At 39.3% G+C, this 109,312-nt stretch overlaps 3 protein-coding genes across 7 annotated transcripts; 1 reads left to right on the top strand and 2 right to left on the bottom strand.

The window, feature by feature from the left end:
- The first annotated feature begins 13,958 nt into the window (after nucleotides 1-13,958).
- Nucleotides 13,959-88,594, top strand: vps8 (VPS8 subunit of CORVET complex). Of its 5 annotated transcripts, XM_071519967.1 has the most exons (46): nucleotides 13,959-14,119; nucleotides 16,682-16,750; nucleotides 18,113-18,243; nucleotides 18,522-18,618; nucleotides 19,616-19,648; nucleotides 19,959-20,013; nucleotides 30,699-30,704; nucleotides 32,128-32,252; nucleotides 35,173-35,259; nucleotides 35,687-35,754; nucleotides 37,095-37,248; nucleotides 37,346-37,405; nucleotides 40,084-40,191; nucleotides 40,351-40,431; nucleotides 40,749-40,919; nucleotides 42,136-42,210; nucleotides 43,653-43,688; nucleotides 44,995-45,085; nucleotides 46,438-46,484; nucleotides 46,618-46,707; nucleotides 47,881-47,927; nucleotides 48,263-48,485; nucleotides 49,818-49,907; nucleotides 50,041-50,092; nucleotides 50,178-50,220; nucleotides 51,697-51,769; nucleotides 54,683-54,802; nucleotides 55,378-55,449; nucleotides 57,062-57,181; nucleotides 59,639-59,695; nucleotides 60,815-60,897; nucleotides 61,396-61,480; nucleotides 61,757-61,855; nucleotides 63,049-63,138; nucleotides 64,490-64,536; nucleotides 65,250-65,394; nucleotides 65,560-65,649; nucleotides 65,805-65,996; nucleotides 66,717-66,798; nucleotides 68,102-68,184; nucleotides 68,696-68,776; nucleotides 72,111-72,280; nucleotides 73,623-73,791; nucleotides 75,670-75,723; nucleotides 78,785-78,865; nucleotides 86,986-88,594. In XM_071519967.1, exons 1-46 carry the CDS (start codon nucleotides 14,048-14,050, stop codon nucleotides 87,127-87,129), a joined length of 4,248 nt encoding a protein of 1,415 aa, XP_071376068.1. In that variant the 5' UTR covers nucleotides 13,959-14,047; the 3' UTR covers nucleotides 87,130-88,594. The 5 variants fall into 5 exon arrangements, with proteins under 5 accessions (XP_071376068.1, XP_071376067.1, XP_071376065.1 ...); XM_071519966.1 differs by lacking the exon at nucleotides 30,699-30,704 and having other exon boundaries at nucleotides 40,749-40,850; nucleotides 54,683-54,844; XM_071519964.1 differs by lacking the exon at nucleotides 30,699-30,704.
- Nucleotides 22,071-23,603, bottom strand: LOC139644559 (DELTA-sagatoxin-Srs1a-like). The gene is made up of 2 exons (XM_071519961.1): nucleotides 23,536-23,603; nucleotides 22,071-22,497 (listed from the first exon to the last, which is right to left on the bottom strand). The coding sequence occupies exons 1-2, from the start codon at nucleotides 23,601-23,603 to the stop codon at nucleotides 22,071-22,073; spliced, it is 495 nt and encodes a 164-aa protein (XP_071376062.1).
- Nucleotides 88,595-100,612: 12,018 nt separating the features above from the next.
- LOC139644561 (UPF0524 protein C3orf70 homolog A-like) lies at nucleotides 100,613-102,393 on the bottom strand. The gene has a single exon (XM_071519968.1). The coding sequence runs from the start codon at nucleotides 102,377-102,379 to the stop codon at nucleotides 101,687-101,689; it is 693 nt and encodes a 230-aa protein (XP_071376069.1). The 5' UTR covers nucleotides 102,380-102,393; the 3' UTR covers nucleotides 100,613-101,686.
- Between the last annotated feature and the right edge of the window lie 6,919 nt (nucleotides 102,394-109,312).

Here is a 109,312-nt window from a genome sequence, read left to right as displayed (position 1 = left end):
CTGATCATGCTTAATTCATGTTAATAAACATGTTAGTAATATTAATATTTTTGTAGTAGTAGGCTAATTAAAATACTGCAGGCTAAAAACATTCCTGCTCAAAAATAATTTCAAAAAATACAAAAAAATACAAATTTCTTCTCACTATTCAGTGGGCCCACACTCCTTTCTGTAACACATGCCTGAATAAATGGATGAATGTATAGATAGGTGGATGGATGTCTGATACATGCATGGTATAACTGGATGTAATATTATGTAAAACCTTCTCCACATGTCACTCATGTCACGCTTCTGGCAATATGTCAAGTTTCAGCTGAACAAAGCATGGTGTAGATGGCTGTTCCACATGCACATGCTCAGTCATCCCTATGTATACTTCTGTTGGAGCTTTGAAGAAAGAGAGAAAGAGAGGATTAGAGAATACTGTCTAATATATCTCCTTCTTCTTGACGCATAGACACACACACGCCTATGCACTGGGTGTGTGTGTGTGTGTGTACATATGTCTTTTTGCTGTGCTCCAGTGGGCTTTAATCCCAGGGAAGTGACAGGCTGCCACAGTATCTCCCAGATTACACCTCACTGAGCTGACAATACAGAGCTAAAGGTAGCAGACACTTCAGATGACAGCCTCAGTCAGACCACATAGTCAATCTATTGCACAAGGACAGTTACACAGAGGCAGTGTTGGATCAATATCACAGTCGGGACGTGTGTGTGTGTGTGTGTGTGTGTGTGCGTGTGCGTGTGTGTGTCTAAAGAAATGAATCAGAGGAAAGTGAAAGGGAAAAGGGCCCAGGGAAATGACATCATTTCTAATTAGTAGTTGCCTATCGCTGTCTAGCTCCATGAAATCACATATTCCACAGCCAGCCTTGTGGAAGAGCTTTAAATGGTAATCTGTCATGATGTGACAAGCAATTAATGGCTGCAATTACATTATCTTAGATTTTATCATATCTACAATATTCTATGCATATTCGCATTGAATGCTTTGAAACTTCAAATCTGTGTAACAAGCCAGCAAAGTTGACAAGTAAATTAACATGAATTTTTACTAACAATAATTACATTTTGTCACATTTGGCAGTGTGGTGGAAATGTTATAATGCCAGAATGACTAGCAGTATTTGTGTGTCATGTTATTGTATTCACCTTAAGCAACCTGGTAACACTTTACAATAAGGGTCACTAAGTTAAGGGTTTGTTAATGCTTAATAAGGGTTAGTTCATGCTTAATTAACAGTTAACTAATGTGTAATTTACTAATGGTGTTCATGTTAACTAAGGTATTAATTTATACATTATTTAATAGTTTATAAAGATGACTTTTAAATAATGTATAAATTAATACCTTAGTTAACATGAACACCAGACACACTAGTTAACTGTTAATTATGGGTTAGTTAATGCTTATTAAGCATTAACTAACCCTTAACTTAGTGACCCTTATTGTAAAGTGTTACCAGCAAGCTTTACCTTTGAAATGGTCTATAGCAACATGCAACATCATACCACCATAGATTTACTATTTAGGAAATCTTTTGAAACATTTAAGATGTAGTGGCCAATTAGTAGTTTACACGAAAAAAAAGGAAATGTAATTTTTTAGTATTCATTCAGAATTCTTTGTAAACCTACATAAAATCTAAAACAATGGCATAACAGTTTAGTCAGGGGAAAGAAAGAGAATGATTCAGTGTGCGTTAAACCTTTAAAAAAAATCAATTTGGGAATTAAAAGAAAAAATCACGATTCAAGAAAAAAATTCCAATGCTAGAGTTTTCCAGTTTTTGAAAGAGTAGTGGACTTCATACTTTGCTCTAGGTTGCAGCATATGAAAGTTTCTTGTCACTTGGGCCTACATTTTGGTGAAAGTTGCAAAGCCGTAGCATGTACGGCAGATTTTTTTTTATGAATTTTCAACAATTTTAACTTTAGACGGTTGCTATAGCGCCACCGTGGGGAGAATTGGCACCAAACTTGAGTATATGTTGTTTTGGACCCAATTTTGTGCATTTTCGTTCACAGGAAGGCAGTTTTAGTCAGAAGAAAGAAGAAGCAAGAAAGAAAGAGGGAAAAACAATAGTACCAGCAAAAACAATAGGCTACCACTAAAAATGCAGGTGATTTGAGAATAATGTTCCAGTTTTGTCACTGAACCACTCTCCAGACCTTGGCTGCACCTTAATATCCTGCCCATGAATATCACAAACAGGAGAGGGGATAAGGTGCATCCTTGTCTGATGCCATCTTCAACGAACTTGACTTAATGCCAAGAATCTGACTTTTATGTAATTTTCACTGTATCCTGACTTTATACATTAGTGTATGCAGTTGGTCTGCAGCAAAGACATTTACAATGTTATTTGAACTAGCCTGGTTAAATAACTGTTAAATAAAACAAAAATAATAAGAAATAAGAAAAGCGGTGAGTGAACATAAGCATGTATCATTTACTCTTTGGTGGATGGGCATATAGATAGATAGATAGATAGATAGATAGATAGATAGATAGATAGATAGATAAAATATAACATAAACGACAGATATAAAAGTCAGATCACATAAACACACAGGAAAAACAATACGTTCCTAGAGGACATAAATATTGCCAAAGCCAATAAAGCCAACGCCAATAGAAATGTATTGTGATACCAATATAATGCAGTGCCAGTACATACGATGAGATATAGGCTTATACAGTACAAGCCAATACAGCAATACAAAGTCCTGCTTGTTATGAGTCTTTCTCTAATTTATTGCCAGTTTCAAAGGTGAGTTTGTTTTCCATCAATTTCTCCCTTAAGTAAGAACTAGAATCAGAATCAGAGACAATAATCAGCCAGTGCAAGACAAAATATACAGCTACTACATGCATAGTATTTACAGCTACTAAATTATCACTCAATACATTCAATATATAACTAATGTCATTTAGCAACACAAAGAAGTACACAATACCTATGAAAAGTAAATTATTTGTTTGTGTTATTCCTGATTAGACACAAGAGGGCAGCAATTGTCTATGGTTCACCAAACTACAGGGAGAAAGATGACGGTAGTAATATTAACAACAGTCATGATAATAATAATGAATATAGCATGGCAGCGATGTGCCAGTGTTCATCACAAATCAAATGTTAAGAATAATTCTAATCCTAATTCCTTGTCCAAAAATGAACAAACACACAGAATATGAAAATATATGGAACAGATGACTAGGGCTCGTGGAAAGGTGGAGCCATTGTTCGACTCATGTTATCTGTGTGTCAAATAGGACAAAGATTTTGTTTCTATTTACCACAGCATGACAATAAATGCACTGTTTCTTGATTGCCTGTCTTTTTTATTATCACAACACAACACACACATTTAAATAAATATAATTTCTTCAAATGTCAACATACCAACATTTGGCTTGGTAGGTCTCTTTAAAATGATTCAGACCAACCTATGGAGGTTCAAGTGTATTGATTACTATGTCATGATTTTACAGTTTATATGTAAAAAAAAATCCATTTGCAGACAAATATCTGTTTCACATCTCTATGACTAACGGCATGGTGGAGCTGAGCCTTTATCTATGTGCCAAATAAAAGTTGGCAAAAGAATTGATAAAAAATTGATTGGTAAAAAAGTTTACCAATCAATGCCTGAGTTATTGGAGTAAATACAGAATAGTGCAAGGCATTGTGGGTATTGGAGTCGTTATTGTGACAACATAACAGAAGTTCAAATGTCTTTATTTTCATCCAATCTCAACATATCAATGTGGGATAGCAGACATCTTTAAAATTATGTTTCCGACCAACCTGTACAATTTAAGTGGATTACTTGCTTTGTCATGACTTTATAGTTAGTTGAACATTTTGTGCAAATTTTAAAAAATTGATAGGTTAATAACTTGGCCATTTTTAGACCAAGCTTGGTCTAATGTACAATGTACAATGATGTACAATGAGTATATGTACCATATTTCATATTGATAGGACCTACTCTTCATGAGAAGAAGTTTTTTTATTTTTTTTGTTCATTTTTTTAGATCATGTTTCAGGAGAGCCAGGAAAGTACACTCCAAAGAGTTTGACCTGTGCTGCTGCTGGGTTATAAACCTGAATAGGATTCAACCTTATTCAAATCCACAAATTCAGATTGACAGTTATCCAGATGCTACACTGTACCATTTCTTAATGGTCTGCAATAAAACAGCAGGAGTGTATCTATGTTCCCAGGGTCCTATGTTCCCCAGATTTATATGGTACATAATGGGAAAATGACAAAGGGTCCTATGTTCCCAGGGTCCTATGTTCCCCAGTTCTACATATGTGCTGTCCCAGGGTCCTATGTTCCCCAGTTCTACATATGTGCTCTCCCAGGGTCCTATGTTCCCAGGGTCCTATGTTAAACCCTAACCCTAGCCCTAACCCTAACTAACCATATTAAGCGAATACAGAGCTGGGGAACATCTTTTTCAGGTTCCCATTATGTGCTATATACAGCTGGGGAACATAGGACCCTGGTAACATAGGACCTTTGGAACATAGGACCCTGGGAGAGCACATGTAGAACTGGGGAACATAGGACCCTGGGAACATAGGACCCTTTGTCATGTTCCCATTATATGCCATATAAATCTGGAGAACATAGGACACTGGGAACATAGGAATGACTCCAAAACGGCTACTGATCCAGACATCAAGGTTTTGGTCCTGTCGGAGGGCATAAACAATTGGGACCAGGGGACCAAAACATCTATTAAATAGCTTAGGTCTCTCTACAGGAGCTCCAGGTCTACGTTGACTAATGCTGACATTCATTTTCCCTGTAGCCTATTCATTTCTCACCCCACCTCCCACAGGAGCAGCAGCTGAATCTGGAGACCATTAACCGGTTTATTACTAGGAGCTTATCTGTCTTTACAGCAATCCCACAGGACAGGTTCGTCACTAGGGTGGATTACATCCACTGGATACCTGAAACGGCGGCGTACGTGCTCTCCCACTGGTGTGCACAACTAAATTTGTAATTAATTTACAGTCTACCCAGGATACTGGGGAGGTGGGACTGTGCCCTCCGGCCTCCGACACGAGTGTCCCTCTCCAGTATTCCCTCTGTGTTGTCACTCCTCCCAGCTAACCCTAACACTAAACCTAACCCTAACACTTAGAGGATAAGGCTGGTGTTTTTTAATGCATTTCTTACCATCAACAAATCCTATGAAAATAACAAAATCAACAATGCGTTTGCTCTACTCCCGTTACTTTCTGACTTCCCACGTATTGTTTTTAGCCGTCAACCCGGAAGTCATTGGCTCCAATTGTAAGCTAAAAACCTTTAAAGAGTAACTCAACCCCAAACCCAAATCTGTGGTGAAGCCTGACATCTAATGGTGAAAAGTAGGGTACTGTATTGGCAATCTGCTATTGGCTGGTCTTTGTGCCAGGTGATGTCATCACCTGTTGTACTCTATAGAGGGTGACATCACAGGGCACAGAGACCAGCCAATAGCAGATGACCAGTTCAGTACCCTACTTTTCACCATTAGGTGTCAGGCTTCACCACAGATTTAGGTGGGGATTAGTTATTCTTTAAATACAGCTCACAAAGACATAGTGTAAATTTTAACTGTTACCATGAAAAGTCAGACTATTGTAGTTATTACCAAATCAAATTCAATTCATAGGATTTGTTGACGGTAAGCAATGCATTAAAAAACACCAGCCTTATCCTTTAACCTCTCTCTTCTCTATGATGTCACCCCAGCCTCTATGCTATTCTCCTTTCTCTATGATCTTATCCCTCACTCACCTGGACCTCTATGCTTTTGAATCTTGTTTTCACTTCTTTCAACTCTCAGGAAGTAGGATGGAGGAGTGGAAGACCCTAATCTTGACCTATATCTTCTTTCTAGTCTGGTCTTACATTTACCTTCAGTCTGGTCTTCTGTCTGATTCTGATCTTTGGCTCTGACCTTTGATGTTTTGTCTTGATTGGATTCTAACCTTGGTCTGTATTCTAATCTTGACTTTTCCTTTGATCTGGTGAGTCTTCAGCCTAGGTTTGACAACAGTCAAAGAAGTATAGCTGTAGATCTGAAAGGCTTTTGTACCTAAATGCTCTGTAATATAAGATGGGGCCAAGCCATTTATTGCTTTAAAGGAATCAGTAAGGTGTCAGTTATGCTGCTGCATTCTCAAGCAGTTACAGATGAGAGAGTTTTACTGTGGAGGCGTGAATACAGAGTTACAATTAGAGTTAGTTGATATGTGGCCAATATTAGCCTTTTATTAAAACTCAAACACTTTGAGTGCACATTGGGACACTCTTATCGCCGTTATGTTTTCGGTTGTGGTTATAACTTGTAGTTAATACTGTATTATTGTAAATATGTATAGTTTGATGTAGTTAGTTTGGATAGTTTGAAACACTGTGTGAAGTTTATTTTATGTTATGAGTTATTTCTTTTTACTTTGTTTTTCAATACATGTGTGGTTTGCATAATTTAAATAGAAGAACTCATAACACACTTCAGCACACAAAACTGCAAGTGTGGGTAATGGGACAAATAGACCCTCTGGCCTCGGCTCCTCCTGTGAGTGGCCCTTCTGATACAACACTAACACTTCTGAGTGTCACTCAAAATAAAGGTGGAGGCCCAATCCCAATGTCCCCCCTACAGACTGGGCCCTGAGCCCTCACAGACTTAATTGATGTCACCTGTGTGCTCAGCTGTAGTGCCTGAGTGTGAGAAGTCAAGAGGGCTCGAAATGGTATAGGAAGAATGGGACAGCACTTTGTGGCATCACGTGTTGCCTTGACGACGTCAGACGTTACTATCCTCCGTCAATCAATTTGTAATTTACTCTTTTGCGTTTTTGTCTAAACAGCATTATTAAGCTAAAAAAATGTTGATGAATAATGTTAAATAGACCTAGGTATATGTTTTGTAACATTGCAAAGTTTATACTGTGCTAATGGATGTAGAAAATACTCTTCATTCTACTAGAGGTTAAGCTGCACTACATCATTACAATATGAAAAATATGTAAAAAAAAACAACAACAAAAAAACAAAAAAGAAACAGTAGGAGGTACGTTGAAAGCAAACGGTACTTTTAATGAAGCTTAATGAGCACAAATAAGCACATAAAGGTTATATTACATGCTGCTTATATTAGCAGCATCTAACATCCTTCTTAAACGTTTAGGAAAACTTAACTTTCTTTTTTCTCAAATGAGCTGTTTATTCTGTTTTAATGTTGCAATGTTTTCTCTTTTAACTGTATCTTGCATGTAGTTTAACCATTTCATTCCTGTTTCTCTCTAAGTTCTTGCTAATTGTTTTTTGTGGTTATTTTTTCTTAATTATGTTTTTTTTCTTTTGTATCGGGTGTATTGGCTGATATTTTCCACATACGTGAATATTAACATCACAAACGCTATGAACTGTGGGTAATTCCCTCAAACAAAGTCTGCAGAAATGCAGACTTGCTGAAAGTCTGCATGAAGGGCTCATAAAGTCCGCCAGTGAGCCCTCGCGCACTTACCGATTTCACAGTGGGACGTCCTGAACCCTCGCGGACTTGTCGGGAACACGCGTCAAAGTCTGTGAGTCTGTGAGTGCAGACATTGGGATTGGGCATCCCAATCCCAATGAGTGTTTAGGGGGTGTAATGGGACGGGGGGGGGGGTGTTTCCTTCCCCTCTCCAGCAGACTGGTGGATGGAGCTGGGAGGGTTATCAGGTGCTGATTCCGGTAACCTGATCGCCTACACTATATATAGGCTGCCTAAGGTGGACTTGGCTTTCTCTCACCTCTTTGGTTTATGTGATCTTGGTTGTCCACTTTATGACACCCCTTCCCATTCATCCATGCACTACACTCACCACTGATTATACTGACTTTCACTTCCATGCTATTGTTTGTATATTTTGGACACATTTTATTTATAATTAAATTACTATTACTTTATCTTAATCATGTCCTTCCCATCTTTGTCCATCCCATGAGCGGGGTCGTGACTCTTGAGGGTGATGATGCTGAGACGAACCCTTCAGAGACAAAGTGTTTGGAGACAAAGTTGCAACCATGTAGTGCAATGACGTCTGTCTTGGGCAGGGTCACATGCTGTTGTATTATCATCCAATAGGTAGGTGTGTGTGTGGGGTGGTAACATCTGGAGTTGTGGCTCCCGGATCTACATAGTATACTTGTCAGTTTTAACACTGACACTAATAAACTCGGCGCAATTTCCTGAGCCTTTTGGTATCAAACATGACTACCTACGCCTTGTGAAAACATTACATTGATTATTGTGAATAAATACTATATAAAACATCACAAATGCACACGAAATAAGACATATACATTAGAGTATAGCCATAGAACTTGAATGGATAGAACGCTTGAATGGATAGAACGATGGTTCAGCCCGGTGGCGGTACACTTCAAAGAACACAAACATCCCTTAACTGCATTCAACTATTGTGGAATCGAGAAGGTCCAAACCTCCAGGCAGGGTGGTGACTTAAAGTCTGCCCTACTTAAGTTGGGTCATCTATTCCTGAAGGAAATTTCAGGTCTATGTGGTCGCTGTACACAATGTAACTTTACAGTGAAATGCAACTCCTTTTCTCATCCTCTAACAGGAAAGGGGTACAAAATCTGAGGAACGATATCCTGCACAACTACAGAGGTTATCTACCTCGTCACCTGCCCATGCAAAAAGGCCTATGTGGGGATGACCACAAGATCTCTGAAAACCAGAATGCCGGAACACCGTTCTGCGAGCCGTACCTCAAATCCAGACAGCCCGGTGGTGGCACACTTCAAAGAACACAAACATCCCTTAATCATGTATCTACCCCCTCCTGCCCGGCTCCTCCCCCCTCACTTCCAACACTGACCCCACTTCATTCCCCTCTTTTTTTTTCTCCACGTTGTTTTTGGTTCATTTTATTTTGTTTTTCATTTTTTGGTTTCTTTTGAGTAGGCCTACTCCTTTTTTTTGAAAGTACACTTATGTCTCAACTAGTGTATAGTAAGACCGATTGGCCTTTACAGCAGTGAACTCCATCCACACCACAGGTGTTGCTGACTGAATGTAATGAATTGAATGTATAGGGTGATGTGTACACTGTCTTATTTACATTATTTACACTTGCTTGAGAAAGGTCTCCTTACAGAAACGTCGACAAAATAAATTTTAACGTGCAAAGAGGATACGTGTGTGCGGAACCCTGTCATTTCCTTTAGCATTGCCAAGACCTTAAATCTTGGGTCTAATACTGTTGCCTTTGCCTTATCCTTATCGACTCCACTGCTCCAAAGTGTTGCCTGAGGTTTGTAACAAGGTTGTTTGTAAGTTCAGTTGCTGTTGGGGACGTCAAATCTGTGAGCTCTCTCATTAAGCTTATGGAAAATCATCCTGACTATGGGTATGGAGAAAGAGCCTGGAGGCACTGGCTGATTGCTTCAAGCTGTCCACTGGTCAGGGGGGTTCTGCTGGTGTTCAGTGAGGTCCTACTGCTTCACGCTGCTCATACAGCCGTTGAAGCATGAGGAATGTGCTGTTCCATCTTGTGTCTACCTCTTGAATGAGCTTCATTTTGGGCTTTCCCATCTGTTGCTGGATCGCGGACAGCTTCTCTGTGGCATTTGTGCTTGATCTGAAAAAAGCAACAAGTTTGCAAGACTGGCATCGAATCTCATTCAACTCCATGGTTTGAGAGAGGGCTTTTTTTCACCACCAGATTTAAGGTGTGGGCAAAGCATGGGATGTGGTGCATCTGAAGACGTTTAGCACACAGAATCATGTTTGTGAAAGGTGGATACTTTGGTTTCCTGTTTCATTTTGTCTAGCTTGGAGTGACTTTATTTTGTGTTCGTTTTGCATAATTTTGTTTGTTTGTTTTCCTAATTTAATGATTTTTGCATATTTTGATTTACATTTTGCATGTCTTTGTTAACTTGGATTGAGTTACCTGTTGTAGTGTGTGACAATTAAGGCTGCCTGATCCACCCCTACCCACTGCCTGATCAGCCTAATGCTGAGCAGGTGTGGACTCTGGGTTGACCAATGGGAAGCGGAGGCGCACAATATAAAGCTGCTGCTCCTCTCCAGAGGAAGGGGGGGGGCACTTACCAGAGAACTGACACAGCAGGCTGTTGCCATGCCAGAGGATGGCAGCCAGCTCTTTGTCGTCTTCTTCTTCTTCTTCTTCTTCACACTCCTTCTTCAAACTCTTCAACTTCTTCTCTTCTTCTTCAAAACACTCTTCTTCTTCTTCTTCAAAACACTCTTCTTCTTCTCTTCTTCAAAACACTCTTCTTCTCTTCTTCAAAACACTTCTCTTCTTCAAAACACTCTTCTTCTCTTCTTCTTCAAAACACTCTTATTCTTATTCTTCTTCACACTCCTTCACACTCTTCTTCTTCTTCACACTCCTTCACACTCTTCTTCACGCTTCTTCTTCTTCACACTCTTCTTCAAAACGCTCTTCTTCTTCTGTTCTTCAAAACTCTTCCTCTTCTTCAAAACACTCTTCTTCTTCTTCACACTCCTTCACACTATTCTTCTTCTTCTTCACACTCTTCTTCAAAACACTCTTCTTCTGTTCTTCAAAACTCTCTTCTTCAAAGCACTCTTCATCTTCTCTTCAAAACACTCTTCTTCTTCTTCTTCAAAACACTCTTCTTCTTCTCTTCTTCAAAACACTCTTCTTCTGTTCTTCAAAACTCTCTTCTTCAAAGCACTCTTCATCTTCTCTTCAAAACACTCTTCTTCTTCTTCTTCAAAACACTCTTCTTCTTCTCTTCTTCAAAACACTCTTCTTCTCTTCTTCAAAACACTTCTCTTCTTCAAAACACTCTTCTTCTCTTCTTCTTCAAAACACTCTTATTCTTATTCTTCTTCACACTCCTTCACACTCTTCTTCTTCTTCACACTCTTCTTCAAAACGCTCTTCTTCTTCTGTTCTTCAAAACTCTTCCTCTTCTTCAAAACACTCTTCTTCTTCTTCACACTCCTTCACACTCTTCTTCTTCTTCTTCACACTCCTTCACACTCTTCTTCACACTATTCTTGTTCTTCTTCACACTCTTCTTCAAAACACTCTTCTTCTGTTCTTCAAAACTCTCTTCTTCTCTTCTTCAAAGCACTCTTCATCTTCTCTTCAAAACACTCTTCTTCTTCGCTTCTTCAAAACACTCTTCTTCTTCTCTTCTTCAAAACACTCCTCTTCTTCAAAACACTCTTCTTCTTCTTCTTCTTCACACTCTTGGCCTCTTTAATGTGCTCAGCTGTGTGTGTGTGTTTCAGGGAACTTTAAAACTCCCAGCACAACAGTGGACAGCTTGGTATCATCATTTATGTAATGGCAAAATATGCATCCATATTCATAGGGGTCCATATATCAGATGTTATATTCACAGATTTGCCTCTCTTCACTTCAGCAATCACCTTTTCTCTGGTTTGCTGGTATCTTGCGCCAACCCTTTCCTTCAGTGCATGCCTTGTAGGAAACACATAGTTGGGGTCAAGCCTCTGAACGAAGGCCCTGAATCCCTCGTCTTCCACCACTGAAAACAGCTGTGAATCCTTGACAATCATGTCCACCAGAGCCTCATCAAGGTCCTTTTGTCTTCCTATTGAAACAAACAGATGAATATATTAATTGTATTCTCTATTAAGCCATTATCAAATGCATATTACTCTGAATAGAGCTGGTTTGGTTTAGATTTATGAATTATTTAGATAGGCATTGTGATAGTTAGGCTGATAGTAGCCTGGAGCATATTAAATAACAAATGTGCTAAATTAATACACAAGATTGTGTTGCACAACCTGAAAAAGCTCCCACACAAAAAACCTTGGTCGCTTTTTCTTCCTCCATTTCTTCAAATGAACTGACTCTCTGTGAATATTGCCAAATCTCTCTCAATCAGTTAGTATGAGCCTAAGTTATGACAACTGATTCGAGACCACTAGTTGCTGTACATTTGACACGGGGTCACTTTGGGGTCGACCCCCTAGCGTCCAACCACCAAAACTTTGACCCATTTCGAGACAGTATTATGGAAGCCGAGAACGGCCGTGCTCGCAATTGTTTTTTTTAATGCCGTTATCTTGAGATATCGAGATAACGAGATAATCAACCCGTTATCACGAGAAAACAAAATGTTGTTTCCTCTTATTACTTATAATGTTTATCAGACATCAGGAGTGCCATGCCAGCATGCATAGATGGCTGACAGAACTGATTTAAGCTGAAAATGTCAGATCAAGGAGTACCCATTTTTGATGAACGCATTAGACTGTACTTCAATCAAGGTCTAACACAAGCAGAAATTGCATTGTGTCTTTCTGTTCGGGATAACATTCAGATCAGTCCTCGTCATTTAAGGAGAAGACTAGCAGTTCTGAATCCTCCCCGACAGTCATGACAGAGATCTTGAAGGCTGAAATCAGGTGTGATCAAATGAACCAGACACTCATTTTCGAGTTCTCCATAATTATCCCGTGATCTCGAGAAAACAAAAGTAATTTTGTTGTGATAAATTATCTCGTTATCTCGAGAAATCGGCCTTTTGTTTTCTCGAGATAACGAAATAATTAACTTGTGATCTCGAAATAACGGCATTAAAAAAATAATTGCAAGCACGGCCGTTCTTGGCTTCCGTACAGTATGACGTAACAAAGCCTCGTTTGCTGAAATCACGTGACCTGCATCCAGCTGCTCATTATCCATATGTCTATTTGCAAGACTGTGGTTTACGACTGCAGTGTTAATCTCCTTCGTTTTCTACATGAACTCTGTGTTCAATCTCATGTAAAATGTTCCAAATGTAATCACCAATTTCCAAGTCCTGTAAAGCCCCAGTCCAACCACAGACTTAAATCATGGATGTATTAAACTTAAACTAGGTTCTCAACGTGGGGTCCGGGGACCACCAGGGGTCCTTGAGGGGGTTCCAGGGGGTCCCAAGCAAATTGATGAATTGTTAAACTTCAGCATTATTTCATTTACAAGAAGTTAACACAATTAGAGAATGTAGAAGAATGACTGTTTTGATCATAGTTTCACTGTTATCTCTCTACCTACAATACAGATAGTCATGGAATTCTGGACAAAATCATATCTAACAATAAAAATATTCTCAGATTTGGGTCCGAGAGACGAAATCTCATCAAATGGGGGTCTGTGGCTCTGATGTGGACTAAATTAGGGGTCCTTGATATGAAAAAGGTTGAGAATCACTGAACTAGCCTAAATAGATCTAGAAGGATTAGCCAATCAGCGCTATATACTGCCCCCTTGCTGCTGATTGACGTTTGTTAAAATTCTCTGATTAATATGAAAAAGCTGCATGGGGAAATTGGCATCTGTTGGGTAAGTGTCATTGGGAAATGAAGACTGCTGTTATGAAAAATGACATTGGGAAATGCTAACTTTTATTATGAAATGAATGAAATGCAACACTGTGAAAAGGGCTATTATGAAATGTTTATAAGAATAATTGAATATTTGATATAATTTATATGTTTTAATATTTCAAAATAAAATGGTAGGCTACATTTAATAATTTTATTTTGAGCAATTCCAAATAAAATGGTACATTTAATTACTGATTTATTTAATTATTTATTGATAATAATTACATTGTGACTGTTTTGGTCCTCCATACTCTTCTCCCCGGGTGTCTTTTTTACAATAAATGCAATAAGATTTATATGTGCTGTTTTGTGTGAGACCCCCTTCACATTCACAAGACTACCTGTTAGGGCTTAAATCAACTGAACGGCTACTTCTGAGACGACGCCATTCAAATGGGAAACGTCAAACTCATATAAATATTCACAGCGACGCGTTGTGAACCTTGAACGCACCCCTCGAGCTGTGACAAAGCACGTGACATGTTCCATCCTCTTCCGCTGGAAACCAGGAAGAGAAGTCAAACAACTGATTGAGAGAGGGAGCTGGAGATGTTGTTTTCATACTGTGTTATTATTTCTCAATAGTCTTTCTATCTAAACCCGGAGATGTCGGAGTCCCCTGACGCCCATAGCCTGCTCTCTGCGTCCTCCCAGCTCAACCTAATGGAGATAGACGCGGTAAGAGACTGTCTGTTAGCTGTTTGCTGCTTATTACGACGATGGTAGACAGATATTAAGCTAACAAAAATACCTGAATGCTACAGCGCAGACGTGCAATTATCTATTGTAGTATTATTAGGTCCCTTATCATGGCCCTTGGTGTAGTTAGTGTTTAAAACATATAGGCATGCTCATAGCTCCCAATACGGACCCAACACGTTCCGTTTTCTTGTATGGACAGAACGTCACGCCAAACTCCATTTAAAAAAATCAGCAATTTAATGATGCGTTGCTTATCAGCAAACACATAGTGGTAGAAGATGACTTAAGACCATCTTACGAATTGTTAGGGTATCCATGTAAATTCGGCATACATAACTAATGGACTAATACATACTATTGCTTGTGGTGCGTTCAACACTGAAAGCTATCAGTACTGTCTTATTACCCACTGTGTACATGAGTATAACCTCCACTCCATTAGTTTCAGGCAGCGTAAGCCTTACATGTGGACTAGAGAGCATTAGGTGATACACTGTAAGTGTAGGGTAGAGACAAATCAAAATGAGAGAGAAGAGGCCTTTTTTTTAATTATTATTTTTATTTAACACTGTTCTGACATTACAAAAACAGGTCTAGTTCAATCTTTCAAACATCACTCTAAAACAGTGGTTCTCAACGTGGGGTCCGGGGACCACCAGGGGTTCTTGGGGGGTTCCAGGGGGTCCCCAGCAAATTGATGAATTGTTAAACTTCACCATTATTTCACTTACAAGAAGTTAACACAATTAGAGAATGTAGAAGAATGACCATTTTGATCATAGTTTCTCTGTTATCTCTCTACCTACAATGCACATAGTCATGGGATTCTGGACAAAATCATATCTGACAATAAAGATATTCTCAGATTTGGGTTAGAGAGACAAAATCTCATTAAATGGGGGGTCTGTGGCTCTAATGTGGACTAAATGAGGGTCCTTGATATGAAAAAGGTTGAGAGTCACTGCTCTAAAACACATCACATACAACACACATAGAACCTACATGCAAACAGGGGTATTATGCTGCAATACATTCAAAATGTGTTATTAAAGATGATGTCTTTCTAGCTTTATTATTAATACATTTCAGATCATTAATGTCTTGAAAGTTACATTGAGAAGATGCCTTCTAAACAATGTGTGTAGTGTATTTTATTTTGATTTCATTGGCTTAATCTGACCATGGAAATATCTTGGCTCTTCTAATCAGATTGCTCATTAAACGTTGTGTGCGATAGTAGTAGATGAAATTATTATAAGTTGCTTCCCCATTGTAAGACTTGATTATTTTCATTTTCAATATTTTTAATTATCAGTGTGGTGATATGAAAAACCTGACTACTTGCGATATATCAGGGAAATTTGGTATACTTATGTTATCAAGTGCTATGGCTATTTTTTCAAACAGGAATTTGCTTGTGGAACGTTTTGGGAGTTTACGGGTGTGACTTGATGCATTATTGCATGATTTGAAATATTTATTGATCAACACTGTGGGCATTACAATAAATATCTTGCATGATGTATTGACTGAAGCAAGCATCTGCTCTCACTTTGGAAGAACAAGATAGGTGAAGCTTTATTTTCCAGGTCCACAATTTTCTAATAATTTCCTAGAAAGGAACTGTTAATTTCTTAGGAAGTTTCCTGAAAAGAACCATGAAATGATGCAGTAGTTATAAAGAATGTAAACATTTCATTACAAAGAATTTCAGAGGGAAATATTGTACTTTTTACTCCACTACATTTATTTGACAGCTTTAGTTCCTTTTCAGATGGAGATTTGACACAATGGATAATATAACAAGCTTTTAAAATACAACACATTGTTAAAGATGAAACCAGTGGTTTCCAACCTTTTTGGCTTTTGACGTCTTACAAAAAGCAGTGTGTAGTCGGGTCACATTTCAGATGTCTATGAGTTGTTAACAGCTCCACCAAATAGTGATTTTTCCCTCTAAACCTCACATGGTTTCATTTCAATAAATGTTCCAAAAAAAATCAAAGATTAGAGAAAAAGTCCAAAAACTGAAAACAGATTTGTGTATCAGAACTTTGTTTTTTCTTCTTTCCTCTCCCATTAATCATCTCACGGCCCCTCAGATTTATCCGGTGACCCTTTGGAGGGGCCCGACCCCTAGGTTGGGAACCACTGCACTAAACTAGCTAACTGGATATAAAGTAGTTCAAACTAGCTCCACCTCCAGCAGCTACAACAGTAACATGCTGCTTACACACTGATGCTTCAGTATTAATAATCTAATGATGTCATATATAATAAAATATCAGTCAGAGGGACCAAACCACTACTTTTACTTTAATACTTTAACTCCATTTTGCTGCTAATACTTACGTACTTTTACTTAAGTAGGATTTTTCATGCAGGACTTTTACTTGTAATAGAGTATTTTACATTGCTGTATTGGTACTTTTACTTAAGCAAAGGATCAGAGTACTTCTTCCATCACTGCTCCCTAATAGTGAACAGAGATCCCTTATTATCTCAACCCCTGTTCTGTTTAACCTCTGTCCTCCACAGATTGACGATAAGGAGTTTGACATTCCCCAAGTGGACACACCTCCCACCTTGGAGAGCATCCTCAATGAGGTGCAGTACATACCGACCTGTGCACCGTATGACACTGCATCACACACTGTCCACAATGCACCTTATGTTCCTGATGAGAGTTCCTGCTTTCCCTCTATTCTGTATTGTTCTATTCTATTCCCTACTGCTCCTTTCTTCTTTTGTTTTCTTATGTTGTATGCCATTTAGCTTGTCTTGTCCTCTCTAAGCTTGTAAATGTACCTGTCCATCTGTTTCACATTGAACTGTATGGGAGGCCCTGTCCACTTAGTTGATCTCTGATGTGTCATGTGTAAATCTTTGGTATCATGTGTGATACCAAATGTTGGTCATGTTGGTATCAAGTCAGTTTTCCCGTGCAAACTCAATGCTTTTAAAAAAAAAAAAAAGGTGATTCTCATTCTTGCATAGGGCTGAATGATTTTGAAAAAATATCTAATTGCGACTATTTTGACTGATATTGCAATTGCATCATTATTCTCATTTTCATTGAAAAACGTATTAAAATGATTATGGTGTGGTTTTTGCGGGGATCTGTACCAAACAAAGATGTTTTCTTAAGTCTGTAGAATATGATGTGTAGGCCAGGACATCTCTGCAGCACCACAATATTTACTTTAAAATGCTATTTTGACACATTTCACCTTTAACAAATATTGCGCCTCCTGCGATTTGAAAATTGCAGTAGGCCATATTGCGATTTCGATAAAATTTCGATTAATTGTTCAGCCCTATTCTTTCATGTAAGACTTCAAACTATCAATTTTCATTTTGTTTATCCTCTATTTAATCAGGTAATCTTGTTCATATTGAGATCCCCTTTTTTTTAAGAGAGGCCTGAGAAAATACACTATACAATGCAGTGTAACAGCCAGCAACATGGATCATAAAACATTCCACATAAATTATTATATAAACAAAACAACTATAGACTTTAATGTCATTGCTGTAAAATCATTGAGGGCACAAGTGTACAACTTAACTTTGGTACATTCTACCATTCATACGCTGAGCTGACAATGACAGACTGATTGTGTTATGCATAAATTTGACCTAACAAATGAACGTTATGCTGCCTTCAAGGAGCTGTCGGAAATATCAGAATTATGAGTTGCGTGTGCATGAAAGATATAAACAAGGGGGAGGAGTTTATGGGCAGAGAGCATGGAAACTTTGTCAACAACTGATGGTAAAAGTGATGGTTTTTAATTGTAGTTTGAATTAAAATATGTCATCCCATATATAAAATCCCAACTTCATTTTAAAGATTCTAACAAAATAGGCTATATCTCTAATAATACTTAGCATTTACCAAGTGCTAAACAATAACTGTGTCCTGCCTGGCTGAGGTGCGTTTGTTTCGTTGTCCCTGTGTCCCTGAAGCCCGAGGACGAGGATGAGCAATTCGTGCTGGAGGACACGTGTCTGCTGAACACCGAGAACATGGACGCCCACTCCTGTGACACCTCCTCTCTCGCCAGCTCCGACAGCGGAGACCCAGCGCACCTCAAACGGCACGGCCACGCAAACACACACACACACACACCCAAACACACACACACACACACACACACACACGTGGGAAACTAACATCCCCACCCCACCCCACTATAACCCCTCAAACACACTAGACACACACTGGTTCTAAACTCGCAAGGTAAAAGAAAAATGGAAGATTTTCATGTGTGCATGTCTGCTTTGTTAATGTGTGTGTGTGTGTGTGTGTGTGTGTGTGTGTGTGTGTGTGTGTGTGTGTGTGTGTGTGTGTGTGTGTGTGTGTGTGTGTGTATAGGAAGAAGAGGACAGTGGATTTGAATGCGACAGTCCATGGTTCAGTTCTCAGACACAGCCTGCTGAAGGGCATCTCGGCTCAGATCGTCTCTGCTGCTGTAAGACACACACACACACACACACACACACACACACACACACACACACACACACCCTATCCTAGACAAGCAGTACCCGCAACACCTACGAAGTGTCCCTCCTAGCTAGAGCTGCAACGATTAATCGATTAATCGATTAGTTGTCAACTATTAAATTAATCGCCAACTATTTTGATAATCGATTAATCGGTTTGAGTAATTTTTTAAGAAAAATAAGTCAAAATTCTGATTCCAGCCTCTTAAATGTGAATATTTTCTGGTTTCTTTCCTCCTCTATGACAGTAAACTGAATATCTTTGGGTTGTGGACAAAACAAGGCATTTGAGGACGTCATCTTGGGCTTTGGGAAACACTGATCCACATTTTTCACCATTTTCTGACATTTTATTAATCGAGAAAATAAAGTTAGTTGCAGCCCTACTCCTAGCCCAAACTACGGAAGAGGATTAGGGCCACATGTGAAAAATGTATTTGAGTTCTGAGTTTAAAGTCAGAATTCTGAGTTTAATGTCAGAATTCAGAATTCTGAGAAAAAAAGTCAGAACTCTGAGTTTAATGTCAGAATTCTGAGATTAAAGTCAGAATTCTGACTTTAAAATATATATATATACATCACTGCCGATCGGAGCTGGAGCCGATAAATACCCGTGACTGAACCCGGGAATGAATGCAGATTGCACCCTTTCACACTGAAGACAAAAGCCAGATGTTCGTGGGTGTTAGTGAGTTTTTTGTCCAGTGTGAAAGGGGCTTTAGGTATTAATTTATACATTATTTAATAGTTTATAAAGATGACTATTAAATAATGTATAAATGAATACCTTAGTTAACATGAACACCATTAGTAAATGATTACCAGACACATTAGTTAACTGTTAATTAAGGGTTAGTTAAAGCTTATTATGCAATTAACTAACCCTTAACTTAGTGACCCTTATTGTGAAGTGTTACCATTGAATGTACACATAATAATAAATTGTGTGTCTGTTTTCCTCAGGACAAAGTGGATGCTGGACTGCCAACTGCTATCGTGAGTATTAGTTTGATTGGAACTTTGATGGGACTTTGGGGAATGATGCATCTCACCACTGTGTTCCAGCATTTTCTAAATTCCACTGATTGGTCGGAAAACAAGGTGACATATTCGTTGCTGATTGGCTCAGGGGGGGGGTGCATCATTGGCGGGTGATGACATGTTTACCATTGTCTTGTTTTCTGACCCTTTCTTTGTCTCTTTGTCTTTTTTTCTGCTTATGTATTTCTCTCTTTGTCTCCGTCTTTCTGTCTGTTTTTCTTTTTTGGTCTGTCTGTTTGTCTGTCCTGCCTCTTCCATCCATCAGACGGTGTCGGGGGTCATCGCCGTGGGAACGTCTCACGGTCTGGCTCTGGTGTTTGGTGAGTTCCACCAAACCTAACCTAACCCCACCCCACCCCTGCATGTACAGTACGGGCTTAAAAGAGTGCCTTGACATTTTGAATTTTGCTGTCAATTTCTTCACTTCTCACATCACATTATTATCAAACAGCAGGGTGGGTTAAGCTGCCTATAAAATCTAGTTTTACAAGCAACCTGTCACTCAAAATAGATACAGTGTTGTTAACTAAAGTTACTTAGAAAAGAATAGTTCAAACTACTCTGTAAAAATGATTATATCTACATCTGCAGTATAATCTACATATGGTATATAATACAAAATCACATGACTGCAAAAATACCACTGATGATGGTATAAAATAATACAAATAAAAACATAAAAAATTTGAAATAAAGTACACATGTAAGGAAAATGCACTGGGATGAAAGAAAAAAGGAGGTTGAGTCAAGACATTAAAAAATTATAAGTAATAAACTGATGAAAAATATGTAATTGTCTTACTATGCCTTAAAATCACAAAAGCAATTCACTACTAAAAGCACTATTTCAATTTAAACTATTGCCAAGCTACTACAATTAAACTTAAACTCCTTAGGTTACTTAAATCCCATGAAATGTTTTTAAAATGTTGTTTGAAAAGCCAGCAAAAGGAAAGCAATTCACAAAAAAATTTCAGCAGGGGAAACAAAGTTTGGCACAATTTCCAAATAGTAAGACAACATTTTAAAAATATTTCACGGGATTGCAAAGGATGGAAGTGGCCTACTTGGTCGTCTCAGACTGAATGGGAATCCCGCTTGTTCAGTTGTTTATTGAGAAGTTTCTAATCAATACAAGGAAGAAAAAGTTGTTTTGAAACCCATTATTGTGAAAATTTGACTATGAATCTTCACATCTTGGCTGCGATGTTAATCTCCCATGATCCTCTACTGTTATGCGAATGAATGAAAGTAAGTGTGCGGAGTGTGTACTAATCACAATCTAATCACACAATCTGCTCTAGTTCTGTTGCTAAGAAAACGCAATTTCTAAATGTAATTCCTAGAAAGCTCATTATTTGTGGAAATGAACATATAGCTAGAAAGCTAGAAACCAGACTAATCCATGACGGAGGCTCTGTGGATTGATGGTATATTGGAGACTGACTTTGTGGCTGACATTTTTTTTTTTTTGAGTTGGTTTTTTTTTTTTTTTTTTGAGTTTTTACATCCATATGAGCTTCATTTCATTGTAATGCTTACAGTTTGAAAGTCACAATTCTCTCATAATCCTGTAAAATTTACATTAACATGCAATGTGTCCAAAAAACATTCACCCATTCATTACTAAGTGGAATTTAAGAAAAATTTTGTGATTGAGATTGCGATTTTGCAATTGCAAAATTATCAGTTTCTCTGGTTTTAGTATTTATAGGTATAATGAACATTTTTGTTTTATTCTATAAACTACTGACAACATTTCTCCCAAATTCCAAATAAAAACATTGTCATTTAGAACATTTATTTGCAGAAAATGACAACTGGTCAAAATAACAAAAAAGATGCAGTGTTTTCAGACCTCGAATAATGCAAAGAAAACAAGTTCATATTCATTTTTAAACAACACAATACTAATGTTTTAACTTAGGAAGAGTTCAGAAATCAATATTTGGGTGGAATAACCCTGATTTTCAATCACAGCTTTCATGTGTCTTGGCTCTCCACCAGTCTGTCACATTGCTGTTGGGTAACTTTATGCCACTTCTGGTGCAAAAATTCAAGCAGCTTGGCTTTGTTAGTAGTTTATAGAATAAAACAAAAATGTTAATTTTTACTCAAACACATACCTATAAATAGTAAAACCAGAGAAACTGATAATTTTGCAGTGGTCTCTTAATTGTTTCCAGAGCTGTAATATATGCACTCATAACGTAAACCGTAAAGATTTATGAGCAACACTTCAAGTAACTCGTCACCAGATTTGTCCTTTTATTGAAATTGACACACATCAAAAATATTTTCCCATTTGAATTACTATCATCGATTGATCTCATTTGATTCAAGTGACTGGTAGACCGCGTGCGATCTCCCTGTTGACTCAGTACATGCCTGTGTCGTTGACGTCTACCCTCAGGACGGCTTCGCCCGTGTCCGACATGGACGCGCTCACGACGGCGTAGTCCCCCTCGTACGAAATACACGAGCCGTCCGCCTTGGCTCTGACGAAGCTGTTCTCCGAGCCGTTGTACATGACGTCGTACAGGCTGTAGTCGCAGTCGCCGCCCCGCTCGAAGATGCCCACCGCGAACCAGTTGGAGTAGAGCATGCGGTCGTAGGGCACGGAGAACATGACGGCCAGCACGTGGCTGTAGTCGTTCAGGTCGGGGTTGAGCAGGTCGTAGGTGAAGACGCCCACGGCCCCGGTGGCGGCGCCGGTCGTCTTGTTGAACAGGCCGCCGGCGCCGGAGCAGGGCCCCAGCATGGGCGGCAGGGGCACCTCGCAGCAGCCGCTCTCCGTGAACACCCTGGTCGCGGGAAGACACAAGAGCTTCTTACAGAGGGTTCATCTAAATCAGTGGTTCTCAACCTTTTTTCATATCGAGGACCCCTAATTTAGTCCGCATCAGGGCCTCGGACCCCCGTTTGATGAGATTTTGGCTCTCGGACCCAAATCTGAGAATGTTTTTTGTTGTCAGATATGATTTTGTATAGAATTCCATGACTATCTGTACTGTAGGTAGAGAGATAACAGTGAAACTATGATCAAAACAGTCATTCTAAAATGACAAAATAATGAAGTTCAACAATTCATCAATTTGCTGGGGACCCCCTGGAATGCCCTCAAGGACCCCTGGTGGTCCCCGGACCCCAGGTTGAGAACCACTGATCTAAATTATCGGTAACACTTCACAATAAGGGTCAGTAAGTTAAGGGTTAGTTAATGCTTATTAAGCATTAACTAACCCCTAATTAACAGTTAACTAATGTGTCTGATAATCATTTACTAATGGTGTTCATGTTAACTAAGGTATTCATTTATACATTATTTAATAGTCATTTTTATAAACTGTTAAATAATGTATAAATTAATACCTTAGTTAACATGAACACCATTAGTAAATTACACGTTAGTTAACTGTTAATTAGGGGTTAGTTAATACTTATTAAGCATTAACTAACCCTTATTAAGCATTAACTAACCCTTAATTAACAGTTAACTAATGTGTCTGGTTATCATTTACTGATGGTGTTCATGTTAACTGAGGTATTAATTTATACATTATTTAATAGTCTTCTTTATAAACTATAAAATAATGTATAAATTAATACCTTAGTTAACATGAACACCATTAGTAAATTACACATTAGTTAACTGTTAATTAAGGGTTAGTTAATGCTTATTAAGCCTTAACTAACTCTTAACTTACTGACCCTTATTGTAAAGTGTTACCAAAGCACTGATAAAGCATTATGTCTCCAAAGTCAGTCAAAAGACAAAAATGTGGATTGGACGAGTTTCTTTCTGGTCTCAAAGGAAAAATATGTCAATAGAAATGCATTACCTTGGGTTGACAAGGGTATAGCAGCTGGAGGCGTTGTTAATCTCAACAGAGCAGCTGCGGTGAGGCATGATGACAGCGGTGCTGGAGAAGCAGAAAGGGAGGTGGCCAGCTGTGGAGAACAGAACCGAACCATCAACTCAGCAGAATAAACTGCGGTCTAATTGCTTTACCACTCGTTTCCATTGCTTTACCACATTATGTTGTTGAAACAGTAGGACAGGAGGCAACATTCTGGTAGGATCTGATCCGAGGCCAGCAGTATATGTGATTCTTAACCACCGCACCCTCACTGAGCGCAGGAGGCATTGATTCTCAGTTGTTTCTAAATAGATTATACACGATGGCCTTATCTTTCCAAAAGTTTTTTGAAATTGGAATTTTAAGAAAATCATATTCCTGGACTGAATTAAATATAAAGTGAATTTAGCCTTGTCTTGGTTAAGGTAAAATTGCCCCTTGGATAAAAGTCATCTGGATTTCTTGTCATGTAAAAAAAATTCAATTTCATCATTGTGGGATCTAAGTGATCACCAAGATATTTGCTTGTCCCTCACTATTGGACCTAAATGACGTCCATCACGTCACCCTACACCCGTACAGAACTCACTAGAACAGTGTTTCCATAACCTGTATATTCACTCAAGAAGAATATTGAATTGTTGTTACAAAAGTACAGAAGCAGCAGTACTCACCTATTCAGGTATGAAGACAGTCCCAAGTGCTGACTTTTTGTCTAGATGGTGACACTCCTGCCAGGTTCTCGGTCTGATTTCCAAGCTTGTTTGAAACGATGTGGCACTGCAGTCACCTTGACCAGGAGCTGGTTTTTATTGACTCAGGTAATCTGGACCTCCAGGCACCGGCCGACTCCCTCCTTATCTCCACTTCGCCATCCACTCCCTGCTCTCCACTGTTCCCAGACCTCACCGATAGGCCCACACCTTTATCACCTGGGCAAATACACCATATGTAATTCTCAAACCCCAGTGATAACAGCTTAGAGTGTGGCTCTTTGATCACCAGACTGATTGAATCAGGCTGATTGCATCCCCAAAGCGCTTTTGTTCGAATATTTCTAAAATTGGAATCCTTTATTTATATTAGGGCCATACATGCCAAGAGCAGAGAAAGTAGTACATTAATCATAAAATAATAAAAACATTTGATTTTTGAAACGGAACCATATGATTGCAATCTTGCAGTAAGATTTCAAGAATCTTGTCATGCCTTTTAGAAGGTATTAGGGCTGAACGATTTTGAAAAAATATCCAATTACGATTATTTTGGCTGATATTGCAATTGCGATATGATTTGCAATATTAGAGGGAATGATAATTTTTACATCATTATTCTCATTTTCACTGAAAAACGTATTAAAATGATTATGGTGGGATTTTTGCGGGGATCTGTACCAAACAAAGATGTTTTCTTAAGTCTGTAGAATATGATGTGTAGGCCAGGACATCTCTGCAGCACCACAATATTTACTTTAAAATGGTATTTTGACACTTTTCACCTTTAACAAATATTGCGCCTCCTGTGCTTTGAAAATTGCAGTAGGCCATATTGCGATTTCGATAAAATTTCGATTAATTGTTCAACCCTAGAAGGTATTGCACACAGAATGTATGAAAACATAGAGTATGTGAAAAAGAAATCAGTTTTTACCACTGTATGCAGTACAACAAACACTGCACTTTCTGATGACCACAGCAAATTGATTAGGCTGGTTGAATTCTGATGTTCAGAGGCCAGACAGATCAATGTATTGATCTGTCTTTCTTTTTGATCTCTTTCAGTCTTTTCTCTGATGAAACTTTAGTAAACACCAACACCAACTCTTGGTGTCACATCAGCTGACCTCTCAATTCCCCAACACATGTCCAAAAATGCCTACAGTTTGCACTTCACTGCACTGCAATATTCCACTTAGTTTTAACATGGGGGTTATTTGGCTCTTGACCGCCATGAAAACCAGAATATAAACAACTCACCAAGATCAGATGCAGCTGGACGAGTTTGTAGTGTTATGATTTTTACCTCCCATTCATTTGAATGAGGCCACGAAAATATATTATATCCTGCTTTTAAGACAATAAAGCAGTAACTGGTCTGTCCTCATTTTGCATTTCTATTCTTGGCTTACACTAAAATTAGTATTTAAAAATACAAGTTGATCCGATTTCCTAAACAGGAACTATCTCTCCTAAATGGTATCCCTCCGCTATGTTCTCTTCTGTCGATAAAAATGCTATTTGGCCAAATTATGTTCTAAAACAGTGGTTCTCAACATGGGGTCTGGGGACCACCAGGGGTCCTTGAGGGGGTTCCAGGGGGTCCCCAGCAAATTGATATTGTTGTTATTGTTAAACTGTTAAACAATAACAATTATGTTAAATTTCACCAATTGTTAAACTTCACCATTTTTATTATTATTAGATAAAAATAACAATACAACACAAAACAAACATACCGGTAACTACATGGAAACTGTTGAACAAAATATAATAAGTACAGACAGAATAAGACAGAATAGAAATCACAGCCCAATTATGAACAAAAAAAAAACATTATTTCATTTACAAGAAGTTAACTAGAGAATGTAGAACACTGTTTTGATCATAGTTTCACTGTTATCTCTCTTCCTACAATACAGATAGTCATGGAATTCTGGACAAAATCATATCTAACTCTAAAAATATTCTCAGATTGGTGTCCGAGAGACAAAATCTCATCAAATGCGGGTCCGTGGCCCTAATGTGGACTAAATCAGGTGTCCTTGATATGAAAAAGGTCGAGAATTACTGTTCTAAACACCGGACCAAAGGTCCATTGAAAATCACAGTAGCAGGATCTGTTGTTGAATCTGTTCACCAACATGTTAAATGTCAGTTTTCAGGCTGTTTTCATGGCCTCAGTCAAATGAATGGGAGGTAAAAATCATAACACTACAAACTCGTCCAGCTGCATCTGATCTTGGTGTTTAGTTTATATTCTGGTTTTCATGGGGGTCAAGTGCTAAATAACCCCCATATTAAAACTAGTGGAATATTGCTTTAAGGCCCCATTCACAAAACTGAATTTGAAAACAACAATGGATTCATGAAACATGCACAAGAACTCCATTTAGTTCTTACTGTAGGTCTAATAGTGAATGCCAGTTGTTCTTATATGGGTTGCACAGTGACCTGGTAGCACCATAAAAGGCGGGTCAACTGAGGCTTCCTTTGCAGATACAGAAAGTGTTGCTAATGCCAAAATGCCACCAAAGAAGAGCTTTAAAGGGGCAATGAGCAAGACCTGTACTGTCCCATAGTACAAAATTACCATAATATATGCTGAGATTTCTGGCTTTCAAAACTCAATGTTTTGTTTTTTTTTGGAACAAAAGCCAATTTGAGTTTCAAGACTCCAAGAGGAAGAATGATTAATCCTGTTTGTAAGCACAATTTAATATGAAATCTGTTTGTACGTATGATTTGTGAATATCATGAATAATCTGTTAACATCAAATAATATGATGTTTAACAAATACTGGAGGTTCTCTCTGTATATACTGTTGTAGCCTTCTCTACTTTTTATATTAATTAACATATTAATATTAATTAATATATTAATTTATTACATATTATATGATGTTGTTCTCTTCCTGTTCACATGGCACACCTGAAAATGAGAGCTTGCCCAGTGTGCCCCACCTTGTATAAATAAAGGCTGAATGAGTGTGTGCGTCAAACAGTAGACAAAGAGCAGTGTGTATGTGTGCACTGCTGAGGGAGATATTTTGATATTCATAAGCAGGTGAAGGGTAAATGTTAGTTTAATTAGCCAACTATTGGATAAGTCTGTCAGATTTAACATGATCAATCCACTCTCCCTGTCCCACTTGTAGAGTCCCATCCAAGCCATGCATTTCTAGATTCTCACTTGATGTTTTTGTACACATTCTTTATATCTATCTTTCTCTCTTCTGACAAAAACTGCTTTTCCATGAACGAAAATGCATGAAACTTTGCAGAGTAGTCTGGTCCGGTCTAAAACGACATACTGTAATATGGGGCCACTCTTCCTGATGGTGGCGCTATAGCAAATTACTTCAAAAAATTCATTACCAAACAGCCATATATGCAATTTTCTGAGGATGTAGTAATGTGAGAGGAATATTTTAGTTTTTTTCATAAACTCTTCCCACGTCGAAAGTCGAAATGACACCAAGCCAACTTCCAAATAATCTGCAGACATTGAAAGTTATATAAAGTCTTTAAAAAAAATCCCAAATTGATCCCACAGTGATTATAATTGTCTTAACTGTAAATTGTACTGTACACAGAGGTAGGTCATGAGCTGGGCTCAAACCCACGGGAGTGAGTACATATGTCTTATTCTGCAAAAATTGAAAGTTTTTTCAATATCAGCAGTTAATACAGTTTGACATTTGACAGTTTTCAAAGTTTCAGAGTGAAGCATTGAAACCTTACGTAAATGTTGGTTCAATATTTGACCAATCTCAACGAAAATAAATTACAAAATTCTCATCACCACCTGGACGAACTGAAATTTTGCTAAACTGTCAAACTTTTCACTACACTAGACAAATGTGGAATAATTTGCATATCATGCCAACACCTAAGGCATTTGAAAGGCTGAGCAGATTTTATTTACCTACAACAATATCATCTTTAGGTAGTAAAAAAAACCAAAAATTTTTACTAAAATACGAGTTATGGCATACAATGTCTCATGTGGGTGATTTTGTGAACTATAGCAATAAAATATATGTCTGTACTGATATACAAAATATTACATCCAACTAAATTATCGTAAAGACCATCATCCAGGTATCTGTGATACAAATGTAAAAATTTTTGATGAAACTATACTGAAGATATATGCAAATGAGTGAGCAGAGAATTATGTCATTTTGACAAAATAAATTCAACCTACATTCAAATTATTTCACTGCCTCCTTTGCTGCAAGCAGATTCCACAGTGCCAAACATTTTTTTTTGACATAAAGACCACCAGGGACCCTCAAAACGCAGCCGTTTTAAAGTCATTCTGTGAACAAAAACAACAACACATGTATAGCCACTTCCTAGTTGGCTCAGTAAATTCGGGCTATGATGAGAACGGTTGTGAGATTGAGTCCTGGGTGGCGCAACCATAACGTGACACTAGTACATCTATGTATTCTGGTAGGTTTATGTGAAGGTTAAACATGATTTAAAGAAAGAAGGAGTAACGCCTGCACACTTGCTCCATGCCACAAAAGTTTAATAGTGACAACGTTTCGATCCTACTTGGATCTTTGTAAGGTTAAAATGTTTGAAAAATGGAAACCACGCCCATATTTATACATCATGCACACCCATAGGCTGACAAGCTCTATGATGGCAGGTGTGGTTAACCATCCAAACCGCCCAGGGTGATAAACCTCCAAAAATAATTAACAGTTCAATAAAGTACATAGAAAACAGATACATAGAGAAAAAAACAGTAGTACAAAAGCCATACTTCAAAAATATCAAACATACATGTATATCTTATATATAAACATAAACATAATATCAGATACAACATCCCATATATCAAAATCTACATCAGCTACGTTCAAAAATATTGTATTAAGTTAGAGGAAAAGAAGAAATCTTAAATTCATGTAAGAAAATTGGGTCTTAACACCCTTCTATACAAAGTCAGCTAGATCAAATCACAATAAGGCAAAAATCACAATTAGGGAAAAAAACACAATAAGGAAAAAAGACACACCTGTTGTATTTATATAATTAAAAATTTTTACAGATATGTGTCAGGGTCTAGAGAAATACCTATATATGTAGGGACAGCCATCATGATACTACCACCATTTTTATTTTTTATTTTATTTCATTTTTTTTTTAAACATTATTTAAACCCAGCAGATTTAATTTTCTCCTCCTATTTTTTTCCTCGTAACTAAACGACTAACCTGTTCCCGGCCGTCACATTGCTCCTAGCGGCTAAAATCTAAAAAAAATTCGAACTTTTGTATCGCTAACAGGTATGAAAAGAGAGTGCTTGCCAGTCAGCTGTACCCTGCAAGCACAGTGGGCTATAGGCTATATCAGGGTTCAAGGCTACTTCCCCTACTGCCAGAAAGTTATGTTATGCTTCTGTCCTTCGGGAAATCAATTGTCCAGCTGCTAGAGCAATGCACTGCTCACAGCCTGTCCCTGCAAGGTCTCCAAGGTCTATATCCCAGCCATGATTTTTACCATTGGAAATGTGTGCTGCATAACTAGAAGCATAGAGACACTCACAGAGGGAGAGACTATGACTAAGCATACATCTTGGTAAAAAGCTAAAAACACATTACTACTCTGAAAACTTTGGACAGTATAGGAGAACTTGACTGAAGAGAAAGTTCTCGTCTGTGGCTTTCGGCATGATCGATGACTCAGAGACACTTAAAGGAATAGTTCACCCAAAAATGAAAATCCCGTCATCATCTACTCCCCCTCATGCCAAATGAAAACACAGGTGAAATTTGTTAGTCCATATAACACACAGGGAGGTTGCCAGCACAACTTGGTAGCAGCCTTCTCCAAAACAGCTGAAGTCAATGGGGACCTGTTCTTTAGAGTTCCAAAACAAAAACAGCCAAACAATCACACTGTGAATAGAAAGACCTATACACCATTATTTGTTGCAAATCAATCAGCTGTAGTTAAGATTTGCACTAAATGATGGTGTAAATATACTGTAGGTCTTTTTTGGAACTCTAAAGAACTGGTCCCCACTGACTTCAGTTGTTTTGGAGAAGGCTGCTATGGAGTTGTGCTGGCAGCCTCCCTGTGTGTTATATGGACAAACTTCACCTGTGTTTCAACTGGCATGAGGGGGAGGAGATGATGACAGGATTTTCATTTTTGGGTGAACTATTCCTTTAAATGTCCAACTAATCCCCCCAAGCTTCCCCTTTTAAAAAAGGCACCGTACGTAAGATTTTGACTCTTCCATAGCACCAAACGACCATGACTCAGCCGTTGCTTGGGCTGGTGTTGAAATTGAGGCCGACGGGGTTGGGCTCACACTTGGGTGTAGGCGGGTTGATCGGGACGGAGGGTGTCGGCAGTGCTGACACTTTGTCTCTTTGCATTGCTGTCCTAATGATGCCTGTGCAGGAAAAGGTACGGACGTCTCTGCCAGAGGGTCATGCATGCTTCATGTGTCGGTCCCCTGTGCTATTCATTTTTTGGGTTATGGCTGACTGGCTGTTAGACCTCTGCAGTCATGTCACACCAGGCTACTTTGGAGCATGCTTTGCTGTTTGATTTGGTCTTTGCCGTATGGAGTTTTTTTTTTGTTGCTTTTTTTGCGGTTTGTATTTAATTGGTGCAAGGATATGTTCTGTATTTTTGGTGTTGATGTGTTCTTTGATTCTGCCTGTTCATTAAGTGTGATGGAGGATTGGGAAAACCTGGAATGTGTCCGATTTTTCAATTCTAGAAACATTTGTCAAGGTGGAAGACATGGTAACACAATATGGGTCACTAAGTTATAGGGTTGCAAAGGGGTGGAAAATTTCCGGTAAATTTCCGGAAAGTTTCCGGTAAATTTCCATGGGAAGTTAAGCTGGGGAATTTTGGAAATATTTCAAATTGGAAACTTTCCATGGGAATTATGGGAATTTATGGGAATTTATGGGAATTAATGGGAATTAATGGGAATTAATGGGAATTAACTGGGAATTGAGGGTAATATAATGGAAAGGTATCATATCCAAGCATAAATATTTGTTTTGTTATAAGCAGACATCCATCCAAAATAATACAATTAAAACAGATTTATTTGTAAGTAGAACTTTATCAAGTGTTAAATATTTTATTGAACAATCAATTCTTTCATTGAAGAACAAAAACATGAATGTTGAGTTGCATGTAGGGGGCGTGGTCTCAACAGCCCTGCAGTAAGCAGTGTGCTATGTGCATGTGATTGAGGAATAGCATAGATATTCAACTGTACTTGCATGATATCTGGTTGTTTTAGTCAGGATTATGCTAAAATATATTTTCCCCAACTATATTTAAGTTCCCTATTAAGAGCATACCTTCAACTTAGTAAATTCCTGGTTTATTCCCGTTTATTCCCATTAATTCCCATAAATTCCCGTTAATTCCCATGGAAAGTTTCCAACTTTGAAAATTCCCAGAATTTTGCAACCCTACTAAGTTAAGGGTTAGTTAATGCTTAATAAGCATTAACTAACCCTTAAGTAACAGTTAACTAATGTGTCTGGTAATCATTTACTAATGGTGTTCATGTTAACTAAGGTATTCATTTATACATAATTTAATAGTCATCTTTATAAACTATTAAATCATGTATAAATTAATACCTTAGTTAACATGAACACCATTAGTAAATTACACATTAGTTAGATGGTAATTAAGCATTAACTAACCCTTATTAAGCATTAACTTAGTGACCCTTATTGTAAAGTGTTACCGAAGACATTATATACCATTATGCCTTCACCACCTTCCAGTAAGTCTACATCTCTACTTCAAGTTTGACGCCTGTCCTCCTCATCTTCCTCATCCTCCTCTCCAGACGCCAACCAGGCTCTGCGGCTCTGTCTGGGTACCACGGCGACGGGGGCGGAGTACGGGGCCGTCTCCGCCCTCAGCATCAACCACGACTGCTCCCGACTTCTCTGCGGCTTTGCTAAAGGACAGGTACGTATATACACACACACACACACAAACTCTCACAGAGACTGCAATGGATCTGTAGGCTTCCCACCGAAATTCAGTCATTCCAAACAGGAGACTCCATTATGCATAAACTAAACCGGACGTTGGCAGTAGAAGTAGTATTCAATTTAAATAAATATTCAATATAAATTAACTTTGCATGGTAATAAAGTCATACACAAACCATAAAGATCCATACCAAAATAATTAAATGTTCACATAAATCGTTTTCCCTCCATAATAGGGAGTCCATTGTCCATCTAATGTGACTTGAATGTTTACATTTACATCTTAATGTGTCAAACTGTTTGTTTTTTTCTAAAAAGGCAAGTACAGATAGAGACCTAGATGTCTTTGTATAAGGAACGAAATTGGAAGTGGTACATGAGTTCAAAATGAGTTACATTTGGTTTTAAATGTTTATTAATATGCACTCTTCCTATTAAATCAAATCATTAATATAGCCCTGACACATTTTTTTGTTCATTCTCCATTCCTCAACATAAGACCATGGCTTTGGAAAATTGCTGGAACATTGTGTACTGCTCTGCACGGTCTCTACGTAAAGATAAAACAAACATATGTTACGGAAACAGTGTGTTCACAGTGACCCGCTAATTCATAAAACTCCAAAATCGACACCACGGTAATTTTCCCTGATTCATAAATTTACCACACCTGTGAATACCATGACGGAGCCACGTTACCACTGTGTTATCCTCAGCTCCTCACATGTTAATGAAGCTTTACATATGCAACACCTGTCCGGCTGTGTGTCAATGGGCAGCAGAAACGTTGAACCTCTTCCTCCTCAGTCACTCCTACTGATGTAATTGCAATGTTGGCCATGATAAACTGAATGTTTATGATGTCACTTACTGAAAACATAAATTGGCTGGTGGTGATCGTGACCTGATGAAGACCTTTGTAAGATAAATATATGGGAGCATTGGCAGCAATGTGCAGCGTTCTCTTTCTTAAATGTATTGCTTTAGCTCTACTTCACTCTAGCACCTGCTTAAAAGTTTATGGGACGTGCGTATGGTCATTTCTTTTTTTATCATGATAAACTGAATCAAATCAGATGGAAACTGGCGTTTACAACCACAATCAAAGCGGTGAGTAATCATTACAGCATATGACTCACAGAGTGTGAGTCATATTTAATAAACATTTCCACATGTGTCGAATGATAGCCTAATCCAGTGGTTCTCAACGTGGGGTCCGGGGACCGCCAGGGGTCCTTGGGGGGGTTCCAGGGGGTCCCAAGCAAATTGATGAAGTGTTAAACTTCAGCATTATTTCATTTACAAGAAGTTAACACAATTAGAGAATGTAGAGGAATGACTGTTCTGATCATAGTTTCTCTGTTATCTCTCTACCTACAATACAGATAGTCATGGAATTCTGGACAAATTCATACCTAACAATAAAAATATTCTCAGATTTGGGTCCGAGAGACAAAATCGAATCAAATGGGGGTCCATGGCTCTGATGTGGACTAAATTAGTGGTCCTTGATATGAAAAAGGTTGAGAATCACTGGCATAATCAACGGCCTGGGATACAGTGTAACTTTATCTATTGATTTTTAAATAATTTACATTCATTTTCATTAGTTAACATTAATTTCTACAATATACCGTCTGACTAACAGGTGGTATTGTTTGCGGTGCGGTGTGCTTTTTATGAATCGCTTTCACAATATGTAAATGATCAAAAGGGGTGGAAGAACGGGGGAAAACAGTAACGCTAATAACGTCCCGATATTTATATCATTAACTGGAAACTGCTTGACTGGGTTAGGTTGCTGTTTAGAGGGTGGGAGGAGTGGAGGTGAACAGAGGTGAGATGAGTGAAGAAGACGGAGGCAGGACACAGATGGATAGAGTTGAACGATTCTGGTGATACAGTTCGTTTACTTTAGACATTTTGATGTGTGTCGTTTTTAATCCGGAGATGCACATAAATTTAAGATGCATGTGGCAACTTCACACATTTGTAGCCGCGGCAGTGGGAGATAACGGTTAGAATTTTTGAAAGTTTGAAAGACTTCATTACCCAGAAGTCATATACTGTAAGGTGATGCCAGTTAACTAAATGTGTTCTTGGCAGAGATGAGGTTAGGTTAAATAAACTGTTCTTGGCTTGGATGCAGTGATGATGTTTTCATCGTTATTGCATCCTCCTTATGGCCTGGTTGGATTTTGAGAATACTTGGGGAAGTGATGCATCTCACCACCAGTATTTTCAATATTACACAAGGGGGCGCTACAACTACAGGTCAAAACAAGGTGACATATTTGATTGGCCCAGAGGGGTCCACATCAATTACTGTTGCCTTGTTGTTTGATTGATTGAGTGATTGACTTTATTCGATAAATTAATATACAATGTACAAATGTACATACAGTACTAAAATTCATCAGGATATTGCAGTAAAGTCACATGACTTATTTCCATTGCAGTCCTGAGGTCTAGGCTAGGAGGCAGGCAGGAAAAGGGACTGACATGTATATGCTACTAATTTCCCATTTTTACACTAAAACACCTAATAGAAACATCAATATTATACAATCATGAAAATAATAAAAAAAAAACACACAAGTTCAGAAACCAGTCCAAACTGTCCTAGAAAAGATGTTTCACTATACTAACTTACTCAGCATCCATTTTTTCAGTTATTTTTATTTGACTTGCCGTTGCATTGGGGTGCAACTTCTACGAGATTGACACTTTTCAAGGATTGCTCAAATGCATGGACACACACACACACACACACACACACACACAAAAGGGGAAGTTGATGCTCGTCAACTGCCACTATGTGTTCTCTGCTCTCCTTCTCTACTACTACTTCAGTCTTTGTCTTGGTCCCTCTGTCCTTGTGTTTGTTTGGTTAGATTACCATGTGGGATCTAGCCAATGGGAAGCTCCTGAGAACTATCACTGATGCCCACCCTCCAGGAACAGCTATACTGCATGTGAAGGTACCACACACACACACACACACACATCCAGCCACCTACTCTGACCATCACCGATGTCCTGTCCTGGTAATGCTATTGTGCATATAAAAGTATGATTAAGTGTATGGAGAAACGGAGAAAAAACAGAAGGAAGCTTATGATTGTGTCATTCAGTGTTTCTTAAAGTATGGGCTAGGACCCAAAACAAATCATCAGGTTTTTTTTTTTTGTTTTTGGTTCCCCATGTGACAAAAGCACTGGAACATTTCAGTGAGATCTTGGGATCAGAATGTTTGAGAATTTAAGAAAATGTTTCCACACTAGCACTACAACATTTTTTACTCAATCACAGATGACTGTTGTATGGGTTGAATCCCCAATAACATAATGCATCACCAATTTTCTGTCTGTTTGTGTGTTATTCCCTCTCTCTCTTTCTCTCGTCTAGTTCACAGATGACCCGACTCTTGCAGTATGCAACGACAGTGGTGGATCAGTATTTGAGCTGGCTTTTAGGTAAATTAGTATGCATTCAAAGATTGTTGTGGTGTGGCTGTAGATCCATTCTTTAATGTTAGAAGTTAAAAAAAATAAATAGATATGGTAGATTTGTTTCCAAATTGAGGTTACTATGACAGCTGAGTTAGTTACATCTAACCAGCTCCTGTGTAGACGCATTACTGGCTGTGAACGCTAGATGGCAGCAGAGTGTTATGCTGTACACTGACCTAATCTGTGGTAAAGTGTGTGTTTGTATAAGCATATGCAGGGTTATCATCCATTCATTCAGCAGCCAAGACCCTCCAGATATAGACTACATCATTATACTTAAGTTCTGTTCATCACTCCAAATCCTACATCTGTTAAAGCAGTAACAGGCCAAGCAGTAGCAAAAAAGACTAGAAGAAGACTAGAAAGAAGTCTTTTTTTTGTAAATGTGTTTTGCTTTGGGGAATGCAGCCCAACACACACTAATGCAACTCTAACACTGGTAAAAGTGTAAATTAGTGAGTTAATCACATTGGCTGGATTTTTTGTACGTTTGTCTATAATGTATAGATTTAATCTTTGGGTTTTACATGTCATTATTTCAATTATATAATTGGGCTGTAACCCAGAATTTTGAACGAAGCTGGGATGGACTCTTGTGTTAAAGGATTAGTTCACCCAAAAATTACAATTTGGTTATTATCTACTCATCCTCATGCCAGTACAAAATCGGATAAGTGTTTTTTTCTTCATACGACTTGCCAGGAGTTCTCCAGGCTCACTGCTGGAGAAGAGAGATAAATAATTGCACTAAATGGAGGCCAGTGCTTTAGGCTTCAAAAAAATGTCCATAAATGTCCTCCATACAGCTCCAAGATGATTGCCAGCCTCTGTCTCACACCAGTAGTATTGTTACTGCTAGTGTTTCTAAAAAATGAAGACCACATTTCCCATAAACCCTGTTGCTTCCTGTCCCCCCCTCCCCCTCCCCGAAGAGGATAAACTTTAGCTCTGTTTGCGCTGGAAGAACAGCGCCCTCTTCCTGTTTTGTGCCGTAAAGCAATCTCTCTTTCTGCCATAAAGCATTTCAACAGATTTCCCGCCAAATCCGACCTGTAAAATGTAAAATGCAGTGTAGAGGCTCTAAATCTTCTTCTTCTTTAGTGATGGTCTTGTTTATACGATATCTGTACTAGCGTCTCAAAACTAACACGATTTATTGATGTTAAAAAACTATAAGTATCACCTTTAAACCTCAAACCTGTTTTTTTTTTTTCCTTTTCTTTTGGTTCATGCTAATTTGTTACCCCTTTTCCGTCATTTCCACCTCTCTCTATCTGTATCTCTCTCTCTCTCTGTCTGTCTAGGAGGGTGATGGGGATGCGATCCTGTGACTCTCGCTGTCTCTTCAGCGGTTCTAAAGGGGAGGTCTGCTGCATCGAGCCGCTACACACTCCTCCAGACCTCAGAGACCATCCCATCACACACTACTCTCTGCTAGCTATGGGTTCACTCACCAAGGTACACACACACACACACACACACACACACTTGTTCAGACCTTAAACACCCTCCAATTCTCCAAAGTAATGTATGTGTGATGCTTTCTTGGTTCCAGATTCTGGTGATTGGACTGAAGCCCTCCCTGAAAGTCTGGATGACTTTCCCCTATGGCAAGGTCCGTCTCCCTGTCTGACCACCTGCTCTGTCCCTACTGTTTAATGCATTTTATTTGTTTGTCCCTAATTCTGCACTTTATTTTCCTATTGGACTGGACAGCTAATTTACATGTGCAGTTAACACTCTTTCTATAACTACTAGAATGGCCATAGCGGTCATTCTGACCGTTCATACATTATTTGCATATAATTTCAGTAATCAATATAAAATCTAAGAATAAATGGATCTGTAATGTTAGGATAGGTAATAATAAACATCAGGACACATTCTAATGAATTTGAAAATGTATTAGTTAATCAACAACCACAGAACCTGCTATTGTAATTACAGATACAAATTCGAATTAAAACTGCAAGCAGTGATGAGCGGGCCCTCGCCTCCGTGTGCAAGTCGGGGTGTGTTACAGCCGCGGGACATGTAGATGTCCTCAGGCCTGGACTCTCGTCCCTCATGTGAAATCCGGTGCAGATCGGACAACGTAAGCTCAAGTTCACAGAACTTCCTGTCGCCAGTAGGCGGCGCTATGGCTATGACCGAATATCGGCACGTAGACGCGTTCAGGCCGGGACTCTCATGCAGCGTGTGAAGTTTGGTCCAGATTTGACCATGTACAGGCCAGTTACAAGCCACTTCCTGTTTCGTGGCGAAACGTGGAAATTCGCCGCCTCACCACGCCCACGCCGTGTGACGAAAACTCAAGCTTTTGATAACTTTTCATCGTCCAGGTCTTTTATACACGCTGACCGAGTTTGACGCGGATCTGATCATTCGCCTAGGACGAATTCGTTAAAGTACGACCCCTGCAAACGGCCAAAAACGCCCCAAAATGTGGCACTCAATTCAAAATGGCGGACTTCCTGTCGGGTTTAGGTGCATGGTACCTACGGACTTTTTTTTAAGTCTGGACATGATACACGTGCCTACCAAGTTTCGTACGTCTAGGACAAACGTACATCCGTGAGTATTTTTTTGAAATTTGTAGGGGGCGCTATTGAGCCATTTTGCCACACCCATGCGCGAGACCCATAAAATATATAATTTTTCACCAGTTCTGACGCGTGTGCAAAGTTTCGCAACTTTTCGTGCACGTTTAGGCCCTCAAAACTGCGATTTATTTGGAGGAAAAATAATAATAATAATAATAATAATAATAATTCCTTCAGTTTCAATAGGGCTTCGCACGAAGTCGTGCTCGGGCCCTAATTAGATCAATATTCTATTATTTTCTTTGTAAAATAAAAACAATTTATTCATCCTTGGAACAATAACTTATAAAAACATCACCAGTATGCATTTCAATGCATAGTAAAAACCTTTATGGACACGTATGAAACGCATATACCCCAAAATGGCCAAAACAGTCAATCTGACGGTCACAGGAAAAGAATATGAAAATTTGCTAAACTGCGGGAAAACAAACTGATTTAGAAAGCAATATTTGTTTTAGTGAGCAAAAATATCATGCTGTAAAATCATAATGAAAGTATTCTCCTCTAAGTGGGCTCACTTGAACAAGGCATCAGGTTGTTTTGGGAGCAAACACCACGCATCAGTTTCACTGACACTTGTGGATCAATTACTCACAGTCAACACAGGTAATCTCCACCTTCCATGTGCAGCTCCCACACACTACCTGCTAGGTTTTAGCTTTGCAATAGTGTAAAACAACTAGAAAAAATAGTTGCTAGGCAACGGTGACGCGGATCTTTAAGAGTGGGAAAAAGTAGCAAACACTGAAATGATACACCATCTATAATGCATATGGTCAATATGACCGTTATGGCCATTCAGGGTAGAAATACTCAGCACTCTTTTGTGTTTTGTAATTTTAATAAAATATAAATGCTAGAATAAAATATACACACATTTAGGAAAAGTCAGGGTCCTGTAGTTACATGGGTTTTATTTCACCAAAGTTATTACATTGCAAAATTTAAAAACGGTCAAAATGACTGCCTTGGTAGTTCTAGTGTTAAGAGATAATTAGAGGAAACTGTAATGGTCCCCATGGGGAAATTGGGTTGTTGTAGCAGCAAATAGTAATAAGATACAGCAAAGAAAAATGGGATATAAATAAGAACATTAAATATTAATTGGGGTTATATAGGCACAATCAACCAATGATAATGGTCTATAGTGGCCTAAAGAGCAACAATGGCTCAAAGGGAATAATTATCAGGTGAAATGCCCATGTATGCAAATATGTAAGTTGAAAATAAGTGTGAATGCCAGCTTTACAACTTGGACAAGTGAAGCTTGTATTAAGTAGATTGGAGAAAATAGTAGTACAGGATTAAACCCCATCAATTAACTTAATTCTCAACATTATCACTACTGAGCTCAAATTTAAAGCCAACAGTGCACCAAAAAGGGTGAATGAGAACAAAGTGATGACATGGCATTCCAGAATCTTGCCAAATTGAAAATGAATTAGGCGCTAGGCTTGGGCCGATATTCAATATTATCCCCCTTGATAATATCGTATATCGCGATATTTTGGCGGGACAGTATCGCAATATAAAATTCTTCACAAATTCTTCACATTCATATAACCACCATTTGCTTAATTCTTGTTTATTTTCTATTTTTCCCTGCTGTGTCCTGTTACTATTTGCCTAACTTTCGGTCATTAAAGCTTCATCTCAGTTACTGACCAGCTGTGCTGATTCTCCCCAGTCGGACCCCTCCAGTGTTCCTCAGCTGGCCTGGCAGTTTGTTCCTGTCCAGAAGACGGTTAACCCCATCCTGGCCTTCTGCAGAGGAGATACCGTACACTTCCTCTTGGTACGCACTCAACTTCCTCTTTACTTCCTGCCGCTTCTTACCTCACTTCCTCTTGAGTTAGTCAGGTTTCCGAGGCGTTTTTTTCCAGGAGACTGTGTTTGAAATCGGAACTCCTTCTAAATGTAACCTGTCTACTGCTGTGTGTGTGTGTGTGCCCAGGTGAAGAAGGAGGAGACGGGGACCATCCACGTCATCAAACAGAGACAGCTCCACCTCAGTTGTGACATCATCAGCCTCAGTGTGAGTACATGACTCTTGACACGTTCAAGTCCTACGGGAAAGACGGAAGAAAATACTGTTCACCTCAAGCTTTCAGATGGTAAACTTCGATCATGCATTCCCACTCCAGCTCTGCTCATCTCGCAAACCACATCCACAGAGAATTTTGGTGTAGATTTTATTTTTTTGTCCAAAGACCGGTTGTGTTTTCAACTGTTTCCATCTGCTTCGCTGTCTTCCAGGTGGAGTTTCCTAACATGGGTAGGATGTAAAGGAGTGTCCAATTTGTGCAAAGCAAATGAACTATTCCCTTCTATCTTGTTCTGTCTGTCTTTTAGTGGATTAACAGTCGTACCCTGGTCCTGGTGGACAGCCACGAGAAGCTGCAGGTTGTGGACCGGCCCAGTCAGGAGGTTCTGGAGACTCTGGACCTGGACCAGGTGCAACTGGTCTATAACAGCCGACACTTTAAATCGCTGGCCACGGGGGGGAACGTCTCCCAGGCTCTGGTGAGGGATTAGCTGAAGAGGGAGAGGACCTGTGGACAGAGTTCTTGGTTAGGCTCAGTTTTCTGAGGTTAGGGTTAGAGTTCAGGGTTAAGGTTGCTGTCCTGTAACAGCAATAGCGGCAAAGGGTCAAAGGGGGAAGTTTAGGCGTTATGGATCAGAAAACAAAGGTTAAGGTTAAAAGTTCAGGCTAGTGGTTAGGGTTAGCGCTATGCCATTCCTGAGTGGACAATGAGGACAGTTTAGAAGTTACATGTAGAAAGCAATGGTTAAACCTTGCCATTTTGAATTTTACATTATTGCCGTGCTTCACCAGGCACTTGTGCTTCTGTACTGGTGCTCAAATTGCGAAGGTCATGTTAGCATGAGAATTCCTTGTTGAGTAAGTAAGCTAGCTTGATAACTTGCAGCCAACAGTGTGCATTAGTTTCACCAAGGCAGTGCCAACATTTGCCATTTTTCAGTTCATTTTAAGCACCAATAAATACAGACACATTTCTTAAGTTACCTTAAGGACAAATGTAGAAACTATATGTCCTAATGTGATAACTGCCTGGCAAAATAGCAGACGAAAGTTCACAATATCAAGGCAAAGATTTGGGTCATGGACTCAACTCAAGGGGAAATGTTTAGGATTAGTGTCAGGACATGGGGGGGGGCAAAATTTTACTGGTTTGGAAACAAAGTTAGGGTTATGAAAGATATTGAGTGATGTTAATGGACAGGGCTAAGCTAGAAACCAGAGCATCAGATTCAGTAGGTTCTAGGCAAGGTATGTACAGAGTTTCAGGGTTTAGGGGTCAGGGCTGAGAGGTTAAACTAGGGTTAGGGTTAGGGTCACCAAAAGTGGGTGATTGTCACTTCTGATTTCTTCCCCTGAGGACCCAGTCTCATTCCCCCCCCAGATATTTTGATTCGGTCCCAGTTATCCAATGATCTGTGTGGATCAGACCAATTTGACAGTGAGGGATGGAGACTGTGTCTTCTAAGGGATTGTGCACTATCCAATCAGAATGCAGGGTTCCAACCGCTGATTACCCAACCCCCTGCCTTCAAGAGAGTGTATGTTTGTGTGTGTGTGTGTGTGTGTGTCTCTCTCTTTCTGTCTGTTTTTGTGTATGTGGATACATAGGCGTGTGTTATGTATTTTTGGTGTGTGTGTGTGTCTAACAGTCTGTGTGTGTGTTTGTGTGTGTGTGTGTGTGTGTGTGTGTTCCAGGCTTTAGTAGGAGAAAAGGCCTGCTACCAATCAGTCTCCAGCTACGCAGGACAGATTGTCTACCTGGGCACCAAGGTACTTTTTTGTGTGTGTATATTGGTTCATGTTTGTTTCTGTTTCTACACTGCCTGCTTTTTGATAGAAGCCCTCTTTTAGCCAGAATGGGCAAATGGCCATGAAACTCTAATGAGCTAATTAATCAACAAAGAAAGAAAAAAATAAGTTCTCCTCCTCTCTCCTTACTATCTGTGCACCTAAGTCCAGGGGATCCTCTAGGAGTGGTGAAACTGTCCTTTACTGTTTACTTCTCTCATTGAAGGGCTGAAATGTGAAAATGGAGACATGTCCATGTTCCACTGTGGAACAAAGCCTAGAAAACACTGGTGTGTGAAAGGCTGTCAGTTAGGTCAGGAAGTGACACCTGCAGCGATGACGTTTGTACCCAAAGCGATGATGTTTGTAGCAAGGTTATTATAGTTTTGCATTTTTCATTAGTTTTTATTTTTATTTCGTTTTGACTTTTTGTTTTCAATTCCAGTTTAGTTTTTATTTTTTTTTAAATGCTTAGTTTTAGTTTCGTTTTTATTCGTTTCAGTGTTAGTTTTAGTCTTTGTCAGGGGCGAGATTCAAAAACGTAAAAAAAAAAAAAAATTGAAAAAAAAAAAATTGGAAGACAGATTTCATATCCACCCAAAATACCCCAAATAAAGACATTTTCTCTATAATTTTAGTTAAACACACAATACAGTTTCAGTTAGTTATCGTTTTTTTCTAAAGCCTCGTTTTATTTCAGTTAACAAAAATGTTTTTCACACCTAGTTTTCGTTATTTCGTTAGTTTTCGTTAACGATAATAACCTTGGTTTGTAGCCAAAGTGATGACATTTCAACCCCGTGGACAGTACTTTCTCACTAATGCGAACACACTGTAAAGATTGCATTTCCACCTGGCTGACTGCAGATGTCATCGCATTTCCATCACAATGCATGCTGTGTACATTTATATCTGGTATTAACATGCATTTTCCTCATCCAGATAAGATATCCAGATATAGATCACATTTTAATACCAGGTGGAAATGGGGTCCACGCAATGTCTGTTGGCCATAGAAATGCAGAAAGACTAATGCCACTTGACGGAAATTTGGTGACAGAAATAATGTGTAAGTCAAAGCAGGCTAGTCCTGTTCAAACCTACAGTGGAAACCTTTGGCCCTATAAGTGAAACCAGGCCATCTTGTTGAGCTCTGTGGAAGTCAGACCTGTGGTTTTGACAGGAAACACAGTTGTGTGAATCACACACTATCAGAATTAGATCAGGTCTAATGAGATATATTTTCTGTTCTGTGTTCCATAAGTAATGCCTCAACTGCTGGTTGGAGCTCCGTGTGCTGCAATGCTGTGTGTTTGTTGAAATCGATTCAGGTTGTGTGTGCAGCGTGAGCGAGTGAGTGTGTGTGTGTGTGTGTGTTTGTTTCTTCCTCTCTAACAGCGCTGTGGTATTCTCTTGTCTTGCAGTCGGCTCACATTATGACTCTGAGGAACTGGAGAGAGGTACGTCTCGTATTCTTTTAGTCTACTGCACACCGAGGATACAAAATAAGTTGAAGGTCTACCTCGTGTCTTGCATGCAGGTCTTCAGGGAAAAGGAAATGTGACGTTATGACTATATGCCTAGTGTACTCATTCATAATAAGTGTGCTGTAGCAGTGGACCCTGAGCATACAAAATACTAGGAGCATCTGTTCTTTCTATAAAATGTCCACAATGAACCAAGCAATTCCAGCTGAAAGCTATAATCTTAGTGATTTCACCATTTGAGTCATGAAGGGGAGGAAAAAGGTGAGTCAACTGCAGTCATTTGAGACATGGTTTGTCAATATTAGCAAGGTGTTCCTGAAATTGTGTACACTCCATGTAGCTACAGACTGCTATGACATGAACACACGTTATTAATTTGAGACGGCAGTACTTTAGAACTGTGCTGATCCAAATGTGAAAGACGAAATCAAATTATGGAACATGCGTGCACATGTTCGCTGATAAGCCCACCATTATCTAATTTGCAGTTTGAAAAGCTGCTAATTGTCTCTATCAGCAAGAACATCCCAACAGTTTAATTACTAGGATCGTATTTTTAGATTACTGCATACTTTGCCATTGTGCCCACTGACTTAGCTCGTCAGTTAGTCGAAGTTCATGTCTGTGGTTCCGATAAATGATATTCTAATGGCTTGTAGCGTGCTCTACAGAACAACCTGTATTGCTATTACTATTATTATCACAATTGTTTATGCTCATTGCTATGAAAGTTTTCTTGTCGTGTCTCATAGGCAAGCTCTATTCACCACCCCAAATCTCCCTATATTTTTCATATTTCCTTGCTTGTGAACGTCTGTGGGAATATAGAGGACATTTTTCTTGCTCGCTCACACTGCAAAGCTGAACAAAGTGTTGAAGGGATGTCTCTGGTCTCAGCGCCTCTTTGGTTTGTCTAGGGTTCATAGACACACACTTATTGTTGCAAATAGCAACCTAGATATTCATATCAAGCAAACGGCTCCCTGTGGTTATAATGAGGCTTTTAGCATCAGCGCTAAGTGACGTACGTGTGTGTGTGTAACGGAGAGATAAGTGAGGTGTGTGATAAACTGGAGATGGTCTAATTTACATCAGTAGACCAACTACTGCTTGCTCTAGTACACTTAAAACATTAGATTAGACTCCAAATCAGACTCTCCCCTCTCTCTCTCTCACTCTCTCTCTCTCTCTCTCTCTCTCTCTCTCTCTCTCTCTCTCTCTCTCTCTCTCTCTCTCTCTCTCTCTCTCTCTCTCTCTCTCTCTCTCTCTCTCTCTCCAGCGTGTAGACTGTCTGTTGAAGCAGGAGCGTTTCGTCGAGGCTCTCTCTCTAGCCTGGTCCTTTCATGAGGGAACTGCCAAGGCTGTGCTCGGTGGGTACAGCATACAACCAGGAACAACCATCAGTCAATCAGTCCAGCACATTTATAGCCAGACTTCCTACTAACAACGACACATCATGTTAAAGTGCCCAGCCAGCTGAAACAGCCCTGTGTTTAACAGGTTGTTCCTATGGCTGCCTTACCATGTGGAAATATATCAGTTTTTACCTAAATATAGTTAGTACATGTTAGTGTGTGCTTGATGAAAAATGGCCATGGCACTATTGTGGGAAAGTTACAACCAAGGAGAATTATAGCTGAAGTTTGAATGAAAGGAGGGAAATGCTCACATAGATTTGTCACATTAGTTATATTAGCCTATATAGCCTATGTATAATACATTATAGTGTATGGAGGGCTGCAGATGTAGCCTATACATTAAATAGTCAGGATAAAATGACATGGCATATACATAGAAGTATTTACTTCTGTTGTGTGTGTATACGGCTTAATTGAATTATTCTCATAATGAGAGTAAAAACAATAGTCGCATTATTTGTTTGTAGCCAATGTTAGGGCAGAACAATTAATCAAAATTTTATCGAAATCGCAATATGCCCTACTGCAATGTTCAAATCGCAGGAGGCGCAATATTTGTTAAAGGTGAAATGTGTCAAAATAGCATTTTAAAGTAAATATTGTGGTGCTGCAGAGATGTCCTGGCCTACACATCATATTCTACAGACTTAAGAAAACATCTTTGTTTGGTACAGATCCCCGCAAAAATCACACCATAATAATTTTAATTCATTTTTCAATGAAAATGAGAATAATGATGTAAAAATTATCATTCCCTCTAATATTGCAAATCCTATCGCAATTGCAATATCAGTCAAAATAATCGCAATTAGATATTTTTTTCAAAATCGTTCAGCCCTAGCCAATGTATACTTGTTTAGCAAAATCCAACCAAGAAACCAACAATAATGTAATCAACTTGACAACAATTACAAAATTGTATATCGGCACAATACAGAAGATACATACAGTATAAACGTACTGTACACCATGACACAGGCTCCTTGTCATTGGTGTAAGGGAGTGAAGTGTGGGATGACTGACTGACCGACCTGACTTTGCCATTCCTAGCCCATGATGTGGAAAAACAGCAAGACCACTTTAAGAATGGATTGACCTGTTGTTAATTGGCCAGATCACTAGTGACATATTCTGTTGGACGATTAGGACGGGTGGTCGACTGATAGGTGTATCCCTAATTTGTATAGAATTATGGGATTATGGGATGAATTACGGGAAGTCACCAGCCAGTGGGAGACTTTGTTGATATTCAAGTATACTATATACCAGAATACCAGTGTGTGACTGTTGTGTGTTTCTACCAGGTCTGTTTGGAGACCCAGTCAAGAGGAAAGGAGTGGTCGCTGACAAGGTAGGAAGAGAAAACTCCTGCTTTCTGTTTTCCATCAGTCTTTTCCCTCAACTTTCTCCAATGTGAACTTTTTCCTGCTCTTCGATAAACAGATTTTCTCTGTGTGCACGTCTGTGTGTTTGTGTGTGTTCAGATGGTAGAGATCCTTTTCCAGTTTGCGGAGCGTTCTTTGAAGAAGTGTCCAGAACAAGGCAAGATCCAAGTGATGGAGCAACACTTCCAGGTGAGCTAACACATAACCTTGGTGTCTTGTCACTAGGGCTGTCCCGAATACCGTTTTTTGGGCTTCGGAGCTTCGGTAGTAATCAACAGCGAATATTCGAAGCTTCGGCCACGGGGGGTGGGGTGTTAAGCGTGTTAACCTTCAAACTGCTTGGCTTTCCATACACGGGTAACAGTTCACCCGACAAAGTTCACACATAGTCACAGTTCCTCCTCAAAAAAAAAAACACAGCGCTGAATACATACTTAACATACATATAACTTCAATTGATAGCCCGAGAGAGAGAGAGAGAGAGAGATGGTCGAGCGAGCTAGAGAGAGAGATGGTCGAGCGAGCTAGAAAGTGAATGAAGAGAGGGAGCGGTAGTAACGAGAAAGCCGGTGAATCAGAGAAATAAAACGTTATTTTCTGATTGTTTCACAGGGGTTACGGTCTAAAGCGCAGAGAGAGAGAGAGAGAGAGAGAGAGAGAGAGCCCTGTATCAAAATACCGGTAGCCTACCTTAGAAAAAAGATTAAAAAAAAAAAGATCAACAGAGAAATGTCTTGCTGCTGCTTCTCCTGAGTTTTGTGCCACCATGGCATCAGCAAATTTGACTGACATTTGAATGCAAGTAAAAAAAAAAAGAACGGCGTCAATGGCAACTGGCTTACGGATTACATATAAAATTACATTTAAAAAAACGAATATCCGAATCCCAAAATTGAAAACCGAATACCTACCCAACGAACGAATATCCGAATAGTCGAATATTCGGGTCCAGCCCTACTTGTCACCATGTGTTGCTTCGATCACAATTGTGAAAAGGCTGTTTTTCTAGAAATAGCAGGAATGAGCAAATTTTATCAAATGACCATTGTTTCCTCCAATGCTTGAATAGCCTAGAAATGTGATGTAACTTGGAAGAAATAAAATAAAACACCCTCCACCAAAAAAAAATGGAGAAAAAAACGAAAATAACGCGATAATATCGTATATCGAGATACTTTGGTGGGACAGTATCGCGATATTAAATTTTGGATATCGCCCAAGCCTAGTGTGGTGTGAGTTTTTAAGATGATTTCAGTTACTTTTTCCTCTGTTTTGTTGTGAGATGTCTCACTGAAGAACACCCAAAGTCAAAGTGTCTTTCTCTGTCTGTTTCTCTCTCCGTCTCTCTTCCTGTCTTTCTAGGATGTGGTGCCTGTCCTGGTGGATTACTGTCTGCTGCTGCAGAGGATGTTAGTGAAATAGACTAGCACTTACACACAAACACACACACACACATAGAGGTTTGAGTCATGTGGTCAGTTGTGGGATAACCAGCTAACTGGCCACTGATGTTAATAGTAACAGTTGAGACTAGGGATGCATGTTAAAAGATTTTGCTTGATTGACTTCTACTCAAGTTAAATGTTTGCCGGGCCCAAATTTGTCATGTAACGATAAACTTAATAATACAAATGGAGCATCTAGTATTTTGCTCCTAAAATTTCCAGGCCTATTACAAATAAGAATGTAACACTGACTGTTTAATATTGAATGTGTGTGTGTGTGTACCTGTGTGTGTGTGCAGTGACCTGCTGTTCAACCAGCTGTACGGACGGCTTGTGGAGAACGTGGTCGCCAAGGGGGTCTTCCTGGAGTCACTGGAGTCGTACATCATCGCCGAGCGCCTGGGTCACCTGACCACACCCGTCATGAGGGACCTGCTGGCTCATTACCATGGCAACGGCATGATGGACAGCCTGGAGAACTGCATAGTCCACCTGGACGTCACCAGCCTGGACATACAACAGGTGTGCCTGTGTGTGCAGCTAGGAGAGTATGGTGCACAGGGAATGCAGAAATATACCAGAGTATATGAAGCTGTGATATTGGCTTTACATAGACTTACAATGAAGACCCAGTATTTAGACATATGTAGCCCACCTGTATGTTGGCTTTACATAGACTTACAATGGAGACCCAGGAGTTAGACGCATGTAGCCTAGCTGTATGTTACCTTTATATAGACTTACATTGAAGACCCAGGAGTTAGACGCATGTAGCCTAGCTGTACATAGGCTTACAATGAAGACCCAGGATTTAGACATATGTAGCCTACCTGTACGTTGGCTTTACATAGACTTAAAATGGAGACCCAGGAGTTTGACACATGTAGCCTAGCTGTACATTAGCTTTACATAGACTTACAATGGAGACCCAGGAGTTAGACACATGTAGCCTAGCTGTATGTTACCTTTATATAGACTTACAATGGAGACTCAGGAGTTAGACGCATGTAGCCTAGCTGTACATTAGCTGTACATAGATTTACAATGAAGACCCAGGATTTAGACATATGTAGCCTACCTGTACATTGGCTTTACATAGACTTAAAATGGAGACCCAGGAGTTTGACGCATGTAGCCTAGCTGTACATTAGCTTTACATAGACTTACAATGGAGACCCAGGATTTAGACGCATGTAGCCTAGCTGTCTATTAGCTTTACATAGACTTACAATTTAGACCCAGGATTTAGACGCATGTAGCCTAGCTGTCCATTAGCTTTACATAGTCTTACAATGGAGACTCAGGATTTAGACGCATGTAGCCTAACTGTACATTAGCTTTACATAGACTTACAATGAAGACCCAGGAGTTAGACGTATGTAGCCTAGCTGTCCATTAGCTTTACATAGACTTACAATGGAGACTCAGAAGTTAGACGCATGTAGCCTAGCTGTCTTTCATCTAGGTGTAGTGTACATGTGGCATTCAATTAAGATTTGGCTTAGAGTTACATTACACCTGTGCTGCATCTACACCACACAAGATTTATTTTTTACACATTCATGAGGACATCACCACTTTGCTTACTTCTAATTAGGGCTGCACGACTATGGCAAAATTTCTAATCCTGATTATTTTGCTTTGTATTGCACCATTATGAATCAAGATGATTTGCCTTGTTTTCAGAAAAAATTATTGTATTGCACTTTTTGCACCTTAACATATATTTTCACTATTTTCTCTATTTTCACAAGTGGCAGCAGCCAGAAAGTCTTGCTGTCACTCTAATTTTTACCAAAGCCAGTCGTCTATGTGTGTGTGTGTGTGTGTGTGTGTGTGTGTGTGTGTGTCTAGGTGGTCCAGGTGTGTTGGGAGAACCAGCTCTACGACGCTATGATCTACGTTTTCAACAGCGGCATGAACGACTATATCACACCTATGGAGGTAACAACAAGCTAGGTTTCTACACAGGTACTCACCCAAAATAACACCAGGGATACTTGCATCAGATCCTGTGTATTGGTAAATAACAACAACACAATGAGCAACCTTTGTCTACTTCCTTGTTGTACGTCAGAAACTCTTTGCAGTGATTGGCCCACCGCTTAGAGAGGGGAGGACTCTGACAGGTAAGCCAGGAGTTCATAGTATTCATTTGAAATACTTGGATAGTACAAAGAGGGATTTTAACTCTCTCTCTTTCTCTTTGGACAGATGAGCAAGTGGTGATGGGCAACAAGCTGTTGGTGTATATAAGGTAGCAAACACACAGACATCAATTCACTAAACCCAAAGCTAAGTCCATGCAGCGGATATCATTTACCGCCAACATCTGATTATAACTACAACATTTGTGGTGACAAAGTGGAGCAGTGACTGATGAGATATTATTTGGTTAATGTTATTATTAGATGTCTGTCACCAAACTGTCGTGTCAGAGCAAGGTTATTATAGTTTTGCATTTTTCATGAGTTTTTATTTTTATTTCGTTTTGACTTTTTGTTTTCAATTTCTGTTTAGTTTTAATTCGTTTTTAAAGCGGGTTTGCTAGTTTAGTTTAGTTTTTATTTTTTGAAAATGCTTAGTTTTAGTTTAGTTTTTATTAGTTTCATGTTAGTTTTAGTCTTTTTTTGTAATATGGGGAGCGAGATTCAAAAATTCAAAATACTAGGCTTATGTATGAAATAAATTGACAAAGACGAAAACTAAAGACATTTTCTCTATAATTTTAGTTTATTTTAGTTAGTTTTGTAAACACACAATACAGTTTCAGTTAGTTATCGTTTTTTTGTAAAGCCTCGTTTTTATTTTTATTTCAGTTAACGAAAATGTTTTTTCACACCTAGTTTTTGTTATTTCGTTTTCGTTAGCAATAATAACCTTGTCTCAGCATTGGGCTGGGTGTTATGAGGGGGGGTATACTGTAGTACAGAAGGTGAAGCATTAGTAGGGAGGTCAAACATTCTGCCCTAATGTAATCACAATGACAGTTCCAGCCAGACGCTCTCAACAAAATTGACATCTCAGCTCATTTTAACATACTATTAAACATACAAATGGGTGATGTTAGAGTAGATAAATTGGTTGAATAGTTTCATTTGCACATTTATTCTTACAAAAAAAACAGCTTTTTATTTTATAACCCAGAAATAATTATGCTAATTGGACTCTGTTTCCGTGATTTTTTTCCTGCAAACGCGGCAATAAATCACAGCAGCAGAAATAAAAGGGTTATAATAAGAAATCTGACAATATTTAGACAAATAAAATGTATTTTATCACAAGGAAAACTCAATTTGAGACGTTTTATGGATGACCTGCTAGTTATCTATCCGCTATTTGCGGTATGTAGGTGGTCTGAAAACACTACAGACGCTACCATCTGGCACTTGTCTCCTGTAATAGAGAATTTTTTTCTATTCTTCTTCAGTTTTCCTTTTATAGCTTTCTCCTAATGCCATTAGGAGAAAAGTTGAGATTCAGATTGAAATCCATTCAAAATTTCAATTCATTCAGAAGCCTTTGGTAGGGAAAACATACATAATGCAGGATATACTGTATGTTTTCCTATAGGAGTGAGAAAAAAACACTGTCGAATAATTTAAAGATGCTATTTGTATTATATTATATTGATTGCGATACCTTGGTGTTGGCAGTTTTAAAAGTCAATGTAGTTTCACTCACTCCTGGGCTCTGTGTGTGTGTGTGTGTGTGTGTGTATGTGTGTGTGTAGCTGCTGTCTGGCAGGAAGGGCCTATCCACTAGGAGACATTCCAGAAGACCTTGTGGCTCAAGTGAAGAACCAGGTATGTAGATGTGTGTGTGTGTGTGTGTGTGTCTGTGTGTGTGTGTGTTGTTATAAGGCTCTCACAAGGATGAAAAAAAAGATGAGGAAAATTTCACTGATCAAGTGAGTGAGCTTGTTAGGAACAGACGTTTGTGTCGATGATGGTTGCTGAAGATAAGTGTGTGTATTTTTCAAATGAGTCAATTTGCAGCTAAAAGTGCATGTGTGTGTGTGTGTAAGAGTTCATCAAATGTCAAAACACACACACACACATCCACATCCATACACACAGACACACACACACACAGTCACATTAACAAACATCCGCCCTTTCCAAACCTACCCCCTACTGAGAGGGGAGTGAGGAGAATATCTCTCTCAGTTAATGCACTCACACACACTCACACACACACACACACACACACACAGTGGGCCGGTCACGCTGATATCCACTGAAAGGTTTTAACGGATGGGTGGAACGGACAGGCCTGTTTCCTGTTAAGAGCTACTGTGGGAATGGCTGTGATCTCACTCTTCGGGAATGCTGCCCTGTATATGTGTGTGTGTGCCTATAGCTGCCTCCACTGAGCTCCAGTCAGTTTAAGATGTTTAGATCAGTGATTCTCAACCTTTTTCATATCAAGGACCCCGAAGTTCAGTCCACATTAGAGCCACAGACCCCCATTTGATGAGATGTTGTCTCTCGGACCCAAATCTGAGAATATTTTTATTGTTAGATATGATTTTGTCCAGAATTCCATGACTATCTGTATTGTAGGTAGAGAGATACTATGATCAAAACAGTCATTCTTCTACATTCTCTATTTGCGTTAACTTCTTGTAAATGAAATAATGCTGAAGTTTAACAATTCATCAGTTTGCTAGGGACCCCCTGGAACCCCCTCAAGGACCCCTGGTGGTCCCCGGACCCCACGTTGAGAACCACTGGTTTAGATGTTAAGATGTTTGAGATGTTTAGTTTCTCATCAATACATTGCTTCGAAATTAGTTGTGATATTTTCTATTAAGGCTGGGTATTAGCAAGGACCTCACGATATGATCGTATCACGATACATTGCGATACGATACATATTGCGATACACTGCAATACTCTACATAATTTACTGAAAATTTAAAAATAGAGCTGAAAATACAACTTGCTGTGTACCACCTGGGTAGTCTAATATGTACATCACATTATATTGATAACTCAGCGGACAAATTGAGTCAAAACTATTTAATTCAAATTTTAAAACACATTTTAAATCCATTTAAAACATGAATAATTTTTTTTTATGTATCGATACGAGGGGCTGGAAAATCGATACAGTATTATGGAAAAAAAAATATTGCAATACTCAGCTGTATCAGCCATATTTTTTTAATAACAATGTAAAGCAAAAAAAAGTGCAGCTGAAATGCTCATGTGGAGATGTCACATTATTTATATTAGCCTATATAGCCTATGTATAGTACATTATAGCATATAGAGGGGGCTGCAGATGTCACCAACACATTGAATAGTCAATGTAGCGTGACATGGCATATGAATGGGAGTATGCACTTCTATTGCACCTGTAAATAGCTTAATCTAATTATTATGATAACCAGAAAAAGAGCAATAATTGCATTATTTGTTTGCATGTAAAGGCAGCCATATAGTTGTTTAGCGAAATCCGACCATTGATTGTCACAAGCGTTTACTTATGATATTATGATTACAATTATGATAATCTTTAGACATGATAAATTAAAATGTTTTGTAATTAGCTTTATCAGACACAGATGTTTTATCAGAACATTGCACACACACACACACACACACTTGATATCAGATTACAGTGAAAGGAGGATAATGGCCTCTATGCTCTTTCATCTCCACCACAATTATGAAAGCGCGGTAACTTCCCTAATACCATGGCAACCGTCGTCAGGTGCCAGAGGTGCCATCGTGCACTTGGTCGCCGTGGCGACAAACAAGCTCGTGGGCTGTACCGTGTATTTTTGGATGAGAGGAAAAATGGGGTCAGATTGTTGGAAGTGCCGACTATTTATACTCATCTATCAGGAAAAATAGCTTCTGTAAACCTGATTGCTAAAGCTCGGAACTGTAGAGAAAAGTGTGACAAGAGGGAAAGAGGTATTCTCTGATGTTCTGATTTAAAGGGCCGATTGGGAATGGATAAATCTTGAATGGTGGAATGAACTAATGCTGGAAAAACACTGTGATGTCACACATATTCCTTGAACTTCCTTGAAGAAGACATCTGAAGTAATATCTAAAATAACGTCCAGGTGTTTTGTGTTACCTGTATACCTGCATGCTAATCTGCGTGTGTAGGCGTTAGTGAGTTAGTAACATTCTGATTAATAGCGGATGGGTTACGGGTGGGTGAAATAATACAACATTAATGAGGAAAATATGAATTACATTCTCTAAAATTGTGGAAATACCTGTTGCCATTTTCATTTTTACCAAAAAAGAAGAACTTCAATAAATGTTTATTTATTTAAAACCAGCCTACTTCAGTGTAATACGTTACCATATCATCACGCTTACATATATCCCACTTAGAAATAATGGTAACGTGTGAAAAAAAAGTTCATTAAATACCTGCAGTGATCCCACCGCAGCAGAAACGATAAGTGCGTCTCCCCCATTAAGAGGGACGCTGTGTAGACACTAATAATTATTTCTATTATACAAGAGAGAAAGCATAAACATGAAACTGTATCGCAAAGGCACAGTTCACCATGGAAACGTTCAATTACTGAAAGCAGCCTCTCTAACCTTTAAAGTAAATCGTTAAGAAAACAACTCGTACATCAATCCAACCGACACACAATAAAGAAATCACATAGAAAAGCTCACGCTGCTCGACATAATTTAGAAGGCAATATTCGGATGACCCCCCCCCCCCCCCCCCCCCAGGTGTTCGAGTTCCTGATCCGCCTCCACTCGGCCGACTCGGAGGAGGAGGAGGAGGTCTTCCCGTTCGTCCGCACGCTCCTCCACTTCGACACCCGGGAGTTCCTCAACGTCCTGGCCCTGGTGAGCTACATCAACAGCCAGGAAACACAACACGACACACAGGTACAGCCTCGCCCTCACGTAGGCCCGCCCCCCCCCCCTCCTCCCCGCCGCCGCCGGACCGCCAACCCGAGTCCAAAAAAAAAAGAAAGCTGATCAGTGACTCTCGATCGATTAAGCAGCCCTCCCCCTCCTTCTGGCCATTGGAGATTTGATGTGATTTGAGCAGCCAATGCATTCCGGGGCGTTGACAAACCGGAGGCAAATATAAGTTTGGAATCCATTCAGCAAATTCGTTTTTTTTTTAAATTCAACAGTCCAATATGAGCATGATCTTTGCTGGTACTAATCTCTTCTGGTAGAAGTTGTCCTCCAGTTTGTCAACGGCTTCCTGTTGCCACAATCAACCGGCTGAGCAGCTTTGCAAGACACAGCCTTCGGATAAATATTCTGCTTTCAGGCTGTGTCTCTCTCTCATCGAAGGCAATTTCACATCTTTCACCGAGCAGCTTGGAGCGCCGAGATTCATTTGTTTTTTCTTCTTCCGGATTCTTTTCTCGTTGTCATTTATTATTCTGTCCCGCCCTTCGTTGTAGACGTTTGAGGACTTCAAGAACGACAAGCAGGCCCTGGAGTACCAGCAGAGGATAGTGGACATCTTGCTGAAGGTAAAATCCCTCAAAAGATCCCACCAGCCTCTTTCAGGCGGTGGGTGTTTCGGATGAATTACTTGTCCTTTTTTTTTTTTTCTATTAGAGTCTTCAAATATACAACAAATTAGCAATGACAGTTCTTTCTATATTACTAGAGTAAGCTGAGTACAGTACATATGAGAAAACAAAAACAAAACAAAGAGAAAATAAATAGTAAATTAAAGGAAAAAAAAACCCCAAAAGAACAATGTATACATTCCAGGGGTTAAATTACTTTATACTGCGCAAATACAAAGTGTAATTTTTGGGCATTCATGCTTTTCCTACATTTTAGAGATTTGGAAAATGTTTCTAATTCGTTTTTAAAGGCTGTTAAATAATTACTTGTCCTTACCTACAGTGAGAGCGGTATGTCCAGTGGAATCCAACTGGTGATCAGGGGCAACATGGGCTTAAGTCTCTGCACTGCACTCATAACCCTAACCCTAACCCTTTCTATCTGACTGTTGAGCAGTGTTAGAAATCTCCCATTATGAGTATGAAGTAAAAAAGTATGAAGTTACTATTTACAAATACCATTAACACATGCCAGTTTGGAGCATATTGTGGAATGCTAAGTGTCAGATTGAGTACAACGCTACTACAATGATCCGTGCATCGCCAAATGACAAACATGACGTGATGTGCATGAGGCACAGTGTTAGAGATAGATTTAGATCAATTTCTATACATTGACCAACTTATAATTTTTTGGTAGTGCACAAAAGATGAAGCTATGTATGGGAGCTCTACTGGAGCAATTAGGGTTCATAGTTGTAGAGGGGAGAGTGTTTCTCTTCACTTTCCTTTTCCATAACTACTAGGCTACAACTGCTACTTGTTCAGCTACCTTGCATGTAGCATAGGACTGATGTCTCTCTCTCTCTCTCTCTCTCTCTCTCTCTCTCTCTCTCTCTCTCTCTCTCTCTCTCTCTCTCTCTCTCTCTCCTTTCTAGTTTGACTAGCTAGTACTTTTTCACAAGACTTAGTTGCACATAAAATGCCATAGTTTCTGTTAATGATATTGCATCACCTTCTTTCCTGGTATTTGAACTAAACTATACTGGTGGCATTTGGTGGTATTTGAACTATACTGTTATTGAAATTTGCACATTTTGTAATATGATTTAAAATTATTCCAACAAGATTTGATTTGGCCAATACTGCTTATTGACCCCTCATAGAAATGTGTGTGTATGTCTGAATAATATAATGATAATATGTGTTATATTCTACATATTTATGGCCGCACCTAAATGTAGATGTGCCTTGAGATTTGGGTTTGACCTTTGACCTTTGAAAAACCAGTCAATTAGTGGAGATAGAGCTTCTCTGTTGCAGCCTCACTTCCTGATTAAGGCTGAGACGACCACTGGAGTTTTTCATCTTTAATGGTCACCAGGTTAATGAGCAAATATGAGTGTACTTGCGGTGTACAGAATTGACCAAAGATGGCGATCGCTAAACAGCTACAGCTTCTTTACTCCTCTTTCGCATCACTCTGTCTCTGTTTTCCTCTTTTCTTTCCAACTGTCTTGAGTATTCTGCTTTGCTCGGGTTATTAATATGTCTCTTTCTGGTTGCCTAGGTGATGGTGGACAACCCAGACTTTACTCCCTCCCAGGTGGGCGGGCTCTTCACCTTCCTGGCTCGCCAACTGGCCAAGCCGGACAACACGCTATTTGTTAACAGGAAACTCTTCGACCAGGTAACCTATCGGATCCCAACATATCGCAAGCGTTTCAGCACCTCCGACTACTGGCTGGAGTTAACTTCAGCTCAGAGTTTTCATCATGGAGAAGTAGCTTTGAAGTGAGCTTGACCGAATAAAATATTTTTATAAAAAGGTAACTCTGTTCCATACCCATCTTGCGCGTGTACAAGTCAAACATTTGTACCAACAAAGTCATGTGTGACCTAGGACCTAATACAGTAGTAAACTAGTGTTTGATCAGTCACTTTACACTGGAGTTGCACTTGCCTTCGGTGTTGAGTGACTGCCTATCGATAGCTACGTTAACCAGTTCACTGTTACCCCCTTTCCACCAACTGGAACCTAGTGCTGGTGCCGGGCTGGTGCTGGTGCCCGTTCACAGTTGGTTCAACTTGCGAACCTTCTAAGAACCAGTTTGCTTTTCCACAGGCTAGAGCTGGCTAGAGAGCCACGTCATTACGTCACTATATACGTCCGTATATGTCTCTGCTTTCCCAGCAACACTAGCGCCAACTTCAAGCACAACAACCAAAATGGCGGACTACGTCTCTTTACAAGTGTTGCTCCTGGCTTTGCGAGCCTTCATTGGCGTCCAAACACGACTGGTCCAACGCATTTGTGCTGCTCGTCGTGATCGCTCTGGACGCCGATTACGTTCCCTCGAGTTTATTCTGAATCTCTGTCCAGGACCACAATGCAAGGAGACAGTTTGCCTCCTCCACAGACCACTGCTGCTTAGATTTCACGTCCATGTCCATGTCCATGTCTATGAAGCTCTGGTTTTTTAACAATGGCGGTCTTCTTGGTCTTGTTGGTTTTGGTTGGTCACGATAATCCCGCCCCCAGCCCCTGACGTAAGCGGTTCTTTGTTCTAGACCGGCAAAGTGTTGGTGCCACTCTGGAACCAGTTTTCCTGGCCGAGAGCCGGTTCTTTCGCTGTCGAAATGCAAAGAACTGGTTCGAGACCGGCTCTGAACCGGCCCTCGAACTGCCTTGGTCGAAAAGGGGTATCAGGTAGTTGGCAGCCAGCTTTACCAGACTGCGAGTGCTATCATGGGACTTTCCTTTAATGCTAGGAGGCCTTTGTCTACCTCCTTTTGAGACCTTTGAGCTGAAATGGATGGCTGTCAAGACATTCACCTTGTCTGGCCTGGAACTCCGATGGCTTGGTTGTGGCTCTTCAACTCTTAGGTCATCTCCCTCGCATCAGTGAGGACTCTTTCTCAATTTTTGTTCTTGTTCCTCCGTAATGCGTTTTATGTAGCTAATATCTAACGGCTGAAGCACACTTCCAAAACAAAAGAATGCAAGGATGGGTAAAGATCACAGAAGTTTCTCTCCAAGAAACTTAGAAACACTCCAAGACAAAGAATTACATTCTCCACAAGCACAGAAGTATAGATTTGGCATTCATGGATTTGATATTTAACAGAAGTCATTGAGTTGGCAACATATGACCCCACACAGCTGCAAGGAGAGAGGGATGAGAACTGCTTTGCGCAGTGTGGGCCCTTCAATTCTATATGGAGGCAAGAGCTAGCTTTCACCAGTTTGATGGATGTGTTTTTTGTTCATTTATACCATGGCCAAGATGTAGCAATAGGTTCTGTCATCTCCATGGTAACGAGAAGCTGTCTGGCTTGTTTACATGCTCTGCAAACTTGGCAGCGTCCGATGAAATGCCGGTCTTGGTCGACGAAGAAGAGATTTGGAACCTTCTTCTTTTGAAGTCGTGATATTTTCACTTCTGCCAGGCTTTCCTCTATTCCTTCCCTGTTTGACTTGGATTGTTTATGTTTTCACGGAAGCAAGAAAGTGGTGAACATTACCATGGCAACCAAAAATAATGCCCCGCAACACTTTTTTCAGTCAAAAAGGTGTCATTTCTGTTGAGAGACAACCCTAACCCTACAAAGCACAAATGAAACTTTACTTTGCCTTTAAGTTACCCTGATATACAAATGGATACAATTGTTAAAAGACTCTAAAACGTACAGGTGAAATGTCTTTCAATGGATGGCAGAAATAGTTTTGTTTTTTTTTATTGAGAAAGTAGGAAAGGTTGAGAGCGAATTGGAGCCACAGAAGATAAAGTTCTGTTTGGATTTGACCAGCGGAGGTCAGGTTCGCTACCCCATCTCTCGCCAGTTTGCTTTAAAGTATAAGATAGAAAAAAACTGAATAAAATGGAATGGAAAAGCAGAGTGTCCATAAGAGGAAATGTGCTTCATGCACCTCAGCTTAAGCCTACATTACATTAAACAGCAACCCAATTGCTGAAAAGTTCAAAGTTCATCTGCATAGATACAGGCGTGGCTGCAGCTTCTCCTGCTGCTGACACCACTCTTTAAACACCGGGTCACGTTTATCTATGTTTCTCTGTCTGCTAAATGCAGAACGCCCAACCTCGAGTCCCATTCCTCCTCACCTTTGCTGTGATTGGTTCTTCAGGTTCTGGAGTTCCTGTGTAGCCCAGATGACGACTCTCGACACACCGAGAGGCAGCAGGTTGGTGAAACACACACGCATACCATACCACGCATACTAGTCGTTCTGGTCCCCCTTGTCTGACTATATATCTCACAATTACAACTTTTTTGCTGAATTCTGACATTTTTCTGACAAATCTGACATTTTATCTCAGAATTCTGACTTCTTTTCTCCCAATTCAGACTTTATATCTTGGAATTCTGACTTTTTTTTTTCATGATGCTGAGTTTATATGAAAGTAATAAGGTCAGAAGTCAGAACTCTGAGAAATAAAGTCAGAATTCCGAGATATAAAGTCAGAATTCTGAGAAATAAAGTCAGAATTCCGAGATATAAAGTCAGAATTCTGAGAAATAGTCAGAAGTGGAAGAAATAAAGTCAGAATTCTGAGAAATAAAGTCAGAATTCTGAGATTTAAAGTCAGAATTCTGAGAAATAAATTCAGAATTTAGTCGTTTTTTATTTTATTGAGTGGCGGGAATAGGCTTCCATAATAACCACCTCCAAACTGTGGCTATTGGTAGAAAACTGGACTGGTACTTCCTGGATTTTGCAGCAGCAATGCTGCCACTCTCCTACAATGTGCATTTGAAAGAGTAAACCTCAAACCCAAATTTGTGGTGAAGCCATCTGGCCATCTGCTATTGGCTGGTCATATAGCCAATAGCAGATGGCCAGTTTAGTACCCTACTTTTCACCATTAGGTGTCAGGCTTCACCACAGACAGGTTTAGAGTTTAGTTACTCTGTAATATTGGGGTGATGTGGTTATACAAGATCACACAATTAAGTGATGAATAAAAAAAAGTAAAACTACTTTTGTGAGTTAACCCATAACTAGCAGGTAGACCTATGCCACCAAATAATTTATGTTAGAAATGGTACAGGTGTCGCAATGACATTTTTAGACCATTACATTACATTATCACGATGAATACATTTTTACAAACTGTCAAAGGTTTTTGTAATTATGGTTTAGATGCAATTTTTTATGAACAAAAGAGGAAAAAGACATGCGCAAATAGCGCAAAATAAAGTTAAATCCCACATTGAAAGCTGACACACCTGCATACATGCCTGCAGTCTGATTGGCTAGGTTAGGTGATGTGATTGGTCTCGTTTGTGATTGGTCCTGTAGGTGCTGCTGGAGCTGCTTCAGGTGGGGGGCGTGGTCCAGTTTGACGAAGGAAGGCTATTGGCTCTCGCAGAGAAGGCCGAGTTGTGAGTAGCTGATCAGAGACCGGAAGAGCTTTTCTTTTCTTTTCTTTTCTTCTCCGTTAAAACATGGCCTTGTGAGAGGTTCAAGGAAGGAAATGAAAATCTGAAAAAAATTTGAATTTTTACAGGAAAAGATGCACGTTTATTATAGCACTCTGGAACAAAAACATTGCTGTGGAATATTAATACCAGTTAATATCTTTTTTTATCATCATTGGTTACGTGAAATCTTTCTCTTTCTCTCTCTCTCAATTTACAAACAATTTACAAACAATATTGCGAAAGCAAGTAACAAGAAATGAATCAATGAATCAATTAGCCAATTTTTCAGAAAATGAATCCCATTCTCTCCCATGTAGTGTGTGTGTGTGTGTGTGTGTTGCTGTGCATTCAGACCTGCCACTGCCCACGGACTATCAGTGTTTATGTAATGTAATTATGTATGTATGTCTTTCTCTCTCTGTGTTTTCCTGCCTCGGTCATCCCTTTCTCATCCTCCAGCTACCAGATCTGTGAATTTCTGTATGAGAAGAAACATCTATATGACAGGATCATTGACTGCTACCTGAGAGACCCTCTCAGAAAGGTAACACACACACACACACACACACACACACACACACACACACACACACATACAGACTGTACACACTTTTTCAGATCAAACTTGGTATTGGTACACATGGTATTTAGTTGATATGTGTTAGATATGTGTGTATGTGTACTTTTGCATGCATCTTGATGTGTGTGTGTGTGTGTGTGTGTGTGTGTGTGTGTGTGTGTGTGTGTGTGTGTGTGTGTGTGTGTGTGTGTGTGTGTGTGTGTGTGTGTGTGTGTGTGTGTGTGTGTGTGTGTATGTCAGGAGGAGATTTTCAGCTACATCCACAACCTGCTGTCCATGCCTGGCTACAGCTCTGAGGAGAAAAAAACAGTCTGGGACAAAACACTGCAGCACATACAGGTCAGCACGCACACACACACACACACACACACACACACACACACACACACACACACATTGCCAGACTTTTTTTTCTTTGAATGAGGCGACAAGTGGAAATTTTGAACCTAGACAATATTAGAAATAATTATTGTTCAATCTATCATTGATGAAAAAGTCAAATACATGTTATGCACATTGCCAAAAAATGCTTGGCAAATAATTTAGCCAAAATTTATATTCAAAAATATAAAACCTAAGTAACTAACTAGAGGTGAAGATTAGTCAATGCCTTCACTCTCACCCCTTACAATGAATACTACAACTGAGGTAATGGATACAAACACATAATTTTACATCAGTAGAATCAGTTAAACTTTTCATTTTAAGTCCAGTGGATTTAGTTTTTTTTTTTTTTTTTTATAATTATTTTTATTAGGGACCAACATGGCAATGGACAGATGTAGTTACAGATGTTTCGTCTCTCTTTTTTTTTTTCCTTCCCTCACATCAAGTTTCCCACCCATAACCCAAACTACATGTATAAAAAATTCAAATTAAAGTAACTACGAGCATAACAATATAGTGACATATACATTGAGTTTCAATAGAACTGTTAGATAAAAATAAATACGCTCAATTACACAAAATTGAATGGAGTTAGGTATACGGGAGCAGAGAAACCAAAACAAAAACAACAAAGAAATTAAAATAAAATAAAACAACAAGTACAAAAATTACAATAATAAGCCAAAATTCTGGATTGCCATGAGACCAGTGGATTTAGTTTTAATTTAATAAAAACACATTTTTATAGTTATACATTACCACCGTAAAGGAAACATCCACCCTTGGATACTGTTACACTGTTAGATATTGTATATATTTGATGTTCAATGCATTCCTGGAGTTATTTTGTGATGAAGCATTGCAATTTACTTTTATGATATACCCACTTTTTTTTATTTTATATGATATTCGATACCTCAGAAAATATTGCGATATTCGGTATTATCGAATATCGGCCCAAACTTAATGTGTAGTTTACTTGAACACTGCTGCCAAACTCATACCAAAAATGCTATGACACTTTACAATAAGGGTTACTAAGTTAAGGGTTAGTTAATGCTGAATAAGCATTAACTAACCTTTAATTAACAGTTAACTAATGTATAATTTACACACACTCTCAAACATGTGTCCGTGTGTTTCAGGAGCTGGTGACCCTTGACCCCAGCAAGTCAGCCGACCTGGTGGCGTGTCACTTCTCCGAGGAGGTGCGACCAATCATCTCTCAGCTCCAGGTGAGGTCATCAGGAAGCATCTCCGTTCCTCTGAAATTGGGAAACTGTTTTATGGCATGTCTTATTGATATGTTAATATACAGTGGAGAATGGAAAGGGAAAGAATTTCAAATTCTGCCGCCACCTTTACTGTCATTCACAGAGCCATAACAAACTGGAATAATTTACCTTTTAATATCCGCCTAATAAAAAATAAATCATCCTTTAAAAAGATTATGAAGAGGCATTTATTGGCATGCAGATGACAGACTGAATAGTAGGAGGTATAACTCTGTACCAGTTTTCAATATTCGTGTTCTGCTTCATATGGGTTGTATTATTCTCTTTTTTTTTTTTTTTAATTATCTATATATTGATTTTTAATTAGTATTCCACCTAAATATACGTGTCAGTGTTGACTGGCTTTGAATTGGATATGAATGTATTTTCTGCATTTCTTTTTATATTAATGTATATTGATGTAATTTAGTGTATATTAATGTAATTTAATGTTTATCATGTAGTGTGTTATGTACAGTATGTCCCCCAGGAAGATTAGCTGATTGCCATGGCACCAGCTAATGGGGATCCTTAAATAAACAAGTAAACAAACTGTTGCCAGTTGAAAAATAGAACAGAAACACATAAAAAAGGAAAATTCCATATACAGTAATATTGCGATACTGTCCCGCCAACATATTATAATGTGGAACATGTGTGTGCATAATTTATTCAGTTTCAGATGAATCAGATTTCAGATTACTGACTACTATGGAAGCGTATCGCATGCATAATTCAATGGCCATGTAATTCTACATTTGAATTTACAGCATAATTTACAGCATAATATTGTCTTTGATAATGAACTGTAAAATGCCCTATTAGAGAGTGCAAAACCATATAAGGTAAATGACATATCAGTTATAATTTTGACACCATTATTGCATAATCGCACGAAACATATCTATGCAGTTCAGGAAATACATTTAAATTTTCCAATTTGCATCATCATTTGAATAAAGCTAAAAAATAAAGCGTGCAAATCTCTGTTTAAATGAAATGTCAATACTAGAATAGGAATTGTCAAATGCAAATGACATTATTGAATTTGAATTTGAATTTTGAGCCAAAAACTGCACATACAAGTGGCAAATATAAATTCAAATGTAGGATTACATGGCCATTTTACATGCGATACACTTCCATAGACTACAGGGTTACTGCCCAATGAATGTGTGTGTGTTGTGTGTGTGTGATGATGATGATGTGCCCACTGTGTGAATAAATTACCCTAACCCGATTGGGTGGTAGAACTTAGTAACACCCCCCCCCCCCTCTCTCTCTCTCTCCTTTTCTCTCTCTGTCGTTGTAGGACGACCAGCTACTTTTCGAGTTCCTTGGCTGGCTCCTGGAACCAAGGTAATGTGTGTGTGTGTGTGTACTGTATATTATGGTCAAACAAAAACTAAACCACTTCACCATGTCTGCATGCTTTATACTGTATATTGAGTTGCAGCCACATGATTTCACTGTTTGAAGGAGCAGGCTGTTTGTGTTAACAAGCAGGTGTGCCTAATAAAGTGGCCTGTGAGTGTAATATTTATAAGATAGCATCTCATGAATATGACTTAGCATCTCATCTCATAATTATGACTTAGTATCTCATAATTATGAGATAGCATCTCATGAATATGACTTAGCATCTCATAATTATGACTTAGTATCTCATAATTACGAGATAGCATCTCATGAATATGACTTAGCATCTCATAATTATGACTTAGTATCTCATAATTACGACTTAGTATGTCATAATTATGACTTAGCATCTCATAATTATGACTTAGTATCTCATAATTATGAGATAGTATCTCATAATTACGACTTAGTATGTCATAATTATGACTTAGCATCTCATAATTATGATGCTAAGTGATGATGCTAAGATATTAAGTCATACTATTGAGAAAAAAATCTCACTTGATGATGAAAAAATAAATAAATGTGCCAGATTTTTTTTAACAGGTGGCGGAAACGGGCTTCCATAGTATATACCTCCGATGGGATGATAGTTCTCCATTTAATCCCTCTCTCTCTTCCTCTCCTCTCCTCTCCTCTCCTCTCCTCTCCAGGGAGGGCCATCATCCGGGGGCAGCCCTGACTCTCGAGCCCGACCTCCACGAGCTTCAGGTGGGGTTACTGTGCCGCTTCGCCCCCCAGAAGCTCCAGAGCTTCCTCCAGACCTCCCAGCAATACAGACTGGAGGAGGCCATACAGGTACTGTGTGTGTGTGTGTGTGTGTAGTTTAGGTTCTGTTTGTGTGTCATTGTCATTTCCTTCTAGCGTGGGATGTCATTTTCTTTTAGTTTTGAAATCATTTGCTTGTCTCTCTCTCTATCCCTCTCCCTCTCTCTCCATCTGTGTCTCTCTCTCCATCTCCAGGTAACAGAGCAGTACCACCACAGTGAGGCTACAGCCTATTTGCTGGAGAGGAAAGGCGATGCACACGGAGCTTTCACTGTCCTGCTGAAGGTAGCTAAAGCACACACACACACACACACACACACACACACACACACACACACACACACACACACGTATGCACACACAACTTTTGAATTGCTCACATTAAACTCCATTATGTTCATAGTAAAGTCGTTCTCTTCTCCTCATCACTCTCCTTGAAGACACTAAAGGAGAAGCTGGCTCTGCTCACTCCTGAGAGCGAGGGAGCGGGTGGAGGAAGGCGGGTGGAGGAGGAGGAGGAGGAGGAGGAGGAGGAGGGAGAACCGACCCTGAGGAGAGTAGAGGATTCGTTAAGTGACATCATCGCCTTGTGTCATCGAAGCTCGCAGAACCTCAACCAGCAGCAGAGAGAGGTAGCTAGTGTGTGTCAAGCTTATTTGAAAATTATTAAAATTATTAAAAAATGCAGGAGTTGCACTTTTTTTATGATGAAAATGTAATAATACAGTGAATTATGTAATAACCAACCAAAATGGATGTCTTCATCTGTACACATGTTATATTTTTAACAATTAAGCTAAATTAAACTTCCCAAATATTAAATTAGACCGGCGTTATAGTTGACTCTGATCTTAGTCTAAAGAGCATAAAATATGCTATTTGCATAAAATAAACATTGTTGTTATAATGTTATAACGATTTTTATGAATGAAGACATCCATTTTGGTTACATAATGCACCATATTATTACATTTTCATTAAAAAAAAAAGTGCAACTCCCGTATTTTGTAATAACCACCGCAATATGTAATAATTTATTACAAAATGCGGGGAAATTTATTACATATTGCGTTCAGGCTGTGTATTACAAAATGCGGCAGATTATTACAAAATGCAGGTGTTATTACATAATGAAGTGAAAATTTATTACATTTTGTCGAGTTATTACATAATGTGGTGTTATTACAGACCTCAAAGAGAACGAGACGACCTATATCTAACTAATCAACAATCAATCATAGGACAAAATGAATCAATACAGTATGCAAAATAAACCAAAACAGCAAAAGAGGCAAAGTTGCATGTTGAAAAGACACAGCAGGCTCCTCCTCACTCTTGTCTGTCTCTCATAGGTTCTGTGGTTTCCTCTACTGGAGGCCATGATGGCTCCCCAGAAACTACTGAAGGGACCCGGTGCCAAACACACATCTGAGGGTAAAAACACACACACACACACACACACACACACACATACAAGTAAAAAGTGACACAAACGCATCACAAAGCCAGACCAGAGGAGGGAGCAATTGGTGAGAGATTCTTATTTTGATTCCGATTCCAATTCTCTTTATTCACACGGCGGCCATTTTTTATTTATGTGGGAAACCCTAGCCAGAAGACAGATGCGCACGGAAACATAAGCAGGCAGACGTTTTTGGAAAAACTTTTTTTTTTTAATCTACACCAAAGTCAGAATTCTGAGTTCTGACTTTCTTCTAAGAATTCTGACTTTAAACTCAGAAAACTCAAACATTTTTTTCACATTTGGCCCTAATCATCCTCCGTACTATGAAAAGGAAATTCTGGAAATTTGTGTCAAAGCATAAAATTAAAATTCTAGTTTGCATGATTTACACTCTCTTTGGAAAGAAGAGTAATAAGAAAACCACTTTCCCCATACTGTGACTTGAGCATTCAACCATTTGTAGTGCTTCATATCCTTAGTGGGGCTTCTTTCTACTGTCAAATAGGGATGTAATGGTAACCGTGGTTGCTTGATACCAGTAGGGATGTAACGGTATACCTTAAAACGGTATACCGTTACATCCCTACTGTCAAAGACTGCTGTAGTCTTTGATTTGGACCTTCTCTAAATCTATCTCTTACTGATACTGAACGATATTTTTAGTGTACATTTCTTCACTGTCTTCCAGGTAGAGTTTCCCACCCGGAGTCTGAAAAAAAAATCAAATATCAAAGTGAATTCTGCTGTTCAGACGAGGCCAATATTGTCCTTTTATTAAAAATCAGCTATTGCCCAGTCAGTGTCGTCCACCTCTGATATGATGGATGAGATGCAGTTTGACTGATTACATTTATATAACGATACGATGATGATGATGATGATTCTTCTTCTTTTCATTCTTCTTATTATACACTGCAGCTCATATTGCTCAAACCCTAGCTAAGACCAAGCTTCTCATCTGTCAGAAACGATAACATTACACATTCATACATTGTTGTTCTTAGCCTTATCACTAGAATCATCATTCATAGCGCTCCATTTTATTTTTCAGTAGTCCTGATGGGCACAGACGCACAATAACAGTTGCTTTTCTTTCTTTTCTTTTTTTTTTTACCAGGGCATCAGATCCTGTTTTAGACCAGCTACGTTATTGATAGGATAAGCAAAACAAATCTATACGGCCTGTCCAGATGTGTTAATGTAATATGTAACCCTGCATATACCCCCCCCCCCAACTGTGTGTGTGTGTGTGTGTGTGTGTGTGTATCTCAGCGTTGAAGGAGCTGACCATGAAGGTTCTCAACAGTATGAGCAGCTTTATCCCTCTGCCTGCTATCATCCAGCGAATACTGCAGGTAATAGCCCTTTGTGTGTGTGTGTGTGTGTGTGTGTGTGTTTCATCAAGTAGCCTCCCTGTGTCTGTATCCACCCACCTCTACCCCCCCACCCCCCCACCCCTTGTATGAGTGTGTTGTTTCTTGTCTTTAAGTGCGTTGTTCAGAAAGTATAGAAGCAATACATTATGCTCGCTCCTCATCAGACAGGCTTCCATTCTGAGAGAGAGATAGAAAGGAGGTGGGGGCAGAAAATAGAGATGAGGAGAGAGAGAAAGGGTGGGAAAAGGAGGAGAGGAAGAAAGGCTTTCATGAAGTGGCTATAGGTTAAATCACTGGTGGTAGAAAGAGTAGCAAAACAGAGATCTATTTATATGAAAATGCCACAGATTATTAGTTCATTACATTGAAAAGAGCATTAAAGATGGGTTAGGCATTTAGTTGATGGATAATGATCTATACCTTATTTACAGTCATATGTTATTTATTATAATTACATGACACTCTGCGTGTTTGTGTGTGTGTGTGTCAGGATCCGGTTTATGGGAAAGGAAAGCTGGCAGAGATCCAAGGCCTCATTCTGGGCATGCTGGAGACTTTTAACTACGAACAGGTAACACACTCTGTGTGTGTGTGTGTGTGTGTGTGTGTGTGAGGGTGTGTGTGCACGCTCCTCTAAAGGCTAACATGCATTATTTAGCTTGCCTATAATGTAGGGCTCCAGAAGCACATCATTATCTGCTAATTGCTTCATACATAAACTCAATTATACATGATCTACTGGACACACTCACACACACACACACACACACACACACCCCTCATGAACTTTGGATACCCACATCTTAAAAGAGAGATGATGAGGTCAGAAAAATATGACAGCATGAGCCCGTGTATGTATGTATAGCTTGAATAGGGAGCCAGTGAAGGGAGGTCAAAACGGGTGTAATGTGATCAGAGTTTTTAAGATTTTATAAAAGTAAAAAAAAAAACATTATGTATGCATACTTACAATATCCAATATTATAAAAAATATATACATAGATACATACATATTAATGAACAAACAATATTAGAATGATTAAAAATAAATAAATTACCTCCCATTACATAATTGGTAAAATAATATAGTAATAGTAATGACAAATTTTGTAGTTTTAGTTAATATTCTAGCAGCAGTATTTTGTACAAGTTGAAGGTTTTTCCCACAGCGCAGCCGAGGGCATCACACGGCAAATTCAATTCAGTCAGTCAGTCAGGTAACGCTTAGTGAAATGTCGCTTCGTGACATGGCCTCTAGAGGGCGTCTTTGCCTAAGAGATGGCCTCTCTCCTATGGGCTAAACACCACATTCAGTGTCATACACTGATAATGCCATATTGGATCTCACTAGTCTCGAGTCTCTTGACAGAGGAAACAAATCTAGGCTTTATCAAAGGGGTCATTGGGCCGGAATGCTGTTATGGGAGTGAATTTGACGGTGTAACGCACGCTCCGGCAGTACTGGTGGTTGTCCCTGTTTCAGGAGCTTAAACTACTGGCTCGGTTCATCTTATGACCAGTTTTCCGGCTGGGTGGTGCTTGGACGGGAAGCCAGATGACATTAAACAAACGCACAATCAAATGACAGACACAGGCAGTTTAATCTGAGCTGGTGAGCTGACAGGTTGTGTTGTGAAAATGTTGAGAAAGAAGAAACTAGACATTCTTTCCTATTTTCAACCCAATGTGAGCGATAAAACAATGTGTTCAAGTAAATTTAACTTTTTTCTATGAAGTAGCACCGTTATGAGTGAAGCTAGGCTGCTTTATTTCTGCCTCTCCACCATGTTGACATTCCAAAACAGCCCAATGGACAGAAATCTATCCGTCAATAATTCTGTCTGTTTTCCGACGGATCACTGTGGCCACAGCTAGTGGAATTCAACCGTGGGCCTGTACAGGAGTGTTAATATTGGAGTTTGGTAGACCAGAAAACAGGACATTACAGTAATCGAGTCAAGTGTTAGCATGGAGTCTACTATCACTCGACATATTGTATGCTAAAGTGTTAGCATGGAACATACTATAATATCTTCAACATAGTGTATGCTAAAGTGTTAGCATGGAACCTACTATAATATCTTCAACATAATGTATGCTAAAGTGTTAGCATGGAACCTACTATATCTTCAACATAGTGTATGCTAAAGTGTTAGCATGGAACCTACTATAATATCTTCAACATAGTGTATGCCAAAGTGTTAGCATGAAGCCTACTATCACTCAACATAGTATGCTAAAGTTTTAGAATAGAACCTACTATACTATCTTCAATATACTGTATGCTTAAGTGTTAGCATGGAACCTACTATACTGTCTTCAACATAATTTATGCTAAAGTGTTAGCATGAAACCTACTATCACTCAACATAGTGTATGCGAAAGTGTTAGCATGAAACCTACTATACTATCTTCAACATACTGTATGCTAAAGTGTTAGCATGAAACCTACTGTCACTCAACATAGTGTATGCTAAAGTATTAGCATGAAACCTGCTATCACTCAACATACTGTATGCTAAAGTGTTAGCATGGAACCTACTATACTATCTTCAACATACTGTATGCTAAAGTGTTAGCATGAAACCTACTGTCACTCAACATAGTGTATGCTAAAGTGTTAGCATGAAACCTACTATCACTCAACATAGTGTATGCTAAAGTGTTAGCATGAAACCTACAATCACTCAACATAGTGTATGCTAAAGTGTTAGCATGTGGCACCGGAGCCAATGATCTACCTGTGACACATGGATTATTTTGGTGGCTATGCTCTCATCAATTAACTGGGACAATAGGCATAAATAAATATAGATATGTATAAAAATAATCTTGTAAAATATATATTTTTTTAAATTAATATGAATACAGCCTGAAATAGTGAACCCCTTATCAATATTGTTTTATGCAAAATATAAATAAGTGTGAAAACTGAAGAAGCAGGTATGTGTGTACAGCAGTAAACATGATGTGCAAATGTGCATCATATTCACATTAACCAGTCTAGAGAAGGTCATACATATATACAGAGTGCCATGGCATGTAGACTAGTGTACCCCTCATTAAATATACATGCCACCATCATGCCATACAACTGTCTGCACTGAAACAAAAGCTCAGCTGTCAAATCTCCACCCCAGAAAGTGTCTGTTGATGACATCACAGATTACAGCCCCGGCTCTGTGGTTTCCAGCATTGGCCGGGGTCATTCACATTCCCTCCACGTTTTAACTGAACTGTCCAGGATCAAAGGAAACATCAAGGAGACACAGCTACCTCTCTTTCACTCACACGCACACTCACACACACACACACACACACATGCACACACACACACACACACACAAGCCCACACACTTTGTCATAAAGCTGATGAAATAGTGTGAAATAACATATTTGATCTGACAGAGAAGACTGGGAGACACAGACATATACTTTGTGTGTGTGTGTGTGTGTGTGTGTGTGTGTGTGTGTGTGCGCGTGCATGCTCATTTCAGGTCTCATTTCATTTTCCCCCCCGTCTTCCCTCACGCCTCACAAATCAGTTTACAGTTCAAAGCTGCTTTACTGGCAAGGCCATACTCTCTTCTTAATAGGGAATAGGTCTCTTCTCTTTTCTCTCCCTCTTTTTTTCCCTCCTCTGCCCTTCTCTCTCGCCGGCCCACCTCTCCGCTCTGATGATGGCGTTTTAAGGTGTTTTCTCCTCCTCCGCGTCCATGTAACAGCGTTTAATCCGTATTTTTCCCCTCCCTTTCCCTTCTCAGCCCCCATCCTTCTCCTTCTAATCCCTTTCTTCTTTCCTCTTTTTTTATTGTATCTCATGTCTAGGAAGCTTTTGTGTGCTCGTCAGTTAAAAAGACAGGCTTGCGTGTCTCGATTTAATAAAGCCGGTTTCTCGGTTTTAGACTTTACTGGAAACCACCACCAGCCTGTTGAACCACGACCTCCACTGGTCCCTGGCTCACCTGCGAGCGGCTGTCACTAGGGGGCTCCACCCACGGCAAGACCACTGCAACATCTGTCTGCAGCAGTACAAGAGGAGGCAGGACTCAGCTGAGGAAATTATCATATTCAGGTAGGGATGTTCCTGTATCCCAAGACAGCGCTATGACAAAACCCACATCTAAACACATTTACAAGTACTTAAAGACTCTATAGACAACTTTTTTGCTTTTAACTTATCATTATGAAGTAAATGTTGATTGCACAGTGTAACGGCTATAGAATAATGACATCATCGGCGTTTAGATTGGTTCCCTATAAGCCTCGCTTTCACTATGCAATTCTGTCTGCCACCGGGTACGATCTCCCGGGACAAGGAAGGCTCGACTTACGGCACAAAGGAAGTGAGTCATCCATTGCGCAACCAACAGAGGTCCGGTAGCTATCCCCAGTTAAAAAAAAAATTTAAAAAAAAGGTAGCTATCCCCAGTAAAAAAAAAAAAAAAAAGGTAGCTATCCCCAGTTAAAAAAAAAAAAAAAAGGTAGCTATCCCCAGTAAAAAAAAAAAAAAAAAAAAAAAAGGTAGCTATCCCCAGTAAAAAAAAAAAGAAAAAGGTAGCTATCCCCAGTTTAAAAAAAAAAAAAAAAGGTAGCTATCCCCAGTAAAAAAAAAAAGGTAGCTATCCCCAGTTAAAAAAAAAAAAAAAAAGGTAGCTACCCCCAGTAAAAAAAAAAAAAAAAAAGGTAGCTATCCCCAGTAAAAAAAACAAAAAAAAACAAACAAACAACCGCAGTGACAGTGGAAACACTATCCTCTATCATAGCACTGAGATCGGGGTTTCTAGTTCAAATTGGGATTGTTTCTTGCTTTGGACAGTAGTAGTTTGGACAGTTAGGCTGCTGGTGGTAGCGTTAGCCATGTTGCTAACGTTTCTGGCTGCTAGCGGTAGCGTTAGCCATGTTGCTAACGCTACCGCTAGCAGCCAGAAAACAAACCAGGAGCTACAAGGAAGCCAGGACCAGCCAGAAACAAACAGCTATGTTTGTTTCTGGAACAAAAGAAACAAACATCTAACTATGTTTGTTTCTGGCTGCTAGCGTTAGCTAGCGTTAGCAACGTCAGCCATGTTGCTAACGCTAGCTAACGCTAACGCTAGCAGCCAGAAACAAACAAATGATCCATTGTCCGTTTGATAATCTAAACAAAGAACACGTTTTCTTGCAGTGGCCTTTCTAAAATGAGCAGTGGTGAAAGTTACTATATTGTGTTATGATCAAGGAGTTGATAAGCAGACAGATGGTTTGTTCTGTTGCACAGAGCTAGGCTCTAACAGAAGAGATCCGGTTGTCTTTGCAACAGCAGCGCAAACAACAATACCACTTGGAAACACTAGAGGGGGACAACGGGGGAAAGTTGAAAAGTTGTCTGTATCCACTTTAAGTGTCTGTGTGTGTGTGTGTGTGTGTGTTGTCAGCTGTGGCCACCTCTACCACTGCCAGTGTCTGCAGCAGAAGGACTGTGGGCGGGGCCTCACCTCAGAGCGCCAACAGGGCTGGAGCTGCTACAAGTGCTCCTCCAACCAGGGAGGCAGGGGCGGGGCCTCCGGCGAACCGGGAAGAGGCCGCAGCACCTCCCTAGCACAGGTGTGTGTGTGTGTGCATTTGTGTTTATGTAATGGTACAGAGTCATACTCCCAATCCAATATTTTGTCATGGATTTTTTTTTTTTATGTTTTCGGGTTGTACGTCCCATTCTCGTGAACGCAATATCTCAGGAACGCCTTGAGGGAATTTTGTCAAATTTGGCACAAACATCCACTTGGACTCAAGGATGAACTGATTAGATTTTGGTGGTCAAAGGTCAAAGGTCAAGGTCACTGTGACCTCACAAAAGACGTTTTTGGCCATAACTCAAGAATTCATACGCTAATTATGACAAAATTTCACATAAATGTCTAATAGGATAAAATGATGAAGTGATGACATTTTATCTCCAAAAGTTCAAAGGTCAACTTCACTGTGACATCATAATGTTTTGCTTACCACTGTAGCTGAGAAAACAATCTTGGGTCATTCTACAAAAACGGTGGAAGTGCTGTCACTTACTTTTGCAGACACCAAAATCCTTTAAGTTGACCTAATAATCACATTAATTATATATGTTCAATAAATAAAGACTGTCCTTGCAATGATAAAACAAAGTTTATTGGCGGAGGCGTACAACCGCGAGGCGGTTATTTCTAGTTTAGACAATTAAACGATTGCGTACTACAAGCATCACTCTGGTCAATCTACAGTCAGTAGAACCAAACCAAGCGAGGGAAGATAAGCTTAATATTCAGTTAAACAACTGCATTAATAATAAATAGCCTACAGCAGTGGTTCTCAACATGGGGTCCGGGGACCACCAGGGGTCCTTGAGGGCATCCCAGGGGGTCCCCAGCAAACTGATGAATCGTTAAACTTCATTATTTCATTTAGTCATTTTATTTCATTTTTCATTTTCAAGAACAATTATAGAATGTAGGAGACTGACTATTTTGATCATAGTTTCTCTGTTATCTCTCTCCCTACAATACAGATAGTCATGGAGTTCTGGACAAAATCATATCTAACAGTACAAATATTCTCAGATTTGGGTCTGAGGGACAAAATCGCATCAAATGGGGGTCCGTGGCCCTAATGTGGACTAAATTTGGGGTCCTTGATATGAAAAAGGTTGAGAACCACTGGCCTACAGCATGGATGCATTGCTTTTATCGTTACTAGTCTTTGTCATTGTTACTGTGTTCAAAAACTAAAGTATAAAACTAAATACCTTTCCATCACACTAACATTGAAAGCAGCTCTGTTGCTGCTGCCCCTTGAAATACTTACATTATATTATAATTCATATTATAGTTATTGATGGTTATGTACTGTTGTATACTAAATATTTTCAAGCCAAATAATCATCTCAGTCTGGTTTCAATGGACAAACTGTTGTTTGATGGGGTTTTTTATGTACATTTTTTTATAGCGCTTTGGCAATATTGTAAAAAGTCATGCCACTAAAATCAGTGAGTTGATAGCTGTTAAGTGGCCAATCAGTAAATTATAGTGTGTTTGCTGGAATGCAAAAAGAAATGTTAAGACAAGACAAAGAAATTTTCTTAGAAATGTTTTGTGTCAACCATGAATTCCTGCTGAATTCCTCATTAATTCTTCCTTTCTCTACTTCCGTCTGCAAGTAGAGAGAGCAGGGAGTGAATGAGACAGAAAGTAGGTCTGATGAATGAAACATTAATGAATATGCTACTTAAAAAAAAAAAAAAATGAGCCAGTCACAGCACAATGATAGTGGTACTTAATACACACACACACACACACACACACACACACACATACACACACACATAATTACATATGTACAGGTAAACACAGAGTCCACAATATGAAGAGAGTTAATTTTCAGACTGGCTGACTGACTTCCTGTAGCCAACAAGCCTAATACCCCCGTCCCTCCCCATTTCCTTATTTCAGACTCGTGTTACATCAGTGCATCGTGACGGAGGAGCAGAGGCTCATGGGAAAAAGGTATGGTTTTGTCAGAGCCCTGTATTGTATGTTGTATCCTAACTGCCTGTTAAATATATCAGTATATCATTGTCAAATTAATTGCCTTAAACAAATGAGACCATGGTGGAGATGACACGAAAATCAAGTGGCTGGTCGCGGTACTGCAGCTCTGCCCGAAAGTATATATAGCCCGAAAGTATATATATGGCTATATAAGGCACTGTGATGCACCATATTGACTTTGTAAAATGTGTTTGTCACACTTAGACTCCCAGACCAGTGACATTTTCTTTTGAAATCCCATGATACTCATGGGGAGAGAGGAAAAAGATTTATGTTTGTGCTGTTGTTGATCATTATTGCCACACGATGGCACCAAAGCAAATGCACATACATCACACTCATTGAGGCGGGGGGATACTGACTTTGGCACAACAACCCGGTCTATGTTTGGAGCCACCAATATGTTACTGTCCAAACTGAACCAAATGGATGGTTCCTCTCAACGTTTCTTCCTGCTGAAAGCTAGTGGGTTTTTCCTTGCTACTGTGCCTAAAGCTTGCTCTTTGGGATTTGGGGTCAGAACACTTCAGAACTCTAACTTTGGTCAGAACTCTACAGAACTCTAACTTTGGTCAGAACTCTACAGAACTCTAACAGAACTCTAACTTTGGTCAGAACTCTACAGAACTCTGCAGAACTCTAACTTTGGTCAGAACTCTACAGAACTCTAACTTTGGTCAGAACTCTACAACTCTAACTTTGGACATAACTCTACATAACTCTAACTTTGGTCAGAACTCAGAACTCTAACTTTGGACAGAACTCTACAGAACTCTAACTTTGGTCAGAACTCTGCAGAACTCTAACTTTGGTCAGAACTCTACAATTCTGCAGAACTCTAATTTTGGACAGAACTCTACAGAACTCTAACTTTGGTCAGAACTCTACAGAGCTCTAACTTTGGTCAGAACTCTACAGAACTCTAACTTTGGACAGAACTCTACAGAACTCTAACTTTGGTCAGAACTCTACAACTCTACATAACTCTAACTTTGGTCAGAACTCTACAGAACTCTAACAGAACTCTAACTTTGGTCAGAACTCTACAGAACTCTAACTTTGGTCAGAACTCTACAATTCTGCAGAACTCTAACTTTGGACAGAACTCTACAGAACTCTAACTTTGGTCAGAACTCTACAGAGCTCTAACTTTGGTCAGAACTCTACAGAACTCTAACTTTGGACAGAACTCTACAGAACTCTAACTTTGGTCAGAACTCTACAACTCTACAAAACTCTAACTTTGGTCAGAACTCTACAGAACTCTAACTTTGGTCAGAACTCTACATAACTCTAACTTTGGTCAGAACTCTTAACTTTGGACAGAACTCTACAGAACTCTAACTTTGGTCAGAACTCTTAACTTTGGTGAAAAAAGGTGCTGTAGTAGGGTGACCAGGGCAGTCCCCAGATTTGGTGCGCTGTCCCCAGATTCCCCCCTATTAATAGACTATTAATATTATTTGTCAGTAATTCTCTGAAATTACCTACCTACTGTATTGTCTTTTTAATCCTGTCTGGATTGACATCTGGTGTTTCACACAATGACTTGAAATGAGTTTTGCCTTTTTTTGTCCTTTGGAAGAGGGGCATGTGAACCACACATATCTCCCTGTATTCCATCTGTAAGTTAACATTTATTAGCCTTACCTGTAATATTATTTTTTAATGAATATTGGATCACAAGAAATATGTCTTTGTGTCCATGTATAACCCATGATTTCATTTATGTATTTATAGAAAAAGTAAATTTGAGTTTATTTCTCAATTTAATATAGGCTAGTTCTCTATTTTCAAAGCCTGTAACCGCTATTGTATTTCTGATGATGTGGAAACCTATCTTGGTAAACTCACTTAATATTTGGGACATCTGTACAGCTAGCAAGGCCAAACTGTCACACAGTAGATACCCCATTAGAAACAAACAAGGTGACATCATTTAAAGAGGAACTAAACCCCAAACCCAAATTTGTGGTGACGCCTGACATCTAATGGTGAAAAGTAGGGTACTGAACTGGCCATCTGCTATTGGCTGATCTTTGGTGCTGGGTGATGTCACACACAGTACAGCAGGTGGTGACATATGAAGCATATTTGCATTCATCTTTTGGAAAAAAAAATTCTCCAATTCCCTCATTATAGCAAGATATTTTCTTTGTAATGAGAGCTTTTCTCATAATTATGTGGTTTCTGATTCGTAACTTCTTATTTGCGAGTGAAGGGAAAATTAAAGGGGAAACTTCTAACCCTGTAAAACATGTCCATACGCACATTTTTCTATGTCATCGTTATTGATATATAACATAATCAACCTGAATGATGTTAAAATGTGTTATTTCACATAAAGCATGACACATTTTGGGATTAGCAACATATTTGGGTTTCCGCTTCACTTGCAAATAAGAAGTTACAATTCTGAAACCAAATTCTACCTTGTAATGTTGAGATCTTGTTATAACATAATTATAATTTTCCTGTAATGTTGTTATACAAGAAAAGATCTTGTTATAATGACCAAAATAAGCATTTTTTTTATCAAGATTAATGCAATATGCTTGGGTAGCTCAGCAATTTGTTAGCCATAAAATTATTTTATTACAAGGAAATAAATCAGTAAACAAAAACACAACCAAATCACCATTATGCTCCACTAGTTTTAATGAATGTTGTCTTTCCACTGCATCCCAGTAACTGGTACTGAGGGATGTGGGGACGGGCAGTTCCATCAAAACCCTTGTTCAAAAAGGGATGCTGTTGATGCACATCAAGGTATATTGTTTATTCTCCCAGTGTCACTGGCATTTTATGAAATTTCAGGGTCATTGTTACCCCTCATCCATTTCAATAGAGCCAAAGTCTGATGTCATTTTGCAGTGCATTCTGCTGCTACATTTGTTTGTTGCACTCTTTGCATTCTTCTACAATGACCTCCCTTCCCAAGATGTCAGGATAAACAAGGTACATCTCTGCATCTGTGATTTGACTACAGTTCCCATGGTTCTTTGCTGTGTTCCAGGTGTTCATAGAGGCGACGTTGGACCCCCAGCAGGAACAGTCCTGGGACCAGCTACGCTGTTTATACAGAGGACCATCCAGGGTGCGCACCATGAGTGTGTGTGTGTGTGTGTGTGTGTGTTTGATGGAGGCAACTAAAGGTCCTTCCTCTGTTCCTCTTTCTTCTCTTGCTTCTTCTACTTGTCATTCTCATTTTGTTACTTCTCCCTACTCTCCTCTCACTCAGCATTAAATTCCTTCTCCTCCTCAGTCTCTTGACTGTGAAAGAGAGATGAATAGTGTGACCAATTCTTTGAACACACTCAAGCACACTTCCCCTTGCGTAACATCTTCGAGAACAATCGAAAATCCCCTTTCCTTTAGTTCTTTCAATCTATTTTTTTCCTCTGTCTACTGTCTTACTTCTCTGCCTGTTGGTCAGCTTTGTGAATTCCCTTTCTTTCATCTTCCCTTTTTCTATGTCTTTCTCCGTTTCCTCATTACTATCCCGGTCAGTTTTCTGCTGTCACATGAGCTGTCACAAGAGTTGCGCACTGTCATAGTCACAGACATACTTACACAGTTGCTTGTATTGCAGTGACAGGATATGGAATTTCAACCGCCTCTTCAGAATAGCTACAGGTCATATCAGATATAGAAGACACTTAGCTCCACCTGATCACATCTGATCACTGTGACTTTTAGCTTCGGTTTTTATGGAACGTTTAGTTTTGAAAAGAATAAAATCAGTGTACAGTTGCACTCAATTTATATTATGGTGCATGGTGCATAAACCTGCATTGTTTGATGCAGGATAACTGATTGAATGAATGCCTCGATTGCATCAATTAGGTCCTCATTTTCTGAAATCCGCCAATTATTATTTTTTTTAAACTTGTTTGGTTATTTCTCACATCCCCTTTTATATCAAAAATATTTAAACATAGGTTGACAGTTTCCTTTACAAGGGGTTACAATTTTTGTAGAGTTTTATATATCAGAACAATTCAGCATGAAAATATGTATAAAAATAAATCAAAACAAATTGAAATAATAATAATAACAATACTGAAAATAACTAACATAAATAACACAAACATATCAAAACTAAACTAAACATGGGTTATATACAAGTTCACCTTACATAGACATACATATTCAGTCCAATATACATAGGAAAATATCCATATTATTTATCAAAAAATAAAATTTCCTGTTTGTTTTGTCTCACTTTAAAGACTGAAATCCGCCAATTAAACTCAAAGAGGAAGCGCACAGTTGCGATGGGGTTGTGCAATGGGTTGCTTTGCGTTCTTTTTATTGGTGTTAAATTATGTATGTGTGGGTTTTGGTTTGTTTTTTATATCTTATCTTATCGTCTTACCCACTCCCAATTCACATAAAACAGCAGTTTCCACTCTAAAGCTCATTGGCCCTTTTAAAGGGAGCAAAGTTAGTTCAGAAGGGAGATAATCAAGGAGAGGTGACCATTATGCTAGAAATGACCATTCATTGCCCTTTAACATTGCACCTATTCTTCCATGAGCTCTCTATACGAGTGTGGCAGTGTGTGGAGTTTCTTTAACCCAGTTTATTCAAAAGTATTTACAGGCGAGGGGTAGCAGTTAAATCACATAGCAGTTTAAGTTCCCTAGAGAGCGAGCCCAGAATAGAGCACCAGATTGTTCTTCATTTTAGCCTCAAAGATATTGCTCAATTCACAGGCAACGAAGCTTCAGAACTGTGAGATACACTCCAAAAATCAGTGGAGATTACCCCCAAGATCAGTGTGACGTTTACTGCATAAAGTAGGAATACTGTGAATCTGTTACATGTGACAGTTGACCCGACCAGCTTCTTGCCAGACGTCCTCAATATATTCACTGCCTAAGTTGCTTTCCCATTTGCATGAGATGTTAGTTATATTGTACATATCAAGGAGGTATAGCAGTGAATAAAATTAACTAAATCTCTACCAGCTTTGTACATCTGGATCCTGCAATTTTGCCCATTTTCTTGGCAAAATTGCTCACATGGCATTTTGCGCTAAGGCCAAAAAGTACAATTTTGGTCTCATCAGTCTAGAGCCGTGATTCTCAACCTTTTTCATATCAAGGACCCCAAATTTAGTTCACATTAGGGCCACAGACCCCCATTTGATGAGATTTTGTCTCTTGGACCCAAATCTGAGAATATTTTTTATTGTTAGATATGATTTTGTCCAGAATCCCATGACTATCTGTATTGCAGGTAGAGAGATAACAGTGAAACTATGATCAAAACAGTCGTTCTTCTACATTCTCTAATTGTGTTAACTTCTTGTAAATGAAATAATGCTGAAGCTTAACAATAGATCAATTTGTTGGGGACCCCTTGGAACCCCCTCAAGGACCCCTGGTGGTCCCCAGACCCCACATTGAGAACCACTGGTCTAGAGAACCTTTTTCCATGTTTACTGTGTCTCCCACGTGCCTTTTGGCAAACTCCAAATGGGATATGAGGCGTTGTTGTTTGTTTTTTTTGTATCTGTGTGTGTCGCGATTTTGACATTCTTTCCATATTTTACCTCTGCTCCAGTTGGACGGGGGTTTATAAAGTCAGAATTCTGAGTTTATTCTCAGGATTCTGAGTTTATAAAGTATGAATTCTGAGAATAAACTCAGCATTCTGAGAATTCTGAGTTTGTTAATCCAAACTAATACAATTTTCGCGTGGCCCTAATCCTCTTCTGCAGTAAGGGGACCTACTATTTCAAAAGCCATCAGGCTTGGAGATTCCCCATTCCTAATCAGTGTATATGTCCTCAAAAACAGATTATTCCATGTATTTTAATGAATACAGATTTGGATTGAAAAAATATTCATAGTCTTACTTGTATCAGTGGATTTGTCAGGCATGCAAACTTGTCAAATTTCGGTGAAATTTGCCGTTTTGAATCCAAAATAGGCCACTTACGTGATTCATGCAGATCCGATGAGATTTTCTTTTTTTTTTTGGGGGGGGGGGGGTCGAGAGCCTGCCTACTCAAAGCGACTTCCATAGAAAGACAATAGAGTGCGAACATCTGATGCTGTGGATGCGCGTTTGGATGCACGTGCATCGACTGTCAACAAAAGGCAGCAAGCGCCTATAGAAATGGAGCCAATCAATTCGCTAGTCACAGTCAGTATTGCCAACTTGGCGACTTTGTCACTAGATTTAGCGACTTTTCAGAACCCCCTGGCGACTTTATTTCTCAAAAGCGACTAGCGACAAATCTGGCAACTTTTTCTGACCATGGGGAACAATGTTAAAGTGTTGAATCCCAAAGCATTTGCCAATAAATTGGTACGGCTGATGCCGGTTTGCTCTACTTGCTTGTCATCCAGAGAGGTCTGATGATCACAGCGCTTCCCACACACAGTGTAGCCCCCCTCCCTCTGCTGCAAGCGGAGACTGTAGGATATATATTGATATGCAAATTAGCATATGATGTCATCCGGCGACTTCTAGCAACTTCTTGAGCAGCCAATAGCTACTTTCCTTGGAAACAAGTTGGCAACACTGGTATAATTGTAATTAGTTGTGTACCTGGTGGGGCTGCCCTTTGTTAATTTGCACTTAATAAATTAATACTTTGTACTTTATTTTGCTCAATCTTGTAATTCTGATAGCTTGTGACCAGCACCAGAGTAATCCTAAAAGTCATCAGAAATTAGCATTTAGTAGCTTATTTTTTGTCTTGCCAGTGTCTTGGAGGGTGTAGAGTTAAATTCTCCTGAAAGTCCTGAAATTGTCCTCTCCAGCTCTGGTCGGTTCTTAAGAGCTTCTTTCTTTTGTGCTGAGATGTACAGAGGGATATAATAGCACCTCCTATGCCTGCCACAGGGTAGAGGGGCTCACCTCTAATGTTTCATTCTCAATCAAAAAGGTTTTCCATTTCTCTGTAATGTAATCAGCTAAAGAGGGACTGCTCACAATTAAGAATTTAGCTGCCAGTGTCTGCATGCGTGGTCTATGTAAGCGGGGAAGATTGCTACACTCATAGGGGAGTGATCAGTGAGAGTCTGATTGCCAATTGCCCATTCTTTGATCCTGTCTAGTCCTATTCTAGATGACAGGAAATGATCGTTCCAAGAAAAGACCCGATGGGGCGAGGAGCGGGAGATGAATTGAAACTGGAAAACATCAGCTTTGTCAGCAAAATGAAAGTATCCAGCTAACGCAAATGAAGACATTTCCATTTCCTGTGGAAAACATTCGATCTTTTGCATCTCTTGTCGCTTCACAGACTGGCCAGGGCTGTCTGCAGTTTATTGAAATCATGTTATATGGTTTCTAGTTATTGCGGTCCTTAAAATTAAAATCGTTACCCGTGGTTGCCATTCGGGGGCCACCAACATGCGAAAATTGCATAGACCTTTAAGCCTCTCCTTTTGGCCTGGGACATGGTAGGCAATAGACTAAGGCAAGCTGGCCACATACCAAGTTCTCTGCTTAGATAGTACAGGCACCGGCTTCCTGGAGCCTGTCTGAGGTTAGACACCAGTTGAAAAGAAGATTGTACACGCATTGTCTTATCTTATCTTATCTCAATCTTAAAGCAATATTCCACTTAGTTTTAACATGGGGGTTATTCGGCACTTGACCGCCATGAAAACCAGAATATAAAATACTCACCAAGATCAGATGCAGCTGGATGAGTTTGTCGTGTTCAGATTTTTACTTCCCATTCATTTGCATGAGGCCACGAAAATAGACTGAAAACTGACATTTAACACGTTGGTGAACAGATTCAACAACGCACACACACACACACACACACACACACACACAGTAAGTCTGCTCTGAACCTCAACTGCTGTTAAGGCAAGGAGTTGCTATGTGCTAGCATACAGCGATACAGTATGTTTTTATTATGCAGTAATGTCTCTCAAGTCTGCTTTATTGGCATGACAGAAAGGATCTATGTTGCCAAAGCATTTGCAAAGGATAAAGTCAAATAAGTAATGGATAATAAACAAACAATTCTACAGATTCTATATACACCAACAATAGCATGTAAAAGTATTGAAGATGGAGCTGCTCTATTGGGGTTTTATCCCAGCTTCTGTAGTCACACTTCATTAAGGGACCGCAGACTTCAATCTTCAATCTTAAATATGTATGGGTGCTGTTGTGTGTTATTGCATTTTCCCCAAGTGTGAATTGGTACTTCTTCCCTTGAGATCTGGCTTTCTTCTGGAAAATCATGATTTTTGTTTTATCCACATTTGTTTTCAGTGGCCAATTTTGACAATATGTGTATGGAGTGACAGAGTCTGACAGAGTCTGTAACAGACCTCCTGCTCTTCCAAGGAAAGTCCTGGGATGTCAGATTTCTCTAACAGTGCTGCTAACTCAATATAAATATTAAAGAGTGTTGGACTCAGGCTGCAGCCTTGCCTCACTCCTCTGATTTGGTTGAAGTATGCTGTTCATTTTTGGCCAATTTTAGCACAGCATTTTGTTTCTGAGTACACTGAGTGTATCATATCATAGATTTTACATCCAACACCACTTGGAATGAATTTGAAGAGTAGTCCTTTGTGCCAAATAGAGTTTTTAAATCTACAAAGCAGGCAAATATTTTCCCTCTGCTTTTTTCATACACATGCTTTTTGATGGGAGTGTGGAGGGTGTAGATGTGAGCTGTTGTTCTGTGTTTGGGTAGGAATCCTATTAGACATTTGTTGAGTACGTTGTGAGTTTGAAAAGAAAGTTCATAGTCTGTTGTTTATTATACTACAAAATACTTTCCCCAGATCACTGTTCACACAGATTTCCTCTGTAATTATTAGAGTCAAATTTGTCCCCGCTCTTATATATAGGGGTGATTATTCCTTTGTTCCAGATCTCGGGGAATTTCCCAGAATTCAGAATAATTTTAGAATAGCCAGTTGTAACTTGGGACTGCTGTATTTCAGCATCTCAGCTCTGTAAGTATTGGTGAGTCCAATTGGTTTTGATTACTTTTTACTGAATCTTCCAATTTAGCTAGTTGGTTTACCATTTCTTTTTGGGTAGGATTCAAGGTGGAATATTCTGGGTTTTCATATAAGAATTCAAAATATAATTTCCATATGTTGCCATGTTTAATGGCAGGACATCTTTAATGTTTTTCCACAGGTCCCAGAATCTATTTTGATTTGCTGCATTTTCAATTTTAGTTAATTGCCTGGACATGCAAGTAGCTTTTTGTCCCATAGCATTGTTTTATAATTCTTGAGAGCCAGACAGTATTGAATTGGAACCTCTTGATTTGCAGGGTCTCTGTGTTTTTCATTTGACAGCTTCCTCAAGAGTTTTCTGGCTTTCATGCAGTCATTGTCAAACCATTTATCTATGGCTGATTTATTTACTTTTTGGCCAGTGGTCTTTTTTTTTTTTTTAGGTTTGACATCTTTGCTAATTTGTAAAACACAGCATTCAGTTGGTGGGTGGTTGCACTGATATTGCCATGACCAAATATCAGGAATTGGTTCAGTGTTAAAAAACTCCCTGTTATCTCTTAGAGACTGTTAAGAATTCCGGTGTTCCCTAGAGACTCAATTTGTCAGCTTGCCCTTTAATTAGAATGATCACGTGATACAGGACCGCTCATAATTAGTTTTCAGTTTGCTCCCGACCTGCAGAGCATTAAGTAGACTGGAATACAGCTCTTTAAAGTGTCGTTCTCCTTTTCCTTCCTTATTTGTGAGATCCTGTGTGCGTCTATATGAACAAACCACACACATATGCAAAACCACATACCTACATATGTAAATGGAGCATTATTTTATCACAAACCAAAGGATTACTCAAAGGGACTGAGATCACAGTAACCCATACTCTAGACTTGTATTGTATTTTGTGGTGGTGGCAATTAAAGTAGATCTTTGGATTTAGTCCCTGGATCTATCTATCTATCTATCTATCTATCTATCTATCTATCTATCTGTTAGCTGGTGCAGCTCTCTCGGACATAAAAAGCCCCTTAACAGATCCGCTGTTCTTCCATTTGTCTCTTTGTCTCCGTCCCTCCTCTGCTCCCTCCTTCCATCAGCTTTCCCCCTCACTCGGTCTGTTCTCCTCTCATTCTCCTCTCTCTCTCTCTCTTCCTATTTTCGATCTTCCTCTTTCCGGCCCGTCGATGTAGCGGTGAATGAAAAGAAAGGTGCAATACGACAATCATTGTAAGGCAAACAGTCAATAATATAGTCAAAAATCAATTATACCCAATCTTCATATAACCTACATGGGTTTGATACCACATGGTTTATATTATGAATTTATGGAATAAAGATTTGTCTCAACCTTGTTGCAAACTCGATCAGCGTATCCATTAGTCTAAAGTAGAACCTTACAATAAATTAGCTAAATTCAAGGCCTTAAAAAGTGTTCAAAATCCTAAAATCCAGTTATTAGAGGTCTTATTTTTTCACCATGTAATGCAAAATTTCTTTGTGCTAAATCTTCCAATTTATAGTTTCACAACTTTCATTATCTATGTTAGGCTGGTTTTGATAGCGTTGTTTCTTTATGTTGTTGTATAAATTGATCTAAAATCCAGTTCCATGTAGCATTAAAAAGGCTTTAAAAGTCTTCTATCTGGCTTTCTGAAACCTGCAGATAGCCTGTCTATTCCGCAAATAAAAAGGTGGGTAAACTGAAAAAAACCTTTAATGTCCCCGAGGGGCTTTGCAGACAGTAGTCCAACACAACACAATACAATACAATACATACAATACATCATACACAACACAGCACAAGATCCATATCTCCTACACTGTCACCATGAATCATGGAAAAAAGAAAGACGCGATGACATCCGGGGTTATAGTTTGTTTAAATAACCATGTTTACAAAACAAGGTTTATCCTCCATTACATTCCTGCCTCTGCTCCATCACACCATCTGTTCTTTCTCTGTTTTTACTTTCTATTCCTACCTATCAGTCCTCTTTTGTTCTGCATCTCTGTCATGTCACTGATGCAGGTACTCTACATAATGATGTAAGTGAGTGCGTGTGTGTGTGTGTGTGTGTGTGTGTGTGTGTGACAGGCACTTGCATGTGACCAGAATGGGAATGAGACCAGGAGAGAGACAGATAAAAGGCGATGGATGGACGGATGAGAGAAGGGAGGGAGGAATAATGAATGTGGAAGAGGTGTTTTCACACTTGTTAATTGTTCTCCTCTCCCTCTCTCTCTCTCTCTCTTCCAGTTGGCCATCCTTTCAGAGCTCTCCCATTGCCATAGCAACGAGAAGGCGGGGCTTCTAAACCCCGCCCAACCGGGAGCGGGAAGCATTTTCCACAGCGAGAATTTCCAGCTCAAGCTTTCCCCTCCGCCGCTGGTCGAAGAGTGAACCTCGAAATCCAGAGCAAACTACAGGCAGCATTTCAAAGATGTTTTCTGCTAGCGGGATCGAGTTTATCAATGTACAAAACCAAACTGTTTCCGTTTTTTTTCTGTTTTTCAAAGCGTCGTTCTGGGTGTGATGACATAAACGGGCCATCTGATGCGTTGAAACAGAACTTGTTTCCCTCGTCTGTCCAGACTGGTGTAATGAGAATATTGGAAACCTTTTGGAGTGTTAAAAACGCTGTCAGGACCGTGCAGCAGAGCGACCCTCCCTTTAAATCCAAGAGAAACTTGCTTGTACTAACTACAAGCAACTTGGTCCATGGGTCTCTCTATTCTGACTGATCGCAGGGGACAGAGGCTCCGGTCGCATCTATGCAGCGGTAAATCACATATTTTTCGCCGCTTCGGTATCGACTTTCTTAACGTTATGTTCTCATGAGTTAACGCAGGTAGCTAGGGAAGCGCTGATTAGCTAACATTAATCTAAAATAAACAGAAAAAAACCTCAATAGATGATTTCAGAGCTCACCGTTCGACCCAAACAACGGATGCGACCGTTCTCCAAGCGTCGTTTATGAGCCGTTTATTTCTGTCGACTTTCAAATAAACAGGTAACACTTTACAATAAGGGTACATTAATTAAGGGTTAGTTAATGCTTATAAGCATTAACTAACCCTTAACTAACAGTTAACTAATGTGTCTGGTAATCATTTACTAATGGTGTTCATGTTAACTAAGGTATTGGTATAGTTAGGTAGGTATAGTTAACATGAACACCATTAGTAAATTACACATTAGTTAACTGTTAATTAAGGGTTAGTTAATGCTTATTAAGCATTAACTAACCTTTAATTTACAGTTAACTAATGTGTCGTAATCATTTACTAATGGTGTTCATGTTAACTAAGGTATTAATTTATACATTATTTAATAGTTTATAAAGATGACTATTAAATAATGTACCCTTATTGTAAAGTGTTACCGATAAACGTTGTAGAGAGCTGGGGAGCTTTTGAACAGCTGGAATCGACTACAGTATGTGTCCGTTCTGCATGTTACACAGGCAGAATTAATGTTCCTGAAATGAAAGGGAAACAAGGAAAAGCAGAAATCTGATTGGCCGCTGACAGCAGAGGACCGCGAGAAAGTGGCCGACTTTTCTAAAGCCGATAAGCTTGTTGACCGTCCATACAGCAGCCAAGCTTCCCCAGTGGCTCGGAAATGAAAAAACAAAAAAAAAATCATCTTCCAAATCAACACTCAGTTTCACTATGCTTATCAAACACTATAACTTAATGATCACAATTTCAGCTTTTCAATGTTTACGTTGATTTTCAAATGTCACAAAAATATACATTCTCTGCCGGTATGATTCATATTCATTGATTATTATGCTGCAGTTTTTTGTGCGTAGGCGAACATGTATTGACAGCCCATTGTTTCTAGCGTACATGAGTGATCACAAATAAAAATCAGTATTTCTAACATTTCATTTGCCATTTGTCTTTGTTTCGCTCGTTCTTTAGCCACACACACACACACACACACACACACATTCAGATACATGCATGCGTCCTGTGTTTTCCCTCCAGTGTTCCTACATATCTTCTGTATGAACACACACACACATTATCACATTAATCTCTTTATGTAGGCCACCTAGCCCTAGAGAGAGAATATTGATTTCACCATCACAAACATTTCCACACTCTGAAAGTATTGCAACTCTCAACACACGCAGAGAGACGGATGCATGCACAGCTGGACTGCTGCAGTGTGTGTGTGTGTGTGTGTGTGTGTGTGTGTGTGTTCATCCTGTATGAGTCATCTGGAAGCTCACTGCAGTACAACACATGCAGGGGAAGAATGTAGTTTCTATTGAAGTGGGCTATGTTGTTTTTGTAGTTTAGTATTCAGTTATTGATGTTTAACATGGTCACAGTGTGTACTCGGTAACATTATGCTATTTTAAAGCTGCACTAGACAAGATTTTAGAAGCACACCTGTCTTATCAGTCTAAATCAGTGGTTCTCAACGTGGGGTCTGGGGACCACCAGGGGTCCTTGAGGGGGTTCCAGGGGGTCCCCAGAAAATTGATGCATTGTTAAATTTCACCATTATTTCATTTACAAGAAGTTAACACAATCAGAGAATGTAGAAGAATGACTGTTTTGATCATAGTTCCACTGTTATCTCTCTACCTACAATACAGATAGTCGTGGGATTCTGGACAAAATCATATCTAACAATAAAAATATTCTCATATTTGGGTCAGAGAGACTCATCAAATGGGGGTCTATGGCTCTAATGTGAACTAAATTAGGGTCCTTGATATGAAAAAGTTTGAGAATCACTGGTCTAAATCACAAAGTGTGGCTGCAACAGAGACAAGCGTCTCATTCCCCCCCAATGAGATGCCAAATTAAATCACTGGTGGGCGATCCTCTCCTCACAGGAACTGACGAATCGAAACTTAATAGTGAAATACAAAAGTCACTCCGTCCAGAGGAAGCTGGACACACCAACGATGGCTGAATACCTTCACCGCCTCCACACCACCGCACAGGAAGAAGAAGACAATTACACCGGAAGTCAGAAATTCCCAGCTGCATTCCAGTGTACTTGGAGACTACTTGGAGGAAAACGACTTCCGACACGGAAAAGTGCAACAGAACGGTCGTTCAAGTCGGAGTTCCCGGTCGGAAAAGATCCATTCCGCCCGAGTCCTCCGACATAAACACAGCTGACGTCACAGCAGTATTGCGTCACACATGGTGAAAAGTAAACTGAATTCTCTTTGTATAAATTTGTACTTGGCCAGAGCACCCTGCTCAAAGCACAGTAAGCACAAAATGAATGGGGGTCAATGGGGGATTTCACAAAATAACAAACCATTGCAATTAGAAGCCATTATTGGGCTATCATTTCTATTGTAGTGTCTGTAAAAGATAGACATTTCTCGAATTCATTCGATATATACCATAATTTTTAATCACCCATTTTAAAGAAACAATGGAAGAGATAGGGAGGGGCAAATCTTCCATTCAGGGAAGTCTTCATACATTTGTTGAAATCACCCTCTTAACCAAAAACAATTGACCAACATTCTTGGTAAAAATTAATAAATACGCTGGCTAACCATGGATGCAGAGACTGGCTGCAGCATCAGTGTCGACTTAAGTGATGTCAGAGCGGCCGGATATGTCAGTCACTAGTCACTATTGGTTAGGGGAAAATCACCCCCCCCACACACACACACACATAGAAAACGGCTAACTAGGAGGCAATCTCAGGCAGAATAATGGAATAATGAATAATGCCATCAATTTATTTGCATAGCAGCTACACAAAGCATTGTGTCTGCGCCTGTAGAATATCCCATCCCGTGTGTGTGTGTGTGTGTGTGTGTGTGTGTGTGTGTGTGTGTGTGTGTGTGTGTGTGTGTTTCTGTGCAGCATGTGTTGTAAGAGGGGAGAGAGATCATAGACAACTCTGCCTTTTAAATAGGAACGTTTTAATTTTGGCTTTAGAGTTGGGTTTGGGCTTCAAATGTTGCATTACAGAAATTCTTGCCAATGTACTGTACATCTGGGACTTTTTCACACACACACAATCAAAATACTATGCAGTGGAAAAACACACTACACACACATTAAGCGTCACACTTAGTATGTTAAGTATGAGTAGCACCCAGTTTCGAACACAGGACTTCAAATTGGTTCCATCCCACTACTATAATTGGAGTGTTTGTGTGTTTGTGTGTCCCACCATGGAGGAGAGGAGAAGAGTGGAGGAGAGGAGAGGACAGGAGGAGAGGAGAGGACAGGAGGAAAGGAGAGGAGAGGAAACAAGGAGAGGAGGAGAGGAGAGAGGACAGGAGACAAGGAGAGGAGATGAGGAGAGGAGACAAGAGGAGACAAGGAGGTTATAAATTCTATTTTAACTAATTCAAATCCATTTTGACCTAAACTACATTTATTTGCAAAACATCATAAAGGACATTATTCTTCTCCTGAGCCATAGTAGATCTGAAAACAAAATCATGAAAACTGAATCATAACCTTTTGAAATTGCATAGAGGGACTCAAATGGACCTTCATCAAATAATGCCAGAAGAAAAGGGGCGTGTTTGTGTTTGTGAGACCATTGCATTTAATTCATTTTCTTTTAAATCAAATTTATTTGTTGGTTTGTTTCATTGTTTTTTTTTAGTTTTTTTTTTATTCTATGTTCTTTTGATTGTTTGTTTTATTGTTTTTACTCTGTGTGCTTTTGCCTGTTTGCTTTTATTGTTTTTATTCTATGTGCTTTTGCTTGCTTGCTTTTATTGTTTTTCTCATTTGTTTCTTGTGCTTTTTCCTCTGTACTCTGTAAAGCACTTATGGAATGTGCTTTATAAATAAATTTGCCTTGCCTTTTCTCGCCTTTTCTTCTAGCATCTTTATCTGATGAAAGTCTGTTTACATCACGCTCATTAGACTTAAAGTCTGTTTATTTGTCCAAAGTAATCTCAAATGAGCAAACCATTTGGGAAAAAAAAAAAAAAAAAAAAAAAAACGACACTTTTCATCCTCCGTACTGTAGGAGAATCGGCCCTGTGTTACAGCACTCTATGGGCGAGAGAGAAAGAAAATCAATGTAGAAAGAGAGAACAGAATGAAAGAGTTGAAGAAAGAAAGACAGACTGATCCAAAAAAGCTTCACAAATCAAAGAGAATCCATGAAGAAATAGCAGCTATACTCTTGGAAAACAGTTGACAAAGCTGTAATATTAGAAACCAGCACTTCTTGCCAACCCTGATTAAGGTTGGTTTTTAATATTAAAGCTTTGTGCGTTGTGGGTTTTTTTTTTTCCCATTCCTTTCCGTGTGAGTATGGGACAGTGTGGTAATGAGAGATAAAGAGGAGGAGAAACTCTAATCAGCCGCTCACAGTGTCTCTCTGAGAGCCACCGACACTTCACCGGCTGATTACCCCGAGAGAGAGAGGGAGAGAGAAAGGGAATGAGAGAGACAGCCAGAGAAAAACAGATGATATGAGATAGATGGATAGAGAAAAATATCTGTTTGTTCTTGCTCTGTACCTACTAACCTGGAGGACTTTTTGACTTCACCCAAGATTAATTGGGTGGTGTTTTGGTGATGTTGAGAGAAAAGAGAAGCAGGCATAAGAAGAGTGAATATCAGGTCAGGTGGATGTGGGAAAACATTTAAAGAGATTTCACGTTATTGCATTATTGTTTGATGCTGTTGCATTATTTAGGCAAAAAAATTGGTCGATTTTTATGTCAAAATCCAGCTGTGGGGCTGCAACAGAGAAGAGTGTCCCGTCCCCACTAACTGAGACGCCACAGATTCATTCCATTTGTCCAAATTAATTTCTGGAATCTTAAGAATTTGTCGCATGTCATTCCTCTCTCTCTCTCTAATATTTCCTATTTTTAACTGTCTAACTCAAGATGAAAATGCCCCAAAAAAAAAAAAAACATAAGTTGCCATTTTACATATGGGGTGATGCAATATAAACTAAAAAATACATCACTTTTACCATGAGTTGTTGCACGTAAATGTCACATCTTGGTAACTTGGGGATCTAGAAAATCTCAACTTTCCCCGTCATATTTACCCCCTTGTTTATATGCTCAACTTGTAATTATATTTCCAGCAGCACCTGAAGGCAGCATAATAGCTAGAATGTCAGCTATGAGGCAACATTATGATGCATGTTGCACCGTCAGTTCTAGCACAACCAAAATTAATTAATTTGTGGCATTTAATTCATACTTTTGCGTTTTTGTTCTTTTCCAGGTTCATTTGTTAGGCCAACTGGGTTCCAGTTTATGCACAACACAATCAGTCTGTCGTTGTCAGCTCAGTGTATGAAAGGTAGAACGTACCAAGTTGACGGGGACAAAGATGGACTCATGATGTGATGAACTTGCCCCCACAACAAGACAGTGAGGGTTTGCTGACCAGATAGCGAGCTAACAAGCTGGCATTTAAACACAAAATCAATCGGATGGATCGAAATGATCGGTTCCCAGTCAAAAAAGAAAACAGCAGCGAAATGGGTCTTTAAAGGAAAAAAGGCATGAATTAATGTTTTTCTGAAAATATAATTGATTTTTGCTTTACATTGGTGGTTGTTTATGCCTTATCATTGCTCTTTTTATTTGTCACTATGTCACTGATTATAGGTCTCCACATGGATGGACTGAGGAAAAGACATAGACAGGGTTGCCAGATGTAAGATAATTATCGTATTTGTACGATAATTTTAACCACTGTACGATATATGATCAATAATTCCAAAAATGCCCAAATGTACAATAATTTTGCCATTTCAATAAACCCACAATGAAACCTTGTTTGTGATTTGTTTGAGAGCAACGGTGAATTTGCTTCCCAGATCAGTGTATTCACCTATACCTTACATTAGAATGCAGAAGAGTACCTGATCCTGGATCTACTGTGAACCCACCAATCAGTGTAATTACTGGTTGAGTCAAGGTAATGAGTATATGTGCTGGTGTGTATTGTGATTGGATAGCACAATGCCATGGGATGGTTCCTATTGCAAATGCATATGTATTTGGAGTAGTGTGAATATAGCCTTGTAATGGTGTTTATGACAGAGTTTTGCCATTCAGTGTAGTATCCTGGCCCCTACCCAGATTGTTTCAGTATATTCAATAGTTTTTGTTAAAATGCAATAATATCAAAGTCACAGTGCATATTGCTAGCCTGATTCCTATGGAGAGAGATCGTCCCGCCCACTCTTCAGATTTGATCAAGCGATTCAGAGAGTCTGGTGTTGCTCTATTCAACGGTAATATCTAGTTTGGAAAAAAGATTGGGCCAATCAGCACCTTTGTGAGCGGGACTAAAGTTTTCATTGGTGTTTCCGTATATTAATGTTTGTTGAAATCGTTCCTTAACCAACAGATTGTCTTTCCAAAGGCAATATTTTTGTCAAAAACTGCCAACATTCTTGGTAAAATTAGTTATGTAACTGACTGACTAACATGGAGGCAATCTCAGGCTGAATAATGGAGCAGCAAAATGGCCATTCAGTCTGAATATCAGGCTATGATATTGCTATATTTTCCATCTGGCAACACTGGAGACAGATAGAGAAAGGGGGGAGGAGAATTTGTTCAACTGCCCTTTGCTATCTAAAATATGGTTAACAATACAAATCACTGGAAGAAAAAAAAGATAAAGAGGGGCTGCAGCTTCAGATCAACATATTTTCAATGGGAACACAAGAGATGAGAAGAGAGATGAAGGGAAAGAGGGATGAGAGAGAGAGGGATAGAGGTATAGAGCTGTAGAGGAAAGCATTGGACTGCAAACGACTGTTTTCTTTGGTTGCATAGGAAAGAAATTGCTGACATCATCATCATTATTATTACTATTATTATTATTGGCTTCATCTTCAGTGATGGCAGTACAAAACAAATGCAATGAATACACAGGCCTTTTTAAGTTTTAAAATAATTTAATAATAAAAATAAAAGATAGACAACAGTATATAATTATGATTATAATAGGACTAATAATAGAAACAAGTTAATGGTTGGTTTTATCTCCAAGTTGTAAAATGCTGCATCACACAGCTGGTTTAGAGCCAATTCACTTCATTTTCCACCACTTCAGGAAGTGGATTTTCATAAAAATTAAAATTTTTCAAAAATAACTTTTCATTAAAAGGTATTCAATTCAATCTATAATGAAGGACATACATTAATTAAGGTGAAGCACCACAGGTGAATAGGAAAAGAAAGTCCTTTCATCCTATTAGAATGTCATTTTGTGGGTCCCATTTTTGTGAATCAATAATCTTTTTCTTTAAGTTATGGATGACAGATATTGGTAAGAAGCACCCCTTAATTTAGTCCAGTACAGACTCTGGCTTATTCGCATTGTTGTCTTAATCATTTTTGATGTGCATGTAAATTTGTTCACTGGTTGATGAATTTATATCAAAGTGAAACAGGCAAGCATAACATGATTTTGGAGAGCTAGGCCAAGGTGCAAGCATAATTTTTCATACAAAAAGTTTTGGCCCAATTGATGTCATAATGAGCAATGAAATTTAACCAAACGCAGGCAGGCTGGAAGAAATCTGCTTGCGTCCAACAAAATGACCACTTTGCCAACGCACTGCACATGCACCAGCCCTGAAATATAGGGCCCTATATGTTAAATATGGACACAAATACAAACACTTTTTGTGTTATGACTTTTATTTGTTTTGTTAACAAATTATTTTATAAAAAATTTGCAAATCCGTTACACTTTTTCTCAGTGGATAAAGTCATTTTCCTGTTTCAATCTGATGAATAATTAAACAGTTGGTTATTTGCAGAGGGATTTGTAAGACTTTCTTTTGATGAATTATTTACACAATTCTATATATGATGTAAATCAACAATTCATCACTATTTTTTGATGTAAAATACCCCAGTAAATAGAAATACTTCTCAATGTCAATTACCAACTATTTTTGCTAAGAAGCAGCAGGTCAAATGTATCTACAAGTTAAGTTGGAAAAGTGGTTTGCATACAGGGAATATGGCATTTTAAGAAAATGTCTGTTAAAGTTGTTTTTTTTTAGCTAATTTGATTGGTGTACTTGATGCAGCTGGTATAAAAATGTATAAACTAAATTTTAATGAAACTAGGCATAGAAAAAATTATATCTCAAATTTGACCAATCCAGCTAAAGTAATTATTCTCATCTGTGCTGCCTCACAAGAATGTTCACATATCAGTTTACATTGACCTGATGGAATTGACTCTGAACCAGTACTGCTCCCTGCTGATGTTTCTGTTTCTATCAACAATCAGTTTGTGCTTTAAAAGTTTGTTGCAATATACTGTCAAGAAGCTTTCAAAAAGAGGAACCTCAAATCCACATGATATATAACCTATAGATCGACTTTTGTATTGATATTGTTACTGTCATGAAAATCTTGTGAAGCCAATTTTGATGTTTTTCATTTGCTTACTTGAAGTGAGTTTCCTCAGTCCTCATGTGACCCATGTAGCCCACTCACAACATCATTCACAAAACAAGAATTATTCTGTATTCCAAATTGCTTATGTATTTTGGAGCAGCAGCATTACAATAATAACCAACCACACATGGACTGACGGCTTCCATGTTGCTGCAACATCCTCCTCCAACTTTCACATCATCTTCTCAGAGTCGTATGACTGAGTTAGTTTGGTTTCAGTCAGCTGTCCTTTTAGTCCAAACCTCTTCAGTCCCAACTGACTCTTAATTTTAAAATGATTCTTTATGTGTGTACTATGGTAAAACCCTATAAGCCCTATGACATCTACTCTAAAGCCATTGTTTTAAAAATGAAAGTTATTTGGGATTTCCTGAAGGGACAAAGTTTTCATCCAGCAACAGCGGCTCTTATCTTTTAAGATGATGATGCATTGGCTTTTATGAATTTTTCAGTGCAATGCAGATGGCCAATATTGCCCTCAGAGGGTATGGCAATTGAAAAACTGGGACAAAATCAATGTGGATAACAATGTAGGCTACAAGGAAGAAACAGAATAAGAACTGCTGGCGTTTAGATGCAGTTCCTGCTACAATGTAATGATTGTCAGGAAAGCACTGGCAAAATTTCTGAGAAAGCATTGGCAAAATTTCTGGGTAAAATATATCACAGGTACATGAGGCTCTTATGTAAACACAAATTGTATTTTTCATTAAGACAACATGTAGAAATCAAGATAAAAGTAAAATATAAATGTAATGAGCTGTATATTAATATTAGATATATAAATATAATGTATTATTGGATATTAACAAAAGAATCACAAATCAAATTTTGATAAATGTACAACAAAAACGGAAAACTAATTTCACACACAACTGTTCCAATACTTTTGCCACTGACTGTATGTTTGTATGTATATGTGTGTGTATCAAACTAGAGTGGAACCTCGTTTATCCAAACTAATCTGGATGGACATCATTCAGCTGACTGCTGTGATATTCATGAGGGAGTGATGGAAGGTTTTGGAGACAGAGAGGACAAAATGCTGGATTCACATTTAAAAAGTCTGACTTCATGATACTATATGTGCCGTAGTCTGACTTCATGGTACTATACGTGGTACTATATGTGCCGTAGTCTGACTCCATGGTACTATATGTGCCGTAGTCTGACTTCATGGTACTATATGTGCCGTAGTCTGACTCCATGGTACTATATGTGCCGTAGTCTGACTCCATGGTACTATATGTGCCGTAGTCTGACTCCATGGTACTATATGTGGTACTACATGTGCCGTAGTCTGACTCCATGGTACTATATGTGGTACTATATGTGCCGTAGTCTGACTCCATGGTACTATATGTGCCGTAGTCTGACTTCATGGTACTATGTGTGCCGTAGTCTGACTTCATGGTACTATGTGTGGTACTACATGTGCTATAGTCTGACTCCATGGTACTATATGTGCTATAGTCTGACTCCATGTTACTATATGTGCCGTAGTCTGACTCCATGGTACTATGTGTGCCGTAGTCTGACTTCATGGTACTATGTGTGGTACTACATGTGCTATAGTCTGACTCCATGGTACTATATGTGCCGTAGTCTGACTTCATGGTACTATGTGTGGTACTATATGTGCTATAGTCTGACTCCATGGTACTATATGTGCCGTAGTCTGACTTCATGGTACTATGTGTGCCGTAGTCTGACTTCATGGTACTATGTGTGGTACTATCTGTGCTATAGTCTGACTCCATGGTACTATATGTGCCGTAGTCTGACTCCATGGTACTATATGTGCCGTAGTCTGACTCCATGGTACAATATGTGGTACTATAATATGTGCCGTAATCTGACTCCATGGTACTATATGTGGTACTATATGTGCCGTAGTCTGACTCCGTGGTACTACATGTGCCATAATCATTTGAGAATTGCTGTGTTTTAGTGTAAGTGCCATGTTTTTCAGCATTTTAGATGCTGCAGTTACTGTTTTGTCCCCTGGGTAATTGCTTTGACATTTTCCTCTTCTCTCTTCCACTACAAATCATTCATGTGCATGCTGACGCACGCTGACGTGGGCCTATCCAAGTTTCTGTTAGCACAGTGATGAAAAATGAACTACCAATTTCCCCAAAGTGTCATATTCCTGCGGGATTCTTATTTTTATTCAGTCATTTCTTCTTTATTAGATGGTACAGTTGAGAGAGACAGGAAAGGGGGAAGATGGTACGTGCCTTAGACCACCGAGCCACCAAGACGCCCCAATTCTGCATATATGTACAATTTCAAAAGCTCAATATTGCAAACAGTTTTTTATGTCACTTGGAATTTTTTTGTGGATTAAGAAATTATGCAATAATAAGTAATAATAAAGGCTCAATCTCATTTCATAACAGTTGAGAAGTGGCTATGATAGTTCTGAAATGTGGTCTATAAATATCTTTCCACCATGAACTCCAGGAATGTATACATGTTTCTAACATGTATCTGTCATGGTTGTATGACCATTAGTTGGGACATTAGAATATCACCAAGCATGCTATATGACCAACATTAGCTGGCACTGAAGAACAATCACAACTTGGTCAATAATAATCAATACTAATCAATTATTTAAAAACACATTTTCCTGATGGATGTGTTTTCTGACTTTCAGGACGATTTAGTCACTTACCCAGCTGATGGAAACACACACCTAATTTGCATTTTATTTTTTGTGACATTTCAAAAGTTTACGTAAAATTTACTTGACAGTTGCATGGAAACAAGACTCCTGGCTGGGGTTTTATGTCAGTATCTGTCACCATGGTAATAGGCTCTGTAGCCAGTCAGGCATGAGTCAACCAGTGTGATCATGCTGACACTTGTCTCTGTGCTCATCCTGGCTGGAAGCTTTTACTTTATATTCACCAAACTGTGATCATGTGATTATGATTATGATTTACTGGAGCAGGTGGGTGCTGCGAGAGACTTTAACGCACATATTTTCGGGGATATAGCAGATTTTTGGACCAGTTTCATGGACAGTGGGTTGGAAGATATTTCTTCCAATAGGGCTTTCCTTGCCTGGCACCAGCCCCTGAATCGCTCACGCTAGACTGAATAATGAAGTTGAAAAATGAAACGGCCATTCAGTCTGAATATCAGGCATGAGCTTTCCACCCACATGAATATTTCAGCCTAGGACTGGGACCATGCCTGGATCACCGACTGGGAGTACAGAGCACATTCCCATAAATTTGCAAAACTTCCAGGAATATTCCACTTCAATTACAAAGTGTGCCTATGCAGGGAAATGTGACTATAGGTGACTATACTGAATATCAGTCTCCTGCAACAGAACGCTGGTTTCAACTCTTCAGATAAGAGTCTCTGAATTTGGAGGCAACATTCCAGTCTCTGTGCCATGCAAATTCATTTAAGCTACTGTTTGGCCATTTGTAAGTTGGCCATTGAACACTGAACAGGGTTTACTGCCTGACATGCTACTGACCTGAAATTATAATAGGCTGTTACATGGGCTTCTCTGTGCATGATGTCTCTGCTGCTAGGCCACCGGTCAAATACTATTAATGTTAACGTTGCCTAAGAGAATGCATTACGTAATGTTGCTAACAGGCAAACTGTATGTCAGTTTGTTTATGAAGCAGTTAGTCATGAACCGTCAAAGTCTGGTTTCCAAAGGCGGTAGTAACAAATGACTTTTACTCGCTTTTTGGTTTAGTTGTATTTTTAGTATTTACTTGTATTTTGAGATTTTTTTTTAAGTTAATTGTTACAGAGTAAACATTTTGTATGCTTTCCATATCATTGCATGTCAGTGAACAGCCAGTCAGCAGATTAGAGTAATTTGGTTTCAATGTTTATGCATTATTTTTATTTTATATTAAGTTTGTTGTCCTCTATCCTCTAGTCCTTCGCATTTCATAGGAAAGATCATACACAAGAATGTTCACTTTTACTTCTACTTTAGTAGATTCTTACACCAGTAATTTTGCCTATTTCAGTAACATTTCAGCAAAATGAATCCTAATGCCTAATCCGATGGGTACTTTACAGGTCAGATGCACAATGTACATGGTTGAATGGTGATTGCTGGCAGTGCAGGGTATGTGGAGGCATATAACACAGTTGCCCTGTGGCCCCTAGCAGGCTAACCCAGGCATGAAAAGCACTGCGCTCTGTCATTGAAATTGTTTCCATGCCAAATGAAACACAGGTGAAATTTGTTAGTCCATATAACACACAGGGAAACAAATCACACAGTGAATCACACTGTGAATAGAAAGACCTATACACCATTATTTGTTGCAAATCAATCAGCTGTAGTTAAGATTTGCACTAAATGATGGTGTAAATATACTGTAGGTCTTTTTGGAACTCTGAAGAACAGGTCCCCACTGACTTCAGTTGTTTTAGAGAAGGCTGCTATGGAGTTGTGCTGGCAACCTCCCTGTGTGTTATATGGACAAACTTCACCTGTGTTTCAACTGGCATGAGGGGGAGGAGATGATGACAGAATTTTCATTTTTGGGTGAACTATTCCTTTAATAGCACATCCTGACACACAGCGCGGGGGTCAGAAATAACCAGGTTCATGAGTAATAGTTGCATGACAACACTCTAGCCAATTTGCTTTATGCCTCCAGTAGGTTTGTAACCTGTCATTCAAACAGAGATTATGTTTATGGGACGATAAAAACCAGCTGAGAAAATACCACAGGAAACATAAAATGGTCAAATATTGATGAAGCACTAACCTGGGTGTCATACTAAAACAGTTCTCTTTGGTTATCGCAGCTACAACTGAATAACGAAAGAAGGGTAAGGCACACAACTTAAAGATAAAACAGTCATTTACTGAGGCAAATGCTTTTTAAAGTCACTACCTTGGTATCCTTCTTTTGAAAGTAAATTTGACAGCAGGGTGAAACAGGAACCGACTCAATATTTTTGACACCCAACATGATTTTTGTCAGCCAATTCCCCGGGAAACCGTGTTTGTGATTCCCTTTACATCTTGGGTGGGTTAGCCTATATGTTCCAGTAACCAAATTGGTGTCAATCCCATGGTATAAAGACGCTGAGTTGGCCCTGGCATGGAGCTAATACATGAAGTGCTGGAGCTAGATCATGCATGAAAAGCAAACCTTACAATGAAGGAAGTGAGTGGGAGAGAACTGGGCTCAGCTGTGGGAGCTAAGACTAGTCTGAGGCAAGTCTGTGTGTATATATATATACACTTGTATTTGCATGTGTAAATATGTATATACTGTATATGTGTATGTATGCATGTAATACTTAGATTAATCCAGAACAGGGTTACTAGTACAATATGCATCCTATCTGCTTTACAAAACACATTTGGACAATCAGAAATCAGGCATTAGGCGTTTTACCAGCTTTCTTTCTTTAGTTTTGTTTTTTAATTGGTATTAAATTCCAGGTAGCATTAAAAATATCTTGTCCTAGACTGTGTGTGCCTGTTTGTTTCGTCCATGTGTGTGTATGTGTGTGTGTGTGTGTGTGTCAAACGGTGGTCTCTATCTTCTCTATAATCTCCACCAGAGACCTCGAAGGAGCTAACAAAGAAAAGTCCTCCTGCTTCCAGCAAGACCCAGGGCTCGACTCCGCGTCGCTCCTGGACTCCTCCTCTACTTCCTCCTCTTCCTCTTCCTCCTCCTCCTCGCCTTCCTCTTCCTCCTCCCCTTCCTCTTCCTCATCGTATGATTCTGTATAAGCTCCTCCCACGGCATTTATTCCTGAATCCTCAGAGCTGGAAGAGGAGGAGCAAGGCTGCGACTTCTGTCCCGCCAGCCTCTGATCCAACTTTGGTGGGTACGGTTTACTAGTCTGAGGAGGATTTTGATTGGACGGCTGCGGGTATAGACGGGATTGGTGTATCGGGGTTGGATGACCAGATTCAGGGCTGCTGAGCGTGCTCAGTGGCTTCGCGGGCGTGGCTTGAGTCTTTGGGGGCGGGGTTAGGGGCAGTCTTTGAACGTAGCACATCTTGCCGTTAATCCTCTTCACCACGTAGTCGTCCATGAACAGCTCGGCGATGATGCAGAGCTTCGGCGTCGGCGGGGTTGCCGGGGCAACCATGGAGGACGCCGATCTGAGGAAACGTTCAGCCATTGAGACGGAGAGGCTGAAGGACGGAGAGTATTCAGACGGGCCGGAGGGAACCGAGGTGCTGGGGAGGTTGAATACACTGGTCATCGGCTGGTACAAGTATTTACCTGCAGAAAGACACGGCGAGGGAAAGGAAGCGATATGATTACTTGAGAAAACAGACACGGAGAAACAAGGAGGGAGCTGACATTGTTTGAGAGAAGAGAAAAAGAAAGGGATACAGAAAGAGAGAGGGGGTTTCATTATTACATTAGGGATTAGATTCGAGGTAGGAAGCGAGTTGGGTCATTGCAGCAGCAAATAGTAATAGGATACAACAAAGAAATATAGGATACAAATAGGAATAGGGCAAAAGAGAGTTATAACATAATCAACCGACAATTTCATCACTGGAACATGTTGAGTGGAAGTGTATTATAAGATAAGATAAGATGTGTTAAAGTATGAAAAAGTATGGCTTACAACTGGGGCCAGATGTATGAAAGGTATAAAAAGTCTGCTACACATCTTTCTAAGCAGAAATCTGTATTTATGAAATGCAAACTTGAGACATTTTCCTCCTAAAAGAAAACCTTGTTGGTCAACTTATCCATTAAGTGAGGAGAATATAGACACCAAAATCATCCATGTGTCCTCGGTAGATGGTTGGCTCCAGTGCTCCATGCTAACATGCTAGCCTAGCATACACTATGCTGAGTGATAGGAGGCTCCATGCAAGCACTTTAGCATACACTATGCTGAGTGATAGGAGGCGCCATGCTAACACTTTAGCATACACTGTGTTGAGTGATAGTAGTAGGCTCCATGCTAACACTTTAGCATACACTGTGTTGAGTGATAGTAGTAGGCTCCATGCTAACACTTTAGCATACACTATGTTGAGTGATAGTAGTAGGCTCCATGCTAACACTTTAGCATACACTGTGTTGAGTGATAGTAGTAGGCTCCATGCTAACACTTTAGCATACACTGTGTTGAGTGATAGTAGTAGGCTCCATGCTAACACTTTAGCATACACTATGTTGAGTGATAGTAGTAGGCTCCATGCTAACACTTTAGCATACACTGTGTTGAGTGATAGTAGTAGGCTCCATGCTAACACTTTAGCATACACTATGTTGAGTGATAGCAGGCTCCATGCTAACACTTTAGCATACACTATGTTGAGTGATGGCAGGCTCCATGCTAACACTTTAGCATACACTATGTTGAGCATTACTAGGCCCCATGCTAACAGCTGTGTTAGCAGTCACTGAAGCCAATGATTTACTGGGGACACATGGATTATTTTGGGGTCTATGTTCTCATCACTTAATGGCTAAGTTGACCTATGGGACAATCTACCAAAAACTCACAATATTCTTTTAAAGGTCCCATATCGTGGAAAACAGGATTCCCCTTGCCTCTGTGATTATATAGATTTGGACTTCCGTAACTTTGTGGCGTCACAAAGGTTCGCTCATTATCATTTTTGTAAGAAATAATAGACTAACAAAGTGTTTTTTTCAAAGCGGTTTAGCGGTTGTCATTGTTTATTAAAGGAGAGTTTTCCCTGCCTCTCGCTATCTGCAGCTGCCAGCTCTGCGGTGTCCTATGTTTCACTCTTGAAGCAGTTAGCCAATCAGAACAGAGGGGTCGTTAATATTTATGAGCCTTAAAGGCACAGCAACGGAACAGAAACGGCCTGTTCTTGGCAAGGCTCAGAAAGATGCTGGAAAATGTGTAAAAGTATAAAAATGGATTGAGAGTGTTTTTGGTACATGACACCACACACACAGCTTTTACTGGACGTCAAGACATAAAATGAAACACTGGAAAGTGTAGAATATGGGGCCTTTAAAATGTGACAAATATAGTGACATCAGCGCTGACTACTTAGGAAATTTGACTCATGAATCCCAACTTCTCCAAACTGAATAACAGTGAAAAACAAGTCATTCTACCAGTTGCACAATATGACATTTCACAAACTGATTAGAAAAACTAAAATCTAACATATGAAGACTGATTAACTTGACATAACAACTTTATCTAATATTGTATATGTTATGTTAATATTGTTTAGGTTATAATACCTTTACAGCATTTGTGCTGTGGTACAGTAGATTTACAGTCAGCCCAATAAAACTATGTTGAATTTGAATTGATAGAAATAAGGAGTGTTAAACTGTTGTTATTTCTGCATCCAGACTGAATCAATCATTTATTTTTTCAAAGTTTCTGCTGGACCTTCTTTTCTCCTTGTAAAGAAACACTCTAATCCCCTACACATAATACACAGCAACCCAGATCCTTTATTAAAACACACGCGCACACACACTCACACACACACACACACACACACACACACACACACAAATATATATGTTTTAGAGACAACATTTCAGAATCCAAAGCCACTATTTAACTGTTTCACAATGAGATTGAACCAGTCATCGGGCCGATAATGCCAAGACTATGTTTTTATTCAAAGAATGCACATTCATCGCTATTTATTGCATAATTCCTTTATCAGCAAAAGACAGCAATTCCGCTTCTGACAAGCATAAAACCGTTTTTGTGATAGAGGAAATTTTGCCATTTCCATTTCGCTTTTTTATTTTGATACATCATAAGTCTCAAAAAATAAATACTTAACCCAACTAATCAAAGACAGTTTTTTTAACCTGTATTTAACCTGACAGTTATCTAGAGGTGTAGTTTGGGAAAGAAGGTTAGGATAAAGAGAAAGGTGGTGAAAAAGAGATGGAGGAGGAACCTGCACTGAGGATGAAAGGGAAGACGAGGGAGGGAGGGAAGCAGGAGGAGGAATGGAAAGACTCTTCTAAAGCTATAAGCATTAGAAGAGGATCCTGGTGTGACGTGATTAGACAAGTTAGAAGAGGGAGAGAGCGACGGAGGGAGAGGAAGAAAGGAAGAGAGAGGGAGAGGACGGGAGAGGGAAGCGAAATGAGGCGGGTGGGTGGAGGAATAGAAAGAAGAACGAAGGAAGAGCGATGAGAGGATTTAACATCGGGAGATGAAAGAAGGTTTTTTACTCGAACTGTAGCACACACACACATACACACGTACACCTGCATATGTACACACACACCTGCAAACTTATACAGACACATTCACACACACCTGCACACACATACACACCTGCACACATATAGACAACACCTGCAAAAATACACATACACACCATACACATACTGTACACACACCTGCATACACATACACACATGTACACACACACACCTGCATACATATAGCCAACACCTGCACAAATACACATACACACCACACATATACTGTACACACACCTGCTCACACATACACACACCTGCACACACATGCAGACTCACACACACCTCTGGGTATCCGCACACATCACACACACGCACACATGCAAGAGTCTACATACTAGATTTTTTATTAGGATCTCCTTTACCCCAGAGTCATACACACACACACATGAGCACACGCATACATACATCCAGTAGCTATGGAAACTCAAATTTACATACTCATGCATGCACCATGCTGTGAGCCACGATACATATTTCAACCACCTTTGATCAAGTTAATTTCAAGTCAAGTTCATTTATTTTTTCTATAGCTCTTCATCAAAGCATATCTCAAAGGACTTTACAATGAGCCTACCTAGATCTAACTGATCAACAGTCAATTATAGAACAGAATGATGTGAGACAAACGCAAGGACGCAAAAAAATGCACAAGACACACAATAGCAAATTTTTTGCCTGATATCAGACAGAATTGTCAACTCGTTACACTCCATTTCCATCTTCAGTCTGACATTGCCTCCACAGGGCCATGACAACACCAGAGACGGTTCAGAAAGCATAGAGCATCTTTGACAACACAGAGCGGAGTAAAAACAAAGTATTTCGGATTTCAAAGTAATTGGTACTTTTAATCGATTTAGAACAGCCTCGATAGCGGTGCCTATCTTGTCTATAGCGGTCGCCATTGTTGTTATTACTCCTCCTTGGTTCCGACGCGCAGCTTGACAACAGCTTGACAACGGCGTTAGTCCCGCCCATGGCACTGATTGGCTAATCATTGGACCGATCATTTTTCAACCGAGAAACAGTTGTTTCATGTCACGAAGCCAGACCAGAATCAGTCAACTCGGTGGAGCGGGCGGATTCAAAGGTCTGGACCCAGGCAAGTAAATTTTAGCAAGACATAGAAAACCTACCTATCCTACTTAGCCTAGGCTACTGTCAACCTCAGACCCTCAATGCGTGCAAGGAAAAACTCCAACAATACTGTAAAACTTTATTTGGAAAAAATGGAAGAAACCTTGGGCGTAAGGGCATTGTGGATGGGCGTATGCATATCCCTTCAATGCAAGGAGTTCAATACCCAGCTTGTGCAAAGGAGAGTCACATTTTTATTTTTAGCTAAAGTTTTTCTTATTTAACCATGACCAAAGCCTTTCCTTGAGCTTAACCTTACTTAAGTTGTTTCAGTTGCCTAACCATAACCATAACCGAAATCTTAACCTTAAGTTGTTGGTAACACTTTACAATAAGGGTCACTAAGTTAAGGGTTAGTTAATGCTTAATAAGCATTAACTAACCCTTAATTAACAGTTAACTAATGTGTCTGGTAATCATTTACTAATGGTGTTCATGTTAACTAAGGTATTAATTTATACATTATTTAATAGTCATCTTTATAAACTATTAAATGTATAAATTAATACCTTAGTTAACATGAACACCATTAGTAAATTATACATTAGTTAACTGTTAATTAAGGGTTAACTAAGCATTAACTACCCCTTATTAAGCATTAACTAACCCTTATTAAACATTAACTAACCCTTAACTTAGTGACCCTTATTGCAAAGTGTTACTGTAATCTTTATTCAAAATTAGTGTACTTAAAGACATTTTAAAAGGCAAAAGACAAGTTAAATGTAGAAAATAAATTACAGGGAAAGCTTCAACCAGCAGCTCATAGTATCTTGATGCAAATGTCCATTCCTTCAATACGAAGGGCTTGAAGTTACTTAGGATGTCCAAGTAGTACCCAGACTATCTTTGGAAGTGCATCAGTGCCTTTGGCTCACAGGGCATCCCAATAGACCCGCATGATCTAAATGCAACTGGACGGTGGAAAGCCAGTTTAAGGGGAACTTTTATCAGTTGCAGACGTTGCCTGATGCACACTCCCCACAGGAAACACAAGAACGTAACTTTGGTTCCACTATCCTACAATATGGCTCAGCTATTATACAATATGATTCCCTGTTGACAATTTTTACATACAAATTAATTAAAAATGTTAGATGTTACTACTGTTAATGTTAGTTATACAATTATAAAATGTTATTTTTCATGGTCATATGTTCATTTTGGAAAACCTTTTGTCAAAGCAGGGACCTCTGTCCGCCATTCATTTTAGCAGATGTTGGGGAAGTTTTCTTGTTCTTCCCTTATGTTGCAATTGGTTGCAAGGTGGGATGTCCTACTCCACCTGAGGAACCACTGTATGCTTCCTTCAAAATCGGCCAAAACAAGCTCCCTTAAGGAATAGTTCACCCAAAAATGAAAATTCTGTCATTATCCCTCATGCCAGTTGAAATACAGGTGAAGTTTGTTAGTCCACATAACACACAGGGAGGTTGCCAGCACAACTCTGTAGCCCCGCAGCCTTCTTCAAAACAACTGAAGTCACTGATGACCAGGTCTTTAGAGTTCCAAAAGCAGCAAAAAAAATTAGTCCATACAGCTCATGCAACATAATCCAAGTCTTCTGAAGCCAAATGATCACACGTTCATGTGAATCTTCCCCACTCCGCAAACTGAAAGAACTCTGCTTAAAGTGACTTATAGCGCTAACCGCTTAGTTACAGACTTTCAAACAAAGAAGAAAATGTTGGATGACTTTGATATGGAAGAACAGTTCTTTGCCCAGCCTTATTTATTTGAACCACGATACACGCATGAGGAACTCATACAGATGGACGAAGCAGTGACAATAGCAGCTCAGCTAAAGACCTAGTCACCAATGACCTCAGTTCTTTTGGAGAAGGCTGCTACAGAGTTGTGCTGGCAAGCTCCCTGTGTGTTATGTGGACGAACAAACTGGCATGGGTGTGAGTAGATAATGACAGAATTTTCATTTTTGGGTGAACTATCCTTTAAAAGGCTGCTTCCTATGTGTCCTACCTGAATGAGACAGTACTACAACTTGAAAATGACCAGAAATGCTACCTAAATTGGAAGCTTCCGTGGATTTGAGACAGCGCCATTGCCTTGATCCATTAGCCAACATTAGCCAGACTAGCTGGCAAGCAAAAGGCTACATTGTGAACATGGCTTTGGCAGGACTTCCAAATTTACAGGAAAAATATTATGAGGCCTGGACCACAGTGTCCTCATGTTGCTATGGCAAGGATTTCAGGTTGATAATTCGAAATCCAAGCCAAACTCCAGCTGAGCCACAAGGAAGGGTTTAGCTGATTGTACACAAAGAAGTAGCCTAAACAAACACTGAATCTTGGTAACGTACACACACGATTTTTCCTGTGCTGTATTTCCGCGGGCCTGTGAGTAATGGTGTATGAGAGAGAGAGAGATGTCTGTCTGTAGGTCCAGTTATTATCTGAGAAAACATAGCCATACTATGATACTGTAGTAAACATAAATATTTTAAATACTTTATTTGAACCTGCTTATTCACATAACAGCATAGGATGCAAATGTTTCAAGGTTCTGCAGTTATGGACACTTAAGGGTACAGGTGACACCTCTGCCACACAGCCAGACTACCAGTGACAGCTGAGATGGAGCAGTATCACATGTACACACACCACAGTGATCACAGAATAGACGATGAGAAGGGAAAGAGAAACTAGTAAGAAGAGTATAAGGGGAAGATGGGGAAAGAGAGGATAACGAGGAGGACAGGAGTGAGAGAGGGATAATGAGGGAAGAAAGAACCCTGAAAAACAAGAGATAATCAGCAACTCGGTTTTAAACGAAGAAGAAAGACAAA

This window comes from Centroberyx affinis, unplaced genomic scaffold (assembly GCF_046629955.1).
Source record: "Centroberyx affinis isolate AG114_WGS23_722 - 3 ecotype Tasmania unplaced genomic scaffold, CSIRO-AGI_Caff_v1 ptg000754l_1, whole genome shotgun sequence".
NCBI classification, from domain to species: domain Eukaryota; kingdom Metazoa; phylum Chordata; class Actinopteri; order Beryciformes; family Berycidae; genus Centroberyx; species Centroberyx affinis.
Note: the sequence above shows the minus strand (reverse complement) of the source record. Positions and strands in the feature narration are given on the sequence as shown.

Bases quoted from the DNA above. Each gene is read 5' to 3' on its own strand.
- vps8 (XM_071519962.1), top strand. From the start codon at position 14,048: ATGTCGGAGTCCCCTGACGCCCATAGCCTGCTCTCTGCGTCCTCCCAG. The intron at 35,260-35,686 runs GTACCACACACA...TCTCTCGTCTAG, and splicing joins CAGCTATACTGCATGTGAAG to TTCACAGATGACCCGACTCT. The intron at 49,908-50,040 runs GTAACAACAAGC...GTTGTACGTCAG, and splicing joins ACTATATCACACCTATGGAG to AAACTCTTTGCAGTGATTGG.
- LOC139644559 (XM_071519961.1), bottom strand. From the start codon at position 23,603: ATGCCTCACCGCAGCTGCTCTGTTGAGATTAACAACGCCTCCAGCTGC. The intron at 22,498-23,535 runs GTAATGCATTTC...TCCCGCGACCAG, and splicing joins TATACCCTTGTCAACCCAAG to GGTGTTCACGGAGAGCGGCT.
- LOC139644561 (XM_071519968.1), bottom strand. From the start codon at position 102,379: ATGACCAGTGTATTCAACCTCCCCAGCACCTCGGTTCCCTCCGGCCCG.